This window comes from Mirounga leonina, unplaced genomic scaffold, assembly GCF_011800145.1.
Source record: "Mirounga leonina isolate KUSES-001 unplaced genomic scaffold, KU_Mleo_1.0 Mir_493, whole genome shotgun sequence".
Taxonomy (NCBI): Eukaryota; Metazoa; Chordata; class Mammalia; order Carnivora; family Phocidae; genus Mirounga; species Mirounga leonina.
In genome coordinates this window covers 2181283-2325461 of record NW_023270780.1, presented here as the reverse complement: position 1 = coordinate 2325461, position 144179 = coordinate 2181283, and the positions used below count along the sequence as shown (strand labels likewise).

At 38.1% G+C, this 144179-nt stretch overlaps 5 protein-coding genes, 1 non-coding gene and 1 pseudogene across 15 annotated transcripts in view; 5 read left to right on the top strand and 2 right to left on the bottom strand.

The window, feature by feature from the left end:
• Positions 1-23172, top strand: part of ARNT (aryl hydrocarbon receptor nuclear translocator) — a 73830-nt gene extending 50658 nt beyond the window's left edge. For 2 of the 6 annotated variants that reach the window (XM_034989956.1, XM_034989957.1), the window contains 13 exons: positions 216-301; positions 1827-1903; positions 6652-6786; positions 9189-9263; positions 13998-14149; positions 16306-16416; positions 16555-16627; positions 16796-16907; positions 17084-17186; positions 17573-17720; positions 18535-18697; positions 19297-19463; positions 20411-23172. In XM_034989956.1, the coding sequence (XP_034845847.1) occupies positions 216-301; positions 1827-1903; positions 6652-6786; positions 9189-9263; positions 13998-14149; positions 16306-16416; positions 16555-16627; positions 16796-16907; positions 17084-17186; positions 17573-17720; positions 18535-18697; positions 19297-19463; positions 20411-20500 (1492 nt within the window). In that variant the 3' untranslated portion in view covers positions 20501-23172. The remainder of the gene's footprint in view (positions 1-215; positions 302-1826; positions 1904-6651; positions 6787-9188; positions 9264-13997; positions 14150-16305; positions 16417-16554; positions 16628-16795; positions 16908-17083; positions 17187-17572; positions 17721-18534; positions 18698-19296; positions 19464-20410) is intronic. The other 4 variants (XM_034989955.1, XM_034989954.1, XR_004676430.1 and 1 more) reach the window with 4 other exon arrangements.
• On the bottom strand, positions 11491-11681 carry LOC118000406. The gene has a single exon (XR_004676452.1). It is a non-coding gene; the product is annotated as a U2 spliceosomal RNA (small nuclear RNA).
• A 150-nt stretch (positions 23173-23322) lies between the features above and the next one.
• CTSK (cathepsin K) lies at positions 23323-35510 on the top strand. Its single transcript, XM_034989958.1, has 8 exons — positions 23323-23870; positions 25868-25991; positions 26461-26583; positions 26669-26824; positions 27781-27999; positions 32381-32546; positions 32787-32892; positions 34763-35510. Exons 2-8 carry the CDS (start codon positions 25869-25871, stop codon positions 34860-34862), a joined length of 993 nt encoding a protein of 330 aa, XP_034845849.1. The 5' UTR covers positions 23323-23870; position 25868; the 3' UTR covers positions 34863-35510.
• Positions 35511-44439: 8929 nt separating this feature from the next.
• Positions 44440-45054, bottom strand: LOC118000371 (annotated as a pseudogene).
• A 376-nt stretch (positions 45055-45430) lies between these two features.
• On the top strand, positions 45431-71766 carry CTSS (cathepsin S). 3 transcript variants are annotated; one of them, XM_034989952.1, is made up of 8 exons: positions 45431-45550; positions 51070-51196; positions 52927-53049; positions 54328-54477; positions 57075-57302; positions 58306-58471; positions 59567-59669; positions 71308-71766. In XM_034989952.1, the coding sequence occupies exons 3-8, from the start codon at positions 52978-52980 to the stop codon at positions 71405-71407; spliced, it is 819 nt and encodes a 272-aa protein (XP_034845843.1). In that variant the 5' UTR covers positions 45431-45550; positions 51070-51196; positions 52927-52977; the 3' UTR covers positions 71408-71766. The 3 variants fall into 3 exon arrangements, with proteins under 3 accessions (XP_034845843.1, XP_034845842.1, XP_034845841.1); XM_034989950.1 differs by lacking the exon at positions 45431-45550 and adding an exon at positions 50003-50131; XM_034989951.1 differs by lacking the exons at positions 45431-45550; positions 54328-54477 and adding an exon at positions 49993-50131.
• Positions 71767-81829: 10063 nt separating this feature from the next.
• HORMAD1 (HORMA domain containing 1) lies at positions 81830-100809 on the top strand. 3 transcript variants are annotated; one of them, XM_034989946.1, is made up of 14 exons: positions 81830-82349; positions 83072-83216; positions 86247-86310; positions 86734-86770; positions 88792-88812; positions 89079-89105; positions 90876-90943; positions 91441-91592; positions 93021-93280; positions 94654-94720; positions 94800-94876; positions 95822-95905; positions 97934-98005; positions 99780-100809. In XM_034989946.1, the coding sequence occupies exons 1-14, from the start codon at positions 82317-82319 to the stop codon at positions 99858-99860; spliced, it is 1188 nt and encodes a 395-aa protein (XP_034845837.1). In that variant the 5' UTR covers positions 81830-82316; the 3' UTR covers positions 99861-100809. The 3 variants fall into 3 exon arrangements, with proteins under 3 accessions (XP_034845837.1, XP_034845838.1, XP_034845840.1); XM_034989947.1 differs by lacking the exon at positions 88792-88812; XM_034989949.1 differs by lacking the exons at positions 81830-82349; positions 86247-86310 and having other exon boundaries at positions 82997-83216.
• Positions 100810-101749: 940 nt separating this feature from the next.
• On the top strand, positions 101750-143796 carry GOLPH3L (golgi phosphoprotein 3 like). The gene is made up of 5 exons (XM_034989953.1): positions 101750-101838; positions 103907-104101; positions 131759-131890; positions 134098-134212; positions 141466-143796. The coding sequence occupies exons 2-5, from the start codon at positions 103919-103921 to the stop codon at positions 141891-141893; spliced, it is 858 nt and encodes a 285-aa protein (XP_034845844.1). The 5' UTR covers positions 101750-101838; positions 103907-103918; the 3' UTR covers positions 141894-143796.
• The last annotated feature ends 383 nt before the right edge of the window (positions 143797-144179 follow it).

Below are 144179 nucleotides of genomic sequence, written 5' to 3'. Positions count from 1 at the left end.
CCTACCACTTTACCAACTTTCTTCCTGCTGCAGTACCTTTCTGTTTCTTTACTTTGGCAAGGGTCAGAAATATGGTGGTCACTTTTGGGTGGGAGAGGTCAAAAAGTGACCAGTTTTCTAAACATCCAAGAGCTTAAAGTTAAAGGTACTAAGCCAGCATTGCCTTTTAAATGTTACTGGGTAGGGTTTTCTCCTCACACATGTACTTCTTCTAGGAATGGACTTGGCTCTGTGAAGGATGGGGAACCTCACTTTGTGGTGGTCCACTGCACAGGCTACATCAAGGCCTGGCCCCCAGCAGGTAGGAAAGTTTTATTTCTCCCATGGTGCAGCAGGTTTGTCACAGAGTCTGAGAAAGTTAGCTAACATTTGTCATGTACCTGGTATGTGAAATGTACCATGGTATCAACTGTAAGAAAATAGGAAAGAAAAAGCAGGCTCTTGCCCCTCCTTTATAGTCCAGTTAGGGAGATGGATTACTCAGACTTGAAAATGATTCAGTGTTGGCTGTGTCACAGAATGCAATTTTTAAACGTGCAGATTCATAATAATATATACTGAATACCTATTTTCTAAGTATTTGTGTGCAAAGAAACATTTGGTTGGCATTGAGTGCAGTTAATTTGGGAAAGCTTTTTAGTAGGAGCATGACTTTGAGGAAGAAGAAGGAAATGACTTAATTGTAGTAACTTATAAGTGGGATGTTCTCTTTAAAGGCTTTAAATCAAGATGTGAGCACATTAGCTTTACTAGAACTTGAAGTCAAACAGAAAATGTGAGAAGGATGGTTGGGGTGCAGAGGATCAGCCTTTTAAACTGGTTTGTCAGAATTTCCAGATCTTAGCAACTTTATTACTTCCCTGCTGGATGGGTGTAATTGGGAAGTGGGATTGTAGGGAGAGGGAAACTAAGAGAAAAGGGAGGCAAGGTGATATATTTGGAGAAGAGATTAAACTTTGTATTCGGAAAAACCTGGGTTTGATTCTGGCATTGTTACTTACTAATGGTATAACTTAGGGTAAGACACTTGACCTTTATAAAAAGAACCCCTCAGTGTTCTCATCTATAATTTGGAGATAATATATCCCGTGTAGAATTATTTTGAGGATTAGAGTTAATGTAAGCAAAGCACTTAGCCCAGTGCCTGGCATATAGTATGCACTCAGTAAATGGTAGTTAAGTGTAATTCAGAAAAATTCTAAGTGTAGTGACATTTGAGCTTTTTAGTTTATATACTGAATAAACCCTACATATGCCATATATGGTCTTTTATACTTCTGTATTGCTCTCAAATAATATTTTTCTTGGTAAAAAGACGATATATATGCAAAGACTAGAGAGAAAATGCAACCTTCTTCCCTTTTCCACATAAAACATTGAAACTTTGGCTTCTCTCTTTCCAAAGGACATAAGTAACTAACTATTGATGTTGGTTTAATTTCATTTTTGGTTGTTTGCTTATTTTAAAACCACAAGTTGGGCAAGACCTCTGTTCTCTGCCTATGGTATAGTCATAGAATAAATGACTGTCTTCATATGTTTGGTTTGACCGTCATAGTTTTTTAGAATACTTTGAGTGGGACTTTACTCTGTAGTTTATTACAATTAATATGGGTAAAACATGTGAATTAATATATGTAAAAATGCTTAAAACAGTATCTGGCATATATGGTAAATTCTGTGCAGTTGTTTATTCTTATTTAGCACTCTATTGTTTTAAAACTAGTCTCTTCGTACCTACATGTATTTTAAATCTTTTTCGATTTGAATTGAAGGTAATTGAGTTTGAGATCCCTCTTAAACCTTTTAACTTCACCTTCCTGAAGGTGTCTCCCTTCCAGATGATGATCCAGAGGCTGGCCAGGGGAGCAAATTTTGCCTAGTGGCCATTGGCAGACTGCAGGCAAGTATGAATTTTCCACATCTGTATTATCTGTTTTCTTTTCTTTCCTTTTTCCTTTCTTTTTTTTAGTCTTCTTTGTACATTTACTTTTTTAAATTTAAATTCCAGTGTAGTTAACATATGATGTCATATTGATTTAATAGCATACTAGTTATATGAGGTGTCCAGTATAGTGATTTAGCAATTCTTTTTTTTATTTTTAAGAGAGGAAAAGAGGTGGGGGGATGGGTAGAGGGAGAGGGGAGAGAGAGAATCTTAAGCAGGCTGTACACCCACATGGAACCCAATTCGGGGCTTGATCTCACGACCCTAGATGATGACCTGAGCTGAAATCAAGAGACGCTTAACCAACTGAGCCATCCAGGTGCCCATTGATTCAACACGGGTATACCTTATTCAGTGCTCATCATAAGTGTACTCTTGGGTGGGAGGATGAGTTAAATAGGTGATGGGTATTAAGGAGGGCACTTGTGATGAGCACCAGGTGTCAATAAATTCAACACCTGAAACTAATATTATACTGTATGTTAACTAACTGGAATTCAAATAAAAACTTGCAAAGGAAAAAATGTACTCAATCCCCTTCGCCTATTTCACCTATCCCCAGACCCACCTCCCCTCTAGTAACTATCAGTTTGTTCTGTGTAGTTAAGAGTCTGGTTTTTGTGTTGTCTTTTTTATCTTTGTTTTGTTTCTTGAAGTCCACATATATGTGAAATGGTATTTGTCTTTCTCTGACTGACTTCTTTCACTTAGAATTATACTCTCCAGATCCATCCATGTTGCAAATGGCAAGATTTCATTCCTTCTTGTGTTTCTTTCATATATTTCTTAAATATTCTCTGAGTAATATTCCATTGTGTGTGTATATACACACACACACACACACACATCTTTATCCATTCATCTTGATGGACACTTGGGCTGCTTCCATAATTTGACTGTCGTAAATAATGCTGCAGTAAACAGTGTATGTATCTTTTTGAATTAGCGTTTTTGTTTTTTTCTTCTGGTAAATACCCAGTAGTGGCATTACTGGATCATATGGTAGGTCTCTTTTTAATTTTTTGAGGAACTTCCATACTGTTTCTGCAGTGGCTGCATCAGTTTGCATTCCCACCAACAGTGCATGAGAGTTCTTTTCTCCACACCCTGGCCAACACTTGTTTCTTGTGGTTTTTTAGTTTCTGGTTGGTTTTTTTTTTTTTAGTATTTTATTTATTTTTTTGAGATCGTGAGCAAGAGAGAGAATATGAGCAGGGGCAGAGTGGAGGGAGAAGCAGACTCCCCTGCTGAGCAGGGAGCCTGATGCGGGACTTGATCCCAGGACCCTGGGATCATGACCTGAGCTGAAGGCAGGTGCTTAACCGACTGAGCCACCCAGGTGCCCCACCTTTCTCTTTATTTTTTGCGTACCTATTACTGGTTTAATTTGTGGTTATCATTAGGTTTGTGTATAACACCTTTTGCATATAGCAGTTTATATTAAGTTGATGGTTACTTATGTTTGAACTCATTCTTTATTCCTCTCCCCTCCAAGTTTTAGGTATATTGGTGTCATACTTTACACCCTTTTATTTTGTGAATACCTTGACTGATTTTTATAAACATACTTAATTTTACTGGTTTTATGTTTCCTACTTTTCTTACTCCTACTTTTGGTTTCAAAGAGTGCCCTATAACATTTCTTAGAGGGCTGGTTTAGTGGTCATGAATTTCTTTTTTTTTTTTTAAAGATTTTATTTATTTATTTGAGCCAGAGAGAATGAGAGAGAGGGAGAGAGCACATGAGAGGGGGTAGGGTCAGAGGGAGAAGCAGACTCCCTGCTGAGCAGGGAGCCCGATGTGGGACTCGATCCAGGGACTCCAGGATCATGACCTGAGCCGAAGGCAGTCGCTTAACCAACTGAGCCACCCAGGCGCCCAGTGGTCATGAATTTCTGTAACTCTTGCTTGTCTGGTAAACTTTATCTGTCCTTCTGTTGTGAATAATAGGCTTGCTGGATAGAGCATGCTTGGCTGCAGGTTTTTCTCTTTTAGCACTTTGAATATATCATGCTATTCCCTCTGCCCTGCAAAGTTTCTTCTGAAAAATCTACTGATTACCTTATGGTTTTCCCTTGTATGTAACTATTTCTTACTTCTTTCTGCTTTTAAAATTCTCTTTTTATCTCTACTTTTTACCAGTTTAGTTACTGTATGTCTTGGTGTGGACCTCCCTAGGTTGATTTTGTTGGGGACTCTCTGCGCCTTCTGGATCTGGATTTCTATTTCCTTCCTCAGATTTGGGAAGTTATCAGCTATCATTTATTCAAATAAATTTTCTGCCCCCCCCCCCCTTCTTCTCTCTTCTTCTGGGATCCCTATAATGTGAATGTCCTTATGCTTTCTGGTGTCACTGGGTTCCCTAAGTCTGTTTTCATTTTTACATTTTTCCTTCCCTCCCTCACTCTCAAGCAGGCTTGATTGCTTCCCATTATTCTGTCCTCCAGCTTGCTGATCTGTTCTTCTGCTTCCTCTAGTCTACGATTCCATCTAGTGTATTTTTAATTTTAGTTAATGAGCTTTTCATCTCTGATTGGTTCTTTTATGTTTTCCTGTCTTGGTTAAGTGTCTCACTGAGGTGGACACAAGTCCACTGTACTTTAAAATCTCCATCGGGCATATTACTTCTCTCTGTTCTGTTTAGGTCTCTTGCTTTGATTTGTCCTGTTGTTTCATTTGGAACATATTCCTCTGTGTCCTCATTTTGTCTAACTCTTTGTTTCTTTGTGTTAGGAAATTCAGGTACATCTCCTGCTCTTGAAAGTAGTGGCCTGCAGTGCAACGTCCCCTCTTCACCAGAATCTGGTGCTTCAGGGGTGTCTCCTATATGTGTGGCATGTGCCCTGCTGTTGTGGCTGAGCACCTTTTGCCTTTAGTCCAGTCATTTGCAGTGGTTCTCTTTGTCTATTGTGGGCAGCGTTTGGTCTTTGTATTGTTAGTGGACCAGTCTTGGGCTACCATGGGCTTAAGTTGAGTCAGACCAGGCATTTTCCAGATATAGTAGCACTGAACTGTAGGAGAATGCAGGGGTGGGGTCATGGTGTTAGCAATGTTTGCAGGGGTCTGCTATGGAAGGAGACGTGGAGTTGCAGCCTGGCTGGAGGGGGTGTGCCCACAGGTGTATGCATGGGTGGGACATTCTGTTAGCAAGTAAAGTAGTGAGTGTTGGTATCACACTGGTTCCTACAGGTGTCCATGTGTTTGTGCCAAGGGGGTGCTGGCAGGGGAGGGAATGACACTAGCCAGCTCCTTCAGTACTGGAGAATTCTTCCAGTGATCCCTGCCCCTCCAGCACATGCTCTGAAATTAGTAAACAAATCTCCCTCCTGTATACCCCAGGTGTTTTTCAGAGTGCTGCTTCTATGCTGTATCTCCATGGGGCTGTTTGTTGTGCTCTCTCTTTAAGGGTGGGGACATAGTTTCCTCTTGCCCTCCCAGCTTTCCCATGAGCCTGCTAATCTTTAGTGTTCCAGATTTTAATCCCTGCTATTGGTAAGAATTCTTGAAATTCGGCCCCTCTGGTTTCAAGGCCAGATGTTACTGAAATTTGTCTTCCCCGTGGGTCTCCCTGGTGTGAGAGTCCGTTTCGCTCCCTTCTCTGTGCCCACGGAGTCCTTCCCTCCTGCGGACAGTCCACGGGTCCTTTTAGTAGATCCCTTTAGCTCCTGACTGCGTCTCTACTCTTCCTACTCTCTTCAGTGTGGCCTCTTCTCTACATTTAGCTGGGGAGAGTTTGTTCTGCCAGTCTTTGGGTCCTTTTCTGGATTATTTACACTGATGTGGCTGTTACCTAGTTGTATCTATGGGATGAGGTCAGCTTAGGGTCCTCCTACTCCACCATCTTCCCTGGAAGTCCCATATCATCCCTTTTCAATGAGAAGAAATTTCCTTCAGAACTTATTCATGTTATTTTTCTTTTACTCTCTAAATATAAATGAATATTGTGAAACTCCAGATTTTGGGAAGAACATGGCATTCATAGTTTGCTTCTCTTTTGGATAGCAGAAGCTGAAAAGGATGAGAGAGGGAGGGAGATCTTTCCCCCTTATCTTTCATACTGTGAACTTAACAGTGCTGAATTTTCTAATTCTAACTAATTTCTCCTGCTTCTATACAGGAGAAGAGAGATCTTTTTTTAAGATTTTATTTATTTGTCAGAGCACAAGCAGGGGGAGCGGCAGGCAGAGGAAGAAGCAGGCTCTCCACCGAGCAAGGAGCCCGATGCGGGGCTCGATCCCAGGACTCTAGGTTCATGACCTGAGCCTAAGGCAGATGCTTAACCGACTGAGCCACCCAGGCATCCCAGGAGAAGAGAGATCTTTTCATTTTATCATTACATGACTAGAAAAGTGGAATTATTTTTATTCTTCTCATAAAATTAGATAAATTTCTTGGCTACTGGGGACTAATTTTGCAATCTCAGTAATGAAAACAGCCTAGCTAAATGAAAGTAGATGAGTTTTGGGTTGAATGAATTTTTATCTTTCTTCACAAAGTTGGTAAAGGGTACATATATAGGAGTGGAACTAGCCCTTTTGCCCTCTCTGATTGTGATTGTCATTTTTTGCTTTCTGGATGAGATGTGGAAGCTCAGAAATTCCTAAAATTGGGAGCCTGATGCCTATGTATAGGACCATAAGGAGATGGGAAATGCCTCTATAAAGAATGGTGTCGTTTTATCTTGTTTTTCTCTTTACTTTCAGGTAACTAGTTCTCCCAACTGTACAGACATGAGTAATGTTTGTCAACCAACAGAGTTCATCTCTCGGCACAACATTGAGGGAATCTTCACTTTTGTGGATCACCGCTGTGTGGCTACTGTTGGCTACCAACCACAGGTGAAGAGCTGGAGCTTAAGCCTGTTTTCCCTTGGTTTGTTCAGATTATTCAATCATGTATTCCAGAATAGCCAAAACATTTCAGGCCCAGATCAGAAAAAGAGATGATCCTATTCTCTCTGTAGTTAAATTTATTCTCAGGTTGCTACCAATGTTATTTATCCAATCTAGAAAAATATGGCTGCTATTACGTGGGAGCAGCGGGCATAAATATGTATTTATTTTTTGTTATTGATATTAATACAGATAATGCAAAATTGTTCATTTTAATTAGTTATAATGGTATGACTATCATTAGATAATTTTTGTAATCACTTAGGTTAGATACTTAGTAACCTACAAAATATGCAAGTTTGGCACTGGTTATTATGATTTTATTGAGATTTCTCATTCAGCAGAGCAGGTAGCTATACCAGAGTTGAGAAATAAATCATTATACAAACCTTCAAAACTGTAGCCAGGAGAGACTTCTGGCTATGGCTCTGTGAAGAAGTTGGCAAAAAAGAGGTCTTGAAAAAGAACAAAGTTGGAGGATTTACACTACCTGATTCAACACCTGTTATAAAGCTGTTGTCATCAAGGTAGTGTGATATCAGTATAAGGATAGATATATAGATCAATAGATCAGAATAGAGTCTCTTTTCACATTTATGGTCAACTGATTTTCAACAAATATGTCAAGACAGTTCAGTGGGGAAAAGATTCTTTCCAACAAATGGTGATGGAAAAGTTGGATATACCTCCCACACAAAAGGACGTAGACTCTTCCCCCATACCATAGACCAGAGATCAACTCAAAAACATAAATGCACAAGAGCTAAAGTTACAGAACTTCTAGAAGAACATAGGAGATTATCTTTGTGATCTTGAGTTAGACAAAGATTTTTTCTGTGACACCAGAAGCATGGCTCACAAAAGAAAAAAAACTCATAAGTTGGATTTCATCAGAATTAAAATTACCCTCTTAACAGGACATCATTAAAGTGAAAAGACCATCCACAAACTGTGATAAAATATTGCAAATCATATTTGAAAAAGGATTTTATCCAGAATATACAAAAGAACTCTTGTAACTGATTAAGATAAACACAAAGTAAAAAAAAAAGGGCGGGGGGCACAAGATCTGAATAGACATTTCATGAAAGAAGAAACATGAATGGCATATAAAAAGATGCTCATCATCATTAGTCAGTAGAAAGTGCAAATTAAAACCACAATGAGATACCATTATATGCGCACTAGAATGTGCACAGTGAGATACCACTATATGTCCACTATAATCAAAAAGTGTTACAATAATGGGGAGAAATTGCAACTGTTACACATTGTTTTGCAGACCTATAAGATGGTATAGGCACTTCGGAAAAACATTTTGGAAAAATGGAAAAATAGTTTTCTAAGAAGTTAAATGTATACTTAACCCTACAACCTAGCAGTTCCACTCCTAAGCATTTACTCAAGAGAAATGAAACCTATGTTAACATAAAGATTTATATATCAGTGTTTATAGTTGTATTATTCACAGTAACCCCAAAGTGGAAAAACTGGCAATGTCCATTGACTAGTGAATGGATACACAGCTGTGAAATATCCATGTTAGAATACTGCTGAGTAATAAAAAGGAATATACTACTGATATGTGCAACAACACAGATGAGCTCCAAAAATCTTAAGTTACATGTAAGAAGTCAGACCCAGTAGACCACATATTATATGATTCCATTTGTGTGACATTTCTAGAAAGACAGCACTAAAGCAGAGAGCACATCACTGGTTGGCTAGGAGGTTGGGAGCACGTATTGGCTACAAACAGGCAAAAGGGAACTTTGGGAGCAGTGGACATGTTGTGAAACTGGATTTGTGGTAATAATGGTGGTTGCACAACTGTATAAATATGTAAGAGGCCATCAAATTGTAGATTTAGAGTGAGTGAATTATATGTGTACATTAGACCTCAAATCTATAAAAATGCAGCTAAAAGGGGCGCCTGGGTGGCTCAGTCGTTAAGCGTCTGCCTTCGGCTCAGGTCATGGTCCCAGAGTCCTGGGATCAAGCCCCGCATTGGGCTCCCTGCTCCATGGGAAGCCTGCTTCTCCCTCTCCCACTCCCTCTGCTTGTATTCCCTCTCTTGCTGTGTCTCTCTCTGTCGAAATAAATAAACAAAAGCTTAAAAAAAAAATGCAGCTAAAATAAATATATAATGTTCTGAAAGACAAAAATGTTTTAGAGGCCATTTGCTTAGCAGGTTCCATATTCTTTTGTTTTTTTTTTTTTCCCCCTCCGCACTTACTATAGCCTTCAGCTAAAGACAGGAGAAATAAAATCCAAGTCATTTGCTGATAGGCCAGGAGAGTTAGATGATCATAGAAGTGTCCATCTTACTCTTCTTTTTTCACTTTTAGGAACTCTTAGGAAAGAATATTGTAGAATTCTGTCATCCTGAAGACCAGCAGCTTCTAAGAGATAGCTTCCAACAGGTAACTTTTTCCCCTGGTTTGGATCTGAATAATATTTTTATCTAATATTGTCATATTAATTCCTCAAACATTTATTGACCACTGATTAAGTACTGTGACAGGCATCATACTCTTATGTTCTTTAGTACAAAACCTGTATTTTTAAGGAACAGAAAAGGATCAGTGTTTTGAAACTATGGATAACGTCCAAGGTATTTTGGCTTTGGCTACTCACTGTCCTGTATCCAGCTAGCTGTATCCAAGAGACTCTTTACTTAAAATATTCTAGGCCTCACTGAACTGTGGGTGGTGATAGAAGTATTCATTTCACGGTTCTTTTATAGATCAGTAAGAGTTAACTCTTCACAAATAAGATTTTTTATTTGTCACCATTAAATGTCTGAATTTTAAACAGATTCTTGGACTGATAGCTCATATTCATCAGCTCATTCAACTTTAGTACCAGTCTTATCCCCAGTGGCTTTTCCAGAACTAATACTTTCACTGTGAAGCTCCATGCGCTTTTCCAGTTCAAACTTGGGCTTCTTCAGAATTTTTATTTTTGTTACAAAGACATCATGGAATGGACAGATTGGCAAGCTTTTTCTATGTCTTTTCTGATGCTGTCTGGAATCAACTTATTGACCACTTCTTTCAGCACCTCTCAGGTCATGATTTCCATTATCATTTTCCAAATTTGGCAGACCTGTTGGTACTGAGCATAGGTCTTCTGAATCTGATTGTTGCATTTTTTAGTAAAACCAACACAAAATAGGGGCGTCTGGGTAGCTCATTCGATTAAGCGTCCGATTGATTTCAGCTCAGGTCATGATCTCAGGGTTGTGAGATCGAGGCCCGAGTTGGGCTCCTCGCTCAGCCGGGAGTCAGCTTGAGATTCTCTCTCTCCCTCTGCCCCCCCCCCATCTGTGCACACACACAACGCACGCAGTCTCTTGGTCTCTCAAATAAATAAATAAATCTTTTAAAAAAATTCTGTTAAAACCAACACAAAATAGACAAAGCAAATAACCATTGGTAGTCTTAACATCAACATGAGATTCAAAAAAAAAAAAACAAACCATGAGCTTCAATTGTGGTTTGCCATTTTTTGACCATGGAGCAAATTTTGTCATGGCTAAGATCCATGCCATGGAAATTAGGCATTTTTGCCCTGAACATCCTCAGTAATTAGCTTGAATTTTTTTTTTTTTTTTTTTTTAAGATTTTATTTATCTGACAGAAAGAGATACAGGGAGAGAGGGAACACAAGGGGGAGTAGGAGAGGGAAAAGCAGGCTTCCAGCTGAGCAGGGAGCCCGACACGGGGCTCGATCCCAGGACACTGAGATCATAACCCGAGCCAAAGGCAGACGCTTAACCGACTAAGCCACCCAGGTGCCCCTAGCTTGAATTTTCTAAGTGCGACTTCATCACTCTGCAGATCAGTACGGCGCACTTCAAAAACACGATCCTGAGGCCATCAGATGTGATTTTGGTTCATTGAGTTCTCATGACTAGTGTTCTTCCAAAAAAAAAAAATTTTTTTTTTAAAGATTTTATTTATTTATTTGAGAGAGAGCATGAGAGAGAGAGAGCATGAGAGGGGGGAGGGTCAGAGGGAGAAGCAGACTCCCTGCCGAGCAGGGAGCCCTATGTGGGACTCGATCCTGGGACTCCAGGATCATGACCTGAGCTGAAGGCAGTCGCTTAACCAACTGAGCCACCCAGGCGCCCCCCAAAATTTCTTATATTGAACATAGCTGGCGCCTTCACATCGTACCTGTTTTTCTTAGAAAATGGATCAACCACTTTCTTCTTGGTTTCCTTTTTGGTGCCTTTTGTTAGGTGCATGTTCTTACCATCCTCCATGGCACTGCTCAGGAAGCCAAAAAGCAAGAGTTAACTTAATTGTAAGCTCTTTTTTTTTTTTTAAATCTTCCTAAGAAACTCAAAAATTAGTCAGCTTAAGTACAAGAAAGCAAACCTTGGAGAGGAAATCACTGAAGACAGAAATGAAAAGAAATCAAATATGAACAAAAACCATTTCCACCATTGGCATAATCATACTTCCACTCATGCTCCTTGTACAGTGTAAGAAGACCATGGTACATATATATATACTTACCCCTTTAGGAGGCTGACACAAGCCGCCTGCTCTCAGAGGCAGAAACATTCTAGCGCACACAATCCCACATGATACTTTGCCCCTGTAACTCAAGCTGACTTTAGGCACCTAAGTATTCCCCCTGAGGGAGTGCACCGTTCCTGGAGATAATGTAATACCAGGTTGATGCATGGAGTGGACAGAACAATCTCCCATTCCATTTCCCTGCTCCAAAAATCCATTTAATATATTGTCCTTGGATAGAGGACATATCAGATATTAAACTGATATGAACAGATACTACACTTGATCTTAGCCAAAAGGCCGAGAATAAACTAACTCTCTGTTATTTTCAGGCACCAGATTCTGAAAATACCTGGTGAATTTAATTTCAGTAGAGGTTTGGCTTTAGGAAGCAGTTCTTTATATTAGACTGATTTCCCTCTTTGAGCTTCAGTAGTGTTCTTACACAATAGGTATAATAACAGTACTTAAATTCACAGGGTTATTGGGAAGATTAAGATAATGCATTTAAAGCACAAAGCCTAATTTCTAGAGAAAATCAGATGATGACAGTAAAATGTCTCTCTGTCTCCTGAGTCCTCAGCATTACCAGTTCCATGCACTCAGCACTCAGCTGCAGCTCACAGAAGAATCACATTTTGTATATGTTAGGCTCAGGAAAACCATTCAGAAAAACTATTCTGACTTTTGTTGAATCCTTTCAGAACTAAGAACATGAAACTTCAGCAGTGGGAGGAGATATTGTACAGTGTATTTTTAATTCTTGAAATTCCTAATTCTGACAACTTTTGGCCACAGAGTATCATTTTATCACTTCTGGAAAATGTTTATTCCAAGCAGCTTTAATGACTCCTGTATACTCTACATAATCTCAAGGTTATTATTCTGACATTAGTTGCTGCTGTGGTTCTAGGGTACTTAGGTAAAGGTGCTTTTTAATGTGCGGTCTCCAGCTGCTTACTTAGCTGCTGATTTCCTGATTTTGATATTTCTTAAGTCTAGTTGGATTTATATTTCTTTTTCAGTAATAAATTTAGTTATTTCCAGCAAAGCTTGTTTTCCCTTTTTTCTCCTCCATTTTGGTTACTACAGTGCTGTGTTTCACACTTGACTTGTGAAAGGTGTGTGTGTGTGTGTTTATAAATGTGTGTGTATATATATATAAAATGTGCCATTTTATTATTACTAAGTGAAGTATGTCCCATTTTCTGCTGTAATTATTTCTCAGTCAGCTTTAATGTCAGCAGTTATTTCCACACAGTTATTTCCACACTTAAACACAAATGTTACTACTTTTTCTTAAAAAAAAAAATACATAAAGTGTAGGTATTTTGAAGCACTGGGCATATATATATATATATATACACACCTTAGTAAGCAGGTTTCAAATCCAGTACTTAGTTATGTACAAATTTAATAACATTCATTCTGTATATATTACACAGTGAGCACATGTAAGAATTAAAGGCTGTTTAGTGTTGTTTAAATGCAAATGTTCATATCATTTCTTTTTTATCATGTTAAATAAATGTTAATGTGTTTTTTTTGTTGTTAAGATTTTATTTATTTATTTGACAGAGCGAGAGAGCACAAGCAGGAGGAACAGTAGAGGGAGAGGGAGAAGCAGGCTCCTCGCCAAGCGGGGAGCCTGATGCAGGGCTCGATCCCAGGACCCTGGGATCATGACCTGAGCTGAAGGCAGATGCTTAACCATTTGAGCCATCCAGGCACCCCAGATTTGATGTTCTTTAAAAAATATAGAAAAGCACATAGCCCAGTGCTTGACATATAGTAACTACAAAATAAATGTTAGCTTCTAATCTTATTTTTTTATTGTTAGGGAGAGAGGGTCAAAAGATTTTCTATTTCATAAAGCTAGGAACTAAAATAATCTAAAATCACTTTATTTTTTTAATCTTTTTTTTTTTTTTTTTAAGATTTTATTTATTTATTTGACAGAGATACAGTGAGAGAGGGAACACAAGCAGGGGGAGTGGGAGAGGGAGAAGCAGGCTTCCCGCAGAGCAGGGAGCCCAATTCAGGGCTCGATCCCAGGACCCTGGGATCATGACCTGAGCCGAAGGCAGACGCTTAACAACTGAGCCACTTAGGCGCCCCTAAAATTACTTTATTTAAAAAAAAAAAAAGCAAAACAAGACTAAAGCCAACTTAGTTTTATTTATAGAAATCTCCAAGGGTGCTGCGAAAACAAATTCTCGGGTTTGGGGGGAAAACCTAGGATTGAGGAGCAACATGTAAGCTATTTCAGTATCAAACTACAAATTTCTACGATAGACTTATAAAGCTAGATCCGCATATCTTTAAGGGATTTTACAAGAGAAGTGGGGAAACAGTCTTTATTTTCCTGGAAAAAATTGTTACTTCTGTTTAACTTTGACTAGAGTGGTCAGTTAGCTGCTTGGGACTCTGGGAAGAAAAATAAATACACCTCCTCATTATTTAGCACTTAGCTTTCACTCCATGTGTTTCATCAGTAATGTTGAAAGAGACTGGTACTTCAAGGACAGTAACACATGAATCTTACCTTTGTAGAAATGGGAAATTAAAAAAAAAAATTCTAAAGAAAATTTTTTATGGATTTCACTGATAGCATGAAAACTTTTTCAGGTGGTGAAATTAAAAGGCCAGGTGCTGTCTGTCATGTTCCGGTTCCGGTCTAAGAACCGAGAATGGCTCTGGATGAGAACCAGCTCCTTTACTTTCCAGAACCCTTACTCAGATGAAATTGAGTACATCATCTGTACCAACACCAATGTGAAGTATGTACTGTAAAGGCCTTTTCCAATATTGGGATTTCTCGTGGGCCACGTCTGCTTAACCTTATCAAGCTGTTTCCTCCTCTTCTAAACACCATTAGTTTGAAGTTCCTCATCTTCTACTAAACACCATTAGTTTGAAGTTCCTCATCTTCCAACTTACTATAGGATTTAGACTAGTTCATCCAGGTAGAATAAGATTTTTAACAAACAGTACTTTAGAGAGTAAGTTTTGAGATGTGAGGGGTGTGTATTTTAATTTTATGCTTCAATGCTTTCTAGAAAGGATATTGTTTTATATACCAGTTTATTGCTGTGTTCTGGTAGGATTTTCCCATAGAGCAGGTGTCTGCAAACTGTTTTTGTAAAAGGCCAGATAGTAATTATCTTAGCTTTGTGGGGCATATGGTCTCTATTGAATTACCCAACTCTGCTATTGTAGCATGAAAAGAGTCCTAGACAAATGAAATGAACAAAGATGGCTATGTTCCAACACACTTTTATTTACAAGAACAGGCAATGGACTGGATTTGGCCCATGGACCATAGTTTACTTTAGAGCATAGCTACAACCACTCTTGTTAGTTTCTGTTCCTTGATTCCTTTCTGTTTGAGCTTTTCTTTCTCAACTTGGTGAAAACCAGTTTTTATTGCTATAGATTGCACATACTATGAAGTACACCCTTTTAAAGTGTACAATTTTTTTAGTATGTCACAGAGTTGTACAACCTAATCTCAGTACATCCTCATTTCCCCTAAAAGGAATTCTGTACTCATTAACAGTCATCCTCCCCATTCCCCAAGCCCTATATGACAACTAATCTATTCTCTGTCTCTATAAATTTGCTTATTCTATACATTTCATATGAATGGAATCATAACAATACGTGATTCCTTGTTACTGACCTCTTTTGTTTAGTATAATGTTTTAAGGGTCATCTGTGTTGTAGCATTTATCTATAGTTAATTTTTTTTTATTGCCAAATAATATTCCTTTGTACGGGGATACATTTTATTCATTCGTTAGTTGATGGACATTGGGTTATTTCTACTTTTTGACTATTTAGAGCACAGCTGTGAACATTTATATACTAGTTTTTATGTGGATATGTTTTTATTCTCTTGGGTATATACCTAGGCGTGGAATTGCTGGGTCACATGGTAACTCTGTGTTTAATCTTTTGAGGAACTGCCACACTGTTTGCCAAAGCTTCAGTACCCTTTTACACTTCCATCAGCAATGTAATGAGGGTTCCAGTTTCTCCACATTCTTACTATCTTTTTTATTATACCCATCCCAGTGGATGTCAGTTGACAGGTTACTTCTTTTGTATTTAATCTATCTATATAGAATTGGCCCTGAGCCTAGCTCTTGAAGATCTGCTTAGAATTGATTATCAAGTATAAATAATACTTGGTGACAACACTGAGTCTGTGTCCTCCTTATTTTAGGGCTTTTAAAGTTTAATTCTTTTCTAATTAGTATAGCAGAGTGGATTGAGTTAGAAATTGTATTTACTTAGGACTCAGGTAAATGGTCATAGTCACTGTAGTTTTCTGGGGTTTCTTTTTGTTTTTGCATCTTTATATTACAGAATAACCACTGTTTTGTGTTGCCATTTTGTTTAAATTTTGAAATTTTAAGTACTTTTAAGAACTTGTTTTTGGAAATAATGGTGTTCCCCATTTTTACTTACTGTTTTGCCCACCACAATTTATTTTAATTCTTACATATTTTTTAAATAAACATTTTTTTACAGAAAATTTGGAAAGTATGGAAAACTATAAAGAGAAGGAAAAAAATTTTCACTACCCAAAAAGAGTCTTTGTTAATGTTTGTATATGTACTGTCAGTTTTTTTTAGTTACGCTTTTTAAAAGCACAATATATGGATACATACATATATACCAGTTGGGTATTGAATACCTGAAAGGAGTTAGAACCCAAACAGGATAAACCCTTGTGCCACAGGACATAGTTTTTGTTTGTACCTTGTCGCCCATGGTATGAAATATCTGCTGAATTTGAAGTCATACGTTACTTAAAGGATTAGACTTCAAAAGGGAATTTATTAGTTACTGCCTCACCTACAAGTGAATCTATATAGTTTTATGTACATTGTTAAATCCTTTTTTCCCCCTCTGCTCTCCATTTTCTCAGAAACTCCAGCCAAGAACCAAGGTCTACACTGTCCAACACAATCCAGAGACCACAGCTAGGTCCCACAGCTAATTTACCCCTGGAGATGGGCTCAGGGCAGTTGGCATCCAGGTGAGAAATGGTTGAAGAATCATAAATGATCAGTGGCCCAGGGCGTGGGCATCTGTAATCCCATTTGTTTGTTTATTTTAAGCCCTTTCCCCACGTTAAAAAAAAATCTTTCTCTCCTCACTGGCCTTTAACATATAGGCAACAGCAACAGCAAACAGAACTGGATGTGGTATCAGCAAGAGATGGACTGGCTGGCTACAATCATTCCCAGGTAAGTGTGTCGTCTTCTTTGAAGAAGACTGATCATTTCCTTAAGAAATGTCCTCCAGTGCCAGTTAGAATGTATGTGTATCTTTATGTGAATGTTAGGGTTATTGAATTGTCATGTTAAATCTTCCATGGTTATTTTTACCATTGTATCCCACACGTTTCTGTTCAGCCTGTGACAACCACAGGGCCAGAACACAGCAAGCCCCTCGAGAAGACAGATGGTTTGTTTGCCCAGGATAGAGATCCAAGATTTTCAGAAATCTACTCCAACATCAATGCGGGTATGTTTCTTCCTCACTCTCCTTTTAAATTCTCATTCAGATCACTTACTGATGTGCCTGCTGCTGCCCAACATCTTTCCACTTAATCATAATACCTCATGAGTAAATAGGAACTTGCTGAACTAATGGACTACAGCCCCTTGACTGGCCCTCCGCCCACTCCTTTTGGTCCACAGATCAGAGTAAAGGCATCTCCTCCAGCACTGTCCCTGCCACCCAACAGCTATTCTCACAGGGCAACACATTCCCTCCTACCCCCCGGCCGGCAGAGAATTTCAGGTGAGCCCCTTATGTATGTGCTGCTTTACGGGGCAACTGAGGCGTTCAGTTGCTGAATCCAAGTTTTATTCTTCCCTAGCTTTCTCTGGTTATTTCAGACAAAGCAGTAGAACTTGTAGGGCTTAAGATGAGGCAAGCTGCTTTTCTTCCTCCTCTTTCTTTGCACCTGTCCTGTTGCTATGTTATAGGTTCCATCTCTGTGTGTCCTGATTGGTGTGTGACTGTCAGTTTTTCTCATCTTTTCCAGATTCTGTTATCAAGTTTTCCTTAACCCCAGGGAAGTCAAGGGGACGTAGTAATAGCACTAGATTGTCCCGTGATTCCTAGATTTTGAAATGGTAAACCCATCCTTTTAATCTTTTACTGCACTATTTGTTCACTCCTAGAAATAGTGGTCTGGCCCCTCCTGTAACCATTGTCCAGCCATCAGCTTCTGCAGGGCAGATGTTGGCCCAGATTTCCCGCCACTCCAATCCCCCCCAGGGAGCAGCCCCAACTTGGACCCCTAGCACCCGCCCAGGCTTCTCTGCCCAGGTAAAGCTTCTCCTTTGTCTGTCCCCTGTGTACTAGCTTTTCTTCGGTTGGTTGGGCTTTTTTCCATATGTAAAATTACTGTCATCTATCTTAGATATCTTCTCCCCAACCCCTACCCCCTACCTTCCAGTTTTTCTCTTTGTTGGCAGTAGCTAGATAATTAAAAACATAGATAATCCCCAGATCTCAGAATCCGTGGTTTTCATATACTTTTATTCAGAATTGCTCACACAGAACATGTTAAACAGGTTTGATTTACAGATTTGTTTTGGAGTCAATTCTGAGTTTCCATTTTGTACTAGAAAGCATAGGAATAAAGGAGAAAATTAACTATAATTTACACACAGTGATGTCTATTTATTAAAAAAAGTGTTTAAAAGTCTTATATATATAATAAATATTATATATATGATAAGCTTAAAGCTAATATTTTTTCATATATTAATATATGCTTATATTGCACAGTAATATCTTCAGTAAAAAAGCCCAAACCAAAAAGCATACTCCAAAATTGTTATATGCAGTATGATCTCAATTGCATAAGAAATCTATAGGAAAATAAAAACTGGAAAAATTCTCACAACTCTCAATGTATAGTTTATTAATCCCATAGTTCTTCACTCTTTGCACTTTGTCATACCTGCCTAAAACTAGTGTCAAAGGAGATTGATATTAATTAGAAGAAAGACAGAGTAAGAAATAAGTGATGAGCTTGGCTCAGAAGAATCCAGTGATTGACAGAGGGTTGACTCATAGGAATGGCATGTGCAATAATGTTAATGTTCCATTTGTTCTCTATCCCTCTCTCTTTCAGCAGGTGGCTACTCAGGCTACAGCCAAGACTCGTTCTTCCCAGTTTGGTGTGGGCAACTTTCAGACTCCGTCCTCCTTCAGCCCCATGTCCCTTCCTGGTGCTTCTACTGCATCACCTGGTGCTGCTGCCTACCCTAATCTCACCAGTCGTGGATCCAACTTTGGTAAGTTTCAGATGAGAAAGGAGGGTAAACAGGAAAATGACACCACTAAAGAGAAAGGATTTGGTAGTTAAAACAGTTTGCTTGTGTCCTGGGTGCAGTGACAGTCCATTTGGAATTTAAAATGTACCCACATGAGGAAGACTTTAGAACATATAAAAAACCAAATAAGGTGGGGCGCCTGGGTGGCTCAGTCGGTTGAGTGTCTGCCTTTGGCTCAGGTCATGGTCCCGGGGTCCTGGGATCAAGCCCTGCGTCGGGCTCCCTGCTCCGCGGGAGGCCTGCTTCTCCCTCTGACCCTCTCCCCATGCTTGTGTTCCCTCTCTCGCTGTGTCTCTCTCTGTCAAATAAATAAAAAATAAAATCTTAAAAAAAAAAAACAACTACATAAGGTATTATATATTAAATAATAAGCAAATTTAATCTACATGATCAAAGAACTGTTTGGAAAGGCTACCCAGAGAAGAATTAATTTGGGGCTAGGTTTTGAAAAAGAAGAGGCATTGATTAACAGAAGAGCAGAAAGTATTTAAGTGCTAGTTTCTCCTCACCAGTGGAATTAGTGGCTTAAGGTTGGTTGTTTGTCCTTGCTGTATTTCTAGCTCCTGAGACTGGACAGACTACAGGACAATTCCAGACACGGACAGCAGAGGGTGTAGGTGTCTGGCCACAGTGGCAGGGCCAGCAGTCTCATCATCGGTCGAGTTCTAATGAGCAGCATGTTCAACAGCCATCAGCACAGCAACCTGGCCAGCCTGAGGTCTTCCAGGTGAGAGGGTGAAAAGACTTCAGAAAATCAGAAACTGGAGGAGAGAGGGTCAGGGAGCAGAGACAGAGAAGGAAGTATGCATATGGACTGAGGTGTTTGGGAGTTTGTGGGAGAAGCCACAGTGGGGACATGTAGGGATAGATGTCGTTAACTGGAACTTATGTGTGATGCACAGCCTTTAACCAGACCATTGTAGTGATGTGAAGCACCATGTGAAGATGTTAAAGGAAGTCATTCTAGCCCATTCAAGGAGAGCCACATCCCCACTGCACAGTAGCTTGGGTATAAACATACTGATTGTAGCTATAAAGGCCCATTTGCCTAAGTCCTGACAGGACTACAAGAGCACATGGAGTAATCTTAGGACAAAAGAAGAGCTCATTTAAAACAGGTTGAAAGAAGGCAAAACAGGTTTTGGTGGAAAACAAATAGAGTAAGAGGTACTGCATATGTGTTCATAGGGGGTTATATGAAATGTGGCGAGCAGATTTTTCTCCTTTTGAAAATATGGAAGACTAGGGGCGCCTGGGTGGCTCAGTTGGTTAAGCGACTGCCTTCGGCTCAGGTCATGATCCTGGAGTCCCGGGATCGAGTCCCGCATAGGGCTCCCTGCTCGGCAGGGAGTCTGCTTCTCCCTCTGACCCTCCTCCCTCTCATTCTCTCTGTCTCAAATAAATAAATAAAATCTTTAAAAAAAAAAAAAAAAAGAAAAGAAAATATGGAAGACTAGAAAAGAAGAAAAATGTGGAACTGTAGGAGGAAGCCAGAGAAGGGACTAGAAACCAAAATTGTTATGTAAAGGAATCCGAGAATTCCTGGGAGTAGGGAAGGCTCAGGGAGCTCAGCCCCACAGAAACTCTGTGGGGCCAGGGGTGATGTTGGGAAGAAGCTCGATAAATGTGAGGGATTAAGGTGTGTGACCAGACTTGCTCTGTTTCTCTTATCAGGAGATGCTGTCCATGCTGGGAGACCAGAGCAACAGCTACAACAACGAAGAATTCCCTGACCTAACTATGTTTCCCTCCTTTTCAGAATAGAACAGTTGGGGTGAGGATAAGGGGTGGGGGAGAAGAATCACTGTTTGTTTTTAAAAAGCAAATCTTTTCTGTAAAGAGAATAAAAGTCCCTCTCCCTTCCCTTCCCTCACCCCTAATGTGTACCCCCTTCCCCTTTGGGCCTTTCCTTGCCCTTCTGCCTCTGAGATAACATTTATAGAAGAAATGAAGCGAATCCTGAAGGCTTTGGGGATCCTTTGAAAACTGAGGCTGGGTGAAGTTAAGAATGCCTTTCCTTATGTCTCCTGACCAGAGATTTGTGCAGAAATGATTGTGCTAGGGTCAAGAGGCAGGTTAGAGAACCTGACATCCACTCTTTGCCTTGGATACTGTGGCTTGTTTTTGGAAAGAAATTCTGAATAAGGTGGGGGAAAGGAGAAATGTCTTCATATTTGAGGACCATGAAACATGGTAGGTATATATAGGGCTTCAGGAAGTGAGTGTAGGCTCTTTCTGCTGCCTGGTGAGTGAGGAAGTGAGAGAGGAAGAGGGAGAAAGAGTGTGTGTGTGCGCGCCCATATATGTGCACACGTGTGTTTCTGTGTTTTTTTCCTCCCTATTAGGGAGTTATGCAAAATTTGTCCCAGATTTTATCTTTGTTTTTCTGTGTATTCTTAAAAGAGTCCTAAGGAGTTAAATCTTCTAGGTATTTTCCACTTAGTATTGCAGCCAAAGAGTATTTAAATAAATGTCTTTGCTGCACTTACATCAATGCCCAGCCAGTATGCAACTGTAAGCAAATATATAAAGTCTTCTGTTGATACGGTTGGTCTCTCATCGAACATATTTAGTGGTAAAGCTGGGTCATTCCTGCTTTTGGTGCTCTCACCTTATATGGAAGATCTGCAAACATTACAGGTGTTTAGGGTGGGAAGATAAACCCCTTTCAAAAACCCCATACTTGGCCATACTTGCTGCATTTTTGTGTCAGAATCACATATGATGTGTGTTCTGTAGAGGTTATTTCTGCATGGAAACTCAACTTCTTGGATTAGCAGTCCCAGTGAAATCTTCACTGCTGGAGTTCAAACCAAATACCAAGCCTTCTTGCAAGGTAGCCTCTTTCATACCATTCTCAATTCAGTCTGGCTAGAAACTGAGACTTAGGTCTTTTCTGGACCTATAGTTCTTCCTTTTACTCTCTCCAATCTTAAGATTGGATTTTGCTTTCTGATGCAAGAGTATAAATCCATGTGATAGATGGGGCCTGGACTCCCATTCTGACAGGGTCACTGAGTTAACTATAGCCATATAAAATGCAGATACCGGTTACTACTCTCACTCTTTACCTTCCTCAGGTAACAGTCATATGTATCAGCCTTTTTTTTTTTTTTTTTTTTGATTGGCTCAGGCCAGTATCTTAAGTGCAAGATTAAATAAGGAGAAGACATATTAAACATAGCCATAGGAGACTGAGGAGCACAGATGGCCTTAGAGAGGCTGAGAGAGCATCTTTACTGGGTTTCTCTCCCTTTTGTCTCCAGTCTGGTGCCAGGTAGTGGAGTTGAAAAGGAGACAGTTTATTTTTTTATTCTATGTGCACACATACCGTATACATATATATTTATATCACAATTTAAGAAACCAAAAAGTTGAGTTTCCAATGGAATCCTTGTTTTTTAATAATTGACTGTTTTTAAATGTGATCAGGACTATAATATTGTACAGTTATTATAGGGCTTTTGGGGAAGGAGAGGGGAGGGCGAAGATGCTCTGGGGGTTTTGTTTCTGCTTTTCCTTCAGGGTTTTATTTTTGATTGTTTTGTTTTTTTTCTTGTTGGCCATTTCTGTACTGCTGGCATCTGTGCTGAGCTTTACAGTGGCAAAAATAATGACATGTAGCAAAGATTTTAAAATATTTTCCTTTTGTAAACTTTCTTGTGTTGTGTGATCTTGATTGCGGCTTTATTATTCCTTTCCAGCTCATAAACAACAAATACCCACAATTAGTTGAATCCATAGCTTGAACTCCAAATATGCAGACATAAAGCACAGTGTGTCTATAATTTCAGGATTCAGAAATCATAGGGCTCTGAACACTCAGCACTCTTTGATTGTCCTCCTGATCCTGACTCATTCTGAGTAAAATCAGCAGGACATCTGACCATGAGATGGGAGTTGGGGATGGGACTTGAGACCAGTATGGCACATCGGACCCCTTCCCCCTAGTATGTCTTGCTCTCCTGCATTAAAAGGAATTAGGGATGGGGAAATTTAAACTATTCAGGTCTGGACTTGGTTTCCCTCTAGGACCATATGGTTCATTAGCAAATCTTAAAACTTACAGGCATAAACCTGTGTTCTTGAGGGTCTATGTATGCAATCCAGCTAGAACTGAATCTGTCCTATGTATTATCTTTTATGTTCCAAGGACTATCTTTTCCTCTTCCCCCATCTCTATTTATGGAAGAAAATGGGAGTTTGGGGATGTGGTTTAGGGACTGAACTAGACTCTTATGATCTGTCACATGCCTGGATGTTGGAATCATTTGGAGAAGCTCACATGACAGGTCTTGGATCAGGGATTTTAATAATTGAAACAGATAATGTTCATCAGGCATCCCACCATCTGAGAATTTTAGCAACAAAGAAGTCACATGTGAGTTTGTCAGTGCTTATGGCATTGATTCAAGTAAAGTCATTAATAACGCGGAGTACTGTTTGGTTTTTTTGTTTGTTTGTTAGAACCAGTTTCATCTGGATTTTCTGGGCCTATCCTTCCTCAGCAAAACCTTATTAGGCTGGGAGAGCTACTGACAACTTTTAGCCAACAAGCTTATAAACTACAAGTGATTTTGGAACCTTTGGCTTCCTACATACTCTTTTCTAGTCTTTTGTATTTATTCCCTCATCCTTGCTGTGAGGGTCAGACACAAATTTGAAAACTAAGGTTTCAAAGTTGGAGAGGTGGGTGATAACAGGAAAAGGACAGGAGAAGATGTAATCCCCAATATAATAAATACTGTATAATAAAGAAGGATGGGGGAGACCAGGACTGTGTCCTATTAACCATCAAAGTGAAGGTAAGCCCCAGCTTGTGTAATGTGTATTGAAGTCTTTTGTCTGCCCTCAAAGACAGTCATGTGAAACTAAATACCTAGCAACTCTCCACCCTGGCGCACACACTCCACACTCATACAGATACACTGCAAATCCGCTGCCTCCTTCCCTCCCCAACCCTGCTTCTCTCAGCATTTCTTTCCCCGCCTCCCTCCCCTATTCAAATTTTCCAGCCCACAGCTGAAACTGACTTCCGCAATCCTGATGGAATAAATCCAGCACCCCTAGTCATCCGCCCACATATCCACACTCCCCAGCGAACGGAGCCCAGAGTACAGATCCCTATCAGAAGGTAACATTTTCTACTTGCTAGATCTTTTAGCTTCTCATTCCTTCCTTTCTCCATCTTAGGGTCATTGGGGATGTAGTGACTTGGGGATAAGGTTGAGATTTGTAGGCTGTGTAGGTGAAAACAGCAATATGCCCATCTTAGGTAATTTCCTGGCCAAATAAAATTTGCCTGGAAATTTTTAGGATTCCTGCTACGATTTATATGTATGTATACATAGTTGTTAGTGAAAGCTAAGGATATGGGGAATCCTTTGCCCATCCCTTAAAGAGTGGCCTCTCCTTGTAGGGTTTTCTGTTTTGGCCAAAGGTACCAAAAGGGTTAACTTACTAGCAGGGAGGAGGACTGGTGCCCAGAGGTGCTTTTATACACTGTCTCAAAGCCCTTAACACTCCAGATATTAAATGTCTTGTTGAATGTTTTGCCAGTCTGTAAAGATTACACAAAAATGGGACTGTAAAATCAAAAATGATGCAAGCTGTATAACTTGCTTCGATTGTAAATTGTTCTTAAAATGAGGAACACGGAATTAAGCCGCTGTAAGAAATGAGTGAAACTAGAGTAAACTGAAAGCTGTGAATTTAATGATCATAGAACACTGCTTTTTTGTCTTACATTCTTCTAACAAACTTTGGTTCTGAAGCTTTTTGGCCTCTGAGGCAATCACAGAGGTTTTTTGTTGTCAGGAAAAGAAAGAAAAACTTTACTGCCCACAGCATCTGGTTGAGATTAGGGGCAGTTTCCTGCCTGAGGAGGGAGCAGGAAGAGAAAGGAGGGACAAATGCAAAAGACTAAGGAGACAGTAAACATCGAGAGAATAGGAAATACTGTCAGCTGTTCCGGATCCTCTCCTGGCAAGATCTGGGAAAGTATCAATTTGGGGCAAGGGAGTAAATAATGCCTTAAAGAAATGATCAGGAAGCAAAACTTAGCTGGAAATCTCTCCTTTGTGTATTCTCCAACCCCCTTCCAACCTCCAACCTTGTCCATCTCCTTCAAGTCTGCAGGGGACATTGGAGGAAACAAGTGCTGAGTCCATTCTGACTGTCCTTTTTCTATCCCATTTCTGGGTGTGTGTGTGTGTGTAAGTGTAAGAGTCCATTCTGACTGTCCTTTTTCTATCCCATTTCTGGTTTTTGTGTGTGTGTGTGTGTGTGTGTAAGTGTAATCTCCCTAGGTCAAAATACTTGGAACCAGATGTATCAGCACTCAGTCCAAACCCAGACCCTTCCTATCATTGTTTATCATATGCAAATAACCCTCAATTCTTTGTATTCTTTCCTTATAAATCCTTGTTTTCCTTTGCATCATGGTCCCAAGGAAGGCATTCTTATCTTTGGGTTCATGATTTCCTCAGAATTATTGTGTGTGCATGCATTTTTCGGGTGAATGGGACTATAATGGGTTACAATATTTTATTAGCTTCTCAAAGGAGTCCATGACTCCCAAAGGTTAAGAACCACCTGTCTGGGAATATAGCTCCAGCTGTTTCATTTGCACATGTACATGAAAACATATGCACAAGGGTGCTTACAGCAATACTACTTGTAAAAAAGAAAAAACATAAATGTACAAAAATAGGTGATGACTTAAATAACAGAATAGGCTATATTCTCTTAGCACTGGGAGAGATCACTTAATTCCTTGCCCTCTCTTCCTAGTTCCCTCCTACCTTAAGAACAAAGAAGCAGAAAGAGGTCATGCCAGGAGAAAGAGGGTACCTGGTTCTTGACAGGAGTAACATATCCTTTCTTTCGATAGTCAATGGAGTCTGGAGCTCTGCTTTCCCAGTCTGGGATATAGAGGGTATCATTACTGTGGGAATGAGAGGGGGGTACTTTGAGTCCAGTCATCTTCTGAACCACCTCTTCACTGGTCTGGGACGAAGAACAAAAAGGCAAGGCATTAGCAGGGAACTAAGGCAAACAGGGCAAATAGGCCAGGAGCTGAGGTTCCCCTTGGCAAACAGAAGAATCTCCCCTAATTATCCCCTTCCCCAGGATGTGGGGGCTCGAGGTTCTTCTGCTGCTGCCCATGGCAAGCTCTGCTCTATATCCTGAGGAGATACTGGACACCCAATGGGAGCTATGGAAGAAGACCTACGGGAAGCAGTATAACAGCAAGGTGCCTGGGGACCTGGAGGGGAGCATGGTTGGGGAGCTGGAACTGGAGACCTCAAGTCTTAATTTCCAGACTCCCTTCTTCAATCTGAATACTTTAACCACTCCAACCAAGGAAACCTGCCCCTGTTCTCTAACTTAACATACAGTTTCATTCCTACTCCTTGACTCACCCTCCCTCAAGTTCTGACCTTTGTCACATTTCTCTTTGGGGAAGTCTTCTCAGATTAATGCTATTCATCCATAAGCAATTTTCTGTACATCTCTCCAGAGCTTTGCATTCTATTTTTTGTATTTGTTTGCATATTTCTTTTTATATGCTCTTAATAATTCCATGGTGAGTTCCCCAACTAGACTGTAAACTCTGTATGATTGTAAGTTTCATCTTCTCTCCTAAAAACCTCCACAGTATTACTTATGTAACTTTATACACAGGACACAGTCTGTGCCTGTACTGACTATGCTCTGTTTAGGTGGATGAAATCTCTCGGCGTTTAATTTGGGAAAAAAACTTGAAGCATATTTCCATCCATAATCTTGAGGCCTCTCTTGGTGTCCATACATATGAACTGGCCATGAACCACTTGGGGGACATGGTGAGTTGAACCTCAGCTCCTGGCCTACTTGCCCTGTTTGCCTTAGTTCCCTGCTAATGCCTTGCCTTTTTGTTCTTCGTCCCAGACCAGTGAAGAGGTGGTTCAGAAGATGACTGGACTCAAAGTACCCCCCTCTCATTCCCACAGTAATGATACCTTCTATATCCCAGACTGGGAAAGCAGAGCTCCAGACTCCATTGACTATCGAAAGAAAGGATATGTTACTCCTGTCAAGAACCAGGTACCCTCCTTTCTCCTGGCATGACCTCTTTCTGCTTCTTTGTTCTTAAGGTAGGAGGGAACTAGGAAGAGAGGGCAAGGAATTAAGTGATCTCTCCCAGTGCTAAGAGAATATAGCCTATTCTTTATTTAAGTCATGGCCTATTTTTGTACATTTATGTTGTTTGTTTTTTTCTTTTTTACAAGTAGTATTGCTGTAAGCACCCTTGTGCATATGTTTTCATATACATGTGCAAATATTTATGCAAAATAAACCCTAAAATTGGAACTGCTAGGTCACAGGGAACCATTTCCAAAAAATTTTTTTTTACGATCTTAACTCTCTCACTAGCAGGAGAATGCCACTTTCCCCTCAAGCTTAACAATGCTGATTATATCAACCAGATCAACAACTGAGTTAACATTCATTCAACAAACATCTTTTTCAGAACCCACCAGGTATAGTGCTAGGCGGTGGAGATTCAAGATGACTAAGACATAACCCGTGTCCTCAAGAAATCCTCAGTCCTAAAAAGCAGAACAGGGAAGAAAGAAAAATGTATAATCTAGCTGAACAAACACTAATAGTAATAGCACTTTTTGAGAGATTGTTGTGTGTCCGAAACTTCTAAATCCTTTACATGAATTAACTTTTTAAATCTCCATAATCCATAATTGAGTAATCATCCACATTTTACAGATAAGGCACAGAGACGTTTAGTAACCTCCCCAAGGTCACAGATCTTGTGGGTTGCAAAGCCAGTGCTCCACTCCACTACAGCCAATGGTAACAATGGTAACAACAGTTATCAATGCAAACAAAAACAATAGAAAAATGTAACAAATATTAAACAAAGGGAAATAGGAAGACTTCATAGAAAAGGGGACATGTGTGCTGGAATTTCATCAGGCAGTTTAGAGGGAAGAAACAAAAAGGTGAACAGCAGTGATTGATAGTTGCTCTGTTATGCCTCTCAGGGTCAGTGTGGTTCCTGTTGGGCTTTTAGCTCTGTGGGTGCCCTGGAGGGCCAACTCAAGAAGAAAACTGGCAAACTCTTAAATCTGAGTCCGCAGAACCTGGTGGACTGTGTTTCTGAGAATGATGGCTGCGGAGGGGGCTACATGACCAATGCCTTCCAGTATGTGCAGAAGAACCGGGGCATTGACTCTGAAGATGCCTACCCATATGTGGGACAGGTGAGACCGCACCACACAGTTACACAGCTCAGAGGAAAGGCTCCCCGTTCCCCCAACATGATATTTTGTACTGGAAACAATTCCAGAAATACTGTTTTCTGTTCCCCTATCCTGCCTTCTTGATAGGATAATTTCCCAGAGAAGGCCAAGAAGATTGCCACAGCCCAGATTTGGGGGGCTTAGGCCACCATAACTCTGTCTCTTTGCCCTGGAGAAAACAGAGCACAGGTGACCCCACAGACATCTGAGTATGCCTCCGCAACCTCCTGCTCAGCTCCTCCACTCCTGTCACAGATCCCAAACCTGCCACACTAATTTACTGAATCATGTGCCTTTATTTTGCATGATCTCAGCATGGGTTTTGGGAATGTTTATGTAAATTATGTAAGTTAACATGCTGACATGTACAAAATGAGAGAAAACATAAGTTGCTTCATACTTGTTTTTAACTTTAGAGATTAATTCACTTCAGTTAGTAATAGGAAGGAGACCTTTCTTATCTAAAAGGAAGATTTAAGGGCTTTTATATACATGGGGTTGATAGATAATAGGGTTGCACAGGGCTTTTGCAATAGAAGCTTTTGAAGCAGAGATAGCAAGTTTGAATAATAAGAATGATGGCTACAGGGCACCTGGGTGGCTTTTGGCTAAGCATCTGACTTCTGCTCAGGTCATGATCTTGGTTGGGGTCCTGGGGTCAAGCCCTGCGTCAGGCTCTGCGCTCATGGGGGAGTCTGCTTGTCCCTCTGCCCCCCCCCCCACTTGTTCTCTCTCTTTCTCTCTCACTCACTCTCCCTCTCTCAAGTAAATAGATAAAAGCTTAAAAAAAGATGGATGGCTACTATGTACTCAGCCATGTGCTTAGTTCATTTTCCCATTTAATTTTCATAACAGACATGTAAGGTAAACTTATCCTCACTTTATAGGTGAGGAAATTGACACTGAAGGAGATAAATAGCATGCTCAGATTCATACCACTAGTCATGTAGCAGCACCAAGATTTATCTACTGTATCAGTTCATCTGCTGCAAACATTTCCAACATGTCTTCTGTGTAAATGTGCAAGATTTTCTTTAGTAGAATATAATACCTTGGAACAGAATTGTCTGAGTCTTAGGGTACATGCATCTTCAACTTTATTAGATAATGACAAATTGTTTACCAAATTGTTTGGAAACATTTATGTTCCCACGTAAATTGTATAAGAATTCCCATTGATTCCCATCTTCATTAGTATGTTTAATGTTTTTCTGGCCATCTGCATTTCTTCTTCAGTGAATTGACTGTTTATATCTTTTGTACATTTTTAATTAGGTTGTTTTTCTCTTTCTCACTGATTTTTAGGAATTTTAAAAAGATATCTGATATGAATACTGTGTGTGTTTTAGGTGAACATTTGTCTTTTTTTTTGAACATTTGTCTTTTTATATCTTTCAAATCAGTAAAGTTCTTAATTTCAGACTAGTAAAATTATTTTCCTTTGTAATTTGTGTCTTTAAAAAAATCCAGTAGCAATGAGTTTTATTCATTCATGTTTAATTATCTCAAATTATGTCTGTTGCAGTAAATGCTCATTAATGTAAATGACTGAACAAATCCATTTCACTGGATACTCAACAACCTATATAGTAAAGTCACTTCAACATATTTTCATGGACATTGGCCACACCAAAACAGACATTAATTTGTAAATTTCATCCCATTATTATTCCATGTTGTGGTTTTTTAGCTATCAGGTATACAAGGCAGAGAAATTAGAGTTTGTACCTAAAAAAGAAAATTCTTTAATCCGTATACAATTTTCAGAACTCCTGGGTCCTAAGTCCATATTTGAATTCTGGAGCTGCTACTTACAATAAGGTGCTAACTTTAGGGCACCATACTAAAGCTGCCCTAACAGATTAGCTTTTAAATTCTGACTACATCAGGCCAGTCAGTAAGATAACCTGACTGTGGCAAAATATTCTTTTTTATTTTTTAATTTTATTTTTTTAAAGATTTATTTGTTTCTTAGAGAGAGAGAGCACACACACACAAGCACAGAGGGAGAGGGAGAAGCAGATTCCCCACTGAGCAGAGAGTCTGATGTAGGGCTCCATCCCAGGACCTTGAGATCATGACCTGAGGGGAAGACAGACACTTAACCAACTGAGCCACCCAGGCACCCCAAAATATTCTTTTTTAAATTGTTATTCTTTTGATGACTTTTTGTTGTCACTTGATATGAAAAATGTAAATTCTGGGGCACCTGGGTGGCACAGTTGGTTGAGTGTCAGACTCTTGGTTTTGGGTCAGGTCATGATCTCAGGATTGCGAGATTGAGCCCTGCAAAGGGCTCCATGCTTAGTGTGGAGTCTGTTTGAGACTTTGTCTCCCTCTCCCTCTGCCCGTTCCACTCATGCTCTCTCACTCTCTCTCTCAAATAAATAAATCATAAAAAAATTAAATCCCAACAGTATATACAAAAAAACCCCCACCCCAAACCAGGTATACGTTTATAATTTTTTCCATATTAATTAATCCAGGCAGCCAATTTAAAGGATTGTGTAACTATGTTAAAGAAAAAGAAATTAAATACCAGAAATAATAGTTGATTACTCATCCATTGACAGCTTATATCAATTACATGGTACTATATTAATCAGTTTGTTGAGAGACACTTTAATAGCTCAGACACTTTGAATAAATGAAATTTACATAATATCTGAAACCTTAATTTGGAATAGGAAGAGCATCTGACTTCTAATTTCTGTTCTCCTGCCCCCTCAAATGATCTCTTCAACATTTGAGAGCAATGTGGAATGATTTTGGTCTCATAATCAATTAAAATGAAGAATGAGCCATATAAGACACATATTCCATTTTTATTTTATTTATTTATTATTTTTTTAAAGATTTTTATCTTTAAGTAATCTCCACACCCAACGTGGGGCTCGAACTCACAACCCCAAGATCAAGAGTCACATGTTCTACCGATTGAGCCAGGCAGGCACACCCATATTCTATTTTTTTTAATATTATGAATCTTGAGCTTATATCTACTTTACAGTTTTTAAAAGAAGTTATTATCTAAAACTAAAAGAACTTCTCATATTAACACATGAATGAATGGAGGGATGTAAAGAAAAATAAAACTTGAAAAGAGATCTGATAGAGCAGCAGTCAGGTAATATAGTAATTTAAGTTCATTCCAGCCATAATGCAGCTTATTCTGACTTCCAAGTATCATCACATGACATTCTTCCAAATCCATTCCCGAGATATTTTTATTTACTTATAGATTTGCACAATTTTTGGCACTAGGAGGCATCAAGGTTTGGATTATATGGCAGAAAACAAAGGAATCCTGAGAAATTAAGACAGGAGACTACTGTAATCTTAGAATATCATGTCAAATGCTGCCATTATTGTTAATAGTTAGATAACGTGTTCTTATAGATTCAACTTTAGGGTTTTGAAGGGGTAGACTGAAGGAAAATGAATTGCCAAAAAGAATACACCACCTTGGGGGCGCCTGGGTGGCTCAGTCTGTTGAGCGGCTGCCTTCGGCTCGGGTCATGATCCCAGAGTCCTGGGATCGAGCCCCACATCGGGCTCCCTGCTCAGTGGAGAGCCTGCTTCTCCCTCTCCCCCTGCCTGCCTCTCTGCCTACTTGTGCTTTCTCTCTCTCTCTCTGTCAAATAAATAAATTTAAAAAAAAATCTAAAAAAAAAGAATACACCACCTTGACATGGTTTGCCATAAGACTTCGTAACTGTGGCTTGCCAGTGAAACATATTATTGTTAACTGGACCTCCAGAACATAATGTTGGAAATCCACAGACTAAATTGCTAAGTTCCTTTTTAATTTGCTTTAATGTCATGTTATGTGCTTTCAAGAGCACAAGCCAAAACTCTTTGCCTCATACTAGTTCCCCTGGTATATATATATATGGGGCCCAGGTCTTCCCTCTAGCTGGGCCTTGGCTTTGGCCTCCTCCCCACAGAGCAGCTGGTGACTCCCTGCCCTCTGAGGCTTACACGTACTACATGGCCAGAAGATGATCTGTGCTTTTAAAAGCACCTTGTTCCAGAAATCTGTCTCTACCCTGAGGGAATAAAAATGTTCTCTCTCTTAAGTTTGACAATGTTTTCTTTCACAATTATGATTTAAAACCACCGAGAGCTGATTTTTGTGTATGTGCAAGGTATCCACTTTTTCATGTTCTTTTTTTATAGTTGTCTAAAATGGTGAGGGGAGAACAGACCCTCTCTAAAGACTCTAGGTCTGCTGCCCCTGTCAGTTCGCTGACATCACTCAGAGCATTGGTGGAGTTTCTCACCCACCAGTTCCTGGCCTGCTGCTTTGTCCTAGTCCTGTTTTAACCTCCTTTTTTTCCAGGATGAAAGTTGTATGTACAACCCAACAGGCAAGGCTGCTAAGTGCAGAGGGTACAGAGAGATCCCTGTGGGGAATGAGAAGGCCCTGAAGAGGGCAGTGGCCCGAGTGGGACCCGTCTCTGTGGCCATCGATGCAAGCCTGACCTCCTTTCAGTTTTACAGCAAAGGTAAGGATCTGTTCCTAGAGAGCACAATCAACCATCTCTTATGTGGGCTTGGCACCTTCTCGAAGGCCACTGAGCATTTGCAGTACTTAGTTTCCGCATTTAGACTGAGTCTGACCGAGGGAAACGGAACAGCTGCTACAGTGCAGCCATCTCTCTGTCACCAATCCTCTTGACAGGGCAGGATTCTATAGGGTGGCCCTTGGACTGCAGAAAGCTTCACCTTGATAGTTTGTTTCCTAGGTGTGTACTATGATGAAAACTGTAATAGTGATAATCTGAACCATGCGGTGTTGGCAGTGGGCTATGGCATCCAGAAAGGAAACAAGCACTGGATCATTAAAAACAGGTAATGATGGGGATACTAAGTTTGTCACGCAGTCACCCTGTTAACACTCAACCTCAACTCCAATTTCCCAATATTTCTTTCTCTCACTTCAGGAGAAGGTTGTCTCAGACTTTTTAGTTCTGCCTTCCCAATTAGAGGCTATTAATTCTAACATTTAATGGCCAGACAGTAGTACTCAGAGTCTGTGTCGGGCGGCTGCTCCACATGCAAGGTGCTTAGTTGTACAGAAAGGAACAGAATGTTTGCCTTCAGTGATCTCAGAGCCCCCTAAGAAAGACAGACCTAACTAACCAGAACATACAATAGCACCAAGAAACCAGCAGAAGGTTTAGAATTATGTAGTTTTTTCTTTCTTTTTTTCTATAAGGCGATCAGTTTCTTAGGAAGCTTTCCATCTTCAGTCTGTTTGAAAGCAGTAAGGAACCAATGTAAAGGTTTATTATCCTCTTGTGCAACTTTTTGCCTGTCCGGATATACTTAGGATAACATATATAAAAACTGGCCAAAGATTTTGAAGTCTGTGAAGAGAAACACTTTTTGGAAAGTAGATACGACAACAACAACAAAAATTAGTGTTTCCTTCCCTATTGTTGGGAATAAATAAAACTACACAGTACTTCGGTTCCCCATTTCTCTTTAGCCCCTTGTGACTTTGGGGGGCAGACTTAATGAGAATTATACTTTTCCTTTCCTCATTGGCCAATACCAGCCTGGCAACAACACTAACTAAACTTTCTGTCCTTAGTGCCTCCAGGGAACGGGAGTCCTAAACACTGGGGAGTTCACAGGCCAAAACAGTGCTATAAGCAAGTGGGGCTGCTGCCTAGAGGACTGGCAGGGTAGACTGTGTAGATCACCATCCCAACTAAGGCTGAACCCAAGCACCTTTCTAAGAAGGAGCACCTTCTTAGAAAGGTGCTCCTTCTCTCACAGCTTCTGTCCTGTCTTCCCCCTTTCTTGACTCCCAGCCCCAAGTACTTACTCTGTCCTTTCCTGGTCAGGTGCCAAGGGTGGAGCCTGCATCCAAGATTGCTGGGAGGAATAAGGGACACACTTAAGCAGGATCAGGATCACCGGAGACTCCTAGAGAAGGGAATAGGAGTAGGGTGCAGGTCTTAAATAAAATGTATTGGGTAACTGGAGAATTTGCTGGTTGGGGGAAAGACTGAAAACAGTTTAGGAAGATATATAGACCAGTCTCTTCTCCCATGCCCCCTTGTCTTCCATTCTCTCCACTTCTTTCCTTAGCAATCTAATTCATTCTCATAGTTTCATTCATCTCTCCTTTTGGGGTTTACCCTCTAAGACCAAGATCACCTGCTTCAGCCTCTGTTATTTCTTTCTTATGCTCTAGACTCATGTTTTCAAGATTACACTTCCTTAAACAGGAATTGGACCATATTACACTCCCAATTTGAAACTTTCAGTGTCTCCTCCACTAGGATGGGCCACAGAGTCGAATTCTTCAGGCTGGCAGTAAAGATAATTCAACCGGGTCTCAATCTACCTTTTCAGACGTATCTCCTACTATGTGCCTGTGAGGCACCTTATTTTTCAGCCACATGATCTTAACACATGTCCCATGCTTTCCTGCCTCTAGTATTCATTTAATATTCCTCTGCTGGCATCCCATTTCTTTGGGCTTACTTCAAATGCTACCTCTTGAATTAAGCCTTTTTTGATCCGTTGATCACAAGCAGTCTCTCCTACCTTTGAAGCCCATAGGGCATTATGCCTCCTCTTCATTCCTTTAAACTCTTCAAAGGTAAAAACTGTTTTATACCATCAGTACCTAGCACAATGGTCAGTAAGTGTTTTAATGAATAAACAAACTGAGGGTACTAAGTATTTTCCTTCATTGGTCCTACAGCTGGGGAGAAAACTGGGGAAACAAAGGCTATATCCTCATGGCTCGGAATAAGAACAACGCTTGTGGCATTGCCAACCTGGCCAGCTTCCCCAAGATGTGACTTCAGCCAGCCAACCTCATCCTGCTTTTCCATTCCTTCCACGATGGTGCGACATACTAATGTACTTTGCAAGGGAGTCGGTGTGCTTTTCTTGAAGCAGATGTAGCAATGCAGAGATTGTCCATTCAGTTTCCCCATTTGTGCTTCAAGTGACACCCCTACTCCTTTCCTTCTCTCCACCCAAGGCCTTTATTTTTCACTGTGGCCGCAGTAGGAATTTCCCTAACAGGTGTGCATTCTTAGGCTAGGAGGTGTGACACAGCCTGCGGACTGTTGTCCTGCGGACTGTTGTCCTGCGGGCTGATGCTGTGCAAAATCAGAGGCTAGAGATCTTCAGGTAGATTCTCATTCACAGTGACTAGTTAGCTTTAACCACCTAGAGGAATAAGGTGACCTGACCTCTCAGTCTCCAAGTTCACTTCTTCTATATCCTGAAGATAGAAATTTCTATGTTTTCCATCCCAGTTCATAAATCTGTTCATAGATCTTTGGTACAAGTTTATTTGATACAAGAAATGTGTTTTCTTTTTCCTTCTTTGCGTTTTTAAAGTAAACCAAGTATTTATCTCTTGTCTCTAATTTAATAAATACCTATTTAGTAAACATTCATTTTGTGTCAGATACTTTGCTAGGTGCTGGAGACAGAAATATGGGGAAAAAACCATATATCTGAGGCGCCTGCCTGGCTCAGTTGGAGGAGTGTGCAACTCTTGATCTTGGGGTTGTAAGTTTGAGCCCCATGTTGGGTGTAGAGATTATTTAAATAAATAAAACTTTAAAACAAAACAAAAACAAAAAATATGTATTCCTTATATTTGATGTGCTCCCAGTTTGCTTGGAGAGTCTCTCACATAAACAGTTCATCCTAATTCATTTATTTTGTTCATTTCTTCAACATTTATGAAGTGCTAACTATGTACTAAGAACTTTCTAAATTTCAGGGATTCCATGGATATAAGGAGACTTCAATATTTAATTCTATCTGTAGGGGAACCAGATTAAGTGACACATAAACCTGGTCTTGAAAAATATCTTAAGGCCCTTTCTGAGGTTCTACAATCTAAACATTTGCTGTCATCAAAAGAGGACACTAAAACTCTTTATAATGGTTTCTAAGCAGTATTAACTCTAAAAGAAAGTGGCTGACTAAAAATAATAAATCAGCACAACCAGTTTTGCCATTTTTCACAAAATGTTTATTGAGCACCTATTATCACCACTAGAAAGAGTTCACATTTATTCAATATTTATCAGGTATCAGGCACTATTTTATTTCATTCTACACAAAAATTATTTATTTTTGTGTGTAAATATTTATTACCCTGTGGTAAGCAGTGTATTTAAGGGTAGGAGGATGAAACAAATTAGTAAGACATGGCTCTGACCTCAAGAATGTTATAGACTAGTGACAGACATATAAACAACACCACCCATAATGAAATAAATACTTTTATGCAAGCTCAGGAATGAATCATTAATTCTTAATAGGATTTTAGATGAGGCTTCAATGAGAACAGAGCTTTGAAAAATCTGAATGGGCAGAAAAATGGGTGTGGGGATGGGGTAGGGGAAGGGAGGGAGGGAATATCAGGCAGAAAATTTTGGGTGAACAGAGGCGCCTAGAGAGCTGCAGGAATGGTGAGGGCTGGTGTGACCCAAGAGTAGGGTGCAAAGGCATCTATAGTAGAACTGAGGTGAGCAAAGTGGATTGGAGTTAAATCCTGGAAGGCCTTGAATGCCTTCTATGTCTCAAGAACTTCATACTTTATTCTATAGGTACACAGGCATTTAGTGGACATCAAATATTTTTTAGCAGGAGACAGACATGATCAGATCTATATTTTAGCAACATCCCACTGTCAGGCAGTGTTGTAAAGAACAAATAACAGATGGAGAGCAAAATGGAGATGCAAGAAATTGGAGAAAAGTCAACATTTAGGAGACACAGCACATATTCTATTTCTTCTCAAAGAAAGAATACTGCACAGAAGAATGACTCCTGAACTTTTTTGAAGGTTAAGTATGAGTTTGGCAGATGGGAAGGTGGGAAAAGGCCTTCCATGCCCAAAGGATAGCATATTCAAATATATTGGCATGAAAGAGAACTTTCAGCAATCTGCAAGTAGTTTTTGTTGAGCTTTGGAAGTGCCAAAGATGAGCTTGAGAGATGTCTGACTCCCCACTGGGCAAATCCAAACTGTTCTGTCATTTTGATCTGGGATTTTTTCCTTCTGCCTAAAGAACATTCTTTAGAATTTCCTTTTGTATGGATATGTGAACAATAAATTTACTCTGTTCCTGTATGTATGTGAATTTATACCTAGATTTTCTATCCTGGTACATTAATATGTATACTTGATCAGTATCATACATTTATACTGTTTTCATATCTAATGGATTAGTCTTCCTCTTATTACCCTCCTTTTCTAGAATTCTTCCTGAATATTCTTGCTTTTTATTTTTTCCATGTGCTCTTTAGAATCAGCTTGTCAATTTATCAAAAATCCTGCTAGTATTTTTATTTAGATCATGTTAAATTTGTATCTTAATTAGGGAAAATTGACCTCTTTATACTACTGACTCGTACTATCTAAGAATAAGAAATACCTTTATATTTTTTCAAGTATTCTTTTGTGCCCTTAAAGATATTGCCCATTTCTTGCTAACCTTTTTGCAACCCAGGATGTTTATCTTTTATTATTATTTTTCGCAGGTTTTTTTTTAATCTTTGCAGTTTAAATGGGGTCTTTTCCAACATAATTTCTAATTAGATGTATATTTGAAAGTTCTTGATTTCTTTTTTTTTTTTAAGATTTTATTTATTTGAGAGAGAGAGAATGAGAAAGAGAGAGCACATGAAAGGGGGGAGGGTCAGAGGACAAAGCAGACTCCCTGCCAAGCAGGGAGCCCGATGCGGGACTCGATCCAAGGACTCCAGGATTATGACCTGAGCTGAAGGCAGCCACTCAACCAACTGAGCCACCCAGGCACCCAAAGCTGTTGATTTCTGTTATGTTAGTTTTTATACTCAGATACCTTACCTTGAATTCTTTTTTTGTTTATACATTTTTCAGTTGATTCTTTTGGATTTTTTTTAATACACAAGTGTATCACCCACAGAGGTAAATTTTACCCTCTTCTTCCTGATTTTTATCTCTAATTTCTTCCTTTCTGTTTGCATTAGATAAAACTTCCAAAATGATGCTAGAGTTGATAGATCCTGACCTAGAAATGTTATTATTTTTATAGATGCATGGAATTCCAATTAATTTAACTGAATCCCAATAAGTCAAAATTTGTATTTCCAGTGTTCTCAGTTACAAAAAAGACTGCAATTAATGATTGATATTTTAACATAAGTTTTAAAGTGATCATACATTTAAATCTGTCATATAATTTTTTATTTCTTTAATAATAACAATATTAGCTAAATTTATTGAGCTTTACTGTGCAGCTTATACCATGTTAAATGCCTTACACATAGTACTCTTGTTATTGGTATTTTACAGATGTCAAATAGCTTGCCCAAGATAAGCTAGCTAGTAAATGGCTGAGCCAGGACTCATACACAGGTCTTTTGTTTTTCTGTCTCCTTTTATACATTTTATCATTATTTTTAACTTTATGTTATGGAACATTTTAAACATATACAAAAGGAGAGAGAGTAGCAGAGTGAAGCCTCATGTACCCATTATCCATCTTGAACAATTATCAACATTTTCCAATCTTATGTCATCCATTCCTCTTCCATTTTTTTTAAATTTAGTATTTTAAAGCAAACCCCAGATATCATTTCACTCATAGTCATTATACATCTCGGAGGATTTTTTTTTATATAATCACCATGCTATTAGCATGCCAAACAAAATTAACAATTGTTTCTTACTGTCATTTACTATTCAGTCCATTTTTAAATTTTTCCAGTTGTTTAAAGGTGTCTTTTTACTGTTAGTTTATTCAAATCACTATCCAGTTTTACACATTGCACTTAGTTGTTATTAAGTGTACTGTATTCTTTGACAATCACATCCCTACTTGCACTCCCCCAACACACATACTTTTTTTTTTCTTCCTATAATTGATTTCATGGAGAAGCCAGATCATTTGCCCAGTAGAATGTCTCATACTCTAGATTTGGCTGATAGCTTGTTCTTTCTGAATCTAAGGTCCTAGTGTGTTTAACCACTGCAGTATGCCCTGTTTCTCACTATCCTTCGACGAGGAATGAAAACTTACAAGTGACAGCCCATTTAACTTTTAGTGGCACAGATATTCTAGAAATCCTGGAAGTTTTATTCTTTTTACAGTACATACCCTTTTGGCTGAAAGTTCAGGTTCTTCAGCTCTTGGAAAACCTTTATGAATCATTGACAGGCTTCATAATATTTATAAGCTGAGTTTGTCCAAGGACTTCAGGAACCAGTTCTTTACTTCTGGGTGAAACCTAAGCTTAAAGGCTTGGTTTCCTGAGACTCTTTCTATATATAGATTTGCAGGGTAAAGATGCTATGCTTTTGCAGATGACAAGATTGTATATATAGAAAATTCTAAGGAATTAACTAAAAAACTATTAGAACTAATAAATGAGCTCAGCAAAATTGCAGGGTACAAGATCAGTAAATTAATTTTATTTCTATACAGTAGCAATGAACAAACTGAAAATGAAATCAAGAAAAAATGCCATTGGGGCGCCTGGGTGGCCCAGTCGGTTAAGCGTCTGCCTTAGGCTTGGGTCATGATCCCGGGGTCCTGGGATGGAGCCCAGCATCAGGCTCTCTGCTCAGTGGGGAGCCTACTTCTCCCTCCGCCTGCCGCTCCCCCTGCTTGTGCACACTCTCTCTCTCTGTCAAATAAATAAATAAAATCTTAAAAAGAAAAGGAAAATGCCATTTACAATAGCATAAAAAGTAAAATACTTAGGAACAAATCTAACTAAAGTGCAAAACTTACACTCTGAAAACTACAAAACACTGGTGAAAGAATTTCAGAAGACCTAAATAAATGGAAAGACATCCCATGTTCATGGGTTGGAAGATAATATCATTAAGACAGCAGTATTCCCCAAATTGATCTATAGATTCAAAAGAATCCCTATCAAAATCCCAGCTGGCTTCTCTGTAGAAATTAACAAGCTGACACTAAAATCATACAGACATCCAAGGGACCAAGAATAGCTAAACCAATCTTGAAAAAGAATAAAGTTGGAGGACTCACACTTCCAAATTTCAAAATTTACTACAAACCAACAGTAATCAAGACAGTGTATTACTGTCAAGAAGCTACAGATCAATGGAATAGAATTAAGAATATAGAAATAAACTCTTTTATTTATGTTCAATTGTGTTTCAATAAGGGTGCCAAGACAATTCAAGGGTGAAAGAATAGTCTTTTCAACAATGGTGCTGGGACAAGTGAATAACCACGTGTAAAAGAAAAAGTTGGAATGCTACCTCACACCATACACAAAATTAATTCAAAATGGTTTAAAAATCTAAGAGCTAAAACTATAAAACTCTTAGAAAAAAATACAGGGCTAAATCTTGGCTCTTGAGACATGACACCACAAGTACAAGCAACAAAAGAAAAAAAACAGATAAATAGATTTCATCAGCATTAAAAAGTGTGCATCAAACTGTCACTCAAAATAGTGAAAGATAACCCACAGAATGGGAGAAATTTTTGCAAATCAGATTTCTAATAATATCCAGAATATATAAAGAATTCCTAGAACTCAACAACAGCAAAACAGCCCAATGTAAAACTGGGCAAAGGACTTAAATAGACATTTCTCAAAAGATACAGAGATGGTCAATAAACACGTGAAAATGTGCTCATCATTAGGGAAGTGCAAATCAAAACCACGAGATGCCATTTCACATGGGGCTATTATGAAACAGAATGGCTATTACGACAGAAAATATTAAGTATGGCAAGCATGTGGAAAAATTGAAACTCTGGAACATTGCTGGTGGGAATGTAAAATGGTGCAACTGCTGTGTAAACAATATGATGGTTCCTCAATTAAACATAGATTTACCATATGATCTAGCAATTCCATTCCAGATATATATCTAAAAGAATTGAAATCAGGGACTCAAACAGATATTGCACACCAGTGTTCTTCACAGCATTATTCACAATAGCCAAAAAGCAGAAACAACTCAAGTCTCCACCAACAGATGAATGGATAAAAAAAATGTGGTATACACATACAATGGAATATTATTCAGCCTTCAAAAAGAATTAAATTATATATACTACATACTACAACATGATAACTGATACATACTATGGCATGGAAGAACACTGAAAACATGATAAGTGAAATAAACCAGACACAAAAGGACTAACAACTCCACTTATATAAGGCATTTAAAATAGGCAAATTTAGGGACATAAAGTAGAATAGGCTATAGTTATTTGGAGAGGCTGGGGAGGGGGTAGAATAGCGAGATACGGTTTAATGGGTGCAACATTTCTGTTTGGAATGGTGAAAGGGTTCTAAGGGGAGGTCGTGGATTTATGGGGACAAAGAATGTATTGGGGGATGCCTGGGTGGCTCGGTTAAGTGTCTGACTTCGGCTCAGGTCATGATCTTGGGGTCCTGGGATCAAACCCCACATTGGGCTCCCCACTTAGTGGGGAGTCTGCTTCTCCCTCTCCCTCTTCCTCTGTCCCTCCTCCTGATTGTGCTTTCTCTGTCTCTCAAATAAATAAAATCTTTTTAAAAAAATATTTTGGAATTCTCTATTTTCTGCTTAATTTTGCTGTAAATCTAGAACTCTAAAAAAATCATCTATTAAAAAAAAGTTCTAGAAATAGATAGTGGTGATGGTTACACAACATTGTGAATGTATGTAATGCCACTAAGTTGTATACTTAAAAATTATTAAAATGGTAAATTTTATGTGTATTTTATCACAAATTTTTTTAAAAGAATCAGAGAAGTTCTGGGGACTACTGAAAACTTTATTATCCAGCCATGTAATTTTGAACTAAACATTGCTCAATCACTGTTTGTTATTTCTATCTTCTCTACTTTTCTTATGGCCTATATTAGCAAATTCTGTCCCTTCATCTTCAAAATATGTGAATCTGGCCACTCCTTTACCTCTACCATGACCCCCCAGTTAAAGTCCCCATCATTTCTCACCTGGGCTTCTGTGGTAGCCCCACTAACCCCCCACTCCTATGTAACACTGCTTTACTGTAGTCCACACTATAGTCTATTCTCTGTACAACAAACCACATCACTTCCCTGTGTAAAGCCCTCCCACTATACTTTCATTTAAGAAGCTAGGCACTGTTCTGGGAATTCAGCAGTGACAAAAATCCATGACCTCACGGAGCTTATATTTTAGCGAATTTAGAATATAATACAAAATTCTTAAGTGGCTACAAGTATGATCTGGTCTTAGGCTACCTCCCTGACTTCATTTCAGCCCATGGCCCTATGAAGAGTATTTCTCTAAAGAAAATAAGAATTCTGCTGAAAAGGAAATAAGGGGTAAATGGTTGTTGTTAAAAAATGTTCATGTCTAGGGACGCCTGGCTGGCTCAGTCAGAAGAGCATGGAACTCTTGATCTCAGGGTCATGGTTTAAGCCCCACACTGAGGGTTAGAGATTACTTAATAAAATACTTTCTTTTAAATGTTCATGCCTATATAAAAAAGTACTTACCAATGCCCCCTTCCCAGAGAGAAAACCCAGGGCTTTATCTGGTTGTTGTGCTCAGCTATAAGACCAGGATTTTTTGGCTGATGTATGTAGTCTTATTCATCAATTTGGAAATGGCCCCTTGAGGCCAGGCAACCTAAAACTTATCTAATATCTAATATATCTAAAAAATGATGATGAAGAAGAAACAGGTAACTACAATGAAAAGTCTAACTCTGGGAAGGGAAGAGTCGATGGAAATAGCACACAGCTATCATTATTCTCCAGCATATATTATATCCTTCTAGGCAGGAATATGGAAGATTCTCCCTGGTGGTGGAGTGAGTTTCTTGGCCAGCCAATTGGGAATCTCCATGTCTGTCGTCTATAAGGATCTTCCTTATTGTCCACCATGACCTCTGGTTCTTCCTGCTAGATGATCTTGCTTGTCCTTATTCTTCATGGCTATGCCAGAAGTGGGCATAGGGAAAATGCCCTTTCTGGAGACTACCCAACTTCAGCTGTGGTACAAGCTGGGAGCCTAGACAAGCAACAGACTGTTAGGCTTGGGTTTCTTTGGCAACATAGTTTTCATAAAAGGTTCAATTCCTTCTGCTGGTTACCACAGCCAAAAAAAATTTTTTTTCCAGCCAAAGGGATGCAAAGCTTTGACAGGCTAATCTTGACATACACCCATCCCTGGAACTAAGGGTGAAGTTGCTTCTAAAATCTAGGAGTGTGTGTGTTTTGGGGGATGGTCCCCATTTTAAAATCCCCTTCTATTGCCACAAGAAGGGGAAATGGAAGCTAACTGACAAAAATAATTTACACTGTCAGACATCCTTTGGCTCAGGTATTTTATTTTAAGACTTTATTTATTTGAGAGAGGATGAGCAGGGGGAGTGACAGAGGGCCGCCCAGCAGGGAGCCTGATGCAGGGCTTGACCTGGGGACTTCCAGGATCATGACCAGAACAGAAAGCAGACGCTTCACCACTGAAGAGAAGACAGATGCTGTTCACATTTATGACATTTTCATGATACATTCACAAAATAATGTCAGTCTCTGGTAGATATCTATAAACTCTCCCCTTTCCTCTTCTCAGACAACATATTGAAATGCACTTATATCAAAGTGATGTTATTACAGAGATAATCTGAATCTGCTTTAATTCTTAAATATATCACTTGCAAATTGTGGTACTTTATTACTACTAACAAATTTATTGTGACTTACTTTGCAATTGATTGTTAATGCATCAAGTATGTCACACCCATTATACACTTGGAGGAAAAGATCTTATCTTTGGCACCCCAAGTGCTCCTTAGTTATGTCTTGTTTTGATCTCTTGGTAAAATTGGGGCGCCTGGCTGGCTTAGTCAGTGGAGCGAACGACTCTTGATCTTGGGGTTGTGGGTTTGAGCCCCACATTGGGTGTAGAGATTACTTAAAAAAAAAAAAAAAAGATGATCTCTTGGTAAAATTAACCTTCCTCCTTAGAGCAAACATTGCCAGGTGACAGAAAGAAGCAAAGAAGGACCCAGGATAATGGGGGACATCCACTGGGATCAAATATTTCCAGTGAAAAATGCACCAAGCAGATAATCTATACAGAAAGTATTAGAATTAATGTATATTTTTAATTTAGAACATTTCTCTTTTTCCCAATGATTCAAGAATGCTGTTTCTTTTTCTTTCTTTCTTTCTTGTTTTTTTTTTTTGGCTGGGTAGAGCATACTTTATTGATGGCACATGCCAGGATATGGCTCCCCAAGCCCCTCCCCTTCTCAGGGGTTCTGGGATGGAAATTGTGTAGAGTTCGGGAGATTCTCAGCATGTTGGGGGATGAGTTGGGGTAAGGACTCCCCAGCTGCTGAGGGCCTCTCTCTCTTGCTCTCACTGGGACTGGTGGCCCAGGTCTTACTCCTTGGAGGCCATATGAACCATAAGGTCCAACATCCCGTTGCTGTAGCCAAATTCATTGTCACACGAGGAAATGAGCTTGGCAAAGTGGTCTTTGAGAGCAACGCCAGCCCCGGCATCGAAGATGGAAGAAAGGTGTCACTGCTAAAATCGCAGGAGACAATCTCATCCTCAGTGTAGTCCACCATGCCCTTGAGGGGGCCCTCCAATGCCTGTTTCACCACCTTCTTGATGTCATTGTATTTGGCAGCTTTCTCCAGGCGGCAGGTCAGATCCATGACTGACATGTCGTGGGTGGGGACACGGAAGGCCATGCCAGTGAGCTTCTCATTCAGCTCAGGGATGACCTTGCCTATAGCCTTGGCAACACCAGTAGAAGAAGGGATGCCCTTGGCCATCACGGCACAGCTTCCCAGAGGGGCCATCCACCGTCTTCTGGGTGACAGTGATGCCATGGATTGTGGTCATGTGTCCCTCCACAATGCCAACTTTGTCATGGATGACCTTGGCCAGTGAGGCCAAGCAGTTGGTGGTGCAGGAGGCACTGTTGACTATCTTGAGAGAGTTGTCATAATTCTCATGGTTCACACCCATCACAAACATGGGGGCATTAAAAGGAGGGGCAGAGATGATGACCCTCTTGGCCCCACCCTTCAAGTGAGCCCCAGCCTTCTCCATGGTGGTGAAGACCCCAGTGGACTCTACAATATACTCAGCACAAGCATCACCCCATTTGATGGTGGTGGATCTTGCTCCTGGAAGATGGGAGATGGGCTTTCCATTGATGACAAGTTTCCCATTCTCAGCCTTAACTGTGCTGTTGAATTAGCCAGGGGTGGAGTCATACCAGAATATGTAGACTATGTAGTTGAGGTCAATGAAGAGGTCATTAATGGCAACAATATCCACTTTGCCAGAGTTAAAAGCAGCCCCGGTGAGCAGGTGCCAAATACAGCCAAATCCTCTTACTCTGACCTACACCATTGTGTTTCCAGGACGGTCGCAGCTGGCCCTGCACCAGAGGATGCAGCTGTCTGTCGAATGGAAGAGGAGCAGAGAGCCCTGTTTTCATTCCTCAAGGTGTGAACTGGATAATTTTAACATAAAGGTAATTAATTTTCTAGTCTCCTATACTCTATTAAGGGTATTCATCTCATCTTGTGTATTTCTTCGGCAGAAGGGTCAGTAATAAGTGATCTAACTTTGAAAGGGTGTGAGGCTAAAAGAGTGTGACTAAAACCTGGACAAGGCACTAAGCTTCCTTATTCTGCTTTCATTTCCCTTTTCCATATCATTCAGATGCTTATCTGTGATCATCTGTGATAGAAGAAGGGAGGCAGCATTTTAAGAATTAGGAAAGATTTAGAAATGTACTACAGCAGATTTCCTTGTTTTTTTGTTTGTTTTTAATCTCTCTACAGATCATCATCAACTTATGATGGGGTAACATCCACATAAACCTATCATAAGTTGAAAATATTGTAGTTGAAAGTGCATTTAATACGTCTAACCTACTGAACACCATAGCTTAGCCTTGCCTACCTTAAACGTGCTCAGGACACTCATATCAGCCTACAACTGGGTAACAACATTAACACAAAGCTTATTTTATAATAAAGTGTTGGATATTTAATGAATACTGTACTGAAGGTGAGAAACGAAATGGCTGTGTGGGCACAGGATAGTTACAAGTGCATCGGCTACTTAGCCTCGTGACCGTGTGGCTGACACACAGCTGCATCTCCCTGCTGCTATCCAGCATCACCAGGGAGTATCGCACCACACATCACTAGCCCAGGAAAAGATCAAAATTCAAAATTTGAAGTAAGGTATCTACTGAATGCATATCGCTTTTGTACCATCATAAAGTTGAAAAATTGTAAGTCATGGACCATCTGTAGCTAAATAAATTTGCAACGGCAAGGGTGCCCCATTTCAAAGGAAGCTACCATACAAAAACCCAATTTACAGCTGTAAAATGTTGCAGGATGATTTTAATTTTATAAAATGCATTAAATGTACACAGGGTGGACTATGTAATAACATGTTCACTCAGTGTATTTTAATACTATATTTTGGGGGGGATGCCTGGGTGGCTCAGTCAGTTAAGCATCTGCCTTCGGCTCAGGTCATGATCCCAGGGTTCTGGGATGGAGCCCCGCATCCGGCTCCCTGCCCAGCAGGAAGCCTGCTTCTCCCTCTCCCACTCCCCCTGCTTGTGCTCTCTCTCTCTCTCTCTCAAATAAATAAATAAATAAAATCTTTAAAAAATAATAAATAAATACTATATTTTTTATAGACTTTTTATATACCAGCAGAACAAAAGTAGCGGAGAAACCTGAGGCTAAAGCCTCAGAGGAAGAAAGAAAGAAAAGAAAAGCCTCAGGAGCCACTGACAAATGAGTATGAATCAGAAATGAAGCTAAAACATGTAGAAGATTGTAATTATGAAAATTAATCCAACAAGTATTTATTAGTTATGGCCTAAACATGTGTTAAGCCACAGAACAATGCAAAGATGAGTAATACAGGATTCTGTATTCTCAAGTTAGCTGGTGAGATAAAATTATCTTACGTAATAAAAATATAGAGTAAGTTCAAACTGGGTGGTATAATTTGTGTCATAAAAATGTATAGAAAAGAAAGATGAGTGAGATAGTTAGAGAAGGCTCCATGGAAAGGCAGTACTTGAGGTAGGTCTTGCAAGATAGAGAGGTCAAGGAAGGAGAGAGCCATTTGAGAAAGACATGAATGACCACATAATGTGGGAGGCCCACAAGACCAGCTTGACTACAGCAGAGGCTGAGAGTTAAAAATCTGTTCTAGGGGCGCCTGGGTGGTTCAGTCGATTAAGGTCTGCCTTTGGGTCAGGTCATGATCCTGGAGTCCCGGGATCTAGCCCCGCATCGGGCTCCCTGCTCAGCAAAACAACAGTTGGAAAAGCACTACTTTTAAAACTGGGTTCAATCCCAGGTTAGCAACCAGTTCTGTCCTCTTGACAGAGGACAAGTTTTATAACCACTCAGAACTTTAATTTCCCCTCTGTAAAATGAGGACAATAATTGTTCCTAATTTATTATGTTGTAAATATTGAATAATAATACATGAAGAATATATAGTACATACATTGGCATATAATTGGCATCCAACAAATGTTAGCTGGGACTGTTATAATAATAAAGTGAATATAAAGTGCAGAGGATGATAAGCATAGATGTTCTGGAAACATGAAGAAAACTAGTTGCTTTAAGTATGAGGTGCATATGTGAGGATAGATGTCTTAGTCTGTTCAGGTTTCTATAACAAAATACCATAAACTAGGTGGTTTGTAACAACAGAATTTATTCCACACAGTTTTAGAGCCTAAAAAAATTTATAATGTGGGGAATTCTCCAAACATAAGGTTGATCAAAAGATGCTAAATGGCCATAAAAATAAATGAGGACTATATATACTACTGTGGAGTCATTTCAGGATTTAATTGCTAAAGTATAGTTTCCAAAAATTTGAGAATATGACTTGTACAAATATAAAATGAACATGTGTCAATATTTTATTCAAGTCATCAATTGATAAGGGATCAGTAAGATATTAAAACTGGTTCAAATAAGAATTGAAGTGACAGTTATTTACATTCTCTATTCAGTAGAATTTACTAGACAGAATTCATTTGCATTGCTATGTACAGGAATCATCTGCATAGTTTTTCATTTTTTAAAAGATTTTACTTATTCATTTGTCAGAGAGAGAGAAAGGAAAGAGAGCACAAGCAGGGGGAGCGGCAGACAGAGGGAGAAGCAGGCCCCCGCTGAGCAAGTTGCCTGACGCCGGACTCGATCTTGGGTCCTAGGATCATGACCTGAGCCGAAGGCAGACACTTAACTGACTGAGTCACGCAGGCATCCCTAGTTATTAATTTTTTACAACCTAACTCTCCTTACAGAGTTGTAAAATAGCCTAGTCAATATAAAGTCCATCAAAGTTGTGCACTCATAAAATCAGATAATCCTGCCTCCTGCCCTCAGGGTCTACTAGACAATGTCCAGACTCTTTTGCCTATTTCAATACCGTGTGGTATTGAAAGAGCAATAGAAAAAAGCAGATCAGTGAGCTCAGAAACTGACCTATGTATATATGAGAATTTGGTATATGATAGAGGTTTCCCAACACAATGGGAACAAATTAAGTAAGTTCCCTACTTTGCATCATAAACAAAAACTAAATTCTAGATGAAATAAAGACCCAAAAGCAATGACTATTAGAAAAAAAAATATAATACTCTAAAACTATGAGAATTAGGTGAGTGTATTTTTTTACATTGGAATGAAAAACATTTTCTTTTGTTTTTTAAGATTTTATTTATTTATTTGACAGAGAGAGGCACAGTGAGAGAGGGAACACAAGCAGGGGGAGTGGGAGAGGAAGAAGCAGGCCTCCCACTGAGCAGGGAGCCCGATGCGGGGGCCCATGCAGGGCTGGATCCCAGAACCCTGGGATCATGACCTGAGCCAAAGGCAGATGCTTAATGACTGAGCCACCCAGGCACCCCTGAAAAACATTTTCTTAAATGAAACCAAAAAAAGCATGTATCATAAGGTAAAAGTGAATAAATTTTTCTACATCAACATTGTGAAATTTCATATAGAAAAAATCAATATAAGCTAGACACCTGTGAAAGACTGAGAGAAGATATTTTTAGTATATAGAACTGTCGAAGATTAGTAGCCAGAATATATGTATATATAAAAAGCAACTACAAAACACTAAGAAAAAGCAACAATACAATAGAAAAACGAAAACATATGAACAGACATTTCACAGAATACTTCAATGGTCCATAATGTGTGAAAAGATGCTCAACCTCATTAGTAATTAGGAATACACAAATTATAAAAATGCTAGTTCATCTTGCCCCTGCTCCACGCAGCTAACCACTCTAGCACTTAGATGTACCTAGGCCTATTTTCTTTCCATGAATATGCTAACAAATATTACTATCAATAAAGATATTTTGAGGGGCGCCTGGGTGGATCAGTCGGTTAAGCCTCTACATTCGGCTCAGGTCATGATCCCGGGGTCCTGGGAGAGAGCCCCACATCGGGCTTCCTGCTCAGCAGAGAGCCTACTTCTCCCTCTCGCTCTGTCTCTCCCCTCGGCTTGTTCTCTCTCTCAAATGATAAACAAATAAAATCTTAAAAAATATTTTGAATTGATGAACCAAGGAATAGTTGAGTAAGAATGAGACAACAGTAATCACAGATGGTTACAGATTTTCAGAGGAAATTCTGGAGGAAAGTGGGATTTCAGGAGCTTAATCCAAATTTCTTCATAACTAAATTTTTCCATCTGAAAATTGGTGTTTTGAGGTAAAGTGAATCATCCAAATGGTGCTCCTATTTTGCTGAGTTTGTTCTACTGATCGGCTCCACTGGGGTGCTTTTTGGTGGCTTACTATACCGACTGTACCCTCCAAAACCAGAGGGTTGAGGGCCAGAAGATAGCTGATGTGGTTAGATTTTTAAATGAAACTGAAATGAAAGTTCACTTCCTCATTGTGGATACCTCATGTGACAAGCCCAGTATCTTTTTAAAGTCAATGTAACTAAAGTCCCTCTGCTGCCTTCAAACCTTTGGAGAGGGCTCGCCTTTCAGGAGTTCATAGTATGGGATCACCTGCCGGTTCTAACATGTACGTAATGTCTGGTCTTTTTCTACTGTTTGGTCTTTAAACCCTCCGTTTGTGTCTTTAGCTTGCTGTGCCTGCCAGGCTTTAAACCATTGGTTTCAGGAAGTAAATGAAAATATCGTGCCGCTCAGTTTGCCTCTTGTTTTTTTGACTAAAGAGAATCTATTTTTGAAAAGTTAAATGTCTGCTTGCACATCTAAACCTGAGGCTGAAACGTAGCTTTCTTTGGAATATAATCTGAAGATTTACATGGCTGAAATTGCAGCTGTTTTGAATTTAAAGGAATCAGAAAAGAAAATAGAATCCAGTTTGAGGGAGGTAGTCACTGAATTACTGTTCAAGTCTTTTTGTATTAAATATAGAAGTGGTATTTTCAAAAGTACTTAAGTGCTTCCTTTGAAATGGATATTTCGATTATTAGAAAAACTGGTTAAAAAAATAAAATGACTCTAGGATTTGAAAGCAATACATGGGAGGTGTCTTTCAATTACCTCTAAACATTGTGGATACTTAAATAGACCAATTAAGAAGAGCCCATGTATTCAAAAATTATGAAGATAAACTGATTTTTCAAAGGTTTGCCCTCTTGAGAATGGTGGGGGGCGATTTCCCTTGATTAGATTTGTTGGCAAATCCTGTAAAGTCCCTGCCTCCCTCTCCTAACCCAGTTCCCCCTACTTTGGATGAAAGTTTGGCATACCAGGTATCAGGAAATTTCTGAAAATCACTTTCTAAAGTGCTACTAAGTATTGGAAGTGGTATTCCAGTCATAAATCTACAGTTTACTCCTTGTGACAATAAATCCCAGAAAGTTTCCTGTATAATTCTGATTTGTATTGTCCTTTTGACAGACTTTACAGTGCTATTTTTTTAATGTGAAAATTTGGTCACAATATATGCAGCTAATAGCGACTCTGCTTCTGTTACCTTCCCTTTAACAGAAGGAAATGGCTGGTTTGCGTGCTGCTGGCCTGCTCCTGTGTGGAGGCGCAAGCACACAGAGATCCCACTCTGGATCAGCACTGGACTCTTTGGAAGAAAACCTATGGCAAACAATACAAGGAAAAGGTACGTGGGATTGTTACTTGAGCAATTTGCTTTTGCTCAAGTATCCTGTACTTTCTCCCCCTCAAAATTATATGCTTACAAGCAATGTTTTCAATAAATGCTTATGCACTCATTTCTTGCCAGATTCTATTTTTGGTACCAAAGATATAGCAGGAAACAAAGCAAAGTCCTGTTTTTGTGGAGCTCATATTATAGCAGGGGAGACAGGAATTAAGTAAATAAATAAGCAGATATATAGTATGGTAGGTGGTGACAAGTGCAGTAGAGAAAAATAAAGCAGGGCATGGGGGTCTAGCGATACCTAGAGCTCTGGAGGGCTCTGGGAGATGGCTGTGAGGGGCTGGAAGTGATTATTCTTTATATACAACAGAATGCTCAGGGAAGCACCCTCATCAAAGGTGACATGTGAGCCAAGAATTCATAGAAGCCAGGGAGCAAACAAAGTTGTAATGGGAATGCAGGTTCCAGGTCAAGGGGGATAAAGCACATGTTTGGGGACCAAAAGACCTATTTCAGTCCCTGGCGCATAGAAGCACTACCAGATGTTTTTTGACTTTCAATTCCCACGATGTACTTTTGTTTTTATTTCAATGCATACTTACTGATTTTTTTAAAAGATTTTAATTATTATTTGACACATAGATAGTGAGAGAGAGGGGAACGAGTGGGGGTAGCTACAGGCAGAGGGAGAGGGAGAAGCAGGCTCCCGCTGAGCAAGGAGGGCTCCATCCTAGGACCCTGGATCATGACCTGAGCCGAAGGCAGATGCTTAACCGACTGCGCCACCCAGGCGCCCCATATATTTACTGATTTTTAAGACTTTAACAAGGACACCTGGGTGGCGCAGTCGGTTAAGCATCTGCCTTTGGTTCCCGGGGTCCTGGGGTCGAGCCTGAGCCCCATGTTGGACTCCCTGCTCAGTAGGGAGTCTGCTTCTCCCTCCTCCCTTGCTCCTCCCCCACGCTCATTCTCTCTCTGTCAAATAAATGAAATCTTTTTTTAAAAAAAGACCTTAACCCTAGTGCTTCAAATAACTGAGTCTTATAACTATATACTATTTCTGAGTTTGGGGGTGCGTGGCTGGCTCAGGAGACTCTTAATCACAACTCTTAAAAAAATATTTCTGAGGGGCAGCTGGCTGGCTCAGTCAGTGGAGCACATAACTCTTGATCTCGGGGTTGTGGGTTCGAGCTTCACGTTGGGTATAGATTACTTAAAATCTTTAAGATATATATATTTCTGACTTTGTAAGCAAGAATTATGTATTAATTTCTTTGATACATTATTTTTGTATAAAAATGACACTTTTAGTAGGATGTGCACTAAGTTGTTTTCTTAGTAGTGATGAATTTTACCCTCATCCAATCCCCTTTAGAAACAAGCCTCTAATTTCAAGGTTAATCAGAGTAAGTTGTTCAGTTAGCACCACTATCTGGTTAAATGAATACTATCTCTCTTTTTAATGATTCCAGTCCCTTGGAAGGAATGAAAATAACTTTTGATTAGTATTCTACCTTTATAATTTATTTCAAAGTTCAAATAACATAATGCTTTTGCACACTTAATAAACTATAGTATAGTGTAAACGTGACTTTTATATGCATGGAGAAACCAAAAATTTTATTTGACTCACTTTACTGTGGTATTTGCTTTACTGCAGTAGTCTGGAACTGAACCTACAGTAATTTTAAGATATGCCTGTGACTATGTTCTTCCTCCTTACATTTTAGAATGAAGAAGTAGCAAGGCGTCTTATCTGGGAAAAGAATCTAAAATTTGTGATGCTTCACAATCTGGAACACTCAATGGGAATGCATTCATATGATCTAGGCATGAACCATCTGGGAGACATGGTAAGTAAATTACAAATAATCCTACTTTCATCTCTGGGTAAGCATGATTTCCATCTCCCCAAAGGCAATTTGAAGGTAAACAGCAAAGGAATATGTGTGTGTGTGTGTGTGTGTACAAAGTTAGAAAACAGTAGAATTTAAGGACATAAGAATTTACAGATTCCTTGTTTAGTCCTACTGTGACCACTTCCCTTAATAAATTTTTTAGAGGCATATTTGAAACTCAGAGGCTAGTATTGCTTTTGTTTTTTATTAATTCTAGAAAGCACTGCCGAAAGATTACTCACAATCTTTTAGAGTAAGTTACCATACTTATATGTACATCTTAACTGATAATTCAGTATGGTCCACCTGCCTTCTTAATGAGAGAGTGTGGGTATTTAATATCACAAATACTCTCCCATTAGTTTTTTTGTTTTTTGTTTTTAGATTTTATTTATTTGTCAGAGAGACAGAACACAAGCAGGGGGAGAGGCAGGCAGAAGGAGAAGCAGGCTCCCCACCGAGCAAGGAGCCCGACGTGGGACTCGATCCCAGGATACTGGGATCGTGACCGGAGCCGAAGGCAGCAGCTTAACTGACTGAGCCACCCAGGCGTCCCTCCCATTAGTTTTTTTTTTTTTTTTTAAAGATTTTATTTATTTATTTGAGAGAGAGAGAATGAGAGACAGAGAGCATGAGAAGGAGGAGGGTCAGAGGGAGAAGCAGACTCCCTGCCGAGCAGGGAGCCCGATGCCGGGACTCGATCCCGGGACTCCAGGATCATGACCTGAGCCGAAGGCAGCCGCTTAACCAACTGAGCCACCCAGGCGCCCCCCTCCCATTAGTTTTTAAATTTTTTCCTACCCTACAAAACTTTACTGTTGAGGCCAAAATTAAGAATCATAGTACCTCTTGGAAGAGAACACCCTGGGTAGATTAAATTTCTACCTAAATGCAGGCATCTTCTTTGTAATTCTTTCTCACAAGGAAAACCAGTTCAGTCCACTTTTTAGACAGCCCTTGTATAAAATTCTGCCTTGCTTTAAACCAAAAATCTGCCTTCCTGTAACTTCTAGTTTTTATCACTTTCTTCTTCTTCCCAATGCCTAAGTGGGTGCCAAGACAAAGTGTGAAAGAGACCCAGATAATTCACCTATTAGATAGTTAGCAATACCTATGTTGGTTACAACTACCACTAGTTTTTCTAGGCTGTTAAATTTATTCACAGTTACAGTTATTAGAATATTGAAAAGAAGGTCATAAGTGAAAGGAGATATATATATATTTGTCTTGTAGACCAGTGAAGAAGTGATATCTTTGATGAGTTCCCTGAGAGTTCCCAGCCAATGGCAGAGAAATATCACTTACAAGTCAAACTCTAATCAGAAATTGCCTGATTCTGTGGACTGGAGAGAGAAGGGGTGTGTTACTAAAGTGAAATACCAGGTGAGTATTGTTATCCCAGGCTTCTGTACCCCAGGAAGAGCTCTCTCTTCTGTCAATACTTAGTCCAGCTACATAATTTGGCAGCAGAATCTCCCTAATGTTATTTCTAATGATTTTTGTTATTCTTGTCTTCCCAACTAAACTGTAAGCTCCTTGAGGACAATGACCACATATCATACTTTATTTGTATTCTCCACATTCTAGTCCTTGTTTAGTCCTGCTGTGACCACTTTCCTCAACAAATTTTTTAGAGGAATATTTGAAACTTGCAGGCTACTATTGCTTTTGTTTTTTTTATTAATTCTAGAAAGCATTGTCTAAAGATCAGTTACAATCTTTTAGAGTAAGTTACCATACTTACATAAATCTCAATTGATAATTAGAATACCAATGGTTAGAGCCACATTAGACAAAACTGTGAACTGAGCAAATATGTTTCTTTAAGACAGATTTTTAGTGCTCATACTATCGATCAACTGCACTGGGCCTTCCACCAAGGCAATTGCTTGAGAAACAGTGTTGTGTGTGTGAGAGAATATTGATCAGGAAGTTTCTCCCTACATTTCAGGACTGAAGGAGAGGGAAAACCCAGAGCTGAGAGTGGCCTATAAATTGTACCAGTCAAGTTAACTCATGACTAGGCTTGCATTGTTACAGTAAGAAATACAGTGTGGGTTTTATGAATTTGTTCCTATGTTTTTGTATTTCCTTTAGTTCGCTTTAAGGGGTGCCTGGGTGGCTCAGTTGGTTAAGCATCGGACTCTTGATCTCAGCTCAGATCTTGATCTCAGGGTCATGAGTTCAAGCCCCATGTTGGGCTCTATGCTGGCCATGGAGACTACTTAAAAAAAAAAAGTGGCAAAAATCCTAAATAAGGGTAAAACACATGTATCACCTTAGAGGTGAGGGTAAGGGAGAAGAAGCCAAGTGTTCTGAGCATCTGCCCGAGCTGGTGACCAATGAAGAAAGTAAACATACCTTTTTATTTTTATTTATTTATTTATTTAATTTACTTTTTAAAAAAGATTTTATTTATTTACTTGACAGAGAGATAGAGAAAGAGCACAAGTAGGCAGAGTGGCAGGCATAGGGAGAAGGAGAAACAGGCTCTCCGCTGAGCAGGGAGACTGATGTGGGGCTCTCTCCCAGGACCCTGGAATCATGACCTGAGCTGAAGGCAGAAGCTTAACCAACTGAGCCACCCAGGTGCCCCTTTTATTTATTTATTTTGAAAGACTTTATTTATTTATTTGAGAGAGAGTGAAAGCGAAAGAGAGTAAACATATTTTTTAAAGAATTAATTATTTATTTGAGAGAGAGCCCAGGTGCGGGGAGGGGCTGAGGGAGAGGGAGAAGCAGACTCTCCACTGAGCAGGGTGCCTGACACAGGGCTTGATCCCAGGACCCTGGGATCATGACCTGAGCCAAAGGCAGATGCTTAACTGACTGAGCCACCCAGGTGTCCCAAAAGTAAAAATTAAGAAGTGAATGGTACTGCTAATATCTTATTCTGTTCTTCCTAGATATTTTTTTGCAATTAGTTTTGGGTTTCTTAGTCTAAAATAAGTTTGGGGGCACCTGGCTGGCTCAGTCAGTAGAGCATGCAACGCTCAATCTCAGGGTCGTGAGTTAAAGCCCCATGTTGGTCATGGAGGCTACTTAAAAAAATAAGAAAATAAAAGTTTGGGAAGATCCAGTAAAGTACACATTTAGGTATTAAATATAAACAATCTAATGGAGCTCCATTCTCTGGATGCTTGCATTTTAATGGGTGATTTTGCTTTAACCAAAAGCAAATTCAATTTGCTTCCTTTGGGTAGAGAGCAAGGTGGAATGAAGGAAGAAGTGAAGAGAACAATTATGATAAGGCTCCGGATCTTTTTTAACTAAAGCAGCTTTGTGTTTTTCCGTTTGTTTATGCTTCCCTGTAAACTATCTTTGATCAAAAAATTATGAAGCTAAAAATGTGTGAAAAAAGGGGCACCTGGGTGGCTCGGTCATTAAGTGTCTGCCTTAGGCTCAGGTCATGATCCCAGGGTCCTGGGATCGAGCCCCGCATCGGGCTCCTTGCTCGGCAGGAAGCCTGTTTCTCCCTCTCCCACTCCCCCTGCTTGTATTCCCTCTCTCACTGTGTCTCTCTCTATCAAATACATAAAATCTTAAAAAAAAAAAAAAAGTTTGAAAATATTTAACCATATATCTTCAGGCCTTATTTGACAGGAGAAAAGGTATTTTAAGTCAAGAGAATCATCCTAGCTCCTCTCAAAATCACTGTACTGTAGATGACTATCTACCTTACTTATGGGTGAAGATAGCTGAGATCTGGTGCATGCTCAGTAGGTGCTTTCTTAATATATTTGACTACCGCAATTATGCTCAGCCATTTGCAAATTTCTATCAATATAGGACCTTGCTCAGAGAACAATCAAGTATTTAGTCTTCATGTCCATGGCTAAGAAATGAAGAAACTGTAGTGGGGGGAGCTGTTCCTGTAACAACTGACAGAGCAGACATGTTGGGAGGTAACCAGGTTGTGTTATGGAAGTCCTCCTTCCCTACTCTCTCTGATTACCTTTGTGACCTTGTCTCTGTTTTAGGGTGCTTGTGGTGCTTGTTGGGCTTTCAGTGCTGTGGGGGCCCTGGAAGCACAGCTGAAGCTGAAAACAGGAAAGCTGCTGTCCCTGAGTGCACAGAACCTGGTAGATTGCTCAACTGAAAAATACAGGAATAAAGGCTGCAATGGTGGCTTCATGACAGAGGCTTTCCAGTATATTATTGATAACAAGGGCATCGATTCAGAAGCTTCCTATCCCTACAAAGCTATGGTGTGTCACAAACAAACTTTTTTGGGTCTTCATGTTATCCCTTGATTAACTGAATTAAACTCACAACCAAGCCAATCGCTTGAGAAGCAGTGTATGAAAATCCTGATCAGGAATTCTTAAATTTTCAAGAGTTCGCTTCCTTATTCAGTAGTCTTCTTAATTCATCAGTGGCACAATGGTTTTAAGCAAGTAGAATTCATGAAAAATGGATTTTCAGTAAACCTAAGAATTCTTTCTGTTCATCTGCTTGGTATTTCAACTTGTTTTTCCTATGGCCTCCCATGCTCAACCTTATTCTCAGATCATCAACCACATCATTCTCCTACCTACTAAAAAGCTAAATAATGCTCTCTTCTTTCTCCTCACAAGTTCATGACATATTTTGTTAAATGAATTAATATATCCATATTACTGAAAATTTAGAAAATATAAAAATACCACTCCAAAACCTCCTACCTTAACCACCATTATTTTGGTTTATTTCTTTCAAGTTTTTTGTCCTATTAAGCATTTAAAAAACCATACATATATGCACAACAAAAGTGAATTTATAACCTCTCTTTTCCTACTAAAATATGCACTCTAAGTGTTTTTCAGATTATATGGTCTTTATAAACCATAATTTAAACTGCAGATCATCTTGCACACATTATATCATCAAAAAGACTTTAAAGAAGTTCTAGTATAGAGTTTATGATCTTTACATAGTATACCCCTACAATCCACCTGAGAGGGACATTATCCAGCAACTTTTGCATGCATGAAGATGTTCACAACTTAAAACAATATAATCGTTATGTATTTCCTCTGTTACTGGTGAAACATGGAACTCTTAGGGTTTTGGAAGATTTGATTTTTCTTCCTTTAAAAGGAAGAAGGAACCTTAGACATCTGAAAGGCTAAATGAGGAAAGAAAGCATATTTGAAATCCAGACTTAGGATGTTGGTGATATAAAGGAAGTTGAAGTATACTTCTTTATCTGATTTATACCTTTTTTTGCAGGATGGAAAGTGCAGGTATGACTCAAGAAATCGAGCTGCCACATGTTCAAATTATATTGAACTTCCCTTTGGCAGCGAAGACGCCTTGAAGGAAGCTGTGGCCAATAAAGGACCTGTGTCTGTTGCTATTGATGCAAAACAGTCTTCTTTCTTCCTGTACAGAAGTGGTAAAAACTCAGATGTGCTATCTTCTTATTATATGCTGCCCCTGCACCATAAGAAAGAATATTATCCTTCCTCATCACCCCACCTCTGAATGTTCAGGTTAAACAGAATCCTTCATTTCATATATGTATTTTATATCCAGTTCTAATTAGTACTAATTAGTACAAAATTTCCTAGTACTATATGCCAAGTACTATGATAAATTCTTTCCATGCAGTATCTTATTTAATCCTCACAATAACCCTATTTTACAGATGAACAAGTCTTAGACGGTTAACTTGCCAAAAGTCATACAGTCTGGAAGTGGTCAGCTAGGCTTAGAAACCATGCAACGTTGACTCCAGAGCCTGGGCTCCTAATCCCTGGAGCCACTGTGCACCGTAGGTGCAGCGCTACGGGATACAAGGAGGGCACCTGCCAGTGTTAGAGCATTGTGTTAAACCAAGTAAATGGCTATACTGTTTTATTTAAAAAAAAAAAAAAAGCCTCACCCAAAGATCACTTCATCTAGTGAAGAATAAAAATATACAGAATAAACAATTTAGGAATATATACAAAGAAATACAGCAACTGACGTAACTGACTCTATATAAATTAAAAATGGTTAGAAAAAGGGGGCGCCTGGGTGGCTCAGTCAGTTAAGCATCCAACTCTTGATTTCAGCCATGTCATGATCTCAGGGTGGTGAGATCGAGCCCCGTGTCAGGCTCCACACTCAGCACAGAGTCTGCTTGGGATTCTCTCTCTCCCCCCCCGCCCCTCCTCCTGCTCGTGCTCACTCGCGGTCTCTCTCTCTCAAATAAATAAATAAATAAAATCTTTAAAAAATAATTAGAAAAAGGTAGCTGTTTATCAAAGATTTCTGAGGGAACTGTGACTGGATCAATGCCAAACTTGGCAAGAAAACCAATAAATACAGAATTGATGGCAAAGAATTATGAACTCCACATAGTTTAATGAGAGTGTATGTTCCTAAAATCATAATTCAACTTGCTGGCCATGTATATAAAACAGTCTACTAAAAGCAATAGCATTTTCAAATGTCCTTATTGTCACATACCGTTCACTCTTTTTCTCCACCTATATTTTATTCTCAGGTGTCTACTATGACCCATCCTGTACTCAGAATGTGAATCATGGTGTATTAGTGGTTGGCTATGGTAACCTTAATGGGAAAGATTACTGGCTTGTGAAAAACAGGTAATATATTTGCACTTTAGTGCATATTTAATTAAAATAAGGAATTCGGTGGTGCTTCAACAAATGCTTTGCTGTGATTATGATGATGATGATTATGATAATGACAATGATAAACATTTACAGCTTCTTATAAAGTGACATTCTAAATTAATTACTCAGTGCCCCCATTTCCTCACTTCCTATTCTGGCTTCCGCAGTTTGTTTTCATGATTTTTCTTCTGGAATACTTCTCTGACCGTTCCTTCTCAGTCTCCTTTATAAATATCTATTCCTCTGCTTAGCCCCCAAATGTTGGTCTTTCCTCTGGGGCTCCATCCTTTGCCCATTACTCTTCTTAGCCTACATTTTTCTTGTGATTTTAGCCATAGCCTATATGCTGATAGCTTTCAAAGCTCAAGCTCTAGCTCTATCCTCTGCCCTGAAATTCGGACTTATTTATCTGGACATATCCACTTCCATGTATCTTAGTTTCTCCAAACTCAGTATGTCCAAGGAATTCAGTACCCTCTCTACCATATTGTGTCCTTCCCCAGAACTTCCTGTCTCACCAAATGGCAATAACACACAACACAGTCACCCAATTAGACACTATAGATTTGTTGTAGGCCAGATCTAATCAAGCAACAAGTCAAACTAATTTTCCACATATCTGTTCTCGCTTCTGTCGCCTCTCCATTTCTTCCATTATTGCTTTGGTTCAGACATCTCTTGCCTGGACTATTCCTGTAGCCTTCAAGCTGGTCTCCTTTACTCTCAAATCCATCTTTTGTAAACTGCTTCCAAACTGGTATGTCTCATATATGACAAACTGGGCTTATAATTGTTCTACAGAGTACCATTTGGTATAAAATTAATGTTCCCTAGTGGAGAAGACAAGTCATCTATGTTGTGGTCCCTGCCTGGCTTGCCAGGCTCAATTGCTGGCACTTGTCTCACACTTTTCATTCCAGTTACATTGAACTATACACAGAGTTCCCATACATACCATTTTATCTTTAATATCTTCACAGCTTGGTTATGCTGTTCCCTCTGCCGGGAACATTCTTTCTCCTCACTTGGTTTATTTCTCCTTTTCCTTCAAAACCAGCTAAGGTGTTCTCTGTACCAGAAATTTCCTTCTAAATCCTTGGGCTGAGTAAAATGTGTTTTTTCTATGTTCCCAAAATGTCTTATGCATACTGGAGTATTTTATACATTATATTTAAATTGTATGTTTACCTATCTATGACTAGTATTCGGTATGCACCTTTGGGGTAAAGATCTGTATTGTCCTTGTGTCCTTAGCACAATACATGGCACACATAGAAGGTGGTAGTATTCGTATGTCCTATTGGGAAAGTAGTTGAGGAAACAACATCTTGGTTCACTTGTAACCTATTCACAGCACTGATCAGCTTGGGCCTGGACCAGTGATAATGTTTTTATATGAAGCAATATTTTCACTTACATCTTTTTTCTTGTTGACTTCCTACAGTATGTATTCTAACTTCCCTTCCCTATTGAAACTGCTCTTCTGGAAGACCATTTATATCTTTTAGTGTTTAAATTCAAAACCCCTTCTCAGCACTTACTCATTCAATGAACATTTACTAGGCATCTACAATGTGATGGGCATTATCTAGGCCCTAGAAATACAAATTAATGAGAAATCATCCTGTCCCAAAAAAGTTCACACAACAGTCCAGTGGGGAATTAGATATATTTTTAAAACAATAAAATACAACACATCACGGTATAATGATATATGTCTCAATGGCTATGGAGCCATAGATGAGGAGATGCCTAAATGCCTAAAAGTTTCACAGAGAAGGCGCTACTTATTTGCATTAAGTTTTCAGATGAGTGGAATTGCTCATGTGTTAGAGGAGGAAAATAAATGGTCCAATCACCTAAAAAGGATATACAATAGCACAGAAAAGTGAAAAATTCCTCTGCTTTATAAACTCTCTACTGCATTTATTTCTTTGGCATCAATGACATAAGACATAACACTATCCTGACTCATTTTGCTGTATCAGCTTTAGCCTCATTTCTTACTTTCTTCCACCTGTCCCTTATGCTCTCGCTCTAGCTGCTGTACTAACGCATACTCATCTGCAACTTTAGTTTCAACTATTGCCATTATGTGGATGAAAGCCAATTCACAAACTCTAAAAACAATCTCTCTACTAAGCAACGGACTTCCATGTCCAACTTCCACCTTGACAGCTTTGCTAAAAAATCCAAATTTCCAGGGCGCCTGGGTGGCTCAGTCAGTTAAGCAACTGACTCTTGGTTTCAGCTCAGGTTGTGGTCTCATGGGTTATAAGATCGAGCCTCAGGCCCGCAGCTGCCTGCCCTCCACACTCAGCAGGGAGTCTGCTTGAAGAGTTTCTCCCTCTGCCCCTCCCGCCACTCACGTGCTCTCTCTCTAATAAATAAATAAATCTTTTTTAAAAAATCCAAATTTCCAGGGGCGCCTGGGTGGCTCAGTCATTAGGCGTCTGCCTTCGGCTCAGGTCATGATCCCAGGGTCCTGGGATGGAGCCCCGCATCGGGCTCCCTGCTCAGCGGGAAGCCTGCTTCTCCCTCTCCCGCTCCCCCTGCTTGTGTTCCCTCTCTTGCTGTGTCTCTCTCTGTCAAATAAATAAATAAAATCTTAAAAAAAAAAAAATCCAAATTTCCAGGTGCCTGGGTGGCTCAGTAGGTTAAGCATCTGCCTTCAGCTCGGGTCATGATCCCAGGGTCCATGGGAGTCCCATGTCAGGCTCCCTGCTAAGTTGGGAGTTTGCGTCTCCCTCTGCCCCTCCCTGCTTGTGTTCTCTCTCTCTCTCTCTCGCGCTCCCTCTCTCTCTTAAATAAATAAAATCTTAAAAAAAAAATGCAAATTTCCCACCTGCCTACCCTACTGCTACTCACAACACACACACTCTCTCTCTCAACAAGTCTAAATTCAAATTCCCTCTCTCCTTCCATCTAAACTTCCCTTCCACCCTCCACCCCTGAAAAGTATTTTAGAATAAGCCCAAGGGAAAATAATTCCCTATTTTGAGTAATGCATCACCATCTTCAGGTTATCAAAGCCTTGGTATCATCTTGGACTCTCCTTTCTCTCCTTCAATCCGTATAGCCCTGTCCATTCAGCCTTTGAATCATATTTTATATTTCTTTCTATTCCTGCTCTATTTCAGATTCCATTCTCACCCAGCTACGGAAGCATGTCCTTAAAATATAGATCATGTAAACCCATGGTCAAAAGTTCTGAATAGTTTACCATTGTCATCATAATGAAGTCTAAATTCCTAACCACGTGTTCAAGATTCTCCATTATCTAGTTTTCAACATAGCTTTCTAGACTTTTCTCCCCCTATGTTCTCATGCACCCATATTTACACTCTGGCCACAGTGAACTACTTACTCATCATTTCCTAAGTTTATAGACACTTAGCTATTTCTGTTTCTTTACTTGTGCTATTTTATCTTTCTGAAATGCCCTTAAAGCCCATTGCTGCCTACAGAAATCCCACCTGTCTATGGTGAAATGGGCACTTGCATACATTCCAGTGGAAGAATAAATTGTTAACAATCCTTCTTGAAAGCAATTCGATAATATGAATCAAAACCTTTTTAAATGTTCACATTCTTTGTCCAATTTTTTCTCATTTCTTTGAAACTTTATGAAGAAAATAATCCTAAATATGGGGAAAGCTTCATACCCAATTTATGTAAATTGTAGCATTCATTCTTCTTCTTTAATAGTGAAAACGAGTAAACAACCAAAAATGCCTAATAGGGACAATATTAAACTATTACACATTCAAGCCCATGTATTAGAAATTATATTTACTCAGACTATTATTAGTAACCTGATAAAATACTTGTAATAGATGTTTAAATGGAGAATACTGGGGCACATGGGTGGCTCAGTCGTTAAGCATTTGCCTTCGGCTTAGGTCATGATCCCAGGGTCCTGGGATCGAGCCCCACATTGGGCTCCCTGCTTGGCGGGAGGCCTGCTTCTCCCTCTCCCACTCCCACTGCTTGTGTTCCCTCTCTCACCGTGTCTCTGTCAAATAAATAAATAAAATCTTAAAAAAAAAAAAATGGAGAATGCCTATAAACATAAAATTTATATACAATATAAATATTAAGTTTAAAATAGCATGCCCAATTTCTATGATTTATGTTATACTAAAGGACCAGAAGGAATTATACCAAATGTTAATAATGGTTATCTTTGTCTACCTTTATGTATTTTCAAAAGTCTTTAACAAGTACCTTATTACTTTTAAAATGAAAAAATAAAACAAAAAAAAACCTCACTAAAAATCCTATTCATTCTTCAAAACCTACCTCACATGCCTTCTCCTCCATACCCCATTAATTTACTCAGAATTGTTTCTCTAACTTCTAAGCTTTAGAAATGCTTTATAAATTCTAGCTATTTCTGTAAAGCATGCTCCATCACTAGAATATAAACTTCTTAAAGGTAGAATAGTCCCTTATTCATTTTTGCATCTTCATTCATACCTTGATTCAACAAACATATACTGAGTACCAATCAAATGGCAGAGTGCAAAGCAGATTTGGCAATGAAAAATACAGACTTTCTATCATTCTTCACGTTATTCATAGTCTAATATCAGGAAAATGGGTAGGTGTATGTACTGACCATTGCAATAGAATGTGATAAACACTAAGATAAAGGGTAAAAGCACAGAGTACTTGGCCTAGCCTGGAAGTCAGGGAAGGCCTTTTAGCTAGGTTATTTGACTGAGTCTTAAAAGACAAGAAGGAATTTGCCATGTGAAAAAGAACAATCAGAGCAGAGGAAGCTAAATGTGCAAAAGCCCAGGGTGAGAAAAATAAATGAGTTAAGGGAACTGCATGTTCTTTTATAAAGGTTGTAGTATAGAGTGACTGTTAGAGAAGTGAGATCGAAAGGGACCAAATTATAAGAGACCACAATGATCGCTGGCACTGAGTACTAACAAGGAGAGACTGGACATGGACATGAATTCCAGACTCTACAAGAGGTTGACTCAAACACAATCCTCTTAGATCATCAGATCTCTCTTATTGATCTCTTAAAATGTTACATTATAGGTCATCTCCAATGCTACCAAGTTAACCTCAAGTAAAAGAATGTGAGTCTTCTTCTATTTGGCTTCTTTTACATCTTCCTTTTGTTTATACTTAATCTTTCTGGCAGATGTTTAACATTGATCCATGTCCCTGAATTTTTCTCCCCTTTCTGGACATAGGTGTTTAACTTTTTATATAATACACTATAGCACAGTGAGTAAAAGCAGTAACTTTGAAGCCAGGCAGATCTTGGTTAGAATACTAGTTCCCTTGAGGCACCTGCGTGGCACAGTGGGCTAAGCTTCTGACTCTTGGTTTCGGCTCAGGTCATGATCTCAGGGTCATGCATTTGAGCTCCACATCAGGCTCCTCGCTCAGTGGGGAGTCTGCTTGAGATTCTTTCCTTCTCCCTCTCCCTTCCCATCTGCCCCTCCCACCTGCATGCATGCACTCTCTCACTCACTCTCTCTCTCTCAAATAAATAAATAAATAAAATCTTTAAATGTTCATCAATAGATAAATGGATAAGGAAGATGGGGTAAATATATATATACATATACACACAATAGAATATTACTCAGCCATAGAGAAAGAATGAAATCTTGCCATTCATGACAACATGTATGAACCTAGCATAATGCTAAGTGAAATAAGTTAGATAAACAAATACCATATGATTTCACTTATATGTAGAATCTAAAAAATAAAACAAAACAGAAACAGACTCCTAGATACAAGAAGCAAACTATTGGTTACCAGAAGGGGAAGGATTTGGGTGGATGGGAAAAATAGGTAAAGGGGATTAAGAGATACAAACTTCCAGTTATAAAATAAATAGGTCATGGGGATATAATGTACATATAGAGAATATTGTCAATAATATTGTAATAACTTTGTATAGTGACAGGTGGTAACTAGACTTAGCATGAGGATCATTTGTAATGTATAAAAATATCAAATCACTGTGAAATCACACTTGAAACTAATAGGATATTGTATGTCAATTATGCTTTTTTTTTAAAAAAGGGAGGAGTTTAATTTAAGCTACAGATCAATGAGTAATGGAGGCCCAAAGTTATTGGGCATAGAATAATTTTAGCCTGGGGAAAAAAATTAAAAGCATTAACCATAAGCTAATGAGAACCTTAAATACACACACACACACACACACACACACTCCTCGAAAACTAAGAAAGCACCCAGAACACCTTTAAGCAATATCTGATGAACTCTCTAAGATAAACAGTTGCAAAATTGATGGGTCTCTAGATAATGAGGTAAGTCAATGGAGCTGATGGATGGGAGACTGAAATGCCTCCTTTTCATCCATAAATGGATTAAATTAATAAAATACAAGTTGGAAAAAAGAACATATTCCATTTTCCCTCACTGAAAGCTACTGTCTTATCTTTCAAGAGATCCTGACTCTTAGAGTTAATGTTCTACATTAAACTCATATGTATTACCTCCTCCATGGAATCAGAGGCTGGAAAAGAGTTTAAAAAGGAAAAAGTTATAACCTAATAATTTTTCTTAGAGATTTCTCTACAAAGAGATTAGGAATATGCATATTGGTTTATAACTCAAATAGGATATTTATTCCCACTACTCCACTGAAATCACTCTTGTCAAAATCAACAATCACCTCCATCTTGCCTCATTAAGTAGTTGTCAGGTCTCATCTTCCTGCACTCTTAACGTTTGATGTATGGTTACTCTCTACTTTCCGAAACACTTTATTTGACTTTCAGGACACCATACCCCCCTGGTTTTCTTCCTACTTTACCTCTCAGTCTCCTGAGTTCTATAGTTCCTCTTATTCTTCCTCACTTTTAAATATAATGCCCCAGGCCTCAATTTCTCTCTCTCTTTATACTCTTTTGATGATCTCACTTAGTGTCATGGTTTTAAACAACAAGCAGATGATGACTCTCAACTTTATACCTTCAGCCCTATCTCTTTTCCGAACTCCAGACTCCATATCCAAAAGCCTACTATTTGACCTCTCCACCTGAGTATCTATAGGCCCCTTTAACTTAGCACATCCAAAACAGACTCTTGACACCCTGCCCACTGCTCCAATTTTTCCCATCTCAGTGTATGCCAACAGCATTTACCCCAGGTCAAGTTATTGGAACCATCCTTTCTTTCTTCGTTTGATACCTCACACCTAAACCATCAGCATATTCTGTCATTTCTATCATCATTAAATTTTCCCAAATCTTACCACTTCTCAGTATCTCTACTGTTACCGCTCTCGTTCAAGTCACCATCCGTCTCTTGGTCTATTGCAATAGTCTCCTGACTGGTAATCACTTCCCCTCTTGTTTGCTTGCAGTCAATCCTCTATACAGTAGCCAGTATGATCTTTCTGAAGCATAAAGCAGATGATGTTACCCCTCCCCAAATGCTCTAATGGCTTTCCTTTACACTCAGAACAAAATCCATGACCTATAAAGCCGTGACAATTTCTGGCCTCAGCCTGTCTCTCCAACGACATTTCCCACTACATTCACCTGTCTCACTCAGCTCCAAGAACACCAGCTTTTTTTCAGTAACTTTTCTCAAGGTACACTTGCTATTTCTCACACATCAGGTTTATTCCAGCTCTTTTTCATTTGCCCCTTAACTTACTGTCTTTGCTCAAATATTTCCTCAGAGAAGCATTCCCTAACTACTCCTTCTAAAATGTAGCCCTGAGGGATGCGTGGGTGGCTCAGTTGGTTAAGCATCTGCCTTCAGCCCAGGTCATGATCCCAGGGTCCTGGAATTGAGTCCTGCATTGGGCTCCTTGCTCAGCAGGGAGCCTGCTTCTCCCTCTGCCTGCCGCTCCCCCTGCTTGTGGGTGCTCTCTCTCTCACTCTGACAAATAAAGAAGTAAAATATTTAAAATAAATAAGTAAAATAAATAAATAAAATGTAGCCCCAATTCCCAACATTCCATATCCCCTTACTCTGCTTTATTTTTCTTTATAGTACTTCTATTTTATCATATTATTTATTTGTTTATTGTATGTTTCCTACGTAGGCTTTGAAAAGACTTTTTCTATCTTGTTTGCCTCCATAAGCCTAATGCCTAGAATAGTATCTGGCACAGCCTAGGAAGCTCAGAACTGCAGTTTATTACAAAAGAAACTGGCATACATTCTAGAAGGAATGTCTAACAAGTTAGTAGTCTACAATATGCAGGGAGAAGGTAGGGTGGCCAACCATCTCACCATGTCAAATACTAATGGGTTTCCTAGGCCACAGGACTTTTTTTTTTTTTTAAACCAGAATAGTCCCTGGCAAACTGGACTGTTGGTTACCCTAGAAAAAAGCTGTATTTTTTTTAAAGGGGATGGACTCTACTTGAGTCCAATCAAATGGACTCAGACTTGGATAATAACAAACATAGCCACCTCTACTTACTGAGTATTTACTACATATACAGACACTGTGCAAGTACTTTAAATACATTTTCTCACTTAATTTTTAAGGTAACCTACGAGATACGCATTTTATCTCCATAATACAGAATAGGAAACTCCTGATACTGACAGAGTTAAGAAACTTGCCTGCAGGTAAACAGTTTGAATGAAAGGGCTATAGAGCCAGTAAAAATAAACAACTTGGTAAGGACTGGAATGAACATTTGGAGCAGACGTTGCATAGTTCTGAAGGAAAGAATTTGTCCTCATATTTATTTAGCTTGAGATTTTTGATCAGTTTTATTCTTTAAGGGAAGGTTAGCAGGACTCAGTCAAAAAGAGGTCTGGGATTTCTACAAAGTTTGGGACAGTTGATCTTGGTCTATGAAGCTGGGAAGAATAAGCTATCCAGATTCTGAATAGGACCTCACTGACTGAGTTCATACTGTTAGTAATTAGAACTCAGTTCAACTTTCGTTACCAGAACTTAGGTTCAAATTCAGTTTGTCTAAAATTTTTTACCTACTTTTTAAAAAATTTTATTTTGTTAATTACCATACATTACATCATTAGTTTTTGATGTAGTGTTCCATGATGCATTGTTTGCGTATAACACCCACTGCTCCATTCAGTACGTGCCCTCTTTAATACCCATCACCAGGCTAACCCATCCCCCCACCCCTCTGGAAGCCTCAGTTTGTTTCTCAGAGTCCATAGTCTCTCGTGGTTCGTCTCCTCTGAAACAAATAATACATTATATGTTAAAAAAAAAGAAGATAGTAGGAAGGGAAAAATGAAGAGGGGGAGATTTACCTACTTTTTTAAGGCAGTGAAATAATTACAAAGCAAGATATAGTAAGATATTGATTATATAAGGTCCTGGATGTTCTGGTCTGAATTTCATCCCTCATGCTACCTCACTCACAGGAATAATGTAGGGTTAAGGGATAGTATAAATGTTAGAGTAGGCTTTGAAGTAAAACAATCCTAGATTTGTGCCCTGGCTTCATAATTAACCATCTGAGCAAGCCATTTTACCACTTTGACCATTTTCCTCTTCAATACAAAGAAGGTACTACCCACCTCACAGGGTGGTAATTAAGTGAGGTAGTATATGTTAAGGTGCTTAGCACAGAGCTAAGTGCTCAATAAATGATAGCTATTAATATTAATAATAGCTTCACCAGAATTTATTACTATTTTTTTGGATACTAAAAGAATACTGCATCCATCAATAAGAGGTAACAGTGGAGTTTGGATTTAATTCTAAAGATACTGGGGAGGCATTAAAGGATTTTAGGCAGTGAAGTGGCAATAAATGAAAGGAAACAGTAAAGAAGCCCATGAAAGAGTTTAAGGAGGAGTGAGCAGAGAGAGAGGGAAAAAACAGGACACGTATTATCTTAAGGCCAGGAGAGAAGTGGGGACAACCTTGTTAAGTGATACAAGAGAAAAATAAGACCTACAAAGTGTCCACTGAATGGCTGATACAGAGAATGTCTAAGGCCCATTAGAGCACAGCCATTTTAAATGATGCCATCTGTCTGCTTGCAATAAAGCAACATTTCTTAGTTTCTCCACTGCATGCAAAGACACAACCAACCTTTCCTTTGAGTCCTGAGCAAAAATTTGCAACAGCTTCCCTTTGCCTGTGGAATTCAAACTACAGGTTCCTTAGCCTGGTTGTTCTAAGCTCTTCACAACATAGCCCCAAACCAACTTTCTATCCTCTTTGTCCCCTACTACCCTAAAGACACCCAATTTTCCTTTCAACTAAATGTCTTGCTGTCCTCCAAATACAAACACAGTAGGCATTTTCTTAAATTCATGCTTTTATTTGTATCCTAGTTATAGCACTTAATGAATTTGCTTCATATTATAATTATTTGTATACCTGCAATTACAAAATCTCAGAATCGTAAGAAAACTTAAGAAAATATTTCTCTTACAAAAATCTTGTCAGTTTTTTCACTAGTCTGTGGCAAAATGAGAAAAAAAGAATATTTTGGTGTATCCTTCATAAATATATAAATTTATTTGGCTCAAAGGACTATCCTTTAATTAGAGACTATTAGAGACTCTTAAGTTTTGTTTTGGTGTTGAAACATCCTTTCTTTTACAATATGATGGTGATATAAAGAGTATTTTTTTTTAATGTCCGTACTTGCTAATTTAAAAATTGGTAACTTTGGGGTGCCTGTGTGGCTCAGTCAGTTAAGCATCCGACTTGATTTCGGTCATGATCTCAGGGTCATGGGATCGAATCCCGCATTGGGCACCGTGCTCAGTGTCGAGTCTGCTTGAGATTCTCTCTCCCTCTCCCTCCGCCCCCGCCCCTATCCCTGCTCACTCGCTCTCTCTCTCTCTCTAAAAATCAATCTATAAAATCTTTAAAATACCTATAAAATATTGGTAACTTTATGTAAATTTGCAAAATTTTTTTAATTCTCAAAGATCATGAAATAAAAAAGCGAGAGAACCATTAATCTCTTCTAACCCTTACCTGGCCCACAAATTCCCTCTGCAACATCTCTAACAAGTTATGCAAACCTCTGATTGAACACTTCCAGAGCCAGTGGAAGTGTTAGGAGCCACCTCCTCCTAAGATAGCATATTTCATTTTTTCACAGCTTTACCTATGAGAAAGTCTTACCTCAGCTCCACTTCTACGTCAAAATCTGTTTGAGAGCTGCACTTTTTATTGCTTACTTTCGAATTCCCTACTTTATGCCTTTTCCATGGTAGTCACTCAAAAATATTTCTTAATTGACATTCTCTAAAGGCATCTAAGTTTGACAAAAATTATAACCTATGATCCTGTAATGCAAAAACATTTAGCGATGGGGCCTTGGAAAGGACAATAACACCCTTTCCCTGCAGGAGGCGTATTTACAAAGTAGGAGGATTAAAGGTTTGGGATGGAATTTATTTTGTTTTCCTTAGGTATTAAGTCTATTCATCAATATAGCACTAAAGCCTTCCAGACTATCCTTTGAAAATTGCCTAAAAGCCCTGGGGAAATTATTATATTATTTTGTTCTAATTTTGTTTTATAGCTTTTCATATATAATCACTTTAGGAGAAAAACAATCTAGGAGATAAAAAGTTGATAATGTGATTTGATTATATTCATTTGTAATTTTGTGTTATTTCTTTTTCTAAAGCTGGGGCCTCAGCTTTGGTGACCAAGGATATATTCGGATGGCAAGAAACAGTGGAAATCACTGTGGGATTGCTAGTTATCCCTCTTACCCAGAAATCTAGAGGATCTCTTCATTTTATAACAGTCCAAAAAAATGAAACACTTTCTCTTAACTTAATTTTACCTGCTATAACCTGTAGAAATAAGTATGTTGTGGCCAATGTAAAATTTACTGTACTAATAGAATATAGTTTGACTCTTCTATTTTTTTTAGTTTTGCAGATATTGGAAAAATTTTGCTACATAAATTAATAACGCACTATAGATATACCTGTATGAGAATTGGTCAACCGAAGAAATCTGTCATGCTTGTTTTGTCACTCTTATTTTACATGCTTTGTCTTTTTAAGTTCCCTGATATCCTTTTGTAATATGATGGCATATAAATGCTTAATAAATATCTCTTTTCAACTTTGTATCATTACCACATACCATTCTTTTCTTATCCTTAGGTAACTATTATAATCTATCATGAGGATGTAAATTATAGTATGCTGGTGAAGGGCTTTGGCAAATTTAATGGGGGAAACTACTAGGTTATTAATGTCCGGAGGGCTCAGATTATATCTTTGCACATTAAAGGATTAGAAAATTTTTTTTAAAGTAGGCAAATACTTAAGATGCAATCTGTTTTCAAGCACTTTGGAAGAATCATTTTAATGATCAACAATTAATATACTAATTCAGGGGCGCCTGGGTGGCTCAGTCGTTAAGCGTCTGCCTTCGGCTCAGGTCATGATCCCAGGGTTCTGGGATCGAGCCCCACATCGGGCTCTCTGCTCGGCGGGAAGCCTGCTTCTCCCTCTCCCACTCCCCCTGCTTGTGTTCCCTCTCTCGCTATGTCTCTGTCAAATAAATAAATAAAATCTTTAAAAAATATATATACTAATTCAAATTATTTTTACCTGGTCATTAGCAATTTGGCCAGAAACTTTTGGGGGCAAATAATTAAGTCAACCTGAATAAAATAACCAAACTGCATCTCTTTTAAAATATTCCATTACTGGGGTACCTGGGTGGCTCAGTCAATAAACGCTGGGTGTGGAGCCTACTTAAAAAAAAAAAAAATTCCATTACTGATATTTTTATCTAATTCAGATTGAACTTTGTCCCAACTGCTCTAGAAGAGTAGACAGATTCTGAAGATGCAGCAAGAACTTTAAATTTGGGGGCGCCTAGGTGGCTCAGTCAGTTAAACCACCCACTCTTGATTTCAGCTCAGGTCATGATCTCAGGGTTGTGAGATGGAGCCCCACAACAGGCCCTATGTTGGGCATGGAGCCTGCTTAAGATTCTCTCTCTTTCCCTCTCCCTCTGCCCCTCCCCCTCTAAAAAAATAAATACATAAATTTTTTTTTAAAGATTTTATTTATTTATTTGAGAGAGAGAGAGAGAGCACATGAGAAGGGGGAGGGTCAGAGGGAGAGGCAGACTCCCCGCTGAGCAGGGAACCCGATGCAGGACTCAATCCTGGGATTCCAGGATCGTGACCTGAGCCGAAGGCAGTCGCTTAACCAACTGAGCCACCCAGGCGCCCTAAATACATAAATTTTAATCAGTTCATGACTACGACATGAAAAATGTGTGGGATGATGTAATTAGTTGATCTTAAAATGAACTTAAACTGATTTATCTTTGGTTCCCTCTCCACAAAGAGCATTTTATTTTTTAAAAGATATTTATTTATCCATTTGAGAGAGAGGGCAAGTGTGCAAGCTGGGGCAGGGGAGGAGGGGAAGGGAAAGGAAGAGGGAAGGAATCCCAAACAGACTCGGCACTGAGTATGGAGCCTGACGTGGAGCTCAGTCTCACGACCCTGAGAACATGACCTGAGCTGAAACCAAGAGTCAGATGCTCAACCAACTGAGCCACCCAGGTGACCCCATAGAGAACATTTTAAAGAAGAAGAATTGCTAACTGTAAAAACATGAACATAATATATGACTACCATCAAAAGTGTAGAGAAACATTGTAATTAAAAAGTATTTAGTCAAGGGGTGCCTGGCTGCATGGGATTTTGATCTCCGGGTTGTGAGCTCAAATCCCATGTTGGCCGTAGGGCTTACTTAAAAAAAAAGAAGAAAAATGAAAGTATTTATTAAAAAAATATTTAATTGATTATTCTTTAGTTTTTATTTTGCCCACAATTTTTTAAGCACTGTAAATGGAACAAAAACATACGTGGGTTTTAACTTTTGTAAGTCTGATGAAGCCTATAAACACTTGCTTAAAATAATGTTTTTAAATACATAAAATAAAATATATAGGAATACAAAGGAAACCAACTTTATTGAAATGCAGTTATTAAAATGTTAAAATATAGGGGCACCTGGGTGGCTCAGTTGGTTAGGTGTCTGCCTTCAGCTCAGGTTATGATTCCAGCGTCCTAGGATCAAGCACTGAGTCTGGCTCCCTGCTGAGCAGGGAGCCTGCTTCTCCCTCTCCCTCTGCCTGCCACTCCCCTTACTTGTGCTCTCTCTCCCTCTCTCTGTGTCAAATAAATAAACAAAGTCTTAAAAAAAATGTGAAAATATATATCTGTGCCACAGTAATACATATGCTTCTTCATAACAAGAATTAATAACTATCTTAAATTTGAAGTAGTGATGAGTATAAATGATATTTGACAGGTATCTGCAGAAACTATAATGTTATATATAAAAAATATCTGACTTTTCTTTTGGTGATAAAGTTACAAGTATTGCTAATATTATTGTTTTATGGACTATATTCAGAATTGAAGGAAATGATAACTTTTAGTTAGAGGTTAGTGAAAATAAAGATGTAATTTTTTTCCCCACACAAATTCTCTGAATTCTATCCATGGACCCTGGATGCCAGGTGAAGAACCCTTGAACTAAATAAACAGAGTAATGAAATATTTAACAAAGATCTTTATTCTATGTGCAACATAAAGGGAAATTTTTAGCAATAAGTAATTTCAAACCTTCAGAAATAAATAGCTTTTTTTAAAAAAATTAAGTTTAAAGCAAAAAGGAAAAGAATAAACTTATTCTGGAACCTATATATAGGGATGATTTGAAGAAAATAAAAAGGATACTAGCTAGAAAGTACTACAGTAAGTACATATGTGAGGTGATATAAAACCTTGGACAACTTTAGCAGCTGTGAAAAAAGAAAAAGAAAACAAACAAACAAGGAGCAAATTTGGAAGTCATTATAGAGTAAAAGTTGACAAATCTTTTAACTGGACAATAAAGGTAAAGAAACAAGGATTTAAACATTGCAGAACTAGGAGTCCACTGGACAATGCCACTATGAACATATAAGAAAAATATGAAGACAGAGATGTATTTCCTCAAATAAAATTATTCTTTTCTTATTGTTCTAGATGAGAATCTTTATTTTTTTTAATTTTATTTATTTATTTGACAGAGAGAGACACAGCAAGTGAGGGAACACAAGCAGGGGGAGTGGGAGAGGGAGAAGCAGGCTTCCCGCTAAGCAGGGAGCCCGATGGGGGGCTTGATCCCAGGACCCTGGGATCATGACCTGAGCTGAAGGCAAATGCTTAACGACTGAGCCACCCAGGCGTCCCTCTAAATGAGAATCTTGATGAGGCTTCAAATATTCACACTCTAAGTTACCAGAGAGACTATATAAATCAGAACAGGTCCATCTTCTTAAAAATGAAAGCAATCCTTAGAGGACATAACTACTCTAGGGCGCCTGGATGGCACAGTTGGTTAGGTGTCCAACTCTTGGTTTTGGCTCAGGTCGTGATCTCTAGGTTGCTATCTCAGGGTCATGAGATTACCCGCCTGAGGCATTCAGCAGAGTCTGCTTAAGAGTCTCTCCTTCTGTTCCTCCTCCGCCCCCACACTCTTTCTCTCAAATAAATAAATAAATAAATCTTTAAGAAAAAAAAGAAACATAACGACTCAAGATGAATCAATGTATCTTTGCTGATGCCTGCCCCCCTCCCCAACCTTCAATTTGTTCTCCACCCAACAGCCGAAGCAATCATTTACAAATATAAATTTCATAATATCTTTCCCAACTGTAAGCATTCAGTAGCTCCCATGACACTTGAAATAAAACACAAATTCCTTAACATTGACTATTAAATTCCGCATATCCTGGCTTTCCTATCTCATCTGGAGTCAGTTTTCCTCATTTGCTATGTGCTAATCCATACTGGCCTTCCTTCAGTTTTTGAAGCACTTCTTATGTTAGGACCTTTGCAAGTGTTGTTCTCTCTACCCAGGATACTTTCCCGCCACACTCTTCCAATAACTTTTACTCAGCCTTGTGGTTGTAACTCAAATGTCATTTCCTTAGAGAGGCCTTCCATGACCCACCTTCTCCTGTAAATTGTTTCTTTTCCTTTGACTCTCATTGAATCCAATGCTTTTCTTTCAAACCTTGTATCAAATTATAATTATATATGTATTTATATACTTATTTGTATAACATCTCTCTCCTTCATTAGATCATAGGCTCAACTAGGGCAGAAATCATGACTCTGTTTACTTACCACTTTGTACTTAGAACATAGCACAGTGCCTACCTGAAAGTACTCTGTCACCATTTATTGAAAGAAAAAAATACACGAGTGATGGATGAATGCAAATGAATGACCAGCACATTATAAGAGTTAGAAATAAAACTATGTCCTAATAGTTCTTTCACAGTAATGGAAATCTAACACTTGTAGAAACTATTTTAAAACTTCTATTAAAATTTAAAGGAACCTATCATTCAAAACTTTCTTTTCCTTCTTCCGTCTCTTTCCTACCCCTCCTAGGCCTATACTTTGATCTGGAGTTTGCTCCTCTTCCTTTCTACTTCACTGAGATAAAGATAATCCTCTTCCTTTCTACTTCACTGAGATTGCTTTAATAAAACAGTAAGCTAAAATTTTATAATATTCAGGTAGCTATCAGTTCCTGAGATTACTTACTTGTTTAATTTTTTTTTTAGTACAGCTAATATATTCACATGGCTCAAAAATCAAAAAGGATTGCAGGGGAGGAAAAAAAATCTTTTTCCTACTACCCTCCTAGATTCTGTCGCTAGAGCCATGTAAATTGGACTGACAAAAGGTAGATTAACAATAGAAAAGCATACATATTTAATATAAGTTTTACATGACATGGGAGCCTTCATAAGGAAATGAAGACCACAAAAAATAAACTTGACTTTTGGGGCACCTGGGTGGCTCAGTCGTTAGGCGTCTGCCTTCGGCTCAGGTCATGATCCCAGGGTCCTGGGATCAAGCCCCGCATCAGGCTCTCTGCTCGGCGGGAAGCCTGCTTCTCCCTCTCCCACTCCCCCTGCTTGTGTTCCCTCTTTCTGTGTTTCTCTCTGTGTTTCTCTCTGTCAAATAAATAAAATCTTTAAAAATAAATAAATAAACTTGACTTTTTATACTACATTTGATGAAGAATGGAAAGTCCTGGGGACACCTGGGTGGTTCAGTCAGTTAAGCGTCTGACTTAACTGTGATCGAGCCCCACATTGGGCTCCCAGCTCAGTGCAGAGCCTGCTTCTCCCTCTCCCTCTGTTGCTCCCCCTCCTTGTGCTCTCTGTCAAATAAATAAATAAAATCTTAAAAAAAAAAAAAAATCTATTAAAAAAAGGAAAAAGGCACAGCAATGCAAAAACATTAAAAAAAAAATGTAAAAACATGGTATAAATAGACCACGAACAGGACACTTGTTTACAATATGAGAGCTGAAACAAGAAGGCTGAACATCATGTTGTTCAACCTCTGTTGGGAATGTGTATGTAGAAAGACGCAAAATTTTTTTTGCCACTCTGCACATGTCTGCAAATGAATTCAAAAGCACTATTTTGAATTGCTTTTATTTTTTTTTTAATTTAGTCTCCATTTATTTGACAGATTGGCACCTTGTAAATATGTCACTTTTCATAATTGGGCTGTCAGAACTACCACTTGGGCTCACATAAATGGGCTGCTCAAATAGTTACCTACTGGCATTTTCTTTCTGCTCAGATATGTGCTGGCTTATTGGCCCGGAACTCTAATGTGTCCTCATGATATTGGGGTATTCCATGTAGTCCAGTAGAAGAGCTCCATTCCATGGATTTACTTTGTTGTGGTTGAATTGCTTTTTAATTTGGAAGTTACAAATTAATTTTAGTAACTGGGCAAATTCACTTTTATGAAATCTATGAATAATGAAGATTGACTATATAAAACAGTGAAAAATTTCTATTCTACTCCTTTCCCCTAAAGGCTTAGATCCCTCCTCCTCAGAAGTAACCACAATTATGAGTTTCTTGTATATCTTTCTAGAATTTATTATGCATATAATGGCAACTTAAACATGCATGTATGTTACTTTTTTATCATTATCATTTTATCATTAATAATTTTTTTAAAAGATTTTTTATTTATTTGACAGAGAGAAACACAGAGAGAGAGGGAACACAAGCAGCAGGGGGAGTGGGAGAGGGAGAAGCAGGCTTCCCGCGTAGCAGGGAGCCCAATGAGAGGCTCGATGCGGGGCTCAATGCGGGGCTCGACGCGGGGCTCAATGCGGGGCTCGACGCGGGGCTCGATCCCAGGACCCCGGGATCATGACTTGAGCCAAAGGCAGACAGTAAACGAATGAGCCACCCAGGCGCCCCTTTTTTATCATTAATTTTGAAGGGGTCCAGACTATGCTCCAGTGGCATAAGGATTATTTTGAACTGAAGAAATTTGAAAATCAATGACTGTAGGAAGAGGCTTTTCCTCCATTCCTTTTATTTTCTTAAAAGCAAAGCTTCTCGAAAGAATTCAATTGGAGGCACCTGGGTGGCTCAGTCATTAAGCGTCTGCCTTCAGCTCAGGTCATGATCACAGGGTCCTGGGATCGAGCCCCGCGTCAGGCTCCCTGCTCCACGGGAAGCCTGCTTCTCCCTCTCCCACTCCCCCTGCTTGTGTTCCCTATCTCACTGTGTCTCTCTGTCAAATAAATAGAAGAAAAAATCTTAAAAAAAAAAAAAAGAATTCAATTGTCCTGAATCCCTTCCCAAGGAGTTTCACAACAGGGGATGATTAACTCCTGTTACCAAAGACAAGAAGTCAGCACAAGTCAGCCCCTGGATAAGAAATCACCTAAAGAGACATTGTCATAAAACTCATATATTCCACCTATTCTCCTAAGGGCCCATTCATTTTTCCTACAAGTCATATGTTCCCCTCTGCTCCTCCCCTTCCCCTATTAAGATGGCTTATAAACTCCAAAATCTAACCACATCCTTGAGTCACGTTTCTTTGTGAATGCCTGTGCATATATACATACTTAAATTTGTTTTTCCCTCTTGCTAATCTGTCTGTTGTGCATTTAAAATGCAGGCCCCCAAGTACAAAATTGAAAAGGATACAGGAAAAGATGTTCCTCCCCAACAATTTCAAAGAGCAAATGATAAATTGTACAAAAATCAATCCATAGTACATAGATACGTGATTTTGGGCAGCACTTGTGTAATATAACCAAGAATTTATCAATTTCTAGATAGCAAAAATGTTATATTCTCTCAGTAAGTACCTAGTAGCTGTTATCAAACAATTCAGAGACACAATCAAAATGGTACTGTGATTAACACTATGCATAACTGAAGGCTGTTTGTTTTACAGTGAGTATCTGTAAAAGCCTAACATCCCATTCTCTTAACCAATTTTTTTTTTTTAAGACTTTATTTGTCAGAGAGAGCGCGAGCACAAGCAGGAGGAGGGGCAGGCAGAAGGAAAAGCTGAGCAAGGCAGGCAGGGGGAGAAGCTGAGCAGGGAGCCTGATACGGGACTCAGTCCCAGGACCCTGAGATCATGACCTGAGCTGAAGGCAGATGCTTAACTGACTAAGCCACCCAGGCGTCCCTTAACCAATTATTTTTAAAATCAGTAATACTTTTAAATCAATGATAATTCTTTTAGCTGTTTCTTTTAGTATTTACCTTCAGGTTTCTAATATATTTGTATTGCTCTTTTTAATGGTATCTACTTACTATTATGGTAATCGATGTTTTAGATGTCTTGCATCAACACCACCCTTTTCTCCACTCTCATTCTCAAAATATAGTCAGTGATATAGTTAGTTAAATCAGTAGTTACTGATTGTATTGAAGGAGTTCAGAACACAGCACCCAAAAACATGATGCTCCGGCATACTATTTTGAGTTAAAAGCACTTGAAAAACAGCAGCTGCAAGAAGGACATTCTGATTCTCCTTCCTTTTCTTAAAAGCAGGAGATAAAATTCCCATGTGAAAGATATCCTCCCTATTTCAGAAGGAAAGAGAAATTCATGTCACCAAGGGCATGAGGTCGAGGCCACGATAAATCTATACAAACAAACTTTGTTAACCTAACCCCTATCTTTCTAGTCACTCACTCATATAACTGCTCCAGCCCGAGCCCCTTTGCCTAGTCACATTTTCACAATTTACTATTCTTTGTCCAACTCAGTATATAAAGCATTCAACTCAATCGGGTCTTAACTTTTCTTGTGAAGACTCCCAAGTCCATGTAAAGAAGATATAGTTAAAATTTGTATGTTTTTTCCTGTTAATCTGTTTTCTGTTAGTTAAATTCTTAGGTCCAACCAGAGACCCTAAGAAACTAGAGGAGAAATTATTCATCCCCTACAGCATTATTCTGATTCTGTGATTCAAAATGAGCTATTTACTTTTTCATTAATTTTTTTGTTTTTTGATTGTTGTTAATAACTCAAAAGTAAATGTAATAAGAAGCACTGAATCATAAACCTAACGTGTCATTATTATGGTGTCCTGGCTCCCCCTCTGGCAAGGCTGAAATTGGTTGTGGTCTCAGGAAACCAAGTTTACCTGAATCCGTCTTCTCACCTCTAAAATAGGAGAAGTACTTGTGTTTTCCTCCTAAGACAAAGGTCTTAGAAGAAGCAAAGTAGGAGTAAGATAGAAGAATAAGATAGTGAATTTTGAAAGCCCCTTGTAAACTTCAAATGTGAGAGAACTATAAAGCAAAATAATCACTAGACCAGGGGATTTCACAATTTTTGACCGAAAACAAGGTTCTAGACTTCATTCCTCTCCTGATTGACTCTGGGCAAATCTTTTCATACTGGGGTGGCTGTTTTCTAACTGGTAATGCAGACATATCAAAGTTAATGAATAATTATGATATGTTTACACTGCTAACACAATTTATTCAGATGTATAACAATTTGTAAACAGCTTGTACTCTTCAGCAATCTCCAACTACCGACCAGCTCTGATTTTATTATTGCTTCTAAATGAGACATTAACTACCCTTGAAGCTATCCACTGTCCCCACAGACAGCTCAGTAGAAATACCTAAGTAGGAGACTGCCGGATCACCTGGTTTCCTGAAGACACGGGAGACTAAGGCGGGAATGCAATGCATTTGTGGCAGATCCAACAACAAAATCGAAAGTTAGAAAACAATCAGAAATTAACAGGATTAATTAAACGGCGGTTGAGAACACTTTAGTCACTGTAGGAAAGCTGAGCATTTCGGGAAGGCTTGGTACATCCAATTACCTCACCTTAGCCGGCTAGCAGTCTGGCATTTCTCTGGCTGAGACTGGCTCTTCAGCTTCTCGGGATTCCCAGAGCTCCTTGCGCGGCTCTTGGCGGGAAAGCAACTGGAAGTCACAAGGCTGCTGCCGCGCCTTCAACGGCGACGGTTGGAGGAAAACGCCTGCGCATCAGGCACAGCGCGTGCCGCGTGGTGCAGGTTTGGTGGTCGCTGGCGCCCGGCCCTCAGACGTTCCGTAATGTATATGTGTTTGTTTGTTTTCTTTCGTGTTTTTGTTTTTTGCTTTTTAATCTCATTTTCTAACACCTCCCAACTCCTTTTAAGTTTCTTAAAGTCTTAATGGTGAAACACACGGGGGGAAAACGTAGACCTACTTATTTTTCACAGGAGTTTCTTGAGGCGAGGTTAACTCTGGCGTCTGGTCCAGGCTTTGTCAAGATCAGTTAAAACACGTACAGTAAATCGTCTCTTCTGGGACTTCTTCCAGTTGAATTGTCTGATTAAGAAAAGTGAAACTGGAGACCAAAAAAATTGAAACTTACATGAAAATAACAGTTATAATCGAGAAATCGGAATCAGCCAAAATCTGGAATATTTTCTGTTCCTCTTTTGTGGTTGTTCCACAGAGTAGGACAATATGTCATTGTATCGAGAGCCATGCTGAAGTTCAGTGAAGGACCGTTACCTGATTCGGTCATTTTGAAACTACAAATTTAAAACAAAAATTTTAAGATTATTTATTTTGTTTTTTTTTAAGTTTTTTTTTGTTTTTAATTCATTTGAGAGAGAGAGCGAGCGAGAGAGCTCGCACATGAGAGCAGGAGCAGGGGGAGGGGCAGAGGGGGAAGGAGAAGCAGATTCCGCGCTGAGCAGGGAGCCAGAGGAGGGAGGGGCTTCCCAGGGTCATGACCTGAGCCTGAGTTGAAGGCAGACGCTTAACGGAGTGAGCCACCCAGGCACCCCCACAGTTGTTGGGTTTTTTTTTAGGTATACATACATAAAAGATCTTTATTATAAGGAATTAGTCACACAATTAGAAGTCCCAAATCTGCAGTCAGCAAGCTGGAGACTCAAGAAGGAGCTGAAGTTTCAGATTTAGGGAGGGTGATCTGCTTTGCTCAGTCCAGCAACTCAAATGTTCATCTCATCCACAGCACCCTCACAGACACATCCAGAACAAAAATTTTAGATTATTTTAAAGAGTTTGGCAGGGGCAGTTTTCATTACCTGATACCTACCTAACTGTAGCAGTGTACTCAATGCTTGAATACTGTGATTTACTTATTTGTGTAAAATTTATTTACATGAAATTCACGTAGAATTTATTTTCATTTATTTACATAAAGTTCTTTCTGACTTTACATGTAATAAACTAGAATATTAGGAATAAAGAAGATCTGAAGTTAAAGCTTGTATTTGTGTCACAAGGTTGAATTAAAGAAAAGACTTTATCGGAAGATGGCCACTGCACAATTGCAAAGAACTTCCATGGTATGAGTTCGTGTATTTTACTGTATTTTAATTTAGCTAATTTTATTGTTTCTTGAAGTCTCAACTCTTTTTATATTCTAAAGTTAGAGTCAACTGTTTGAGGGTTTAATGAGATCAGGAAATTCCATATTTTAAGAACTGAAGATATTTACTAAACTCTTTATAGAGTCAGTGGAGAATTGTATTAGATATTTGATGCACTGCATTAAATAACTGGTTCATATTCAATTTACATTAGGTGTTAATAAATGCCATTCTGTTGCTTTGATGAAATTATCATTCTTAGCAGTCCATTCCTAGGAAATGAAGGTCCATGCCTCACAAAGATAAAATTCTCATCTTTGCACAGTTCTTGTGTTATAGTTACCTGTGTCAAACCTAGTCAGAAACTAAAGAGAAAAGAAGTGTTATCTATCATGTATTATGCCCTTACAGACAGTCAACCTCCAGGAGGATTTTTAACATGATTCTTAACCACTTTTTGCATTTTACCTTTAGGCTACAACCCTGGAATTACCCTTACATCTTAGAAGCCACCCTGACTTTCTGGGGATTACTAACCACTGTGGTTAGGAATTTTTATTTTATTTTATTTTATGGTTAGGCTTCTTTGGGAAAGTATCATGCTTATGCAAAATTAGATCTACTCAAAGTTCAGGAAGATGTTATTTTTAATAAATCTAAATTTATTATTAAATAAATTTAATTTTCCTTGAATTTAGAGTGCATTGGTGTTTCCCAATAAGATATCAACAGAGCAACAGTCTCTAGTGTTAGTGAAGAGGCTCCTAGCAGTTTCAGTATCCTGCATCACATATTTGAGAGGAATATTTCCGGAATGTGCTTATGGAACAAGATATCTAGATGGTAATGTCATGTTTATATTTTGTTTGTTTCAATTTTTTTTAATGTAATGTTTATTTTAGAACTTTCATTAGAGGTGCCTGGGTGGCTCAGTGTGTTGTGTCTGACTTTTGATTTCAGCTCAGGTCTCAATCTCAGGGTCATGAGTTCAAGCCCATGTTGGGTTCCATGCTAGGCGTGGAGCCTATTTAAAAAACACACACAAAACTCTTTCTTTAGGGCGCCTGGGTGGCTCAGTTGGTTAAGCGACTGCCTTCGGCTCAGGTCATGATCCTGGAGTCCCGGGATCGAGTCCCGCATCGGGCTCCCTGCTCAGCGGGGGGTCTGCTTCCCCCTCTGCCCTCTTCCCTCTCATGCTCTCTGTCTCTCATTCTCTCTCTCTCTCAAATAAATAAATAAAATCTTTAAAAAAAAAAAAACTCTTTCTTTAAACATGTTTTTATTTTGGCTTGCTTTAAAACTGTAATTTTTTGACCCAGCAATTGCACTACTAGGTATCTACCCCAAAGATACAAATGTAGTGATCCAAAGGGGCACCTGAACCCCAGTGTTTTTAGCAGCAATGTCCACAATAGCCAAACTATGGAAAGAGCCCAGATATCCATTGACAGATGAATGGATAAAGAAGATGAATGGGTAAAGATGGACTACTACTCAGCCCTCAAAAAATGAAATCTTGCCATTTGCAATGACATGGATGGAACTAGAGGGTATTATACTAAGTGAAATAATCAGAGGACAATTATCATATGAACTTACTCATGTGTGGAATTTAAGAAACAAAACAGAAGATCATAGGGGAAGAGAGGGAAAAATAAGACAAAATCAGAGAGTGAGACAAACCATAAGAAACTCTTAAATAGGAAACAAACTGAGGGTTGCTGGAAGGGAAGGGGTGAAGGACATTGAGGAGAGCACGTTGTGATGTAATGAGCCCTGGATATTATATAGGACTGATGAATCACACTGAACTCTACCTCTGAAACTAATAATACACTATATATTAATTAATTAAATTTAAATTAAAAAATAAATAAAATGGGAAAAAATAATAAAACTAATTTTTGCTTAGAGATTTAAATAATAGCTTTATTAAGATATAATTCACATACCTGACAATTCATGCATTTAAAGTGCACAGTTGAAAGATTTTTAGTATATTCAAATCAGTGTGCAACCATTACCACAGTCAATTTTAGTACATTTCGTCAACCCGTAAGAGAACTCCATACCCACTAAGTGATTCTCTACTTCTTCCACCTCCGCAGTCCTAGGCATCCACCAATCTGCACTCTGTCTCTATGGATTTGCCTATTCTGGACATTTCATATAAATGGAATCATATGATATGTGGTCTTTGTGACCAGCTTCTCTCATTTAATGTTTTTAAGGTTCACCCATATGGTAACATGAATTAGTACTTCATTCTCTTTTATTGCTGAATAATATTCCATTATATGGATATACCACATTTTATTTATTCCCTTCATCAGTTGATGAACATTTGTTTCAGTTGTTTACACTTTTTGGCTATTACGTATTTTTTCTTTCTTTTTTTTTAATTTGAGAGAGAGGACCGACGAGCAGGAGCGGGGAGGGGCGGAGGGAGAGAATCTCAAGCAGACTCTGTGCTGAGCGTGGAGCCTGATGTGGAGCTCTATCTCACGACCCAGAGACCATGACCTGAGCCAAAATCAAGAGTCAGACACTGAACCAACTGAGCCACCCAGGTGCCCCATTTTTTGGGCTATTATAAATAATGCCACTTTCGTGTACAAGTTTTTGTGTGGACTAAGTGGTTTTTTAAAAGTATATTTAAGGGATGCCTGGGTGGTGCGGTCGGTTCAGCATCCGAATCTTAGTTTCAGTTCAGGCCTGATTTCAGGGTCTTCAGATCGAGCCCTACATGGGGCTCAGCCATCAGCACAGAGTCTGCTTGAGTTTCTCTTTCCCTCCCCTCTGCCCCGCCTCCCTGCGCATGCGCTCTGTCTCTCACTGAAATAAATAAATCTTTTTTTAAAGTATATTTAATACCTTTGGAAGCACTTAATCATAAAATTTTTCCTCAGTTTCTCAAGTTTAATTTTACCTGAGATTACTCTTATAGTGATGAACAAAGTAGATAAAAGCATTCGATTATTAATAGCTTTGTACAGTGGTAGTATATGTTCTTGTGTTATTTTAAGGAAGTAAAATAATAAAGCCTATTTATACTACAGTAATAATTCATTACCCAGCCCATAGTATGTACCTAACTTTGTGCGCTAACTATATGCTGAGACAATACGTTACGCTATGTTATGTATTATATCTTGTTAATTCATATTATAGGCCTGTGGGTTAGATATTATACCTATTTTTCAGATAAGGAACCTGAGACAGAGATCTCAGTCCTTTCCATTGTATTACCTGTTGCTTTCTTGCAGTTCTCTATCTCTGATAGCCAGTTAACTACTTGGTCTTTTACAAGTATTTAATTGGGATAAGGGCCCATGCAAATACTCTAAGACTCTTGGATTATGATGGTGTGAAAACATTATATCTAACTTTAAATATTTTATAACTTTTTAAAAAGATTTTATTTATTTATTTGAGAGAGAGAGAGAGACAGCGAGAGTAGGAACACAAGCAGGGGGAGTGGGAGAGGGAGAAGCAGGCTTCCCGCTGAGCCGGGAGCCCGATGTGGGACTCGATTCCAGGACCCTGGGATCATGACCTGAGCCAAAGGCAGACGCTTAACGACTGAGCCACCCGGGCGCGCCAAATATTTTATAACTTTTAAAAAATAATTTTTTTCTACCCATCAACATGTATCTTAATCATTATGATGCCATTTTATAATGAGGATAAAAAGATTCTTTGTTTCCATAAAACTTTTCTTCTTTTAAATTATATTACTACCAATCATCTGGAAGTTCATTGCCATTTAAAAATATATCTCTAATACACAGCTGAAGAAAATAATCTTCAGTTAAATTTCTAGTTGTTTACTAAACTTAAGCAACCCTATATTTATATCATTTTGGTGTTTAGATCTTTGTGTCAAAATTCTGAGAGAAGATAAAAACTGTCCAGGATCTACACAGTTAGTGAAGTGGTAAGTAAAAGAATACCTAATGATATTAAATTATTTTTTTTAAATAACATTTTTTTAATGTTATTCAGATATTTTACCTCCTATCCCGAACCATCCTCTATTAACATTTTATATTTCTGCCACTATTTGTTTTGTTTTATTATTTTAAGCTGGTTAATAAGAAGGGAGCTTTGGGGAGCCCAGCTGGCTCAGTCAGTAGAGCATGTGACTCTTGATCTTGATCTCAGGGTTGTAAGTTTGAGCCCCACATTGGGTGTAGAGATTACTTAAAAAAGATAAAAATCTTAAAAAAAAAAAAAAAGAAGGGAGCTTTAATAAGAAAATTTTGTATTCTTTAGTAATGAGATAACATGGAGACTTATTAAAAGAATTCTTTTCTGGAAATGCATTCAATCTAAAAATGAATCCTTTGTTATTTTTTAGGATGCTAGGATGCTATGATGCTTTACAAAAAAAATACGTAAGTCAATATCTCCTTATCTTTTTTCCTACTGTTTATACTCTAACAAATGTAATAACAATTGACACAAAGTAAAACATTAAACTAACTTGGGCATAGGCCAATCCAAATTACTCAAAAGTTTGAATATTTGAATATTTTAAAGACTAATATTCAATCATTTTAAGCCAATAGAATTAATACTTAACAAATTTTGCCAAGCCAGTTTTAATTGTTAACACGTATTTGTTTTAGTAACACATGCTAACTTACAAAAACTTAATGAATTAAAAAGTCTTTTAAAATACTTCATTTATTAGTTTCACATTCCTTCTACAATTTTGTTTATACTAATAATTTAATAAATTATTTCTTTGTGAGAGTTCAAAAGTAAATTTCCATGTAGTCTAGGTTAAATTGTCACCAATTCTGAATAAGTGAAATTTCAATTAATAAGTGTTTACTGTAGACTGTAAGTGTTTTTATATACTTATGTTTATATCAGCATATATAAAGAAGTCAAGCTCTGAACAAAATTGTAAAAAAGATAAAATTTTATCCATGGTCACTAACCTCTCTTATTAAGGCATTAAATATTTAATACTAATTAAATATTGAGTGCCTGCTATGTGCTAGACAATATTCTAGGTAGGAGCTGGGTGAACTAACAGTGGTCAATGAGACAAAGAGGGTCCCTTCTGTAGTGGGAAAACAGTCAATAAAACAAGTAAATCAGATAATTTCCAATTGTGTTAAATGCCGATAAAATACTGAGAGAAAGTGTGTCTCAGGTGGAGAGGTGGGGTAACTTTAGATAGGGTGGTCCTGAGTAGGTGACATTTAAGCTGAGACTTGATTGAGAAGAAACCAGCCAGGCATTGACTTTGGGAGAGAATATTTCTGGCAGAACAGCAAATACAAAGAGTTGAAGGGGAGTTTAGAGAGTTCAAGGAACAAAAAGAAGGCCAATGTTGGACGCCTGGGTGGCTCAGGTGGTTAAGCGACTGCCTTTGGCTCAGGTCATGATCCTGGAGTCCTGGGATCGAGTCCTGCATCAGGCTCCCTGCTCAGCAGGGAGTCTGTTTCTCCCTCTGATCCTTCCCCCTCTCATGCTCTCTCTCTCTGTCTCATTCTCTATCTCAAATAAATAAATAAAATCTTTAAAAAAAAAAAAAGTAGGCCAATGTTAATGGGAATGGAATGCAATGAGCAGTAGGGGAGGGAGAATAGACCAGAGGAGCCTAAGGAGATAGGCAGGGCCAGAGCATTCAGGACTGTATAGGTAAGGAGTTTCAATTTTATTTTAGGTGCAAATAAAAGCCACTTGAAGGTTTTAAGTAGAAATGTAACATCATTTGATTTATATTTTAAATTAAAAATCACTCCGGCTGCTGTTAAGACAATATACAGTGGAAGGAGAATAAGATTGGAATCCAGGAGAATGGTGCTTAATCTGTTAATGCTGTACTGGTGAAAAATCACCAGTGCTTAGACCAGCATGGCAGAGAAGGAAAGAAATGAAAAGATTCAGGATATATTTAGCAGTAAAACTGATTGGACTTGATAGATTGGTTGTAGAGTGTAAGGAAAAGATCCAAATCAAGGATGACTCAGATTTTTGACAGATTACTTGAATGGATTATTTCCTGCGATTCTCTATTCCTATGGTCTCTAAAGCCTCTTCCCTTTATTAAAGGAGCAGAGTCCTGAACTCTACTTTTCTCTTTTCAAAATCAGTTCTTACATTGGTAAAGTTTAATATGTTATTTCACAATATATATTTTCCTTGTAACTGGCAGAAATGCCTGTATTTGCTTATATCAATGTCCTGCATGTCAACCTTCAGTAAGTCAACTAGAAATAGATATTTGGGGGAATAAGGAAGGACAGCCAAGGTGTTGCTTTATATACATCATATTTTCTGCAAGATTATTTCTTATTAGGAATAAATGTTGAAATAAGACAAAAAAATTCTTGTGATCCATCATGAAAAAATATTTTGTAGAGTAAAAATAAGATTTTTGTTCTCTGTTATATTTCAGCTAAGGATGGTTGTTCTAGCTGTAAGTATTTTTAAATTGTATGTTCTTTCTTAAAGACTGTCAAATTCGGCCTTGCTTATTTAAATAACACTAAAACCAGCAATTGACTATGTCACTTTATTCAAACAAATGATCTATTCAGTGGAAAAAAGTAACAAATTAATATTTTGGGGGGTCATTTTGTACTTTGTTTTTTGCTGAATCCATTTAATAGTTTAGTCTAAACATCCAATTTAGTTCTCCTTGAATAGTCTTCTATAACTCAATTACAAATTATTTTTAAATAGGTATACACCAATCCAGAAGACCCTCAGGTAGGTGTGCTTAAGTTAATAAAGAAACATGATATCTCTAATATCTAAATATAACATAAATTATAATATCTTATGCTTTTATTTTTTTCTTTTTCTTTTTTTTATCTTATGCTTTTAATTGTATTCACTTTCACATGTATTTACACATTTGAACCTCATAAAGGCTTTTTTGAGGTAAGACAAGGATTGTATTGTTATCTTTAAACAGATTAATATACTTACTACCAGAGAGATTGTGTGACTGATCCTGGGCCACAAATCCAAAACCCCTTAGAAATAACCTAAATCAGGCGCCTGGGTGGCTCAGTTGGTTAAGCGACTGCCTTCGGTTCAGGTCATGATCCTGGAGTCCCGGGATCGAGTCCCACATCGGGCTCCCTGCTCGGCGGGGAGCCTGCTTCTCCCTCTGACCCTCCCCTATCTCGTGCTCTCTCTCTGTGTCTCATTCTCTCTCTCAAATAAATAAATAAAATCTTTAAAAAAAAAAAAAAAAAAAAAGAAATAACCTAAATCTCCTGACTTCTGCTTCTATATAACGTTCTTTTTATAAAATTATGAAAGGGGTTGAGTTTGACAAAAAATAAGATACTTATCCTTGAACTTTGAATATTCGTCCCAATCCAGTCACATCCACCTGTTCATCTGACAATTAAAGAAGGGATTACAAGAAGTGATAGGGAAAACCAATAACAAGGAACAAAGTGGAAAGATATTTGAGTACCTACTATTATTAGACTCTGTTCTTTGAGTTGTCTCATTTACTCATCATCATAAACTTCATAAGGTAACTACCATTATCATCTCCACTTTATAGGTAAGGAAACCCAGATACAAGATTTCTTGCCTAAGATCACAGTGGCAGAACCAGAATTTGGACCTAAGGAGGCCAGTCCATGATCTTGGTGCTTTAACCATTACACTATCACTATTATAATATAGTTTTTCATTCAGTCGTGGAGAAGCAGATTTTTTTTTAAAAAAGAGAGAGCTGATCCCCATTCCTATGTGAGCACTGAAATGTAAAGAAAGCAATAAAAAAAGCTTCAAGAAGGCTAGCAATGTGTCTTCTCTTTGATACTCACCCCTGAAGTTAATGCTTAATATATGTCCATGGTGACAAAGAAAATCTCATGGGCAAAGGTTGTGAATTAGTTGATTGTTCAGAAGCTAACTAATTGTTCAGAAAATATTCATTTAGTTTCAGATGTTTTATGTAGTTGAACATTTTTTCTTTCAGTAAAAGAGCAACCTTGTTGATTCACTAATATTTATTGATTGTTTGGTGTGCCAGGCACTATTTTAAGGGCTCTGTATAAATTATCCTATTTGTTAAATATCCACAACCACCAATGAGATAGGTACTATTTTCAACCCCTTTTATTAGCTGGGGAAACTAAAACCTAGAAGGCTTAAATAACTTGCTTCCGGTTATATACAGCAAGGATTTAAGCCCTGTGCTTAAAGCCATTCTGCTTGAATAAGACATAATACTGCCCCTCTTACCTGCCTGCTAAGGATTTCCTCCCCTCTGGTATATATGATATACATTACAATTAGTGGGATAATATATATCTCACTTAAGACTGAAGCCCCAAATCCCAAATCATGGGAATTTACTATTAGGACTTGAAAATTTCAGTGGACCAATAAAGATTAACATGGCAGAAAAAACTATTAAATCAATGTTAAGAGTCATACAAAAGCTGTATGTAGCTACTTGGCCACCGGTACTGTATATCAAATACATAACTGCAATGTTTTCTATTTAAGACAATTTCAGAATGTTACCAATTTAAATTCAAGTACTCTAGTAATGGACCAATCATGGACTTCATAAGGTATTTTATCATTTTCTTTTTGTATTACAGATTACCACTTATTCATATTAATAATATATTGCTAAACTTCAGGATTAATTCTTAAACTTCTCAAACATCCCCAGTTAACCATTGAGGTGTGGCTGTACAAAATATCCTTCATAGCTGCAAGCCCAGATTATGTGGCTAATTATATACTATTTTAATGTGAAACAGAGCCAAAGAGTAGGAAAGCTATTATATACTTGAGTGATTAGAAATGTAATTAAAGTCCCTCACTCATTTCCTTTAAACATCTTATATAAAATGCATATTAATTTAAATAAAATTATTAGTTTATAACATTATTAGTAATGATATTAATTTTAATAATAGTGACATTAAAACACATTTTATGGTAACTTTCAACTTAAAAACTTAATGGTATAATAGGAATAAGAATATCAAATAGTAAAATGTGAAGTTGTTATTAGAAGCCCTGGTGTCATAAAAGAAATTAATGTGTGCTTCTCTTCTAGTAAAAACCAAAGCAGTGAATCTAGTATGTCATCTGCTGACACCAAGAAAGCAAGTATTCTCCTCATTCGCAAGATTTATATTCTAATGCAAAATCTGGGACCTTTACCTAATGATGTTTGTTTGACCATGAAACTTTTTTACTACGATGAAGGTACTATTTATAATACATCCTGTTGGTACCTATATGTTTTATTATTGAAACAATTGGTTTTCATCCCAAATGATTTTAAGCACCTAAATTGCAATGTATTTTTGAAATTATAAAATTTTCATTTAATATCAGTATTTGAAAAAGAAAGATTCAGGGGCTCCTGGGTAGCTCCATCAGTTAAGCGTCTGCCTTTGGCTCAGGTCATGATCTCAGGGTCCTGGGATTGAGCCCTGCATCAGCCCCCGCCAGCGAGAAGTCTGCTTCTCCCTCTCCCTCTGCACCTCCCCACCATTTGTGTTCTCTCTCCCTCTCTCTATCCAACAAATAAATAAAATCTTAAAAAAGGAGAAAGTTTTGAAAAAATAGACTTTCAAATATACACAAACTTTTCCAGTGATATGAACATATCCATCTTAGGTACAACCTCACTAATAATAAAAGAAATGAAACTGTTGAGATGCTACTTTTCACTTACCAGAGCAGTAAGATTTGTAAACAAGGGTGTGGGGGAAAGCAGGCACTTTTATAAATTCTTGAGGGAATGTATATAGGTGCAACATTTTTAGAGGACAATTTAGCAGTATTGAAATTTTAGATGCACATTCTCTTTAATTCGGAAATTCTATAGCTAGAAAAGTATCTTGGGAATATACTTAACACAAACATGCAACGTTATAGGTTTATAAGGATACCATGGAAGCTATTAAAAAGAATGTGCTGATAATTTATCCAAGGAATATTAAATATGGATTAAAAAGAAATGTTAAAAACAGCTAGGTAGGTATAGGGGCACCCGGGTGGCTAAGTCGGTTAAGCCTCCGACTCTTGATTTTGGCTCAAGTCATGATCTCAGAGTCATGAGATTGAGTCCCATTGGGCTCTGCACTCAGTACCAGTCTGCTTGTTCCTCTCCCTCTGCTCCTCCCCATCCCCAACCTCCCCACCCCCCACATGCACACACACACACACACACACATGCTCTATCTCTCTCAAATAAATAAAATCTTAAAAAAAAAACAGCTAGGTATCAAACAGTATGATCTTATTTGTGTTTTGTTAAGGATATACATATATATGAAATATATATTTTACATGTGTAATATCTTCTAGAAGTACATAAAGCAACAACAATAATAACAACTAACATTTATTGAATACTTAAAATGTGCCAGTTCTGGTCTGAGCATTTTACACACTTTAATTCATCTAACACCCACAATGACCCCATGGGGTAGGTACTATATTATCCCCATTTCAGATGAGAAAACCAAATCAAGGATGATAAATAATTTATTCAAGTTCATATAGTCAAATGAAGAAAAAAAAGGTTGTTTTTCTATACTATTTGAAATGTCTTCAATCTGTATTTATTATTATTATGTTCCCTTCAATTTCATGAACATCACAGTTTATACTTACTTTTTGCAGTTACACCCCCAGATTACCAGCCTCCTGGTTTTAAGGATGGTGATTGTGAAGGAGTGATATTTGAAGGGGAGCCTATGTACTTAAATGTGGGAGAAGTCCCGACACCTTTTCACACCTTCAAAGTAAAAGTGACTACTGAGAAAGAACGAATGGAAAATATTGATTCAGCTATATTGTCACCAAAACAATTAAAAACACCACTTCAAAAAATTCTCATGGACAAAGATGATGTAGAAGATGAACAGGAGCATTATATAAGTGTCAGTACATTTTAAAGAGTTATAAAGTACAACAGTAACAAATGTTTGACTCAATTCTGAAGACTAATTCTAGTTCTCATTAATATTTATGTAAAGACTGTATTATAATCATAAACTCAAGGTTGGTAGGGACCTTAAAGAAAGTATCGGCTTTTCGTTTTAAAACTCTTTACCTTGGTACAAACATTATTATCAGAAATTTAAAAGCACAACTATTCTGAATGAAGCAGGGAATGGTCCTGGAGGCCCAGTCACTCACCACCTCAACTACCCTCATAGTGGACTCTAAGGAAACTCTTTGGTCTGGAGCATAATTTGAAAACCACTGAACTACTCCAATCGCCCAAATAATGTTGGAATCCTTTCTACCATACCCCTACTAGGTGCTCACTTTAGACCTGTGCTTGAACTTCCTTGGGGCCTGCAAAGTCACTGTCCTGAAGCAGCCTGGAAGTTCCCAGAAGGCAGGAAAAATGTCTCATCTTCGTAAACCTCCTGTGCCTAGCACTTAAGTATACAGTGTGCATTCTCAGTATTGGTTGAATGAATGGATGACTAGAAATATAAAAAAGCCTTTTTTTAATTGTTGCCTCCCGGGAAATCTTTCACATTAACGTGATTGTTTCTTAATCTCATCTTTGTTGTTATTCTGTTACCTCATTTTATTCTAAATTATAACCTCGGTACTTATGTACAGAGACTGACTTTTCTAATTTAGGTTCTGCCACATCCTAACAAATAGAAAATTCAGTTTTCAACCAGTTTAGTTCAAGAAGAAGTCTTCTCTAAACCTAAATCCCAGTGATGGTTTATAAACAGATATAGCTGGGATTTATGTTGCATTCTTTAAAATACTTAAAGCTCTTTGACATATGTCACAAAGAGAAAAATAATTATAAAGTAGACCTTAAACTTGTTGCTATTTCTACCATACCATGACTGAGCTTTTTCTTCACTAACTCCCTGAAGAGGGTTGGGGCATTTTTTTTATTCAGAGTATATGATAACATCTGTATAGCAATTCCGGAGATAAAGAAGATATAGAAGGAGTGGTTGTATGAATTTGTCTAATTCATTGCCCTCAAACAATAGTAAGAACTAAGGGTTTTAAAACCATTATATTTTTGAGAAAGTTGTGTATTTTGTCCTTAAAGCAACCCTGCAAAGTAAAGTAGTAGTTTATACTTTATTTGGATAAATATGGTACCTTGTATGGTAATTATAGGACTTTATTTCTAGCAAGTGTAAGGTAATTGTAGTGTTATGTTATATTTAACCTTCACGTAAAACACATCTGTTCACAAATACCTCTACCCAGTTGTTTTAATTGCTTTTTGAAATGTGTCCATTTTTTTCTTCATGTAATTATGTAGGATGATTTTGACATTGAAACTAAAATGGAAGAGCAGAAAAAAAACCCTGGATCTTCTGAACTTGGAGGTAAGAAATTGATGAAAACATAGATTAATTTACTTCTAATTCAGTTTTATACCATTTTAACTCTTTTTTTTTTTAACAGAACCAAGTTTAATTTGTGAGGAAGATGAAATTATGAGGTCTAAAGAAAGTCTAGATCTTTCAATTTCTCATTCTCAGGTATAAATTTGATAATTCATCTCACTTTTAATTTTTTTTCAGAAGACTATGACTTATATGCTTATTTAGTTAATTTTCAGATTTTCTTATTATATTCAAGGTCTTTTAGAAGAAAATTAGGTCTTGGGGCCCCTGAGTGGCTCAGTCGTTAAGCATCTGCCTTCGGCTCAGGTCATGATCCCAGGGTCCTGGGATCAAGCCTTGCATCGGACTTCCTGCTCAGCGGGAAGCCTGCTTCTCCCTCTCCCACTCCCCCTGCTTGTGTTCCCTCTCTCGCTGTGTCTCTCTCTGTCAAATAAATAAATAAAATATTAAAAAAAAAAAAAAAGAAGAAGAAGAAAATTAGGTCTTAAGAAAGCTTTTTAACAAAATTTGAAAAATATATGTTGAAAAGTTTTGAGTATATTACTGTGGCTTTATTTAGTAATAAACCTAAATACTGCTCATAGAATTTCAGAATTTCAGAGCTAGATAGAATCTTAAGCAATTATTCCAGCACCTTTTGTATTTACAAATGGAGAATATAATACTTTTTGTTGCCTGGAGCAGACACGATTAATTTCATTTTCCAAAGACCAATAAAATCTTGATATAACATTTAGATAAAAAGAACTTGAAAATAATGGGACTGATTATTGTCCACCTTCCTCTGCACTTCCCCTTTCTCCAGTGGGAGTGAGCTAAAGTTCTTATCTTCTGGAAGAGTAGTGTAGTGCCTGATGATCATTTGGGACTTTTTCAGTTCAGTGAATGATCAATTATATACAGTGTCAGTTTCACTATCTTCATCTTTGCCCTTTTTGTGACAGTAAGAACTACTTAAAATTAATGGTTTTCATTAACATAATAAGACGCTAGATTTTATCTTAGTGAGTTTTGGAGCCCCATTATTATGTTATGGAAAGTTTTTATTATGTTATGTGATTTTGTGTTATTATTTTCTAGGTTGAACAGTTAGTCAGTAAAACATCTGCACTTGATGTGTCTGAAAGTAAAACAAGAAGTGGAAAAATCTTTCAGAATAAAATGGTAAGTGTACCTTTAGGTTTTTTTTCCATTCTAACCTTATAATTTTTTCCCACATGTGAGTTTATTTGACTTCTTAATCCTTCCTTTATTGGACTAATATTTAGTAAGCACTTATTATGTGTCAGATATTTTACTGGGTGCTGGAGATATAACATGAATAACACATAGTTCCTGATCTTAGCTAAAAGTTTAGTAATTGGAAGTCAACAAGCAGTGATAGAGGGTCATGATAGCAGTTTGAATAGGCTACATGGAACAAAGGAAAGAATGGTGAATTTTATTGAAGGTACATAAAAGAGGAGAATTCAGGAAAGGCTTTGAGAAGTGACACTATCATCCAGACTCCCAAAGAATAGCCTAGAATGCCAAAATATTCTCATGTTCTATCTTGTAAATAGATTGTCTTGTTAATAAGACATTAAAAATGAATGTTTTGTATATATTTTGCATAAAATGAATCTCATGTTTTTCAGCAAAAAACCCACTGCTTTATTTTAGTTTTTTATTTGTACTAAATGGAAATTTGTATTTTATTTTAGAACTTTAAGTTACTCAAAGGATCAGAGATGAAGAAAAACCATTCTGTAAAATATTATATCTAAATTTAGGAAACAAATAGCACACTCTAACAGTGGTATAGTGGCATTTCTTCCCAACTCTTCATTCAGTGACGTCATGTTGGTAGCTTGAAATTGGACATGATGAGAATATTCACATCATGGAAATCAGCAAATGCTTCAACTCAGGATTTGTTACTCCTAGAGAACTGGTTGTTAAACATTTACCAGCACACCAATGATTATAGTGCCATTTTTAGGTGCCCTCTTTTCCACATTCAAGAGTCATACGCTCTTCCAACTGAGCCGGCCAGGTCCCCTTTTTCTACATTCTCCATAGGAAGTTTGAACTGGCAGAAGGCAGTATTCAAACTAGTATGCTGATGAAAGCAAGAGATAAAAGAATTTCAAAAATTAGTACAGCTTGTGGTAAAATGGTCTTCTAGGCAAATTCTACTTAGGATGAGTATCCTTTACTAGGATATGGGGAGAAAAGCAAGAATTTAAAAAAAAGTATTAGAAAGGATTTTCTTGTAATATGACATTAAGATACTTCGGGGACATAAATTCATTTCTGAAATTGCCAATGTTTTTGGATATGACCTCTCTGTCACAGTACTCCTGATTTTGAGAATCATAGCTGAATTATTGTTAGGAAAGGGCAAGAAATGAAAATATTTAATAGTATTAAACTAAGAAAGTTATTGAAAAGTACATTTTCAGCAACGGAAAATAAGTATGTCCTTTTAGAGAATAGTAATATGACAGCTAATAATGTTTCATCATCCAATATTCATTTTAAAAACTGCATAGATAGCATTATTTACAATAGGCAAAAGGTGGAAGAAACCTAAATATCCATCAACAGACAAATGGATATACAAATATAGTATATCTATACAATGGAATATTATTCAGCCATACAAGGAATGAAGTACTGATGTATGCTTCAACCTGGATAAACCTTGGAAACATGCTAAATGAAAGAAACTAGTCACAGAAGTCCACATATTATATGATTCTATTTATCTGAAAGTCCAGAATAGGGATTTCTATAGAGAGAGAAAGTCTTAGAGCTAGTGGGAGAAGGGGGGAATCGGGAAGTGATAGCTTTACTCTATATTCAAAGAACCCAGGTATCCTATCTTAGTAGGAAATAGTTATACTAGGCATAATTTTCAAAAGAAAGAAGAGAATTAAGAAAGGGAACAAATCAACCTCAGGGTTTCTTTTTGGAGTGATGAAAGTGTTCTAAAATTGAATACAATGATGTTGCACAACTCTGAATATACTTAAAATTATTGAACTGTAAAATTATAAATAAATGAATTGTATGGCATCTGAATTATATCTCAGGAAAGCTTTTTTTTTTTTTTAAAAAAAACTGCATATAGTTGCCCATAGTTAAAAAATCAAGTGTTGGTTGTTCTTTGAGAAATAACCAATTAGTAATTATTCCATCTTTGTGGAGGCTAATGGAAATCAACCAGTAAAATCTTCTAAAGAAAATCGGAAGAGAAGTCAACTCGAACCTGGGAAAACAGTAAGTTTTATAATATATAGGTTGAATAAAATGGCAAGTATCAGACTATCATTACTATAGATTAAATTTTATTTTTATTTATTTATTTATTTTTAATTTTTTTTTTTTAAGAGAGGGAGATCAGGGAGGAGGGTCAGAAGGAGAAGGAAAGAGAAAGAATCTTAAGCAGGCCCCATGCCCAGTGCAGAGCCTAACTCGATTTCACAACCCTGAGATCTGACCTGAGCCAAAGTCAAGAGTTGGATGCTTAACGGACTAAGCCACCCAGGCGCCCCTAGATTAAATTTTAAATTATAAATATGATAATATCTCTGGATATTACCTCCAAGTACTGATATCTAAATCTTGTTTATATGTAATTGGTTCTAAAAAATGGGGTGATTTTAAAATAAGATGTGCTATGTTAATTAATTTTTTCCACATAAATATTTACTGATTTCATGAATGATTTAAGTAGTTGGAGAAATTTATAAAAAAATTAAAATCAGTATGTCCAGAAAAGTATGAGTAGAATGAGAAAATGAGAGTATAAGAATATTTAGGCCATTTTATTTACATAGAGCTAAAGTTGGGCCACAAATTTGATCTGAGCTTCCTAGAGAACAAAAGTGAAGTATAAATAAGTTACCAAATAAACTTGTTCCCCAAAAAATAACATCTTCTCTTAGTACCTTAGGAGAAAGAAAAATTTTCTTGACCTAAATTTTTTTAACAGTTGTTTCATATTTGGAACCTTATTTTACCAAATTAGATCATGTATTTGTCATTTCTGAGATAAATATTTATATTTTTCAACTAGAATTTTTAGTATTATTAGTAGGTTAACATTTAGACAACTGAATATCTAAGACTGCTTTAAAAATCAAATGTTAAAGGGGTAATCTCAAAAATATAGTTAATATCATTTTCAATTTACGTAACTTAAGGGGATGAAATAACCTGACACTTCATTAATATATTGTCTAACTTTTCCCAGTGTATTAAGCTTTGATTTTTTTTTCAAAATCATTCAATTTGTATCATTAGTGAGTTCTTTCAGAAAAAATCAAAGTTGAATATCTCAGGGAATACTTTTAGGAATTTTCTTTTTTTTTTAAGATTTTGTTTATTTATTTGACAGAGAGAGAGGGACAGCACAAGCAGGTAGAATGTGGGAGAGGGAGAAGCAGGCTCCCCACTGAGCAGGGAGCCCAATGTGGGGCTCAATCCCAGGATCCTGGGGTCATGACCTGAGCAGAAGGCAGACGCTTAACTGACTGAGCCACCCAAGCACCCCAGAAATTTTCTTTATTTGTTCTCCCATTCATTCAAAAGTGTGCAGTGAATGTCTAACATCTGTCAGGCACTGCTAAGTACCAGGGATACAAAAGGAATACATGATTTAAATCTTACATGGTGCCAAGGTAGAATGTTTCTCTATCTGCAGCTCATTTAAAAATCTTTTTTCCTTCTTATCCCCCCAAAATATTTTACTATTTTGAGGACATAATGTTAGATCTATGTTTTTGACTTCTCCAACAACCCTAATGAAGACCTTACACTTTATAAGTATATACTTTCAGCAGCCATCAGAAGATATATCAGTAATAAAATTTACCCTACTTTTTAAAGAACTCAGGTATCCTATCTTAGTAGGAAATGGTTACACTACATATAATTTTAAAAAGAAAGGGAAGGAAGGAACAAGCAAACAAATCTCAGAAACATAAAAAAAATCTAAAAGTAAAGACATATAAACTGGAAAGTATCCTCAGTAGTTGTTTTCTTTTGACAGGTCCTTCATCGCTTTGATTCTTCTAGTCAAGAGACAGTGCCAAAAAGAAGAAAGTTTAGTGAACCAAAGGAGCATATATAAAAATTATTTTTTTCTTCTGCATGTTTGCGAAGTACTCAACATTTAAACTACAGGACACTGTATTACTATTTTAACGTGTATTTGACCTACCTGTGAAAATTTATATGTAATCTTAAGCAGTTAGTACACTAAAATGAATTTTTAGCTGTCATATTGTGATCCTTAGTCTTATCTGAGACAATGCAAGAGAACTTTTGAATAAAACCAAAAGTACTAGTGTCATAATTGATTTTGCTCATTATCTACTCAATATTGATTTTCCATTTTGGTGGATACTTCCTTTAAACATATATTAACTTTTAAGGCCCTCTAGAGCCAATTTTAAAAACAAATAATGTTTATTTTGTTATTAAATTTTGGTAGGAATTTACTTTTTACTTATGTTAAAGCTGTAACACTTAACTGGCTGTTTGTCCCTGTGTCATTAAAACAATGTTCTTCGGCACTTTGATAGAGTATATTAACATAGTAATACATAACATACCATTAAAAATTGGTAATGGTCATATTTTAAATATGTCAGTGTGTGTCTGGATTTACTATGTTGGGTGCAACTGCCAAAAGAACTGGCCTAAGTGGCAACAGAATACTCTAGAAGAACAAGGAATTGCGACAATGACTTGGGTCAGAGCTTGGAGACCGTCTCAGCAGCATACTTCTGGAGCCAGGTGGTAGAACTGGGAACAAGGCTGGCATCTGATAGGAGGATTTTGTAAAGGCAGAGGCAAAATAAGGGACTGACAAGGAAGGGGGAAGGAGATAAAAAAAAATTACTATTCTGGGACAACATTTTCTACTTCCGATCCGTTTGAATGACTTAAGTAAAATTTAGTCGTGCTTTTTTTTTTAAATTTTTAAACTTTTTTTTTTACTTCAAGGCAAAATGAGGACTGATTTTTAAGGTCTGGCATTTTGGGCAGTATAAATAAAATATTGTTCAGCATCTAGACTATTCCATGGCTTCTACTTTTTATTTAATTAGCAGGAAATGTTTAGGTACTAATTTTGAGATCATTTTGGTAGATGATACTTTGCAAGAGTTGAGCACACTTCCCAGAACTTTGAGTGATAGGTAGTGTGAAAGATACTGCGCGTTTAGTGAGAAACATGGGACCTGGTTTCAGCTTTGACCATTTCCTTTGCCTTAAAAAAGGAAGACTTAAAACTTGGTCTGTTTGCTTCTTGCAGTTTCAGCAGCCATATTATAAAACATAAGATTAGCCATAGGTTTGCCAGTAACAAACGCTAATACAGAAGGTTGGTGTGTATGTAATGGTAGAAATGTACCTATCCTGTTTAAGGTAAACCAAATAAACCTCCACAAACTGACCCAGATCAGGTTTTTCTGGAACAGGAAAGTTAGGGACAAGCTAATTGTCGAAAACAACCAATTTTAAAATGTTTATTTATTCTTAGCTTTTTTGGATCCCAGCACATCTCACCTAATTGTCCTAGAATACACTGCTACAGTTAACACACCTGCTACAGATTGACCAACAAAAACCTTTGTAGATCGGCAGCTTGTGCTAGCTCACTGAACGCTTTGATTGGCCGGTTTAATGGGGGTGGGGAGCACAGCTCCCTTTCCTCTCTTCTGCCAAGGTTACTTCATTGGATTGACCAGCTGTCAGGTTGACCCAAACCTGCCTCCTTTTGGTGGTGTTTGTCGGGATCGCAACACAATAGCCCGAGGAGAGCCTCCCCTTGTAAGCTCCGATTGGCTGGACTCAACCTTGGCGGTTTCTGATTGGTCCAATGAAGAAACACCAAGGTAGGTTGCCTAGGGATCCTGAGGAAGCTGATGTGTTATTCCTTCTCTGCATCGAAGGATCAGGAAGTTTGTGCTCTCTGCGTGGCTGAGAAGTTTTTTTACCTACTAGGACGGGGTGGGGGGAGGGACGTGGGGGAACAGGTGTCCCCCTAAAATAGAGCGCAAGCTGCTGCCTGTGTCCGGCCGTAACCCAGGAGTTAACGTCAGGTAAGCAACGGAGGATATACATTTCCTAATGTCCAAAAAAGCCTACAGATTTTTTATTTTATGGGGAGAGGGAGGTTCTTATTTAGTTACTTTTTGGTCTTTTTTTTTTTTTTTCCAAATAGGATTTTTAACTAGTAAATGTCCAGGGGGTATTAGTTCCTCAAAATCTCCCCCCCCCCCTTTTTTTTTCTCTGAAGACTTAAAGTTTCTTGGATTGGGTTAGGAAATAAACCCTGTTCACAGTGCCAGATAGGGTTAATGCCCTTAAGCATTATTTCATGGTTGTTTTTTTATCCTTCACCCTTCTTCCCGCCTCCCACCAAGAATTGTATTTGAAATATAGCCTTGTACAAAGAATCTTTTGTAAGTCACTTCACTTGTATTTCTATTTAAAAATGTTCACATGCATTTCTGAGTATTCATTTTAATCAGTATATATTTATTGAGCAGTTACAACGTTAAAGACATTGTGCTAGTTGCTATGGAGACTATAAAAACCCAAGAAGACAATATCCCTGCCCTCAAGAAGTTTACAGTTGAGAGACAGCCATACCAAAAGAAAGACTATAATAAATACTTTAAAGGATGTAAGTATAAATAAAGTTCTGTGAAAGTACAGCTGAGACAGAGACCATTTCTGGCCATGGGACATAAGGGTAATGGAGAAGGGGATTCACTTAAGGCTTTACCTGGATCCTAGATAGGCCTTTTGAAGAATGGGTAGAATATAAAGAGGAAAAGAAAGGGGAGAGAGCACCAGCCATGTACAAAGGAGCAGAAATGGCAGCATGGGACATGTTTGAGAAATGGTTTGTTAACAGTACGTAACTGAGAGTAATGTAATGGGAAATATTGCTAGAACAGGATCTAATCACAGAGGCTCTTGAATGCATTCTTTTGATCTTGAAAAAGATATTCTTTTAAATAATTACTGATTAAAATATTTATTGTATATCATCTTAAAAACTGACATTTAGATGTATTTTAAAATAAAGTATGCTAACTTTAAATTTTATCATACATGATTTAGTGCCATTTCTCTTGACTAAATTTTTTAAAACATTTGTAGTACATAGTGTAAAAGGGCATGTGCTTTAATTTTTTTTTGCAATTGAGAAAGAAATCGTTAATCTTTTAACATTCTCTTGCTGATACTTTTTGTTGGCAGCTATTTGAGTATTTGCAAGATGGCTAGCTAGGGATAGAGATGAAAGTTTTCTGTCCGTATGGAATTACTACACATGATCTTCTGAGTGTTACTCTGCAGATGTGATTTCCAAAGGGAGTGCATGAGATGAGTTATGAGAAGAAAATCTGAGAATATATATATTTAATTTTTCTTATTTTTTTACTTTCTCTGTTTTTTATATTTTTTGATGTGCCATTGAATGTTTATAGAAGTTACATATAAATTATTACATGCATTTTGGGCCTGGATTCTCACAGTTTTTTGCTGTCCCATATTATTTAACTTGGGGGAGGATCCATTTTGTGAAAAAAGAATTACAATGATGCATATATACTTCTGGATTATAGATTATGCACACAAAATCAGCAGGCTTAAAAGATGATCATTTCTTTATTTATTTTATTTATTTATTTATTTAAAAGATTTTATTTATTTATTTGACAGAGAGAGACACAGCGAGAGAGGGAACAGAAGCAGGGGGAGTAGGAGAGGGAGAAGCAGGCTTCCCGTCGAGGAGGGAGCCCGATGCGGGGCTCGATCCCAGGACCCTGGGATCATGACCTGAGCCGAAGGCAGACGCTTAACGACTGAGCCACCCAGGCGCCCCGATGATCATTTCTTTAAAAAAAGATCATTTGTACTGGTCTTTAAGATTACTGATTTGATTTTCTGTCAATGCCTTCTGTGCCTTCAAGCTATTGTACTTTAGAAAACATATTGTGTTATCCACCTAATTTTTCTGGTCATTGCCCCTTTCTTTCTCTGTTTAAGTTTATATATATTTCATATTTGTATACATTTGTGGTAGGTCTGTATGAATATGTATGTTTTTGTTTACATAAGCTCACTTACAGATTTTTTTTTCATCACCCCCTCCAGAAAGAGGTGAGAATGACAACTTTAACTCACCGGGCCCGTCGCACTGAAGTAGGCAAGAACTCTGAAAAGAAGATGGAAAGTGAGGAAGACACTAATCAAGACAGGAGTCCAGACAGTGAAGACTCTGGTGACTCTAAGGATATTCGCCTCACGCTTATGGAAGAAGTATTGCTCCTGGGACTAAAAGATAAAGAGGTAACACAGTTGGGTTTGCTAGGACTCTCCCAAAGACTCTTGAATATTGGAATGTTTTTAGGAAGTAATCTGACAGAATGTTTGTTTTTTTAAAGATTTTATTTATTTATTTGAGAGAGAGAGAATGAGAGAGAGCACATGAGAGGGGTTAGGGTCAGAGGGAGAAGCAGACTCCCTGCCAAGCAGGGAGCCCAATGCAGGACTCGATTCAGGGACTCCAGGATCATGACCTGAGCTGAAGGCAGTCACTTAACCAACTGAGCCACCCAGGGACCCCAGAATGTTTTCATTAATGCTAAGTTGTCTTTAGAACTGTGCTCTAGCCGTCTGGGTGTTGGGGGAGTTTGGGAGTGTGGCTGATGATTGGAGGATAAAATCCAGAAGTATAATTACTTGAAGTGTAATGTAATTACAAAATTCCTCCAAAATTGGAAGATATGAGAGAGTATAACACATGTAAAATTTCTGTACTTATAGTTTCCCAAGTGAGATTGATGGTGAAATAGCCTCCTGTTAAACTAAGAAAGAGGGCCCATACATTGAAATTGTCTTGAACTATGAGGAGGAAAATCTTTTAAATGACAAGACAAGAAACATGTATGATTAGCTGTTGTACAAAAATAAACAGTGGATAGGTTTCAACTTAACAATGCAGTAGAAATCTTTTTTTTAATTCATTTCTGTGGATCTTTAGAAATTAAATATCAACAACTGATAAAGGAATATTTTAATTTTAGAAAATGTTTTTAAATTAATTGCAGATTTCTCTAAGTTTTCCCTTATTAATAGAACACTTTGTAATAGAATTAGTCTTGAGATAGCAAGTCTTAACGGTAAAACCACATATTTGTTGGTTTTTCTACTGTAGTACATTATCCTCCATTTGTAATTTAACTTTTTATTGTTTTACTTTCTTCCCTCATGAAGAGGTTATGAAGAAATATAACTGTTAATATTTTTAAAAACCGGGCGCCTGGGTGGCTCAGATGGTTGAGCGTCTGCCTTCGGCTCAGGTCATGATCCCGGGGTCCTGGGATCGAGTCCCGCATCGGGCTTCCTGCTCCTTGGGAGCCTGCTTCTCCGTCTGTTTCTGTCTCTCATGAATAAATAAATAAAATCTTAAAAAAAAAAAAATATTTTTAAAAACCTACTTCTTTTCCAAGAAAGCCTTTACTACATACAACAACAACAACAACAATAATAATAATAATAATAATAAAACACATTTATTATTTGCCTTGGTTTTGAAAACTTAACATATTAAAATGTTACTTTACATTAAAAAAGACTAAATTTGGCTTTGATAATTATCCTTAGCTAGTAATGAATTGACTACATTCATCTGATAACATCTGTTCTTTTCTGCATTGATTCCTCAATTTGGGATTATCCTTGTTTCTTAGACTTTACATTTTCTTTACCACTTTCCCTTCTCTATTTTTTGTCACATCAAATTACCGACTTGAACAAAACTTCCAAGACTTCTTATAGCCTGTGTATTGTTAAAATTAATATTAGGGACATGCATATATGTACTTGGCCAAGACATAGATATCAGAAAATCTTGCCTGCAAGTGTACTTTCCTGTTTGCTGAGAAAGTTGATGAAGCTCTAGTTTTATGAAAATAAAGCAAATAAAAATGCACAACTGACTCTCCAAGAGAATATCAGAGTAGGTCTGAAGATTAGGTGGTATAAATACTGTTTTGAGATGTTTACACAGTACTTAGGAAATGTTCATTGTAGAAGAGCATATTAGAACTAAAAAGCTATTTGGTTTGTTTTACTTTTGAATAGGAATGATTAATTTCCTGCTGACCCTAGATACTAGAATTTTTGCTTCTGTTTTGTAGGGAATCTAACTTTGGACTTCTTTTCGTGTGTTTTTTTAGATTTATAATAGTTAATAGTTAATATAAATATAAGGAAATAGAATAAAAAATAAAGGAGCTCTGGTGAGATACTGTACAAAGATGAACAGATAATTAAGCTTTTGAATAATTACCTTTTGAGTTCTAATATTTATTTTTTTTATTTTTTATTTTTTTTAAAGTTTTTATTTATTTAACACAGAGAGACAGCGAGAGAGGGAACACAAGCAGGGGGAGCGGGAGAGGGAGAAGCAGGCTCCTGGCCTAGCAGGGAGCCTGATGTGGGACCCGATCCCAGGACCTCGGAATCATGACCTGAGCCCTAGGCAGATGCTTAACGACTGAGCCACCCAGGCGTCCCTGTTCTAATTTTATTTTTGAAAATAGTTGATAAATTACATTTTTCGCTTTCATTTGGCTTAGGAAGAAAAAGAAATGATAAATTCTTGGGTGTAAATAAATAGGAGAGGTCAAACCTTCTGATTTATTAAAGCAGTAGTGCTGTTCCAAAATGCCAATTATGTAACTATCTCTAAAAATAATAATTGATGGGGCACCTGGGTGGCTCAGTCGTTAAGCGTCTGCCTTTGGCTCAAGTCATGATCCCAGGGTCCTGGGATTTCACCCCGCATTGGGCCCCCTGCTCAGCAGGGAGTCTGCTTCTCCCTCTGCCCCTCCCATGACTCATATTCTCTCTCTCTCTCTCCCTCTCTCTCTCTTTCTCACTCTCTCTCAAATAAGTAAAATTTTTTTAAAAAATATTGATTTCCAGCACTAATTATTTTCTTCTCACCTCCTAAACTACTCAGATTTATTTAATCATTATTTAGTGTGATTGGGGGCACCCATTATGCGCTTAGCATTACGCAAATACTGAAGTAAATGTAAAACGGTATAATATATGGTCCCTGCCCTCGTGAAACTTGTATTCCAGCTGGGGAGACAAGGCATACATACTTTTTTAAAAGTTAAGTAACCCAGGGGCGCCTGGGTGGCTCAGTTGGTTAAGCGACTGCCTTCAGCTCAGGTCATGATCCTGGAGTCCCGGGATCGAGTCGGGCTCCCCCTGCTCGGCAGGGAGTCTGCTTCTCCCTCTGACCCTCCTCCCGCTCATGCTCTCTGTCTCTCATTCTCTCTGTCTCAAATAAATAAATAAAATCTTTAAAAAAAAAAAAAAAAAGTTAAGTAACCCAAAGGTCCATCAGCTGTGGAAGGGATAAAAATGAATTGTCCATTTATCTAAATGAGTATAAACATCTTTTCTTTTTTTTTTTTTTTAAGATTTTATTTATTTATTTGACAGAGATAGAGCGCACAAGCAGGGTGAGTGGCAGGCAGAGGCAGAGGGAGAAGCAGGCTCCCCGCAGAGCAGGGGGAGCCCGATGCGGGACTCGATCCCAGGACCCTGGGATCATGACCTGAGCCGAAGGCAGTCGCTTAACCAACTGAGCCACCCAGGCGCCCTATAAACATCTTTTCTATACAGAATGAAAATGAACATTGTTACAAAACATGTATGAGTCTCATGTAATATTCAGTAATGGAAGCCAGACACAAAAGACATACTGTATGATTCCATGTATATAAAATTCAGGAAAACTATAGTGTTTGGGGTTGCATATTTAGATGATTAAAATTATGAAGAAAAGCAAGAAAGGGATTACCATAGTTGTTAGCACAGTGGTTACTTTTTTGTAGGGGGGTGAGAGAGGAGGAAGGTATTAGTGATTAGAAAAGAACATGAGGGGGCTTTCTGGGTACTAACAGTTTTCTGTTTCTGTACTTGGGGAAAGTTTCATGTATATTCACTTAGAGATAAATCATTGAGCTTTTTTCATTTTTGTTTCATGCACTCTTCTGTGTGTGCATTATATTTCACAGTTCAAAAGATTTCTAAAGCGGTAAACAATAGTAAAAATCCAACGAGTTTTTCCATGTTAGAACAGTAAGAGCCAAGAGAGTTGGAAGGAAGAGAGAATATAACGGGTTGGAATAGTCTGGGGAAGAATAGAAGGCAGTAAAACAAGCTGGGCCTTTAAGAACAGGTAGGATTAATGTAAATGGAGTGAAGGAAACACATTCTGGATGAGGGAACCTGAAATTATCATGAGCTTGATGAGTTTGGGAGATAATTAAGTAACCACTGACTGAAGTAGGTGGTATTCTTGGAGAACAATGAGAGTCAAAATTGGCAAATTAGATTCAGACTAGAGTGTGGCAGATTTTGAGTGCCAGGCAGAGACTTTTAGACTCTTTCCTTTATTTATTTTTATTTTAATTTCAGTGTAGTTAACATACAGTATTATATTAGTTTCAGGTATACAATATAGTGATTGAACAATTCTACACATTACTCAGTGCTCATGACAATAAGTGTACTCTTAATTCTTTTGAACTATTTCACCCATCATCCCACCCACCTCCCCTCATAATGATCAATTTTTTCTCTATAGTTACAGATTCTTTCCTTTAAGTAGGGGGATCAGCCTAATGAAAACAGCAATGCCCATTTTATTTTTCTGTCCTAAAAAGGACTTAATGATATTTTTGCTCTATGTTCTATGTGAATATATGTTTTAATATATATATAATTTCTTGTTTTCACATGGTTTGAGGTTTGTGATGTGTCAAAAAAAATCCTAAGTGTTAAGCTTTGCATCCCAAAGTCCCAAAGTTAACTTTTACTGAAGATTTCCATAAGATTCTTTGTTTAGAACCCAATATTATAATTTTTAAAAGTATATTTCTTTTAAGAAACATGGGGTGCCTGGGTGGTGGGCTTAGTTGGTTAAGCATCTGCCTTCAGGTCATGATCCCAGGGTCCTGGGATGAAGCCTCATGTCAGGCTCTGCACTCAGCAGGAAGTCTGCTTGAGATTCTCTCCCTTTCCCTCTGCTTGTGCACATTCTCTCTAAAGTAAATCTTTAAAAAAAAGTAGAAAATAATGTAAAGAAACTAATATTTCAAGAATTGTAGTCCTAGGGGCGCCTGGGTGGCTCAGTTGGTTAAGCAACTGCCTTCGGCTCAGGTCATGATCCCAGGGTCCTGGGATCGAGCCCCGCATCGGGCTTCTTGCTCGGCGGGAAGCCTGCTTCTCGTCCCACTCCCCCTGCTTGTGTTTCCTCTCTCGCTGTCTCTCTCTCTGTCAAATAAATAAATAAAATCTTTAAAAAAAAAAAAAAAGAATTGTAGGCCTAGAAAAGAATGACAGGTCACATATAGTCAAATCACTTGTGAAATATTACTACCATCCCTTTCTTAAGATTCTTCTGAGGAGGGCGCCTGGGTGGCTCAGTTGGTTAAGCGACTGCCTTCAGCTCAGGTCATGATCCTGGAGTCCCGAGATCGAGTCCCACATCAGGCTCCCTGCTCAGCAGGGAGTCTGCTTCTCCCTCTGACCCTCCTCCCTCTCATGCTCTCTGTCTCTCATTCTCTCTCTCGCAAATAAATGAAAAATTAAAAAAAAAAAAAAAGATTCTTCTGAGGAGGGGCGCTTGGGTGGCTCAGTCGGTTAAGCATCTGCCTTCGGCTCAGGTCATGGTCCCAGGGTCCTGGGATCAAGCCCTGTGTCCGGCTCCCTGCTCGGCAAGGAGTCTCCTTCTCCCTCTGCCCCTCCCCCGTTCATGCTCTTTCTTGCTCTCTCTCGAATAAATAAATAAAATCTTAAAAAAAAAGATTCCTCTGAGGGATAGCTGCCATAGAATGAATGATTTTGGGGTTTTTTTCCTTAAGATTATTTATATGGGATGCCTGGGTGGCTCGGTCGGTTAAGCGTCTGCCTTCAGCTCAGGTCATGATCCCAAGGATCCTGGGATTAAGTCCTGCATCGGGCTCCTTGCTCAGCGGGGAGCCTGCTTTTCCCTCTCCCTTCCACTCCCGCTGCTTATGCTCTTTCTCTCTCTCTGTCTGACAAATAAATAAAGTCTTTTTAAAAAAAAAAGATTATTTATTTGAGAGAGAGAGAGACAGAGACAGAGTGCAAGAGCCAGGGGAGAAACAGAGGGAGAGGAACCAGCAGACTCTGCACTGAGCCCAGAGCCCGAAGCCTGAAGTGGGGCTTGATATCACACCCCTGAGATCACAACTGGAGCTGAAACCAAGAGTCAGACACTTAACCCAGGGGTGCCTGGGTTGCTCAATCGTTAAGCATCTACCTTCGGCTCAGGTCATTATCCCAGGGTCCTGGGATCAAGCCCTGCATCGGGCTCCCTGCTTAGCAGGAAGCCTGCTTCTCCCTCTCCCACTTCTCCTGCTGGTGTTCCTGCTCTCGCTGTGTCTCTCTCTGTCAAATAAATAAAAAAAAAAAGAGTCAGACTTAACCCACTACACCACCCAGATGCCCCAAGGGTCAACTATTTTAAAACTATTCTGTGGCAAGGGGCACCTGGGTGGCTCAGTCAGTTAAGCATCTGACTCTTGGTTTTGTCTTGGATCATGATCTCAGGATTGTGAGATCAAGCCCCGCTTGGGCCTCCAGGCTCAGCGAAGAGTCTGCTTAAGACTCTTCCTCTGCCCCTCCACACGCTCACCTTCTCCCCCCACCCTTTCTCAAATAAATAAATAAATATTGAAAAAAATACAGTTGACCCTTAAACAACATGGGGGGTAGGGGTACCTACTACCCATACAGTTGAAAATCCATGTATAACTTTTTGCTCCCCCAAAACTTAGCTACAGATAGCCTACTATTGTTTAAGGGTCAACTGTATTAAGCTTTACTGTCTTGTGAAAATAATTGAGAAATCTAAGTATATGTTGAAGAGTCTGACCTTTTAAGCACATTTAAAATTAGATGTTATCAGGGGCCTCTGGTTGGCTCAGTTGGTACAGCATGAGACTCTTGATCTCAAGGTTTTGAATCAAGCCCCACGTTGTGCATGGAGCCTACTTAAAAAAATAAAATAAAATGAGGGCACCTGGGTGGCTCAGTCGTTAAGCGTCTGCCTTCGGCTCAGGTCATGATCCCAGGGTCCTGGGATCGAGTCCCACATCGGGCTCCCTGCTCGGCAGGAAGCCTGCTTCTCCCTCTCCCACTCCCCCTGCTTGTGTTCCTGCTCTCGCTATCTCTCTCGCTGTCAAATAAATAAATAAAAATCTTAAAAAAAATAAAATAAAATAAAATAAAATGAAAATAAAATTAAGATCTCAGTTCAATAACACTGCCCTCAACTGAGAAAATTAAACTTGAGCACTACCCTGACCAAAACAATATAGATTTATTTTCTGTTGAAATCAAGATCCTATTTATTTGTCATTATTGCCTTTGGTGGAAGTTTTAATATAGATATTATTGACTCATGGACAGTTAATGCTTTAGTTACATTGCTAGGATATTTAAAACTTCTCCTTTATGAAATCTTAAATTAAGTTACTTAGAGGAGCGAGCCTATTAATGCTTTTGACTTTTGGCAGTAATCTTTTTAGTTTGTGGATAGTGTTTTAACCCTAAAAAGAAAGCAACGCTTTCTCCTAGTAATGCTATTTATTGAATACTTATGTGCTGTGACATAAAAGGTTTTAATCCTATTTCTCATGTCGCTGCAGTCAAAATTGGCAGGAAGTATTGCTCATTGGAATTATGGAAATAGATTTTCATTCATTTGTTTGGTTACCAAAAACTTACTGAATGTCGCATATATATAAAGTGCTAGATATTGAAAGAGAACAAAGACAATTGTCCCGGCTTTTGAGATCATTTATAGTCTAGTGGGATAAGAGTGGCTGGAGAGGTTGGGAAGGGGATCAGGAATGTTAGCAGACCATTGCAGTACATGTGATGTGTATGTGACTGTGTTCTGCATACTGAGTGAACAAAGAGGAAAGATACCTAACCCAGATGGGTGGTGGAAAGAGCTAGTTGGAGAGGGGAGGAAAGAGATACTGGGAAAGAATTCTGGGAGGTGATAACTCTTAACTTGAATTCTGAAGATGAGCAAGAGTTAGTTTGTGAAGAGAAACAGGTTCTAGGAAAAAAAAAATCAGCTGAATGTATGTGATAATTTCAGTGATTTGCAACTGGAATAACCACAGATATTTGAAAGCATCTCATCTCCTTTACTTTTTTTTTTTTTTTTAAAGATTTTATTTATTTATTTGACAGAGAAAGACACAGCGAGAGAGGGAACACAAGCAGGGGGAGTGGGAGAGGGAGAAGCAGACTCCCTGCTGAGCAGGGAGCCCGATGCGGGACTCGATCCAGGGACTCCAGGATCATGACCTGAGCAGAAGGCAGTCGCTTAACCAACTGAGCCACCCAGGCGCCCCATCTCATCTCCTTTAAATGAACTCAGATGTTTTGAAACTGAACTACCAGAACTTAGCTGGACATTCAGTATTCAGTCATGTATTTGCTAAGTCATGTATATGCTAAATATAGCATATCTAGAAAAAAATATAAAACACATATTTACAACTTAACAAGTAATTTTAAAGCACTCACTCACATAACCACCACCAAAAGAACATTATCAGCATTGTGGGGTCATCCTCTTCTGCCCTTCCCTAATCACATGCTGCCTCACCTCCCTATATTTCTCAAATGTGTGTGTATATTCCTAAACAATGTATTTTAGTTTTGCCTGTTTTTAAACTGTATGTTCTTGGGTTGATACTGTTAGGTATTTTTTTATTCAGTATGATGTTCGAGATTCATTGCACTATTCATTCAATCTACTGGTTAACAGTAGAGTCCATTATAAACAGTGCCTCTAAGACTGTTCTTGTACTTATCAGTTATTTTCTTTCAAACAATGCCACTACTCATACATATAGAAAAATGATATGGGGCACCTGGGTGGCTCAGTCAGTTAAGCATCTGCCTTCGGCTCGGGTCATGATCCCGGGGTCTTGGGATCAAGCCCCGCATCGGGCTCCTTGCTCAGTGGGAAGCCTGCTTTTCCCTCTCCCTATGCCTGCTGCTCCCCCTGCTTGTGCTCTCTCTCTCTTTCTCTGTCAGATAAATAAATAAAATACTTAAAAAGAAAAATGATAAATCAGACTGGATAAAACTTACAAGTTATAAATATAAAATATGTTAATGCTCAACTTTTTCAAGCTACTAATGATCACCCATCAGTTTTAATTCACTCATTATAACTTATTAGCAACGGGAGATTAGAAGGACAAGCTTTTTTAAAGCTGGTGAAAAAATTTTGGTGAACTAATCAATAAACTTTAAAAAAAAAAATCACAAGAAGTCAGTATACAACTTGTCAATGACTGGCTATCAATGGAGAAAACTACTCCTCTTAAAAAGTTGCTCAGTCCTAAAACATTTTATTAAAATCAAAAGATTAAAAGTCTCATTTAGTTCACTGCTTGGGCTTTTAGTTTCCTGATTGCACAAAATGAACAATAAATCCCTTGTTAGTAGTTATTGCCATTGTGAATAGGGCAAGTGTATCAGAAGGACTTGTTTGTCAGGTTTTTTGTGGTTTTTATTAACATAAGCTGTTAAAAAAAAAACTTTTGTTTTATTATATCCATTCATATAACCCCCCATAGTTAATTTACTGTGGGTACAAAAGGAAATAAACTGGGAGACCAAAGTCCTATTTTAACAGTAGGAAATATAGTTTAAGCTATTTAATTGAGAGCTTGCCTCTCCCTATCCCCCAACCCCTAATTGTACACTCTTCTCTTCCAAAATATCTGGCATAGATATCAAAATAAAAACCACTTACTTATATTTGGACCTTTGGCTGTAGCCACTGAACCTATAAATTTGATGTGAGCCATTCCATGTCTTTTGTGTCCTCCTTCATTTTTTTTTGTTTGTATAACTTAGAGTTTTCAAAACATTTTGCACTTTCTCACTTTGTCTTGCTTGATCCTACGGGGCAAATATTGTCTTCTCTTTATGAAAGCAAAGTTAGGTGGTTAATTGGCCAATAAGTGGTGGAATTTATGTTCAACCTGACTCTAAAGATAGTTTTTAAAAGGACATGCTTGCAAAGCATGTATACATATTTTTCTGTATTTCTTGCTGAACAAAGAGAATTAATTATTCAGGATTGCTAATGCTTAATGGAAACCCAAGAATTTCATCTCCTAGGATAGCTTCATATGGAGCTTAACTTTGTATCTCCTAGTAAGATAAAAGATTATTACGTTCTGCAGTAATATTTGGCACGAGTTATTTTTTCAAGTCTTATTCACAGCTTTATTTCAATGTTTAATACTCTAGCAAAGCTCACTCTGTTCTGTGTTATTTGTTTGTTTTTTTAGCAAAGCTCACTCTTAAAGATTTTGGGATTCCATAAAAAATATTAAGTTGACATCAGTAATGGCAAACTAAGGGAAAGTATCACTTAGCAAGTCTGGATGATACGGTTTTGTTTTATATTTCATCCCATTACCTCACAATTTAAGGAGGAAATATGAAAGTCTTATACATTTTTTTCTCTTTTCTTTCTTCTGTCAAACAAGATATTCTGGTCATAAGGAAAAATAAGTCCAAGTAAGAAGTTTAAAGAACCCAATTTGCAAAATGAAAAATGTTTAAAGAAGCAGTAAATATGAGACACCTGGGTGGCTCAGTTAAGTGTCTGCCTTCGGCTCAGGTCATGATCCTGGGGTCCTGGGATCGAACCCCACATCGGGCTCCTTCCTCAGTGGGGAGTCTGCTTCTCCCTCTGCCTGCTGCTCTCTCTCTCTCTGACAAATAAATAAAATCTTTTAAAAAATTATTTAAAAAGCAGTAAATAATATTTATTATAACCATATCTTTAGAAAGTTTAGTGTATAATTAAATAGGCATTTTATATTTTTCTTCTCAGTTCACAATGCCAGCCATAGATTACAACCCATGTCATATATCTTCATTATAGAAGGAGTGGGCTATTATTTTTTTTTTTTTTTTATTTGACAGAGACAGAGACAGCGAGAGTGGGAACACAAGCAGGGGGAGTGGGAGAGGGAGAAGCAGGCCTCCCGCTGAGCAGGGAGCCCGATGTGGGGCTCAATCCCAGGACCCTGGGATCATGACCTGAGCCGAAGGCAGCCGCTTAACGACTGAGCCACCCAGGCGCCCAGGAGTGGGCTATTATACTAAAAAGAAGAAATGAATAGATAGTGTACTTTTTTCTTTAATTTTAAAACTTAAGTTTCTTCTAGGTTTTTCAGCAGGAGTATATTGTGTTAAGTTTGCTAGGGCTGCCATAACAAAACACCACAGACTGACTGGCTTAAACAATAGAACTTTTTTTTCCCCCCACAATTCTGGATGCTTGAAGTCCAAGATTAAGTTTCTCCTGAGGCCTCTCTGTTCATCTTCTCACTGTGTCGCTACGTGGTTTTTCTTCTGTGCGTGTATCCCTAATGTCCTTGTGTCCAAATTTCCTCCTTCTATAAGGAGATTGGATTAAGGCCCACCTAACAGCTTTATTTAACCTAATCACCTCTTTCAAGGCATTATCTCCAAATACAGTCATGTTCTGAGGTATTAGGGGTTAGGGTTTCAATATATGGATTCTGGGGAGACACAGTTCACCCTGTAACAATGATTTAGAAAGGTTTGAGAGGAAATAGAAAGATTTTGGAGATAATTTTGTAATTATTTACTTATATGCACCTGGAGTGCAGTTTACCCTCAGGAAGTGTTATTAAAACTATATAATGATGTGATTTTTCCTTCAGTTCAAGTCAGCCAACATTTATTGAGCACCTGCTCTGTCCAAGGCACTGAGTAAAATAAGGAAAAAGAGAAGTAATTAAGATGTGTTTATATTTCCTCAAGAAGCATTTGAATCTGATATGGGAGAAAAGATATGTATACAATAACCATACTACTAGATACAATATGTCAGTGCTATAAGAAAGGTACAAAAAGTGCTATAAGAACATGCAAGAGGGGGGGAAAAAACATGGAAAAGGAGGAAATTCCTTGGAGGTTACTCTTTACTTTCATTGTTTGTCCTCCCTATTCACAGTTGTCCAGAAGGTTTAAATGGGAATGGGGGAAAAAAAAAAATGAAACAATGGTTTTCAGGCTTCCATGTATTCATTGGTAGATTGTGCTCACCCTATGTTGCTATTATTGACTTTAAAAAATATATATGTCTGGGCGCCTGGGTGGCTCAGTTGGTTGAGAGACTGCCTTCGGCTCAGGTCATGATCCTGGAGTCCCGGGATCGAGTCCCGCATCGGGCTCCCTGCTCGGCGGGGAGTCTGCTTCTCCCTCTGACCCTCCCCCCTCTCATGTGCTCTCTCTCTCTCATTCTCTCTCTCAAATAAATAAATAAAATCTTAAAAATATATATATATGTCTAAGATAAAAATAATAGCTTTATTTTTATTATTTTAAAAGCAAAATAGGGGTGCCTTGGTGACTCAGTGGGATAAGCATTTGCCTTCGGCTCAGGTCATGATCTCAGGGTCCTGGGATCCAGTCCTGCATTGGGCTCTGCTCAGTGTAGAGTCTGCTTCTCCCTCTGCCCTTCCCTCCTCCCCCACTCACTCTCTCTCAAATAAATAAGTAAAAAATCTTAAAAATTTTTTTTTTAAAAACAAAATATGTTTATACTAAAAAATTCAGAAGTCTACATGAGAGAACTTAGTGATAGGGGAATGAGATATGTGGATATATGCATTTGTCAAAACTAACTTAACATCTGTGCATTTCACTCTATAAATTATACCTCAATTTTTTATTTTATTTTTTTTAAGATTTTATTTATTTATTTGACAGAGAGAGAGAGGGAGAGCACAGCAGGGGGAGTGGCAGGCAGAGGGAGAAGCAGACTCCCAGGCACCACCCAGGTACCCTACCTCAATTTTTTATAAAAAGTTTAAAGAAAATAAAAATCACCCATAATGTCACCACTGAAAGATTACTGCTATTAAAATATTTTTATGAGGTGCCTGGGTGGCTCGGTCGTTAAGCGTCTGCCTTCGGCTCAAGTCATGATCCCGGGGTCCTGGGATCAAGCCCCGCATCGGGCTCCCTGCTCAGCGGGAAGCCTGCTTCTCCCTCTTGCACTCCCCCTGCTTGTGTTCCCTCTTTGGCTGTCTTTCTTTCTGTCAAATAAATAAAACCTTTAAAAAAAATTTTTTTATATATGCTTATAGACTATTTTCTGTGCATATATATACACAGAGATGCATAATTACCAAAAAATTGATCATATCAGACAAAGATTTCTGGTCTTCTGGTCTGTCATCTTCCCAGAATCCCCACATTTGTCTTTTGCTACCTTCCCTATAGTTCGTTTTAATTTAAATTCTGCATTTCCTGGGGCTCCTGGGTGACTCGGTTGTTTAAGCATCTGACTCTTGATGTCAGCTCAGGTTATGATTCAGGGTCCTGGGAGCCAGTCCTAGGTCAGCTCCACGCTCAGCATGGAGTCTGATTGAGAGTCTCCCTTTCCCTCTGCCCCTCTCCCTCCTCACACTCTCTCTCCTTCTCTCTCTCTCTCTCTCTCAAATAAATAAATCTTGGGGCGCCTCGGTGGCTCAGTTGGTTAAGCGTCTGCCTTCAGCTTGGGACGTGATCCCAGGGTTCTGGGATTGAATCCCACGTCGGGCTCCCTGCTCAGTGGGGAGCCTGCTTCTCCCTCTCCTCCCTGCTCGTGCTCGCTCTCGCTATCTCTGTCTCTCTCTCTCAAATAAATAAATTAAAATCTTTTTTAAAAAATTAAAAATAAATAAATCTTAAATAAATTCTGCATTTCCTTTTAAAGCCCATCACAAATCCAGTGATGAAACGTCACCAAACAATGACCTTCCCATTCTTTAAGTTCCCTTGCATTTATCTACCAATGTGCTTAGTTACTGTATTTTCTTATTTTCTGATAGGCATTGTTTAAAAACAGGACTTGGAATCAGATATATCTACATTCAGATTCAAAGTCTACCACTTAGGGGCACCTGGGTGGCTTAGTTGGTTAAGTGTCTGCCTTTCCCTCGGACCTGGGATCAAGCCCTGCATCGGGCTCCCTGCTCAGCAGAGAGCCTGCTTCTCCCTCTCTCTCTGCTGCTCTGCTTGTGCTTTCTCTCTCTCTCCTCAAATAAATAAATATTTTTTAAAAAATTACTATTTAAAAAAAAAGTCCAGCACTTACTAAATACTCGATTTGGCTTCGCTTTCGACATTTTTCTCTTTATTTTTTTAAAAGATTTATTTTATTTGAGAGAGAATGCTTGTGCTGGAGAGTGAAGGGAAGGGTGGAGGGAGAGGGAGAGAATCTTCAGGCTTTTTCTTTTTTTTTTTACTTTTTTTTTTTATTAAAGATTTTATTTATTTATTTGACAGAGAGAGACACAGTGAGAGAGGGAACACAAGCAGGGAAGTGAGAGAGGGAGAAGCAGGCTTCCCGTGGAGCAGGGAGCCCGATGCGGGGCTCGATCCCAGGACCCCGGGATCACGACCTGAGCCGAAGGCAGACGCTTAACGACTGAGCCACCCAGGCGCCCCAGGCTTTTTTTTTTAAATATTTTATTTATTTATTTGTCAGAGAGAGAGCGAGTGCACAAGGAGGGGGAGTTGCAGAGGCAGATGGAGAAGCAGGCTTCCCGCGGAGCGGGGAGCCCAATGCAGGGCTCAATCCCGGGACCCTGGGATCATGACCCAAGCCGAAGGCAGACGCCTAACGACTGAGCCACCCAGGCACCCCAGGCATTTATTTTTTTTAAGATTTTAAAAAATCCTTCAGTAGGGAGCATGATGTGGAGCTCGATCCCAGGACCCTGGGATCATGACCTGAGCTGAAGGCAGATGCTTAACCAACTGAGCCACCTAGGCAACCCCAAGCAGACATTTTTTATAACTGGTTTGTTTGAATCCGGAGCCAAATAAGGTCCACATATACATAGCTTTATGTTTTTCAAAAGCTCTTTTTTTAACCTTAGTGGGGCTTTTTAGTGAACAGTATTTTGTGACAAAGAAAAGCAATATTCAGTTTAACCTCAATTACCCTTTTATGTAAAAGTCAAATAACATTACACTTATCATCTTTTTAACAAAATGGAATCAATATTCTAGTTGTGCTATTTTTTTTTTTAAGATTTTATACTTATTTTTAGAGAGAGAGCAGGGGGAGGGTAGAAGGAGAGAGAATCTCAAGCAGACTCCACGCTGAGTGTGGAGCCAACCTGGGGCTTGATCCCAGGACCCTGAGATCATTACCTGAGCTGAAATCAAGACTTAGATGCTTAACCGACTGAGCCACCCAGGCGCCCCTCATATTGCTATTTTAAAAGTAAAATGTAATAAATATAATTTTACTTAAATTTAGCATAAGAAAAAGAAAATGAAGTGAAACTGATGGAATTACTGAACTTCAGACATTTCTTTATTATAAGAGGTATCTCCTAAAACACTACTTTCTAAGCTTAAGAAAGATTATTAAGAGGTTGGGGTCATTTTTTTCTAACTAAATGTTTCAATATTGGACAATATCCAGCTGACTTCTTGCTATAAAAAATAAAAGTTAATATATCTCCTACACTTGCTCCCATCTTTATTCCTTTACTTCCCAGTTTTTAAATTATAAATTTATATGGTTATTTTTAATTGAAATATAATTGACATATAACATTAGTTTCAGGTACACAACATAATGATTCAATATTTGTATACATTGTGAAATGATCTCTATGGTAAGTCTAGTTAACATCCATCACCACACAATTACAAATTTTTTTTCTTGTGATGAGAACTCTCAGCAACTTTCAAATATATGGTACAGTATTATCAACTATAGTCATCATGCTGAGCATTACATCTCCAAGACCTATTTATTTTATAACTGGAAATTTGTACCTTTTAACAACGCCCTCACTCCCTACCCCTGCCAATCCCTGGTTTGTTTTTAGTTCCACATATAAGTGAGATTACACAGTATTTCTTTGTCTTATTTTACTTTATTTATGGAGCATTTATACATGTCAGATTCTGAGTTAAATATTTTATATATGTAATTTAATTCTCACAATAGCACTATGAAGTCAGTATTATCTCTATAAAATATCTCTATAAAATAAAATAAGTGTTAAGTAGGGCACCTGAGTGGCTCAGTCAGTTGAGCATCCGACTCTTGATTTTGGCTCAGATCATAATCTCAGGGTCGTGAGATCGAGCCCCAAGTCAGTCTCCACACTGGGCAAGGAGTCTGCTTAAGATTCTCTCGCTCCCGGGATGCCTGGGTGGCTCAGTTGGTTAAGATTCTCTCACTCCCTCTTCCTCTGCCCCTCTGCCCCTCCCCTCCCTCTCTCCCCCTCTCTCTATGTATGTATGTATGTATATATGTAAACATATACTTATATGTATGTATATATATATACAGGAACAGTCAGTTAAGCAGCTGACCCTTGGTTTTGGCTCAGATCATAACATCAGGGTCATGAGATCCAGCCCCGCTTTGGGCTCCACGCTCAGTACAGAGTCTGCTTGAGTTTCTCTCTCCCTTCCTCTCTGTCTCTCCCCCACCCAATGTGTGCATGCTCTCTCTCTCTCTCTCAAAATAAGTGAATCTTTAAAACTATATATGTATGTATTAAACAATTGGTAGAACTTGAAGACTCACTGAATATTTGATAAAATTAAGGAATTCTTGTTAATTTTTAAAAATTCTTATTAATTTTTAGGTGTGATACTGGTATTACAGTTTTTTTTTTTTTAAACCTTCCTGCCTTGGGGAAAGCATGGTAAAATTTATAGATGATATGTTAACTTGGATTTATACTGAAATAATCTGGTGAGCAGGGAGAGTTATAGAAGAGAGATGATTATATTGGTAGCTGTTAAAGCTAGATGATGGATATATAGAGGTTCATGGTCTCTCCACTTTGTGTGTGTTGGGAACATTAAGCCAAAAATGTTAAAAAGAAAGAAAAATGATGTTTTCTTAACCACATGATTCCATTTTACACAATATCCTATTGACTCCCTGTTCTGAAAGATGATGAAATTACCACTCTCAGTTTGTTCTACCTCTATTCCCCAGTGTTTTGTGAAAACTTGTAATATATACATTTTGTCATTTCATAATTCACACAAAGCTATTCTTTGAAGGAAAGCTCCAAAATTGAAGTTGGGGAAGAAGCGTATGGGAAAATTAGTGGTTAGGAGAGAAGAAATGTATATTGTATGTATAAAGAAAAATCTGGTTTTACATAAGATAATAGGATGATGAAATTTCTGAGTCATTTTAATTTTTTATAATTTTTTTCTTTCCAAATTTTCTAAAATATATCTGTACTACTTTTTAATCAGGGAGAAAGCTGTTTGAAAACAAAATGAATCAGCATTTACTTAAGTTTTGCTCTTCTGAGATTTGATGCCGTAATTGCCTTAAAGTGTTTCTAAATCTATTTTAAATTATTTGAGAGTTGTGGGGAAATAGATTTAGAGTTACATATGTGTTTTCAGATTTTTACTCCCTTTTCTCAGCTATCTATTTTCTTTTCTCTTTGGATAGTGTGTAGCACTATCCTTTTTTCTCATAAGTAGCAAATTGTGGGAAAAGAAAGGCATGTAAGTTACTGGTTTTGGTGCTATAATCACTTTTAAATTTTTTAGAGTAAAAAATTAAGCATATTTTTGTTGGCAGGGAGATTTAAAGCTTATGTAGGAATATATAAAGATTACCAGTTGCTTTCCTTTATTTTGAATTTCTTTTTCGCCGATAAGGCATTATCATGGGTTTTTTTTTCCTGAACTTTTTTTTTTAACTTTTTTTTTTTAAGATTTTATTTATTTATTTGAGAGAGAAAGAATGAGACAGACAGCGTGAGAGGGGGAGGGTCAGAGGGAGAGGCAGACTCCCCGCCGAGCAGGGAGCCCGATGCAGAACTCGATCCCGGGACTCCAGGATCATGACCCGAGCCAAAGGCAGTCACCCAACCAACTGAGCCACCCAGGCACCCTTTTTCCTGAACCTTTGATAATAGCTTTATCTTAAGAAAAACCTCAGCTGGTGTTGAGAAAATTAATAAACTGATCATTATGACTAGCTTTGTATATTTCACCCAACTTCCTGAATAAGCCTGAAAGGATATAATCTTCATGAAGTTGATTGAGAAATTTTGTCCATTTGTTTAGTCCATCCTTAGTCATGCTGAAATCATGTGTTAAACCGGAATAACATCCAGGTCACAGTTCCTCCTTCCCCATTATGATTAAGCAGAGTGAGTTTTTAATGCTTAATCTCTTTTATGAAATGTCTCTATTGGCTATGTGGACATAGAAATATTAACTGGAGTTAGAATGAATCACATTGCTTTATAAAAGAGGAACTTAATTCAAATCTTGGAAGCTAATATTTCAGTAGAGCACTTTAAAGAAAAACAGTACATTTACTATTTTTAAAGTAAATTTTAGAGAGGGCGCCTGGGTGGCTCAGTTGGTTAAGCGACTGCCTTCGGCTCAGGTCATGATCCTGGAGTCCCGGGATCGAGTCCCGCATCGGGCTCCCTGCTCAGCAGGGAGTCTGCTTCTCCCTCTGACCCTCCTCCCTCTCATGCTCTCTGTCTCTCATTCTCTCTCTCTCAAATAAATAAATAAAATCTTTTAAAAAAAAAATTTAAAAAAGTAATTTTTAGAGAAAAAAATTAGTTTTGCTTGTATAATTTTCTGATAATTCTTTTTTTTCTGGTAATTCTTGACATCCCCTAGAGATCATTACACAGACATTGGGCATATAGAAAAGGCTTTAAGAAGACACAGTAAGGGGATGCCTGGGTGGCTTAGTTGGTTAAGCATCTGCCTTTGGTTCAGGTCATGATCCCAGGGTCCTGGAGAGGAGTCTCGCATTGGGCTCCTTGCTCCTGCTTCTCCCTCTGCCTGTCTGCTCCCCCTGCTTGTGCGCTGTCTCTCTCTCTGACAAATAAATAAAATCTTAAAAAAAAAAAAAAGACACAGTAAGATTCCTTTTCTCGTGGAAGGTGAAGCAGTTTTAATATTGAATCTTCAGATTTGGAGAGAGGGAAAGATTTTTTTCTGAGATTTTTCCTAATAAAATGATGTTTTGTCAGTGTATGTAACTTGGAAAAATTAGAAAACCATTTTTTAAAGCAGCCTTATTTTTTAAAGTAAGGTATTTTACGTAATTGTGATAATCTTGAATATACAATTATGTATTTGGCTGTTTTTCATTAAACTTTATCATAAGATTTTTCTTTTTTTGTTTTCTCTCTTTTTTTAAAAAAAATTTATTTTTAAATAATCTCTACACCCAACATTGAGCTCGAATTTACAGCCCCAAGATCAAGAGTCGCATATTCCACCAACTGAGCCAGCCAGGCGCCCCTACATAAGAATTTTTCTAACATTATTTTTAAAACTCCTTGTTAGCATAGTTTTTAATGATGCTTTAAGTTTTTTTGTTTTCTGTCCTTTTTATCCCAAGCAGGCAACTTTAAAATCTTTAACTTTCAGAGTTGTTTTAAGGCGTGTCTTTAAGGAAGTTCGAATAAAGAATACTTGACTAGATAGAAATTCAGCATAAAATGTTGACTGTCTGAATTTATTAAAGTCTGATTGCCTGGGGTGCCTGGGTGGCTCAGTCTGTTAAGCATCTGTCTTCAGCTCAGATCATGATCTTGGGGTCCTGGAATCAAGCCCCGTGTCGGGTTCCCCACTCAGCGGGGAGTCTACTTCTCCCTCTGCCCTTCCCCCTGCTTGTGCTTTCTCTCTCTCTCTCTCTCTCAAATAAAATCTAAAAAAAAAAAAGACATCTCATTGCCCTACCTTTTATAAGAACAAAATGACATTATCAAAAGTGTAAATATGTGGGGCACCTGGGTGGCGCAGTATGTTAAGCATCCAACTCTTGGTTTTAGCTCAGGTTGTGATCTCGGGATCCTGGGATGGAGCCCCAAGTCACACTCCTGGCTCAGTGGGGAGTCTGCTTAGGACTTTCTCTCCCTCTCCTTCTGTCCCTCTGCCCCTCACCACCCCCCACCACCATGCCCGTGCGTCTCTCTCTCAAATAAATAAATAACTCTTTTTTAAAAAATGTAACTATGTATAATCTTTGACCCCAAAATTTCTTCTAGGAAGAACACACAATGAGTATGTCTTCATAGCATTTTGTTGGTAATGACAAAAAATTTTAAGCAAATGTACACCAGTAAAGTCTTGAATAGATAAATTATAGTACATCTAAAGTGCAATACTATGTAGCCATTACGATGAATGAGGTAGATCTGTATTTACTCATGTGGGAAGATAGCCAAAATAATGGTTAACTGAAAAAGTTGCCACTCAGTATGATCTTGTTTCTGTAAATAATAATAAAGATAGAATATGTACATAAAATCTAGAAAGTACACACTAGACTTATCCCCTCCGGATAAACTTTCACTTTGTAAGTTATCCATTTCTATAATAAGATCTTTTTTCCTTTCTTTTTTTACAATCATTTATTACACTTCTAATTAAGACAAAGTTCACTATTCAAAGATCTCATTCTGCCAAGTCTTCAAGATTCTCTGTTGGTCATGAGGCAATGTGCGATTCCATTTGTTTTAGTAGATCCTAAAATTTTCCTCTTTCTCTTTTCCCTCGTGTGTATAGCCTTTGGTAACTACATTTAATGACTGAATGGTGAACTTTATTTTTTTTAAATATCTTTTTTTTTAAAGATTTTACTTATTTATTTGACAGAGAGAGACACAGTGAGAGAGGGAACACAAGCAGGGGGAGTGGGAGGGGGAGAAGCAGGCTTCCCAGTGAGCAGGGAGCCTGATGCAGGGGATGCGGGGCTCGATCCTAGGACCTGGGATCATGACCTGAGCTCTTAACAACTGAGCCACCCAGGTGCCCTGAATGGTGAACTTCAGTATGCATGTGCTAGATCATCCTGCATAGTAAAGCATTGGCCCTTTAACAAAGAATCTTTATTATAGATGTTTTGAGAATTCACCAGTACAGCTGGATATATTTATTTAGAAGAATATGGACCTTATAATTATAACTATTTCTTTAAACTCCACATGTGTATTTTTAAGCTTTTTTCTATTATGATGCTTGACTCAATAAAAAGAAAGTTTAAAAAAAACCCATTTGGGTAGTTTTACATTAGATGCTATGATGGGAATGATACTAAAAAACATAATTTCTACATCCTGCTCTTCATTGTTTCTTTATTTACAGTGCTTCTCATTTACAGTTCTGTTGACAATCTGACATCACTGTTACTGTAACAGAAGTAACATGGTCAAGAAGAAATGAAAAAACAAACAAATTAGTTTCCTCTAATTGCTTTAATACTGGCAGATGTGTTTGCACACCTGTTGAGATTTATAAAATCACCAAGATTATATAAGTTATGCCTAAATAAATTATGTATCCTGAAGAAAGTTATAGTTTAACCTTAATTAGGCAGCTGAGTTGCATAAAACCAAGGATTAATCTTTTAAAAAGTCTGCTCCCTCCTTAAAGAGGCAGGTAGAGGCAGAACTGATCCCAGCTTTGAATCTAAGATCAGGTCCACAGGAAATATGGATAGGTTTAGGGATGTATATGGTTCAAACTGAGCTTTTGCCAGGTTAACATATTTACTTTCAATCATAAATTTATGCTGTGAAGAAACATTGAGAAATACTATGTATTAGTCCAGTACTCTCTCCTTAAGGAATTTAGAGTCTACTGAGGGCAGCTGATTACAGTGTGATTAATGATAAGGGATAAGTATATATAGGCACACCCAGGTGGGGAACCTAACCTTGAGGGTGGAGTAGAAGGAAAGACATTGTTAGAGAAGGTACATGGGAGATGTGATCCCTGTACACAGTCCTTTTTTTTTTTTAAGATTCTTTTTATTTTTTTTTTTATTTGAGAGAGAGAGAATGAGAGAGAGCACATGAGAGAGGGGAGGGTCAGAGGGAGAAGCAGACTCCCTGCCGAGCAGGGAGCCTGATGCGGGACTCGATCCAGTGACTCCAGGATCATGACCTGAGCCACCCAGGCGCCTCCCTCTACACAGTCCTTAAGAACAAGGGGGAATTGGGGGAAGAAGGGTACTGGTTCTTCTGGACAGAGAGCAATGTGTACAAAGGCCAGTAGGTAAAAATGATATATTAAGAGTACTTAAAATAGTTCTGGGGGCGCCTGGCTGGTTCAGTCTGAGAAGCATGCAGTTCTTGATCTCGGGGTTGTGAGTCTGAGCTTCACATTGGGTTTAGATATTACTAATAAAATAAATTTTAAAATCTTTATTAAAGGAGGGACATCTGGGTGGCTCAGTCATTAAGCGTCTGCCTTCGGCTCAGGTCGTGATCTCAGGGTCCTGGGATCAAGCCCCTTGGGCTCCGTGCTCCGCGGGAAGCCTGCTTCTCCCTCTCCCACTCCCCCTACTTGTGTTCCCTCTCTCGCTGTGTCTCTGTCAAATAAATAAATAAAATCTTTATTAAAAAAAAATAGTTCTGGAAAGCTGAGCATAGTGTTCTAGGGGAAAGAGGCCAGGGAGAGACCAGTGAGTAGCCTCTTGGCTCGAGTGTTATACTAAGGAATTTGGACTTGACTGGGAGAAGCATTGCAAAGATTTTTAAATAGAGGGGAAGAGAGTTATATCATTATTAGATCTGAGCATAAAGATCATCCTGGCTGTAATGGGAAAACTGGAATTAGAAGACCTCTATCTCTGGCAGTATAGTGGTCAGATATTAAGTCTTGAATAAACATAATTTCTAAAGTACTGTTGGACCTTTGGAAATTAAGAAATCTTCGGGGTCGGGTGCCTGGGTGGCTCAGTTGGTTAAGCGACTGCCTTCGGCTCAGGTCATGATCCTGGAGTCCCGGGATCGAGTCCCGCATCGGGCTCCCTGCTCAGCAGGGAATCTGCTTCTCCCTCTCCCGCTCCCCCGTCTTGTGCTCTCTCTCTCTCATTCTCTCTCTCAAATAAATAAAGAAAATCTTTAAAAAAAAAAAAAAATCTTCAGGGTCCCCAACAAACACCAAACTTAAAATCCTAGAGGTGAGCAATAAACAAACATGAAAACCAGATTGCTCTGGGACAAATTATCAAATCAGTCCTGAGATCCAGGAAATGGACACTCAGGAATAAACCTCAGAGTTGAGAAGAAATGGGGAAGCTAGGTTTAAATGTGGTCCCAGTTGAGGACGCCTAGCTGGCTCAGTCAGTGGAACATGCAACTCTTGATCTTGGGGTTGTGAGTTTGAGCCCCTCGTTGGGTGTAGAGATTACTTAAAATCTTTAAAAAAAATAAATGTGATCCCAGTTGTGTGGCAGTCCCCCAGTCCCTTCATGCCTGACTCTCAGCAGAAGCAAATACAGATCTTCCTCTCTGAAAGAAGACATCTTTAATTTAGGCCTTCAGGATCTCACAGATTCACAAAAAAACTGGGCCACTTCTTAATCAAATATTAAACATACAAAGAATCAAATACCCATGAGAAAGACTCAGCAGAAATCACAAAGATTCGTGGACCTCATATATTAAAATGATCAGACAACATAAAATATCTATGACATTTTAAATAAAAGAATCACAAAATGAACAACAAAAAGAAATGATCACAAATAATGAAGCAAATATGAAAAATAACTGCTTAAAACTTTTAGAAATGAAAAAATCAAAGTTGAAATCAAAATCTCATGGTTAGTTTAGCATATTAGTTACAGATGGAGAGAGTAAATTGGAAACCAGATATGAAATAAGCCTTTAGAAAGCAATTTAGAGGTAAAGGAAATGGAAAATATAAAAGAGATTAAAAGACATGGGGGTTAGAATAAGGAAGATTGACGTCCCAGAAGAAAAAAATAAAGAAAATGGAGGAGAGCTAAAATTCTTAGAGATAAGAAGTGAGAATTTTTGAAAAATAAGAAATGGACCTGCAGATACAGGAAGCATATGCCAAACAGAATAAGTAAATTCACACACAGTCATGCCATAGTCAAACTACAAAGCACCAAGAGAGAAGATCTTAAGGGACCTAAGAAAAAAAGAGAAATCACCTACAAGTGACCACAATCAATAAGAATGATACATTTCTCACTGCAACAATGGAAGCTGAAAGAGGAGGGCTTAATATCTTCAGTGTGATATGAGAAAACTGTCAACCTAGAATGTTATGTCCAGAGAAACTATGTTTAAAAAATAATGTTGAAATAAAGACCTTTCAGATAAAATAGTTGGCCTCCAAAAGACTTTCACTTAAGGAAATTCTGCTTTAGGAAAAAGGAAAATGGTATCAGAAAGGAGGTCTAAGATGCAGGTAGGAATGGTGAGCAAAGACATTGGTAAGCATCTGAGTAAATCTAAGTAAGTGCTACCTGTATAAAATAATAGTGCTAATGCTAATAATAATGTCTAACATGTGAGGTAAAAAAAGATAAAATATTGGTCAACTAAAAGAGTGGTTAAATATTGATTCATTTCAAAATAATTAAATTTTGTATTAATTTTAAATTAACTGTCATGCATGTTAAAATTTCGAGGATAACTTTCCTAAAGTAAAGAGATTGCATAACTTCTAAACCAATAAAGAGGAAAAGTGGAATTAAAAAAAATTTTTTTTAATTCTTTGCCACTCTTTAGCTTTGTAACTAACCCCTGTCATGTCACAGAACCTCCATTAGTTTCCTTATCTTTAAAATATGGATAGTAGTACCTCCCTTATATGGTTGTTGTGAAGATGTGATCAGATAGTGCATGCAAAAAAGCTGAACACAAGTCTACATAGTAAGTATCCAATAAATATTAGACATTACTACTATTCATAGTGATTTATGGAGCACGTGACTGGCACAGTTGGTGGAGCATGAGGCCCTTGATCTTGGGGTCATGAGTTCAAGCTCCACGATTCAGCATGGAGCTTGTTTTTAAAAAATTAAAAAGTAAAAAGTAAATTTAAAAAGTTTTTTTAAATAGTGATTTATATAGTAACCATTAAAGGTGATACTTTAAAGCCATGCTAGAACTTCCCTGCCAACGTCTCATCCAGCTTCTCTTCCATGAGAGTGAGTGCTACACCCAAAGATGGCTAGAGTGTTGAACAGTTCTAATAACTCTGACGGGTCATCTTGTGTTAATCGTAACTCCTTGCCCAGAACCTTCAGGATTCAATATTGCCTTTCAGTAAAAGTTCAGAACATCAAGACTTTCCACAGCCTGGCCCCAACCAACGTGATCTCACATCCTTGAGTTAGATCTCTAAACATATTTGATGTCTCTTTCCTTTATACTTTTGCTTAGAATGCCCTTTTGAAAAATAGTAGAATTTGGGTGATTTCCTTCATCTTCATCTGGAAAACCCTCCCTTTTCTGAAAAATTCAACCTATTCTTCAAACTCCAGTTCAAGTCCCATAAAAGTTTGACTATCCCAAAAAGAATTTGTAATTTGAAAAGCTATCATCTAAACCAAACTTAGTCATTTTTGCCTGTCTTCTGCTACTTTTTCAGTTGAGCTTTTATTTAAAATTTATATTATCACAGAATTTTCCTCACATTTGTGTGGTATTTCCAGTTAGATTTGTTTGTTCCTTAAGACAGTGGGTATTTCTTTTACATCTTTGTATAGCTCCTAGGGAAGGGAAACTAGTATTTAAGTGCCTACTATATGCCAGGCACTCTACTAAACGCCTTCTTACATGTAACATCTAACTTATTCCTCACAGCCAACTTAGAAGGATAGATATTAGTGTTCTTGTTTTACAGATGAGGATATTGCACTTGAAAATGGTTAAATAACATACCCAAGGCACTTAACTAGTCAGTGGCAGAGCTGGGTTTCTACCACACCACCCATCAAAATACCTTGCAAAGAAAACATGTCTTGGAGGAGTAAAAGGCTCAAATGGTTTATACATTTTTCTACTTATTTATATTCTACTCTGAAATTTAGGGTGTCATGGAAACATTTCCAAGAAGCCAAAATTCTTTTCAAAAATTAAAATTTGACATGCCAGTTATCAACAAACAACTGAACCATGAGAATTCACAAAGAGCTGGAAGTCAGACAGAAAACCTTATTTAGGGGGTTTAGATTAAGGGGATTAAAGAGAGATTCTGTTCTCTTATTCTATGCTTTGAGTTCATGTAATATGACATGAAATGAATCACAACGCAGTGAACCATCCTTAAGGTGCTTGCTGCAAGTCCATAACACTTTCAGAACATTCTTTCTCAACGAGAGGTCTGGTGATACCAATTCTTGCAATTCCAAACAAAGAGGGCAGAAGTGTGTTTTCATGGAACTATCATCTCCTGTGGTTCCCAGTTAAGACTTAGATTAAGGAAGTCCATAGCATGAGGAATGTTCCTGATGTTAGCTGTCCTCAGGTTATCTATAAATCTCTTCTTCATGTACATCTCAAATCCCATCTTCTCCCATATTCTTTTCTTGGATCCCACAATACTGTTTCAGTATGTATAATTCTCTGCTGTACTAGAGTCTCTAAATCACACATTCTTTGTGATCACTCACAAACTATTCATAATGGCCACTGGGAATACAAAATTTGATATAACAGCCCAATACTCCCAAGATGTCAATAGGCAAGGATACAGAGAGGCACAGATTGGTTGTATTTTTAAAATTCCCTTTTGTTGTTTAAATGTTCTTTTGAAATATCTTTAAAATTTCAAATACCTCTCATTGGCAGTATTATTCATTCAAGTGTTCTTCACCTCCAGTCTCTGGTCCCAGGATACCCCTTGGTGAAATTATTGTGATGACTAAACAGAAAACTTATGCTGTTGCTTCTGCCACCATCTTTAAATCCAAAAGACGGTCTTCATACTGTATGGAGACTTCTGTTTCATGTGTTGGAGTGGATACTCCTCACAGATCAGAAAAACTGGACCGAGAAAGCTCAAGTTTGAAAGTTACCTAAAGAGTGTCCTTGGAGGGAATTGTAACCAGGCATGTTGACTGTTTTCGTTATTGACATTGGACTAAATCTCAGGAGCTTGAATGGTGGAGATGTTATTTCAACAGAGAAGCTCAGGATGGTGTGATGGCAAGGCTTCATTTCAGTGTTTCCATAAGTATAAATATAGTGAACATATTTATAATTTTCACTTATTACAGGGTAAATTTAAAATTGATTGATAAAAAAATTACCTTTTTCCAGATTTCAAAAAGCACAGAAATTTGTGAAGGATATTATTTTTACTTCTTAAATGCTTTTTTCCCCCTCCTAATTCTACTTCCCGACATTATCTACTGTTAATGGAGTTTTGTGTGTATCCTTTTGGGGTATATTGATGAACAAATTGTTATGCTAGTAGTCTTTTGGACCCATATATTAGCTACAAATTTTCTAGGCAGTTACATGCTTTATATAGAAATTATTTTTAATTTCTCTAATTTGTTGAAAATAGTCCTAGTATTTCCACCTTATTGGAATTAAGTATATCCAAAATTTATATTCTGAGTCAAAAGTAGAAATTTTCCCCAAATGGTATAGATTGTCCTTGTCAGTCTTGTCTCCCAGTGTTTGTTTATGAGACTTCTGTTTTCTTAAACAGTACAAACATTACATTTCAATGTTTTAATCTTTGAAAATGTGGTATTACAAAAAAAATGGCTTGTCATCTTCATATGTCCTTAAACCTTACTAGTCACTTGTTATTTCATTTTCCTCTGTGTTTTCTTTTTCATTTCTCTCAGAATATTAGTGTTTTTGTTACTGATTTCTAAAAGGTCATTTATGACTAAGGATGTTAACCATGCATTGCAAAAGAAATACCATGTGTTCTCACCACCATTTTACTGTGATGTTTTACTTTTTGGTTGTATAGAAGTTGTGTATTCAAATATAATAATGTTCTGCTTAAAAAAAAAAAAAAATTCTTTCTCTCCTCTTTTGCCTTCTCTAGGGTTACACATCTTTCTGGAATGACTGCATATCATCTGGCCTGCGAGGGGGTATCCTGATAGAGCTGGCCATGCGGGGTCGAATCTATCTGGAACCCCCCACGATGCGTAAGAAGCGACTACTGGACAGAAAGGTACAGCACCTCTGTGGACATCCTCCTAACTTATGAAAGGGCAGATACCAATGCTCCATTCTGGAGGAATGGGAAGTTTTTTGTTTTTTTTTTTTTTCAAGGGGCTTTAACTCATGACCCTGAGATCAAGACCTGAGCTAATATCAAGAGTCAGATGCTTAACCAACTGAGCCATCCAGGTGCCCCTGGGGGGAATGGGAAGATCTGAGTAGTGAGACAAGATAAATATCACTGACTCAGTTGTTCCATTGTCTAACAGTTTTAATTAACCTATAGCAGAGGGAGAAATTCAAATATCCATCATCTAAAGAGTTTTAAGAAGGTTATGGTTTTGTCTTTTTTATGCAGAAAAATCACTTTAGGATGCTGTTATTACTCCCTCTATATAACATTATGAAATAGAGTGTTATATAGTAGGGGGGCAAACACATGGGTCAGGTGAGTCTTTGTTTAACTCTAGTCATGCTCAAATAACCATTAGATTTTTCTCCTTCCATTTACAGCAAGTCGGGTCCACCATATGAGCTATACTTCTGTCTCCATTTTTTACTATTTATTTTTTCCACTCATAACTTCACTGTCATACTCAGAACTCTACCAAAACTACATTCTTTAGGTATCACCAGCAGGCTCTGTGCCCAGTGTAGGGCTTGAACTCAATCCTGAGATCAAGAGTCACATGCTCTGAGCACCTGGGTGGCTCAGTCAGTTAAGCGTCTGCCTTTGGCTCAGGTCATGATCCTGGGGACCTGGGATGGAGCTCTGCGTCAGGCTTCCTGCTCATCTGGCGCCTGCTTCTGCCTTTCCGTCTGCCGCTCCCCCTCCTTATGCTCGCTCACTCTCTCTCTCTCTCTGTGTCAAATAAATAAATAAAATATTTTTAAAAGTGAGGGGTGCCTTCATGGCTCAGTCTTTAAGCGTCTTCCTTCCACTCAGGTCATGATCTCAGGGTCCTGGGACTGAGTCCCACATCCAGCTCCCTGCTCAGCGGGAAGCCTCCTTCTCCCTCTCCCACTCCCCCTACTAGTGTTCCCTCTCTCCCTGTGTCTCTCTTTGTCAAATAAATAAAATCTTAAAAAAAAAAGGGGGGCTGCGCCTGGGTGGCTCAGTTGTTAAGCGTCTGCCTTCCGCTCGGGTCATGATCCTGGGGTCCTGGGATCGAGCCCCGCATCGGGTTCTCTGCTCAGCCAGGAGCCTACTTCTCCCTCTCTCTGTAACCCTCCACCCCACTCGTGCTCTCTTGCTATCCCTCCCTCTCAAGTAAATAAATAAAATCTTAAAAAAAAAAAAAAGACACATGCTCTATCAACTGAACCAGCCAGGTGCTCCATCACCACCCTCTCTTTTGTCTTTATTTTTCTCTTTTAAGCTATATGTGGCATTTGACATTTTTGACCACCTCCTCCTACTTGAAATTTTCTCCATTCTTGGCCTTTGTTATATTACATTTTCTTGCTTCTCTGGCTGTACCCTATTTCTTGTACTTCATTCCTTAACATCTAAGTCTCAGTTTGTATCCTTTTGCATAACTTCCTGTCCTTTTGGAGCTATCATTTACCTTACAGCTTCATCTGTCACCTCCATGATATTAACCTATCAAATCCTAGGCCTTCTTTTTCTACCCTATTTAACTATTGAGTAGGCATTTCAACTTGGCTATCCCTTATCAGTTAAAATCAAACCTATCAACTTTTCTCCAAAACTGGTTCCTTTCCTGACTTTCCTATATTTATTATTTCACAAATTGGTTTTCCAGGGCGCCTGGGTGGTTCAGTTGGTTAAGCGTCTGCCTTTGGCTCAGGTCATGATCCCAGGGTCCTGGGATCAAGTCCCGCATCAGGCTCTCTGCTCAGCAGGGAGTCTACTTTTCTCTCTCCCTCTGCCTCTCCCCCCTGCGCATTTTCTCTCTCACTCTCTCTCAAATATATTTTTTTAAAAGTTGGTTTTGCAGACCCAAAGACTTATTATTGCGTATTTTTTCCATGATCATTTATATCCAGTTTGTCGCTAGGGTCCACTTCAAATGTTATTTTTGTCTCCTTACTATTATCCCATACTAAATTTTAAATTTCTTGAGGAAAGGAACAGTATACTAAGTTGCTTTGCATTTCCTACAACACTTAACCAATAATACATATATGGTATACTGAAAGATTTTAATTTGAATTAAGTAAATGAACTAGGGTCCCTTGATTCTTCTTTTAAAGGTACTGCTAAAGTCAGATAGCCCAACAGGGGATGTTTTACTGGATGAAACTCTCAAACACATCAAAGCAACTGAACCCACAGAAACCGTCCAGACATGGATAGAGCTACTCACAGGTAAAATGGCTCAAATGGTTCAAAAATCCCACACTTTGTAATCTTTATGCTACTAGTTCAAGAATAGGAGTACAGGAATTAAAGCTGCTGGGTAAGAAATACATGGTTCACTGTTTAAATGTATTAAAGAGGGACAGAAAAGGCATGGTTAATCAATACATAAAGTTTTCCAAGGTTTCATCTTACTTCTGCCACCCCACCCTATAAGTTCTCTAAAAATATTCTTCACAAGAAAAATGTTTAACATCTTTATTGATATATAATTCATACACCATACAGTTGACCCATGGAAAGTACACAATTAAATGGATTTTAGTATATTCACACAATTGTGCAACCATCATCACAATCTAAATTTAGAACATTTTCATCACCCCAAAAATAAACCCCATACTAATTAGCAGTTTTTTCCAAGCCTCCTGCCCAGCTCTAGGCAACCACTAATCTACATTCTGTCTCTATAGATTTGCTTATTCTAGATATTTCATATAAATGAAATGTACATTTTGTGTAACTGGCTTAAGATATAATTTTTTTTTTTTTAAGATTTTATTTATTTATTTGACAGAGAGAGACATAGTGAGAGCAGGAACAAGCAGGGGGAGTGGGAGAGGGAGAAGCAGGCTTCCCGCGGAGCAGGGAGCCCGATGCAGGACTCGATCCCAGGACCCTGGGATCATGACCTGAGCCGAAGACAGACGCTTAACGACTGAGCCACCCAGGCGCCCCAAGATATAATATTTTTAAGGTTCATCCGTGTTTTAGCATGTTCCAGTACTTCATCCTCTTTTTTTTTTTTAAGGGCAAGTTCAAAAACTTTAATATAAGTAAGTAGATCTGTGGTATAAAATTTTAGGAGAAAGCAGGACACTTTGAGATCACAGCCAGTGTTACCTTCTGGGACAATTTTTTTAATGGAAATTTTTACTGAGATATTTGTAGATTTACATGCAGTTGTAAGAAATAATACCGAGAGATCCCTTATACATTGCCCGGATCCCCCAGTGATAACCTTTTACAAAACTTTAGTATAATATGACCCACAGGATATTGACATTGATAAAATCCACCAATCTTATTAGAACTTCCCCATTTTTACCTTGACTCCTTTTTATCACTAAATAATATTTCATTGTATAGATGTACCACATTTATTTATTGATTCATCAGTTGGTAGACATTTGGATTATTTCCACTTTTAGGCTATTATGAATAATGCTGCTATGAACATTCACAGATGTGTTTTTTGTGGATGTGTTTTAATTTATATAGTTAACTTTTTTAATTGTAAAATATGCATAACATAATCTTTATTGTCTTAACCATTCATAAATGTATAATTCAGTGACATTAAATACATTCAAGGTGTTATGTAACCATCACCTCTCTCTATACCCAAAGCTTTCTCATCATCCCAAATATTCTTTCTTCCCACCCTCCTATTCTCTGGCAACCTCTTTTCTACTTGTCTTTATGAATTTGCCTGTACTAGGTAACTCATATAAGTGGAATCATACAATATTTGTCCTTCTATATCTGTCCTATTGCATTAAGCATAATGTTTCCAAGGTCTGCTCATGTTGTAGCATATATCAAAATCTCATTCCTTTTTATGGCCAAATTATATTCCATTGTTCAGATCTACCCTTTTTTTTTTTATTCATTTGTTGATGGACACTTGGGTTGTTTCCACCTTTTAGCTATTGTGGATAATGCTGCTATGAACATTAGTATACAGATATCTGTTCAAGTCCCTGCTTTCCATTCTTTTGGATATATAGCTAGGAGTAGAATTGCTGGGTCATATGATAGTGCTATGTTTTGAGAAACCATAAAACTACTTCCTGTACAGGCTACACCCTTTTACACTCTCACCAGCCATGCATGAGCTTTCTAGTTTCTCTACATTGTCATCAACACTTGTTCTATTTTTTGTTTTATTTTGTTTTTAATTATTAGCTCCCCTAGTAGGCATGAAGGGATATCTCATTGTTGTTTTCATTTGTGTTTCCCTAATGACCAGTGATGAGCATCTTTTCATAGGTTATTGGCCATTTGTATATCTTCTTTGGAAAAATGTTTATTCAAGTTCTTTGCCCATTTTTTTAATTAGGTTCTGTTGTTACTGTTTTTGTTTGAAGATTTTATTTATCTGAATATTTAGTTATTTATTTATTTGAGAGAGAGCTAGCAAATACACAGAGGGAGAGGGAGAAGCAGACTCCCCACTGAGCAGGGAGCCCAACACAGGACTCGATCCCAGGACCCTGAGATTATGACCTGGGCCAAAGGTAGATGCTTAACCAACTGAGCCACTCTGTTGGCTCCCTATTGTTATTGCTGTTGAGTTTTAGAAGTTCTTTATATTTTCTGGATATTAATCCCTTATCAGATCCATCATTATTTACCAATATTTTCTCCCATTCTGTAGGTTGTCTTTTCAACTTTTTTGATGGTAATCCTGGATGCACAAAAGTTCTTAATTTTGATGAAATCCAGTTTATCTATTTTTTCTTTTGTTGCCTGCACTTTTGGTCTCATATCCATGAAAAGACTGCCCTTTCCCCATTAAATAGTCTTATTAGCCTTGTTGAAAATCAGTTGATCATAGATGCGAGGATTTATTTCTGGGCTCTCTGCTCTGTTGCTTTGATCTATGTTTGTCCTATGCCAATACCATACTGTTTTACTTACTATAGTTTATAGTAAGTTTTGAAGTTGGGAAGTATGAGTCATTTTTGAAGGACAGTTTTTCTGGGTATAGAATTCTCATTTGACAGGTTTTTTTTCCTTTTATATCTTTGAATATATCAGCCCACTGCCTTCAGGCTTCCAAATTTTTTGATGAGAAATCTGCTGATAATATTACTGAGGATCCCTTGTATGTAAAGACTCACTTCTGTCTTCCTGGGTTGGTTGGTTGGTTGGTTGGTTGGTTGGTTTTTTAAGATTTTATTTATTTATTTGACAGAGACAGACACAGCGAGAGAGGGAACACAAGCAGGGGGAGTGGAGGAGGCGCCCTGTTTGTTTGTTTTAAGGAAAGGGGAAGAAAAACTACTAAAGATTTTATTTATTTATTTATTTGAGAGAAAGAGAATGCTCACAACCAAGGGGAGGGGCAGAGGGAGAAGGAGATTCCCTGACGAGCAGGGAGCCCAATGTGGGACTTGATCCCAGGACTCTGGGATCATGACCTGAGTCAAAGGTGGATGCTTAACCGACTGAGCCACCCAGGCGCCCCTGGAGCCTAGTTTAAAAAAAAAAAAAAGATTCTAGGTTCTAGTATAATTGTTGTCTAGGTGAAGAGAGGAATGTCTGGCACTTCCTACTCTGTCATCATCCCTGATGTCATACCTCAGTGATTAATAATTTAAAGAACCTTATCATCTATGTCCAGTTTGAGTTTGTCATTAGGGCCCACTTCAAATATTATTTTTGTCTCCCCACTATTACCCCATACTAGACTTTAAACATCTTAAGGACAGGGATGGGGCCAGTTTTTCAAAGTGGCTACACCATTTTATATTTCCACACCAATGTATGAGTTTTCTTTTTTTTTTTTTTAAAGATTTATTTATTTGACAGAGAGAGAGACAGCAAGAGCAGGAACACAAGCAGGGGGAGTGGGAGAGGAAGAAGCAGGCTTCCTGCAGAGCAGGGAGCCCGATGCGGGGCTCGATCCCAGGACCCTGGGATCATGACCTGAGCCTAAGGCAGACGCTTAACGACTGAGCCACCCAGGTGCCCCCAATGTATGAGTTTTCATTCTTCTACATTCTCATCAGTACTTGTTATACTCTGCTTTATCTATCCTAATGAATATGTAGTGTTATATCATTGTGACTTTTATTTGGATTTTCCTAATTCTAATGTTGTTGGCCATCTTTATGTACTTATGGCCATCTGTATATCTTCTTTGGAGAATTGTCTATTCAAATACTTTACCTATTTTTTGAGGTGCCTGGATGGCTCAGTCAGTTAAGCGTCTGCCTTCGGCTCAGGTCATGATCCCAGGGTCCTGGGATCGAGCCCCATGTTGGGCTCCCTGCTCAGCCGGGAGCCTGCTTCTCCCTCTCCCACTGCCCCCTGCTGCTTGTGATCTCTCTTGCTCTCTCTGTGTGTGAAATAAATAAATAAAATCTTAAAAAAAAAACAAAAACAAAAAAAAACCAAATACTTTACTTATTTCTTAATGAGGTTTACCTTTTTTCTATGAGTTGTACTTTTCAAATATATTCTAGATACAAATCTCATCATGTGCAGGATTTGCAAAACTTTTCTTCCATTCTGTCTTTTCACTTCTTTATGGTGTCCTTCAAAGATAAAGTTTTCAATTTTAATACTTTTCAATTAATCTTTTTTTCTTTTATTACTTGTGTAATATCTAAGAAATGATTGCTTAACCCAACATCATGAAAATTTATTCCTGGGGCGCCTGGATGGTTCAGTTGGTTAAGCCTCTGCCTTCGGCTCAGGTCATGATGCCAGGGTCCTGGGATTGAGCCCTGCATTGGGCTCCCTGCTCAGCAGGGAGCCTGCTTCTCCCTTTCCCTCTGCCTCTCTCCCTCCCACTCAATCTCTCTCTCTTGCACGCACGTGCTCTCTCTCTTTCAAATAAATTTTTAAAATCTTATTTAAAAAATTTATTCCTGGGCGCCTGGGTGGCTCAGTTGGTTAAGCGACTGCCTTCGGCTCAGGTCATGATCCTGGAGTCCCGGGATCGAGTCCCGCATCGGGCTCCCTGCTCGGCAGGGAGTCTGCTTCTCCCTCTGACCCTCCTCCCGCTCATGCTCTCTGTCTCTCATTCTCTCTGTCTCAAATAAATAAATAAAATCTTTAAAAAAAAAAATTTATTCCTGCATTTACTTCTAAGAGATTATAGCTTTGTCTATTTCATTTAGGTCTGTTGTCCATTTTGAGTTAATTGTATATGGTATGGGATAGAGCTCCAACTTCAGTCTTTTGCATGAAGATAGAAATACAGTTGTCCTGGCACTATTTGTCCTAATACTGTTCTGTCCTCCATGATTTATCTTGGTACCATTGTAAAAAATCATTTGACCATAAATATATGGGTTTATTTGCGGACTCTTCTTTTGATCTATATGTCTATTCTTATGCAATACCACACTCTCCTGATTATTGTAGGGTTTGGTTTTTGTTTTGTTTTTTTGATTATTGTAGTTTTATAGTAGTTTTGAAACCGGGAACTGTGAGTCCTCCAACTTGATTCTTCTTTTTCAAGATTTTTTTGGCCATGCTCGGTCTTTGCATTTCCATATGAATTATAGAATTAGCTTGTCAATTTCTGCAATAAAGCAGGGTAGGATTTTAATAGGAATTGTATTGAATCTGTAGGTCAATTTGGGGGAATATTGCTATCTTAATAATATGAAGTTTTCCAATCTGTGAACATGGATGTCTTTCCATTTATTTAGATAATCTTTATTTCTTTCAATAATATTTTATAATTTTCAGTGACAAATCTTACACTACTTTTGTTATATTCCTAAGTATTTTGTTCTTTTTGATGCTATTATAAATGTAATTGTTTTCTTAATTTTATTTTCAGATTATTTGTTGCTAATGAATAGAAATTCAGTTGATTTTTGTATATTAATCTTGTATCCTGCAACCTTGCTGAATTTATTTGTTGCAATAGTTTAAGTGGATTCCTTAGATTTTTCTGTATACAAGATCATGTCATCTGAAAATAAAAATAGCTTAACTTCTTCCTGTCTGATCTGAATGCTTTTATTTCTTTTTCTTGCCTAATTGCCTGACTAGAACCTCCAGAAAAAAAAAAATAGAAGTGATGAAAATGGCATCTTTGTCTTATACCTAATCTTAGCAGGACAACACTGACTCTTTCACCATTAAGTATGAAGCTAGCTGTGGGTTTTTTGTAAATGCCCTCTATCAGGTTGAGGAAGGTTCTACCTATTCCTAGTTTGTTGAGTGTTTTTATCATGTAAGTATATTGGATTTTGTCAGATACTTTTTCTGTGTTGATTGAGATGATCATTTGGTTTTGCTTTTCATTCTATTGATATGATGTTACATAATTGGATTTGGGGATATTAAAGCAACCTTGCATTTCTGGAATAAGTCCCACCTAATTTTGTTACATAGTGTTTATTATATGTTGCTGGATTTTATTTGGTAGTATTTTGTAGAATATTTTTGTACCTATAGTCATAAGGGATATTGGTCTATAGTTTTCTTGTGATGTCTTTGTCTGGTTTTGGTATCAGAGTAATACTTAAGGAAGTGTTCCCTTTTCTGTTTTTTTGAAAGAGTTTGTGAAGGATTAGTAGTATTCTTTAAACATTTGGTAGAATTACCAATAACCCATCTTAACCACGCTTTTTGGGGGGAGTTTTAAATTTCTTATTCAATCTATTTACTGTTACAGATCTATTCAGACTTTCTCTTTCTTCTTGAGTCAATTTAAATAATTTGTGTGTTTCAAGGAATTTGTCCATTTCTTTTAGGTTATCTAATTTGTTGGCATACTGTTGTTTATAGTGTCCTCTTACCACCCTTTTTATTTCTTTAAGGTCAGTGGTGATGTTTCCTCTTTCATTCCTAATTTTAGTCTTCTCTTTTTTCTTGGTCAGTCTAGGTTTGTCAATTTGTTGATCTTTTCAACTTTGATTTTATTGATTTCCTCTATTGTTTTCATTGTTTCAGTCTATCCCCTCTCTAATCTTTACTGTTTCCTTTCTTTTGCTCCCTTCATGCTTAATGTGCTCTTCTTTTTCTACTTTTTTAAGGTAGAAAGTTAGGTTATTGATTTGACATCTCCTTTTCTAATCTAACATTTGGGGTCATAAATTTCTCTCTTGGCACTGCTTTAAGCTGCAGCCCATAATTTTGGTCTGTTGTGTTTTCATTTTCATGCCACTCAAAGTATTTTTTAAATTTCCCTGTGATTTCTTCTTTGACCAGTTGGTTATTTAGGAATGGGTTGCTTAATTTCCACATATTTTTTAATTTCCCAGATTTTTGTCTGTTAATTTCTAATTTAATTCTATTGTGGTTGGATAGCATACTTTGGATGTTTTCAGTCCTTTTAAGTTTATTAAGGCTGATTTTATGGCCTACCATATGGTCTATCCTGGAGAACGTTCTATGTGCACTTGAGAAAGATATGTATTCTGCTGTTAGGGTGGAATGTTCTGTAGATGTCTTGTTAGGTCTAGTTGGCTTATAGTGTTGTTCAAGTCTTCTGTTTTTTTTCCCCAAAGGTGAAACCTGGAACCCCTTCAAATTACAGTACCAGCTGAGAAATGTAAGAGAGCGAATTGCAAAGAACCTAGTAGAAAAGGGTATTCTAACCACTGAGAAGCAGAATTTCCTCCTATTTGATATGACTACTCATCCAGTGACCAATACAACAGAGAAACAACGACTAGTCAAAAAACTTCAAGATAGTGTCCTAGAGCGGTGGGTAAATGACCCTCAGCGTATGGACAAGCGAACACTAGCACTCCTGGTGCTAGCCCACTCCTCTGACGTGCTAGAGAATGTCTTCTCCTCTCTGACAGATGACAAGTATGATGTGGCAATGAATCGAGCCAAGGATCTAGTAGAACTGGACCCTGAAGTGGAGGGGACAAAGCACAGTGCCACAGAGATGATCTGGGCTGTGCTGGCAGCCTTCAATAAATCCTAAAGCCAGTGGGTGGGTTTCTCCTTCTCCCCTGCTGGCTGGTGACTGTCAGAGACACCACACTGAGTTTTGTGTGATGAGATGTTTTTCATCATTTTTTTCCTTCTCTTGAATCAGATTTGTGATTTGGGGAGAGCAGCTTCAGGGCTTCTCCATAAACTTTGGCCATTGTAAACAGACTTTATTTCTCCTTATTTTTCCACTACAGAGGTGAATAAACTAGGTGAACCCACACACACCCAATTATCATTTTTTCTCATTTCTTGGTTTACTTCCACCCAGTGTGCTTTTGGATAAGCAGGAATATCTAAGTGGGATTTGAAGTTCTCCAGTCAGAAAATGTGAGTGAGATATAGAGCAAACCATTTATTAAGTTTTTAAAAATTTGTTTTCTATCTTTTTTTTTTTTAAGTAGGCTCCACGCCCAACATGGGGCTTACTCATGACCCCAAGGTTAAGAGTCACATACTCTACGGACCGAGCCAGCCAGGCGCCCCTGTTTTCTACCTTAAATACATGTTTTCACAGTCTTTGTCTCTCAGAATCTACTAAGTAATGTAGTTATTGAAATAACTGTCTCTTTGAATAAGGGGCAGTGGAAACAAAACTGATTTTTGGAGCAGATGGTCTCTGGGATTGTATGTCCCACTAATGATTTTTTCTTCTTTCCTTTTCTAACCTAATGAGAAGATTGCAAATTTGATTGCCTGGTTCTCACAGCCCTAGAATCAGAAATATATTCTATACTCTCTCTTAGCATTATCCTACTCCCTCATTCATTAGGACAAAAGTCTGAATGAAAAAAAAAATGTATCTCTCAACCATGTCCTTCAGCCTTCAGTTATATGATTTATAAGGGAGGGAGGTAGCATGAGAATTTCCACCCATTAGCACATGACTGTCCTGATTCCTCCAGATATACTCTATATGTCTCTGAATTGAGGGAGTTATAAATTTCAGTTGCTGAATAGCAGCATCCTGAGTCCAGACAGTCTATCTAAACTCCAGATGTTCTTGTTCCCTATCTTCGACTTCCTTCATAAATTGATAGATTCTGTCTATATTTAAGGGTTCTAGGAGTATTTTTGTCTACATTTCATTCACAGTTACCCTCCTAGTCATTAGTCTTGTTTCAACACAACCATCTCTCTACCCAAATCTCTAAAAAGTTTCAATTTTTTCAATTCAATAGTGAGTGCAAAGAGAAGATTAAGATAAATCCTGTTTAGAAGAGCAATTTGGTGTCAAAAGAATGCTCATATAAAGTCTAGTGTTTGGGAATATAAAGAGGACAGACACCAAGTTGTGCTAAGGTCAAGCATTTATTATGCTAATATTTTTTAATGGAGCATGCTTCATGACCATTACAGAGAAACAGGTTGTCAGAGAGCTAATACAGACAACCCAGACCTGATATCAGATATTCAGTAATTAAATGAATGATTGTAACTTTCATTTCCTACCCCAAACCTGTTTAGCCCCACAAAATTCCCCAACTCAATTAACTCAATTAAGTTTTTCACTTCAGGTATTGCTTATGTGACTAGAGATACAAATTTTAGTGTGAAATGAATTCTAAATGTGAGCCTGAGTAGAGTTTCAGTCTGGCTCTCTGAAAGTACAAAAACCAGTCCATGTGTTGTATCTACCTGACTTAGTTTTCCTTTCCATTTGAACAATTCAGCAGGAATTGAAACCAGGTTTTCCTGTGGAAAGTATCAGCTTGATTGGGGGGGTGGGGGGCAGAAGTTGAGTTGAGTTCTTCCTTGCAACTCTTGGTCAGTGTTTATTTTTATATTGTATCTCAATGAGGATTTCTTCAGTTTGAATCTGTATTCACTGCAAAACACCTCCTTTAATGCATATGGCCTTCACTGTTCTGTACAATAAATATCAATTATTGGTTCTCTGGTTTTACAACTTCAATTATTTTAACTGGAAATAAGAACTTTCCACACAGGGCCAATAACACTATCCCTTTACACCAGGAGACCAGCCTGTTTCATCCTGTGTAGAAAATTAGGAATACATAGAGTCGTAACATATATAGGCTGTGGGGGTGGGTGGGGCAGGCACATCAAGGCTAACCTGAAGAGCAGCTAATGTGGTCTGAAAAATGTCCCCTCAATCAAAATAATTTACCCAATTATAATATTATTATCATGAAGAAAAGGAGTATGTTCTATCCTATTATCTACTTGCAAGTGACACCTAAACTTATTTAAGAGCTGAAAGTCTTAAGTTCGCAACACAGGTAACATACCTCGCTGTGACAGAGTTAACAACATG

Excerpts from the sequence above, each read along its gene's own strand:
- CTSK (XM_034989958.1), top strand. The coding sequence starts at position 25,869 with ATGTGGGGGCTCGAGGTTCTTCTGCTGCTGCCCATGGCAAGCTCTGCT. Across the intron at positions 25,992-26,460 it reads GGAAGCAGTATAACAGCAAG|GTGGATGAAATCTCTCGGCG; the intron begins GTGCCTGGGGAC and ends TGCTCTGTTTAG. Across the intron at positions 26,584-26,668 it reads TGAACCACTTGGGGGACATG|ACCAGTGAAGAGGTGGTTCA; the intron begins GTGAGTTGAACC and ends TCTTCGTCCCAG.
- CTSS (XM_034989950.1), top strand. The coding sequence starts at position 50,106 with ATGGGATCACCTGCCGGTTCTAACAT. Across the intron at positions 57,303-58,305 it reads CCTATCCCTACAAAGCTATG|GATGGAAAGTGCAGGTATGA; the intron begins GTGTGTCACAAA and ends CTTTTTTTGCAG. Across the intron at positions 58,472-59,566 it reads TTTCTTCCTGTACAGAAGTG|GTGTCTACTATGACCCATCC; the intron begins GTAAAAACTCAG and ends TTTTATTCTCAG.
- HORMAD1 (XM_034989946.1), top strand. The coding sequence starts at position 82,317 with ATGGCCACTGCACAATTGCAAAGAACTTCCATG. Across the intron at positions 90,944-91,440 it reads CCAATCATGGACTTCATAAG|TAAAAACCAAAGCAGTGAAT; the intron begins GTATTTTATCAT and ends CTTCTCTTCTAG. Across the intron at positions 94,721-94,799 it reads TGGATCTTCTGAACTTGGAG|AACCAAGTTTAATTTGTGAG; the intron begins GTAAGAAATTGA and ends TTTTTTTAACAG.
- GOLPH3L (XM_034989953.1), top strand. The coding sequence starts at position 103,919 with ATGACAACTTTAACTCACCGGGCCCGTCGCACTGAAGTAGGCAAGAAC. Across the intron at positions 104,102-131,758 it reads TGGGACTAAAAGATAAAGAG|GGTTACACATCTTTCTGGAA; the intron begins GTAACACAGTTG and ends TGCCTTCTCTAG. Across the intron at positions 131,891-134,097 it reads AGCGACTACTGGACAGAAAG|GTACTGCTAAAGTCAGATAG; the intron begins GTACAGCACCTC and ends CTTCTTTTAAAG.